The sequence below is a fragment of the Muntiacus reevesi genome, chromosome 11 (genome assembly GCF_963930625.1).
Source record: "Muntiacus reevesi chromosome 11, mMunRee1.1, whole genome shotgun sequence".
In the NCBI taxonomy this organism is placed as follows: domain Eukaryota; kingdom Metazoa; phylum Chordata; class Mammalia; order Artiodactyla; family Cervidae; genus Muntiacus; species Muntiacus reevesi.
Window position 1 is genome coordinate 20,365,331 of NC_089259.1, and position 144,179 is coordinate 20,509,509.

General features: G+C 43.9%; 1 protein-coding gene across 1 annotated transcript; it reads left to right on the plus strand.

Annotated features, from left to right (window-relative positions):
- The first annotated feature begins 16,891 nt into the window (after positions 1-16,891).
- Positions 16,892-106,675, plus strand: FOXO1 (forkhead box O1). Its single transcript, XM_065901954.1, has 3 exons — positions 16,892-18,002; positions 104,094-105,450; positions 105,912-106,675. Exons 1-2 carry the CDS (start codon positions 17,331-17,333, stop codon positions 105,426-105,428), a joined length of 2,007 nt encoding a protein of 668 aa, XP_065758026.1. The 5' UTR covers positions 16,892-17,330; the 3' UTR covers positions 105,429-105,450; positions 105,912-106,675.
- Positions 106,676-144,179: the final 37,504 nt, after the last annotated feature.

Sequence of the window (144,179 nt, forward strand, 5' to 3'; positions counted from 1 at the left end):
GGACATTTTAAGTATATGCCTTGATGAAATGTTCGCATCTCACTTAACAGATTTTAAAAGCGAGAGGTGGAAATAAATGACAGAAATAAAAGTTACATGACAAACGTGTCTCAAATGCTCCTCCAATGAATTTAAAAATTTAAACTACGAGAAGGAAAAAAAAGTCTGAGTAGAAGATCAAGTCTAAAGGATTGAAAACAGCTTTAAAAGTCCTTGAGAAGAGTATTTGGGGCAATTTAAATTTCCTGGGAAATTTTGCTCTTTGTGAGGACATAATACTTTGAGGGCAGCTTTCACTGTTAGGTCTAATTTTCCAGATCTGGCAGAAGATTGTTCAGTGAAAAGGTTTCCCTTGGCCCATTTTTGACATAAAGTTATCTCCTGTTTCCCTCCGGCTTTGCAAAAACAGGCCCGCCCTTCACTGACAGAAGTGGAAACCCCAAGTCATTGCTTATCTTCCCCTCTTGGGCCCCTGGGACCTTTCAGGGCAGACCAAGCTCCAGTAGGCTGTGGAGTGCCGTGGAGTGGTCTTACACCCTCGCATACATGTTCTCCCCTTTGGCTAAGAGTCGACACAGAGCTTGAAGCACTATGGGCTCCCTCTGCCCTGGTTGATGGCATATTCTACCCAAATAATATGAGGACAAAAAAAAATTCCCATGTGCAAATCGTTGTGCCCAAATTATTTTACTATCTAAGACAGAGTTTGTTTTATCAGGGACAAGACTCTGTCCATATTTAATTAATTGTCACTCTGGTTCCAACCCTTGCCCCCCACCCACATCCCTGCCTTACGTCCTGTACCCTATAGTGGGTCTTCTGTCCACTGATCTCTGGTCTGTTCTCTATCTCCTGTGAGGAGTGTGTCTACTCTCCGAACAGGGATTTTGGATTTTATCATAATGGCTGTTCAGCAACCTGCCTCCGTTCAGTTCAGTTCAGTTCAGTTCAGTCGCTCAGTCGTGGCCAACTCTTTGCGACCCCATGAACCGCAGCACACCAGACTTCCCTGTCCGTCACCAACTCCCGGAGTTTACTCAAACTCATGCCCATCGAGTCGGTGATGCCATCCAGCCATCTCATCCTCTGTCGTCCCCTTCTCCTCCTGCCCCCAATCCCTCCCAGCATCAGGGTCTTTTCCAATGAGTCAGCTCTTCACATCAGGTGGCCAAAGTATTGGAGTTTCAGCTTCAACATCAGTCCTTCCAATGAACACCCAGGACTGATCTCCTTTAGGATGGACTGCCTCCGTAACTAGTATCATTGTTCATGAAACTCCAAAGCATCAGTTTCATTTGAAGACTGATCCATCCCCTGATCCCGGTGCAGCCAAATAAATATTTCTTTAAAAATAAAAAATAAAGCCTACTTACCAAAGTCTACTTCCTCCCTTTTTCTGAAGTGAAACAAAAGTTCTATTTTAGACTAATAAGCAGCCTCAGAGAGGGTGTGAAGATGTAAGGGAAATTCTCTCTTAATGAATATGCTTTGTAATTAAATAAAAAGGAGCCATTTTCCAAAATAGTTTTTTCCACCCAAACTAAAAATTAGATACAGTGAAAGATATAAATAAGACACTTAATGTTAAAAATATGTCTGTATAATGAACAGCAAAAATGGTGGAGTATTTATACTGTTTTTAACTAATATAGTATAAAAATTAAACAATTATTAAAGGCTCAAAAAGACTTTTTTAAATGAATTTATTACTTTAAAAAGATAAGTGAGCCTTTTTTTTTTTTTTTGCAAATGGACTACGAATGTCACATACCAGTAGGGGGCACTAAAACATAACTGTTAAATGTGTTTAAAAAATCACGTTTGGCAACTTTAGCTCCATCAGGTTAATCAGAAATGATAGAGGGCAATGGCAAGGGAGAGAAACAGTTCAATTAGAATATCTAAGCTAGCTAGCAAATTTTCTTAGCTTAGTTTGCAGAGAGAATCCTTTTCTGTGTAAAAACTAATGTGACAGCTGTGATTAATATGTTTGGAATTAGTGAAACTGTGGACACAAAACTTCATGCTGGCTCTCTGACACCCCATAACGACTGAGGACAATTACGTATAGGGACCCTTCAGATGGAAAGAAATGGCAAGACTCAGCTGTACATGGTCTATTACATCCTGTGATGGTCTTGTTGTTCAGTCAATCAGTCGTGTCTGACTCTTTGCAATCCCACGAACTGCAGCACTAGAGGCTTCCCTGTCCATCAACAGCTCCCGGAGCTTGCTCAAACTCCTGTCCATTGAGTCTGTGATGCCATCCAACAATCTCATCCTCTGTCGTCCTCTTCTCCTCCTGCCCTCAATCTTTCTCAGCATCAGGGTCTTTTTCAATGAGTCAGTTCTTCGCATCAGGTGGCCAAAGTATTGGAGCTTCAGCATCAGTCCTTCCAATTCAGGGTCTAGAATACATAACCTTAAAATCCTGGATTGGGACTTCCCTGGTGGTCTAGTGGTTAAGACTTCACCTTCCAATACAGGGGCTTTGGGTTTGATCTCTTGTCAGGGAGCTGGGATCCCACATGCCTCATGACCAAAAACAAAACATGAAACAGAAGCAATGTTGTCACACATTCAATAAAGACTTTTTAAAAAGTGACCCACAGGGGGGAAAAAAAAACTATTAAATATTTTTTAAAAATCTTAGGTTGAAATAACTTTCAGGTAGATGGCAGTTTGGGTTTGGGCCCTTTGGCAGTCCACTTGAGTTTTGGCAAGAGTATATATGGTGGGGAATGGCCAGATGACACTCTTGGGTGTCGGGTACCTCATTGACCTGGTCAGCCTGGACCTGGAGTGACCTGCTCTTTACTGTCAGGAACAACCAACACCATGAGGTGAAGGAACATCTGGTCCCAAACAAGTGAATGCTAAGCTTCTAGGAGTGTTTATTTCCATGAGAGGGAAGAGCAAGCCCATGCATGTCTCTTTGGCTATGCTGCAGAGCTAGAGAATGTGCCCTGAATTTAGCCTGGCCTGTGGCAGTCTGGTTGTTTGTTTTGCAAATTGTAGCAGTATGGAAAGAAACTAGGAGCACAGGGGAGAAAAATTCCTATGGCACCGAATATGTTGAGATTGTTATCAAACACAGGGCCCGGCCCGGCTAGTCTCCGGTGGGGTAGGCTTGCACTCTGTCCCCGCCGAGATGTGAGAAACTCCCGGGACAAGCTAATTCAGCTGCACCAGACCCAAGATGAGAGTTTAGATCCAGACACGGGAGCAGCTGTAGTAATGTGAGCGGAGAGGAATGCCAGCGTGTATGGGGAGTGTGGATTTCAAAAGCAGGATCTCCAAAGAGTGTTTCTCTCCCCGACGAGAGGCTAGCATTAAGTCCAGAAAGGGAATCAATGACATGTTGTCATCGACCCAAACAGGTGGACGGCAGAAGCCTGGACCACGGGGATGAGAACAAGTCTGAGAGAGGAGGGTGATTGACAACTCAACTTATCAGTAGTGATTCCAAGAGGCCCAGGCTGTGGGCAGCCTGCACAGAGGTTATCTGGACCGCCAGTGTTTACAACCTGGGCGGACTGGATCCACCAGCGACGTGGGAGGCCGGCTCCAGGGAAGGCTGGTTTGGCAGGAGGATGCTTGCAGCCTCCGGGACCTGGAGGGGTTGGGGGTGCTGGGAACTCGAGTGGTTTTTATCTGGGTGTGGGAGGGAACAACTTCTTGCGTTTCTGTAGGCTCCTGAGGGGACTGCCATAGGGTCTGGTCCGTGTGTGCTCAGACTCTTAGTTGGGTCTGACTCTTTGAGACCCCATGGACTGTAGCCCTCCAGGTTCCTCTATCCATGGGATTTTCCCAGGCTTTCCGGGTGGCTGAGTTGTAAAGAACCTGCCTGCCAATGCAGGAGACATAAGAGACGTGAGTTTGATCCCTGGGTCCTGAAGATCACCTGGAGGAGGAAATGCCAACGCACTCCAGTATCCTTGCCTGGGAAATCCCTTGGCCAGAGGAGCCTGGCAGGCTACAGTCCGTAGGGTTGCACAAGATTGGATACAACTTAGCGACTACACACACATGTACAGGGTCTGGTCTATCCTTGCCTTATTCAATAGGCTGGCGTTCCCTTTCTTTCAGTGAGCCCCCTTGCACACCTTATGTGGGTGGACATGGTTGAGCCCTCCTGCACTACAGATATGAGACTCACTGGAAGGGGATTTAAGTCTTTGATGGAACTAAAACCACGCTGGATGCTATATTTCCACTCAACAGACAGCCCCTCTGAATATCTTTAAAAAGAATCTCAGAGCTTGTAAATGCATCTGCAATGCCTGGGGGTCATCCCACCTGCAGGCACTTTTATGTAATTATCTCAGTGGAGCCCCACAGCAGTAAGTGTTACCATTCCCATTACTCAGATAAGGAAACTGCCTGGAGGAGTAAGGAGTTGTTATTGAGTCGCTCAGTCATGGACTGCAGCACGCCAGGTTTCCTTGTCCATCACCATCTCCCGGAGCTTGCTCAAACTCATGTCCATTGAGTTGGTGATGCCATCCAACCATCTCATCCTCTGTCGCCCCCTTCTCCTCCTGCCTTCACTCTTTCCTAGCATCAGGGTCTTCTCCAATGAGTCAGTTCTTTAAATCAGGTGGCCAAAGTTTTGGAACTTCACCTTCAGCATCAGTCCATCCAACAAATAGAGTTGATTTCCTTTAAGGACTGAATGGTTTGATCTCCTTGCTGTCTAAGGGTCTCTGAAGAGTCTTCTCCAGCACCACAGTTGAAAAGCATCACTTCTTCAAAGTAGTGTTTGAATTTGAATGTAGTTTCTTCAAACTTCTACCACTTTTCCCTGCCATGTATTGGGTTTGTGGTAATAAGTGTTAGATCTACAAACTAAAGAAACCACATGGATTATTGGTTCAGGGCAAAGGTTCTGGAAGCAACTGCTTGGGTAGGTGTCCTTGTTAGCTAGGTGACTTTGTACAAGTTACTCAACCTCCCTGGTCCCAGTTCCCCCTCCTGTCAAAGAGTACCTCCCCTGCAGGGTTTGCGGTGGTGCAATAAGTTTATATGGTTCAGTGCTCGGAACAGAATAAGTTCTAGTGTGTGTTTTCCTCTAATGCTGACCCTGCTGCTTGTTCAGAAACCATTTGTTACCAGCATGGATTTGGTTGAGACTTCGCTCTCAAGTTAGGGCTTTATTTGTTTAACTGCATTTTTGGGTTAAGGCCCTTTAGTCCCCCAGTGGAATGTTAAAAGTCTATACTAACTGTTAGAAAAATGTAACTGATTCTTTAGTCAGTGGGTTAGTTTTCTAGGGCTCTGTGTGTATGTGTGTGCTCAGTTGCTCATTCATGTCTGACTCTTTGTGACCCCACGGATTGTCACCCACCAGGTTCCTCTGGCAAGAATACTGGAGTGGGTTGCCATCTTCTACTCCAGGGGATCTTTCTGACTCAGGGATCGAACCCATGTCTCTGTGTCTCCTGCGTTGGCAGGCAGATTCTTTACCATTACGCCATCTGGGAAGCCCCACTTTAGCCATTAGGGCCATCTTAATAATTTTTTCATCACGACCCATTTAAAAGTAATTTTTCTGTTATGACCAGTTCAAGAATTTATCAGCAAGGTTGCTAATAAAAAACTTTCACACCTCTAAAGCGTTCAGGGTTAACGTTTACATTACAAATTCTCACCTTCACTGTGTAATTTTAGCAGCTTCTTTTGTTTCTTAATTTCAGGCAGGTCCTCTTGATTTCTAATTTAAGAGGTTTCCATGGTTCTCATCAATTTTTGTTTATTAGTGAATAAATTTATTGTATGTCTTAATCGGGCTGTGAAAATAAGGTGGCATTCACAATCTTTTAATAGAATTCTGGTGTGTATACATAGGAACGTGAACGTGTGCGCCTGTGGGTGTGTGTGTGTGTACACACACACCAGAGGTTGAGACATAGTTTTATGGTACCATTGCCAAGAATAACTAATCTAGAAATAACTGCAGAATCTGATAATACAGGTGGTGTTTCTTGTTAGAAATAATTTGTCTACATGAACAGACGTGAATTCTTTTTAATTTTAAAATTGAGCATTAAAATTAAGCTACTGCCCTTTTCCTAAATTAGTGTTTTAATAGCCTTTAAAAAAATCAGATCTAGGAAAAAAGATTCTGGATTCAAAAGCCATTCTATTCCAATTCCCTTTAAGTAGAATACTTTTTGCTGTTATTGTTCTGTATGTTTTTCTTTTTTTGAAAGAGAGCTAATTTTTTAGGACAATTTTGTTTCCATGAGAAAGTCACTCATCTCCAGCTTTTATGCTTCTCAGAGACAACATCTAACCCTTATAAATACATTGTGGTGTTTGAGTGGGTTTAGTTTTTAAGAATTTCACTCCCAAAAAGAACTGCAGAAAACTAAGAATATGTTGTATCAATTCTCTCTTGCAATTGTTTTAGAAAAATTTGCTCTATTGTTGAAGTTGTGCTGTTTTCTATGATAACATTATCTGTTAAATGAAGCTGTCAGTATCATCATCAGCTAAACTACCAAAATGAGTCAGCTAACTTTATTTTTAACCGCTTTTTAATTGCCTGCTGAGACTATCAGGAATAATGTAAGAGGATTTTAAAGCCTTTATAGCAATGCTTTGGTATATCAGGCTACATAAAAAGGTGCATCAAAGGTTCAGAATTCTCAGGTCATTTCCACGAATCTTTTCTTTTAATACTCAGCTGCAGGGCATGGAGAAGTAATGAAAACCTTTGAGATTTGAGGCTTTCCCTAGATTCTTGCTATGACATTCCATGGATGTTATACATACTATCTCTGAATTTACAAAGAATCAGTTGGATTTGGGCAACCAATGTACGTAACACTTGAAACATGAAGGAGCCGTAGCAGGATTTAGAACAAATATCAGTGATTTAGAAATCATGTGTTTACCTAAGCCGAAGTCATTCGTCTAGTAACAAAAACCTACCCACGAGGTTGTACCGATGTCAAAGAACAAACATTTCATCCCTGTTTCAAAGCACTTTAAGATGTTATTTTAATCCTTACAATACCTCTTTGAGGTATGTAGGTGGCAAGTAATACCAAGATAAAAATTCAAAATGCAGAATAAATTGAACACTACTTAGTAAAAGAACTTTAGTTCATTGTGCTTTGTTGCTTTTCTGCTTTTCTTGGACAGTCCATTGGTGATTTCATTTTATCATATTTTGCAGGGTAGGACCAACAGCACGGCATACTTACTAAAACAGTTACCATGGTCTATGAGAGTCACTGTGTTTCCACAGCTTTAAAACAATTTTTTTTAAACATTTTTAACAATTTTTTAAAATATTTTAAACTTTTTATTTGTATTGGGGTATATAGCTGATTATACCTGGTGGCTCAGAAGGTAAAGAATCCGCCTGCAATTTGGGAGACCTGGGTGCAGTCCCTGGGTTGGGAAGATCCCCTGGAGGAGGGCATGGGAACCCACTCCAGTATTCTTGCCTGGAGAATCCCATGGACAGAGGAGTCTGGTGGACTACAGACTATGGGGTCCCAAAGAGTTGGACGTGACTGAGCCACTCAGCACATAGCCGATTAACAATGATGTGATAGTTTCAGGTGAGCAACTAAGGGACTCAGCCATACATATGCATGTATTCATTCTCTCCCCAATTCCCCTCCCATCCAGGCTGCCACATAACATTGAGCACAGTTCCATGTGCTATGCAGTAGGTTCATTTTAAATATAGCACTGTGTACCGGGCATCCCAAACTCTCTAAATACCTCTTCCCCTTATTCTTCCCTGCAATCATAAGTGTTTTTCTCTAAGTTTATGAGTCTGTTTCTGTTTTGTAAATAAATTCATTTGTATCATTTCTTCTTAGATTCTTTATGTTGTTGTTGTTGTTTAGTCACTAAGTTGTATCTGACTCTTTGAGGTCCCATGAATTGATAGCTGGCCAGACTCCTCTGTCCATGGGATTTCCCAGGCAAGAATACTGGAGTAGGTTGCCATTTCTTCTGTTTCTGTTTTGCCAAAAAGTTCATTTGTATCCTTTCTTCTTGGATTCTGCATATAAGGGATGACATATGATATTTTCCCTGGAGAAGAAAATGGCAACCCACTTCAGTATTCTTGCCTGGAGAATCCCATGGACAGAGGAGCCTGGTGGGCTACAGTCCATGGGGTCGCAAAGAGTCGGACACGACTGAGCGACTTCACTTCACTTCACTTCACTTATGATATTTCTCCTTCTCTGTCCACAGCTTTCTACTCATACTAGCCTCCGGCGGAGATGAGCAAGGCACACATGTGATTTGTTCTCTTATCCAGGTGGAGGCATCCTGCTCCTTTCTCCACCCTATTTCCCCAGGCCTTGAGGGTCTGCACCCTACCATGAAAAGTAAAATGTCAAATATACAGCTCTTAGAGAAAAGAGATTATATATTTGGATGATCATACTGACTTTACTCAATGATCATATAAAAGTTGCATTAATCTTCAACATTTTTCCACTCTCACAACTGGATGCATCGGCTAATTAAAACTAGGATATCTCCTGGAAATGGGAGAGCATGGAGGGGTGATTTTCCTTCTGTGATTCATTGGTAATTTAAACTGGCTGAAGGGAAGGTAGCCACAGATAAGCTCCTCTGACTAATGCCAGCCTGCAATCCGTGGGTTGTAGAGGTGGCAAATACTTCTCTGTGATGGGAGGCTGAAGACAGGAAACCGCCTCCTGAACTCTCAGCTGAAGGGTGTTCTACTCGCTCTTTTTTAATGAAAACTGGGGGCATTAAGATAGGATCCCATCCCACTTTCAAAGTAAGTTTTTCTAAAGGTGCTTTACAAATATTCCTGATGCTTTACGCTCACTTGATGGCGGAGAGGAGAGGGCACTTTCTAATTCACTTTGAGGTCGAGAGGAACACAAGGGTTTTGTTTTGCTCTTAATTCTGTCTACTGTCTCATGTAAGTGAACATTATGGCTCTGATCAATCCCCAGTGCGTTCAGCAAACAGCTGGATTAAATAGTATGGGAATAAGTTCCCCCATTTGAACTGTAGAATACACGCTCACTTGTTCTAAGCTAAGTCCAAGCTTCTGAAGCTCTTACTGATCTCGGGTGGCCTCGAGCCTGTAAAGACTTGGAGCGGGGCTTGGGTTCCCAGCCAGAGATTGGGCTGGGTAGAGACAGTGAAAACACAGGTCCTGGCCACTAGACCAGGGTCAGTGACAAGGGCCCTGGCCCTGGCCCTTCAGCTTTGCAGAAAGAATTTCCACAGAGATGGAAAGTAACAAAACAAGTATTTATTAACAGGAAAAAAAGTACAGTATGTGTGGATAGATACACGGGTGGACTCAGGGAGAGGTCGCTGAGTTGGGCCCCCGTGGCAGTTTGAATTAGTTTTATGGGGTATTTCTTACGGGTTTCCTTCGTCCAGTCATTTTGATTTGCTTGGTACACATTCCATATTTGGTAAATATCAGGATCCTCGCAGGTGTACACACACATCTCTTAGCCAAGATGGATTTTATTGAAGAGGCCTGTGGGTAGCCTGGCGTTAGTTAGCATCACTCACCTTTGACCTCCAAGGAATCTTTCTGTACATGTGGTTGGAGAGGTCTCTTGACCTCAAGAATAAGAAATGTGTGGTCTGGGCAGGGTCCTTCCTCCTCCCTTAATTGTCCTGTTCATCTCATCTTGGAGTTTTGATCCACCAGAAAAGGCATCTCCAATTGCTTTACCCTATGAGGGGCTCAGCTACCTTCTGCCTCAATATGTGGAATGGCTTTTCAATAAAAATCCAGTGCTAACCACTTTCTTTGTTGGGGATAGAGCACAAGAGAGCTGTTGAACTTGCTTTGATGTCAATTCAGGTTTAGGAGAGCTTTGGAAAGAGTTTCAGATGAGCCAACCATTCCGGAAGGGCAGGTTGCTCTTACGGAAGATGGTCTGAGGCTGTCTGTTCAAATAAGCAAGTGCTAATGGCTTGGAATCCCCCACATAATTTGTGTTATACAAATGCAAACATCAGCATTATTATTGTTATTTATAGTCTATCTCTAGACTCCTTTCATTAACATAAACTAAACTGGTTTCAGGTAGAGTTGAGAGCTGACAAAGATCCCTCCACCCCCTAACATGTTTAAATGTCAATTTTCTGGAAAGAAAAAAATGAATCATCAAATTAACCTCTGGTTAATTTCTAGGCCTCTAGAAAACCTCAACATTTTACAAAGGCAGAAAGTGTGGTAACAGGTGATGAGCTCTGGATTTTGATAGTAGCTGGTTCAAGTCTGATAACAATTAGATAAGCTTCTAAAGTAAGTAAACTTACCTTCAGTAAGTTTCTTAGCTCTCTGTACCTCAGTTTCAATTTCTGTAAAATATAATTCCTAATAATTTCTACATTATTGGTTTGTTTTGAGGACTGATTCAGATAATAGCTAATCATTCAGATAATAGCTAATAATAATAGTGTTATATACACTTCATCCATAATTACTGTTGAAAATAGTAGTTTTTATTAACCCTGGGGGAGAAAGAAAATGTGTATATTCTGATTCTGGATGAAGAATGATTTATGACTTAGAAATGAAAACATTTTGAAATGAGAGATATTTATTTATATTTATCAATATACATATCATTTTATTTCAGATGATATATAAATTTGAAAAACAGGAGGGTGGGATCTCACCCAGCCTAGTTCTGGGTTGTAGAAAGAATTTTTCCAGGTTGGAAACTTCTGGAGTGCAAGCGTGCTATGTAGTTGTCAAATGTTCTGTTTTCAGTTTGTTGCTCAAACACAAAATTATTTAACGTACATACAGCATCACAGGAGACAAATCAGTTTTCCCTTCCAGCATGATATCGGTGATCAACTAATTGGAAGTTCCATTTTTAAATGTTAAACCTTAGAATGTAGAGTATCTCTGTGTGTCTTAAAGGCTGTATTTACCACAAAATAAAAACCTGATATTCCAGAGAAATACTCATTCTTCATCTATGTTTATTCTCTGGCATAGCAGACTTCGCATATGGGTAGGCCCTGTGAGTCAGCCAAATCTGAAATTTGATAAACTCTTACCTCCTGTTTCTACAGCATAACTGACACAGACGGTGACTATACATATCATATTAAAAACACATGTGCTCTGACTACACAGCCATTACCTCTTGTTATTGATTTTTATCAACAAATGACAAGCAACGTAGTTAGTTACCATACAATGTTAGATATTTCTTCTTGCTTCATTCTTTTATTACTGTTGTGGACTTTCTTTTTAGGTGTTTGTTTACAATCACACTTTACTCCTTTTCCCTACTGTTATGTTGTGGAAATAGGGCAATTTGATTGGAAAAAATGGATTATTGTAAAACGGTGATTAATTCTTACTGCTTAACGTGATCACTCATACATATTAGTTTTCCAAGTAAATAAGTAGCACGCCTTGTTAAACTTCCTTTCTGCCAAAAATGTAGTACCATCTGTGATCTACATGGCAGCTTTTTCTTATTTAATACATATGTCCCCCCCTTTTTGGAAGCATACTAAAAGCTTTAATATGACATGAAACAGAAATAAAATAGTAAAAACACATTGTGTTGCAAGCATGCATGCAAAATTCAGATTCATGACATTCAAAGAACTTGGGATTTCATGTGCCACCCATTTGTTTTTATGGCAACTTGCAGTCCTTAACATTAGAAAAAAATTTAAATGTAATGTTGGGAGTTTGGGAGAATAATTTTATTGTTTTGAAGATAGTTAAGACCTAGTGTTTAAAATAGGCTGAATTTCACTGGTGATCTGAAAACCTCCAGTTAAAAAAAAAAGAAAAAAAGAAAGTTAAAGTGAAGAGCAGTGCAATACAAAGAAAGACTTTTGGCCTGAACGCTAGGAGGCCTGAATTCTGACCCCAGCGCCTAGGGCTCTATTACTTAACTTCTCAGTGTCTGCTTTCTTACTTGTAAAATGAGGGGTTTCTGTGGGCCCAGTAATGATCACTTATAAATCCATCACCCAGATACAACCATTGCTAACATTTTTAGCCAGTAGTGATACTTCCAACCTCTTAAATATCTTATCACCAGTATTGTCACAATGCCATTACGAATGCTTGGTCCACTTTATTTTAAATGACTATATATGATTCTACCTAACAGATATGCCATTCTTTAATCATTCTCTATTGTTGGTCATTTAGATTATCTACAAATACATTTTTAGTATTGTTGAAGGGACGCACAACTAGCCTCTCACTAACAAAGCAAAGGAACAGAGTTTATTGAAGAAGACAAACATCTTCACAAGAGAACTGAAAATACTGGGTCTCTGGCTTATGATTTGCCCAGTACTTGTCTCCAGTTACAGATTAGTGAGTGTCACTTGTGTTAGACAAAGGATCTGATGTAGCCTGTATTTTTTGATCATTCCAACTCCAAGGCCTGGTGCTCTGAGCTCATACTCCCAACACGTGTGGATAGGCATTTATTCAGTTTTTCTACCTCATCCTATTATTTTTCTTCAAAATGGTGACTATGCTAATGCTTCAATTCTTTTCTGCCTTAGCACTCCTTGTATCTATCAAATACTTTTTTTGTGTAATTCGTTCAAAAAATATTGTCAAGACGCATTGCTGATTCTTTAAAGAGTGACACAGTTTTAATTCTGACATCAAATATCATGTAAAGCAAAATAATATAAACTGTTTATGACCTGGGCTTCCCTGGTGGCTCAGTGGTAAAAAATCTGTCTGCAATACCAAAGACTCAAGTTCCAAGTTTGATCCCTGGGTCAGGAAGAGCCCCCAGAGGGGGAAATGGTAACCCACTCCAATATTCTTAGCCTGGGGAATTCCAGGGACAGAGGAGCTACAGTTCATGGGGTCGAAAAGAGTTAGACACGACTGAGCGACCGACTTTCCCTCACTCACTCTTTTATGACCTCGAGGAATCTGCCATCTAAACAGGGTACTCTGAGATGCATGGCACCTAGCCTGTACATAGTAGGTGCTCTATAAATATTTGTTGAATGAATAAGAAAATCCAAAGAGAGTTATTCCTCAAGAAAAATGAATGACTACTTCTGGTATTTGCTATAGGCCAGGTTTCAGGACATGGGTTTAAGAAGTCAAAGCTGTGTTGTTTCAGGTGATTATTTTCTACGGGCAAATGGAAGAAAGACTGTTTTTAGTTGAGAGCAGTGTATCCTAATGATTCAGACAAAATATTGAAAATGAGCAATTCTGGGGAAGAGAAGGTGGAGTATAAAGTTAAGTGTCATCCACTTAAGAAGAATAAGCATCCAAGCTTTTTACTCATTAAATTGGACTTAAATTACCTATTTTGACAAGAATTTAAACCAGAGATCAATGTGGTGGTGGTGAGGGGTAAATATAGAAATTTCTGCCTGGGAATTGATCAAAGGAAACCATCCCCTCAGTCTTCCTGTCAAGGATGATGTAATAATTACTCTGAAAAGAGGCAGAGGAAAGAATATCACTATGGTTTGTGAGATGGACTTTGTGAGCATAAACTTCCTTTTTCATCTTACTTGTCCTTACCTGACATGAAATGTTTTTCTTTCTGGTTTGGCCACACGCACCAATGACAATGATTCCCACTTACTTATTAAGAAGTGAGAATCGTTAGAAAAAGCCTTCAAAGCAAAGAGCTACCATAAAAAAAATACTGAAGGAGAAAATAAATAAACCTTTTTCTCTTAAGAACAACTAGTGCCAACCTAAATCCTTCTCCATCCTTCAAACGTTTACATGTTTTGACTGAAAAAAAAAAAAAAAAACTCACAAAACTCCTTTTGTAATCTTTTTATCTCTATCATCTTTTGTGTGTCTGCTTTTTAAAAATCTTTTAAATCAAAACTTCCAGCTCAGTAATTTCATCGAAGTAAAATTACTAAAATCTATGGGATCGACTGAGAAATACACCACAAAGTTTTATGGTGATTATTGATATCTTGGGATTGAGCTGTGTTCAGTTGCTTAGTTGTGTCCAACTCTTTGCGACCCCATGGCCTGTAGCCCACCAGGCTCCTCTGTTCGTAGGACTCTCCAGGCAGGAATGCTGTAGTGTGTGGCCATGCCCTCCTCCAGGGGATCTTCCCAACTCTAGGGATCCAACCCAGGTCTCCGGCATTGCAGGCGGATTCTCTACCGACTGAACCGCCAGGGAAGCCCGCATTGGTATTACGTGCTATTTATAATTTTCTATCTGTGTACTGAGGTTGTTGATGGGAAAGCAGGAAACTGAAGTTCTAACCCTGACAGCATCACTGTTACTTATGTGAACTTGGGCAAACCAGTTCACTTTGCTGTCTCAGTTCATCGTGTGGTGTCTCACCACTAGGATGATTTCCAGATTTTCCTCCAACTTTAACATCCTCTAGGTCTAGCTGAAAAGAAAGTTCATCTTGATACACCCACAATGGAGGGCAATTTGGCAGTGTCTCAGAATTACAAATGAACTTGACTGCTGACCCCAGTGATCTTTCTGGACATTCCTTCTGTGGAGGTACTTGCACATATGCAAAATCTCTTAGTTTTACGGGATTACAGAACAGTTTGTGATCCCTCAAGGGTAGAAACAAGCAAAATGTTCTCCAGCAAGGGTGAGTAAACTGATACATACAATGGTAGGGCAGGCAGCTATAAATAAATATTTTTAATTTTTTGTAACCATGTGGCAGGGACATTGGTGGGGTAGATACTCAGGAAAGACCAAAGAAAGCGAATTTGTCATTTAAAGAAACGATTGGGCAGGACAACTCAGAAGATTTCAAGGATCTGGGGAGAAAGTCTGTAAGAAAACTCCCTTAACCAAATACCTTCCTCCAGTTGAAGTCCTGAAAAACCGGAATTGAAATGAAGGCACGGCCAAATTTGCAGTTGACTTCCTTTGCCAAGCATGATCCACTTGGGCACCGCCTATCTGTAGGGTGCGGCCGTGTGAATGGGGGCTGCCTGTATAAAGCGTAGTCGGAAAGGTAGAGGGTAGCAGCGGTTGTACACTACCGCCTTCCTTTCGGCTCATCATCTGGGTTACTGAGGTCCCCTAGCGGCTGGCTGGGGAGGCCGGAACAGTCTCAACTTGATAGTAAACGCAGAGACCACAGGGGGCGGGTGGGAACCAACTACATTTTCAATCCATCAGGCTCACGACCCCCAGTCACCCCCAGTATCAGTGGGAAGCTGTTGTGATAATCGGATTATGAAGAAATCGGAGTTTGGACCAGTGAGAATGTCAACGAGGACCAAATTTTTCTCTAAGTCTTTTCAAACTTTTCTAAACGAGGCCTCCTTTGCTTTAGATGCCACTTATTCAATTGAAGAACTGTCATAAAGAGGTTTTTTTTTTTTTTTTGCCGGGGGTGGAGTGGTGGTAGTGCATTGGAAGCTGTCATTTTGGACAAAGCTATTTAAAACTCCACCGTCAGTCTTACATCTTCAGTGATGCCCTGTCTCTGAAAGGAAATGCCTTCCATATTCCTTCTAAAAAAAGCAAAACAAAACTTGACAAGTATTTCTTCTGCTCCTTGAGACACAAGGGCCATTGTCTTCGTTTGGTCCCCACTGATCTTGGCAGGACAGCCTGGACCTAGAGCCCAGATGGAGCGAGGTGGGGTGGGATGGGAGGGGGCGGTGATTGACACGCGGGACAAGCAGCCTAAAGCAACACCTGGGGGTGGGGCAGGGCTGCGCCCCAGCCTTTGGTTCTGTCCCCTGTTAGGTTTTCCCTTCTCAACGTCTCAGCACTTGCATTCTAAATAGCAAAGCAATGACAAGCAAACAAACGAACTCAGCGTAAGTAAGTAATAAAGTGACAAGGCTCTTCCTAAGTGCTCTCCTCTGACCCCGCCTTCCCTGTCGTCCGGGACTGACTCAGTGGACAGTCTGAGGTTCCCGCCCAGGGGAACAGGTTCCCACGGAGGGCACGGGGGTTGAGGCTGCCTTCGGGTCTGAGGGTGCGTGTGCATGAGCAACTATCTTCGGCCGGCGCCGAGCCCCCTTCCCTCATTTCTAGTCTTAGGTCAAGACTGGAGTGAACCCGGCTCGCGGCGGCTCGGCTGGCTAACGGCTCCCCCCCCTCCCCCCCAACTAGTCTACACCGACCGCCGAGGCTCAACTCGCGGGTGCGGATAGGTGGGTTCCCGGCTGAGTCTTCCGCGCCGACTCGGCAGTCAGAACCCCGGCACCGCGCGAGGGTGGGGACAAGCGTGTGTCCGGCCCGCGCCCGGGGCCGGAGACTCTACACATCGTAGGGAAAGGGGAAAAAAAAAAAAACCACCAACTAAACCAAACAAAAACAAAACCCACCGACTTGCCCACGTTTCTCTGCAGAGAAATCGTGGGCGGAGTCGAGAGGGGGCGAGTGAGCAGAACTCCGACGAGGCCGCCTCCGCCTGCCCACCCACCCACCCGGCGGCCCCCTGAGCGCCGAGCGTCCCCGGCCCCCGCCCGGCCCAGCTTCGGGCTCCCGAGCGCAGGTCGAGGCGAAGCGGGCGGCTCGTTCCACTCGGGCTTCCCGAGTACTCGACTGGGCTCCTCAGTAGTAAACAAAGTGTCGCCGCCGCCTCCACGTTGGTTTGCCTCCTAGCAATCAAAACACTGAGAGGGCGAGAGACTCACAGAAACACTCGAGAATTACCAGAAAATAATAACAGAGAGCCAAAAAAAAAAAAAAGAGAGCGAGCGAGCGAGGGAGAGTGTTCATGTGAAATAGAAAAACACCCCACTACCCCCCACCAACCCACTGCTGCCTCCCCGTGGAAAACTGAGCCCCGCCCAGGCCGGCGCCCATTGGCGGCCCGGGCGCTGCCGCCGCACTTTCATTGGTTGCGGGGGCCGTCCGTCAGGGGCGGGCCGGCGCGCGCGCCGCCGCCGCCGCCGGCGGGGGGCGGCGGCAGATCCCGTAAGTCGGGGCGGCCGCGTAGTCGCTGCAGCTGCCGCCGCCGCCGCCGCATTCAACAGGCAGCAGCGCCGCGGTCGCGCCCGCCCGGGGAGAGCGAGCGGCCCGCGGTGTCCGTCCGTTCGCCCTTCGTTCGGCGGGGAGCGCGACGCCAGCGCTGTCGGGGCCCCGACGACTCTGGCCTGCCGTCCAGTCAGTGCAGCGAACCCGGAGGCGCCTAGATGCGGACGGAGCCGTGAAGTTAAGTTCTGAGCTCGCGCTTCCACTCCGCCGCCGCCGCGCCTCCCTCCCGGTTTCCGTCCGCTCGCTGCACCGACCTCACCCCTTCCCGCAGATCTCGGACCGGCTCTCGGCGCCCTCTCTCCCCCCCCGCCCGGTGCTGCGCTTTTCTCACTTCTGGGCAAGTCCCGCGGCTGGGGGAAGGGTGGGGGGGTCACCATGGCCGAAGCGCCCCAGGTGGTGGAGATCGACCCGGACTTCGAGCCGCTGCCCCGGCCGCGCTCGTGCACCTGGCCGCTGCCCCGGCCGGAGTTTAGCCAGTCCAACTCGGCTACCTCCAGCCCGGCGCCGTCGGGCGGCGCGGCGGCGAACCCCGACGGCGCCGCGGGCCTGCCCTCGGCCTCGGCGGCCGCTGTCAACACCGACTTCATGAGCAACCTGAGCCTGCTGGAGGAGAGCGGGGACTTCCAGCAGGCGCCCGGCTCCGTAGCGGCGGCCGCGGCCGCGGCCGCGGCGGTGGCGGCGGCGGCCGCAGCGGCCGCAGCTGCCGCCACCGGGGGTCTGTGCGGCGACTTCCAGGGCCCAGAGGCGGGCTGCCTGCACCCGGCGCCGCCGCAGCCCCCGCCGCCCGGCCCGCTGTCGCAGCACCCGCCTGTGCCTCCCGCCGCCGCCGCGGCCGCCGCCGGCGGGCCGCTCGCGGGGCAGCCGCGCAAGAGCAGCTCATCCCGCCGCAACGCGTGGGGCAACCTGTCCTACGCCGACCTCATCACCAAGGCCATCGAGAGCTCGGCCGAGAAGCGACTCACGCTGTCGCAGATCTACGAGTGGATGGTCAAGAGCGTGCCCTACTTCAAGGATAAGGGCGACAGCAACAGCTCGGCGGGCTGGAAGGTGAGCGGCCTTTGGGCGCACGGCCGAAGCGGGAGGGGCGGGTGGGTGTCCGGGGGCGCCGGCCTCCGCCCGAGGTCGCGGAGGGGCTGAGGATCAGGAGGATGGGGGCGGGGGGGGGGGCGCTCGCCGGTGCAAGTGCGCTTGGCCTGAAAGTGCAAGGCACGCGGGCAGCGCGTGCAGAGTGATGGCGAGAGTGGCAGAGGTGGGTCGTGGGCTTGCCCGGGACCCGTCGGGGGTGGGGGGACAGGACTGAGTGTGTGCGCGCGCGCTCTAGTGAGAGTTGGAGCGGGACCGGGAAGGGGCTCGCTGGGACCAGAGGGGGTGAGGAAACGGACGCCAAGAAGTGGACCTCCAAGCGGCCAGAAAAGTTCGCCCGTGAAAGAGAGGGGTGGGGCGGGGGGTCCACTGGGAGCTGTTCCCCTTCGGCTCGCGCGGACTCTGGCCGCTGCTCATATTCCCGCTCCCCATCCCCCAGGACATCGGGGGTGAGGGCGGCTCCCCGCCGCCCACGCGGCGGGCGTCCCCCACCCCCAAGCCCCGGGACGCCCCGCGGAGCCGTTTCCGCCGCGCGGGGCGGAGGAGGGCCCGGCGATGGGGGCCTCAGAGCCCCGCCGCCCGGGGACGGAGCTGCAGGTGGAGGGGAACGGCGGGGCGCCAGCCGGGAGGCCCGTGGGGCCGACCGCGCAGTTTCGGGAGGCCCGCGTGCATTTTGTTTTGTTTTGATTGCGTTTGGAAGTGGCCTCGAGTGCCGGGGGCCGGGCGCGCCCAGCCAGAGGTAGCGCCTCCGACACGTGCGAAGGGGCGGCCACCGCCGGCGGAGCGCCGGCGCCCGGCCGCGCGAGGCGAGCTAAAGTTCAAGTGTGACCCTCGGCGGGGGCGGGAGCTGGCGACGGCGAGGGAGGGGCCGCGGGCGCAGGAAGCTTGCGCCTTTAAAGGGCCAGCGCGTTCTGGCCGCGCGCGCCGCCTGGCCCCGGCCGCGGGGCGGCGAGGCCAGCGCTTCTCCGCGCCAGGAAGTGCCCCGCAAACTTGGCCTCGCCCTAGGCTCAAGGCCTTTAATTAGGCACGGAGAGGCTCCCCTGGATGACCGGGTTTGGGAAAATGTGTCCTCTGTTGCTTTCCCATCTTAGTACGGAGGTGCAGATCCGAGAGGCAAGGCAGGGGGCTTTGAGACCAGTATTTTGGGGGAGTTAGAGTGGAGGTTCGAATCTAGGGAACCGGAGGGACCTCCTGCCTCGATGGAGACCCTGTAGATGAAGTGCCTCTGGCCCCTTTTGTCTTTCTGAGAGAAACAGACAGATACCCATCTGGAGAGATCCTGGAGGGGCAGGTCCATCCCTCCACCGAGGTGGAGAAGGCCCTGGGGTGCTCAGGAGGGCGGGCTCAGGGGAGGCTGACTGGCCTTCCGTCCGCCCTACGGCTTCCAGAATCTGGCAGTTGCTCAGTGTCACAGGTGGAAGGATGGATGTCAAGGTTCTGTAGTTGAGCCAGACTCCTCCTCACCCTTCATCTGGACTGTACAGCATAGTAATTTTCTTTGCTGCGCACTTGTTACACCAAGATTGTTTTACATACAGTGTCATCCCAGTGGTTAATGTGTGTCGGAAAGGTTAAGTTAATCACATCGTATTGAAACTCGTGGATAAGGAGCCAGGATCTTATTTCTTCCGAAGTGTTTTTTAGAGTAAAAGCCTCACATATAATCTCATTCATTACTAGGTATTACATGCCATTTTACCAAGTGCTTCTAAGAGGTAAAGAGCCTCTGTACTTTATGCGCGGTGTATATTCTTTTAAGTTAGAAAATAGAGGATGTCTGCCAAATTCACTTTTACTTTAACATTTGAATTTAAGTACTTGACTTATTTATTAATTCTGTTTGAGCTTTTATAAAGCATTTGCTATTAAAAAAAACCCCCTTTTTTTAAATCATTGTACTTAACACCGTTTTTGCGTGTCCTTGGAAATGGATACAGCCTACTTCAGCTTGTTGGAGTGCCTTTCTTTGAAGATAGGGGAAGGCAAAATTTGGGAATTATTTTTAGTTTCTCCTCTCATGTGGCCTTAAGACATTCTTAAACTAGGAATATAGCTTAAATGTTTTTATTTTTTTTTAAGTGCTTTAAAAATAAAAGATTCTAAGGCTAAAATCACCCTCTCAAGCCATTTATATTAGGTTCTTACTTGTTTTAATTTTTTTCCTAAATGCAATTATAATTAAAGAAAATGTACTGCTTAGAGCTGGAAGATCTTTTAAATGTTAGTAAGAATTATTGGTCCAGAATTAGAGGCCCAGTGGTGGCTCCTAGCAGTAGCAGTTCCCAGTAGAAACCTCCTGGGGCTTTGGGAGGGAGCAGGTTGCCATTCTCAACTGAGGAAATGTTTCAGGTGTATCAGTCAGTTGGTGCAAGTCAGATTACAGCAAGTGCATTTTCACTTTGAGTAAAAGGGTATTTTAAGAAGAAAAGAAACAACCTGAAGTGTTTTCTAACTCATAACTCATCTTCTGGTTGGAGTTTTCATAAAAATGAGTTACTTGTTAAAACCAAGTTTCACTCTCAGATCTGAAAGACTCACTGTGTTTTAAAGATTCATAAAAAGGAGAAATTTTACTATGACTTTTAGCTTGAAAAAAAAATTCAATTCTAAAATGCAAATTAACCCAAACTTGACTGCTTTAGGAGAGGCTGCTTTGGAACTAAGTTATTTCCTGTGATTTACTGTAGGGAATTAGATTGAATATTTAATTAAATATAGTTTGTTGTGCTTCACTTCCTGAGGCCTGCCTGAGAATTTGAAAGTGATTTGCATAGGACAGAATAGTTGGAAAGCTGTTGAAAAGTTCAGAAACTTTTAGTTCCTTAAAGACTTGTTGTATTTGTGGGATATGCATTTGTGTTTGTAGGAATGGTATGGCAAATCTTCTCTATACTTGTTTGAATATTGCTTAGAGCTGTCATAAGGCTACACACAAAGTGGAAGCTGAGACTTTTGGAAAACCCGGGATCTTTTAAACCATGTACAGTATTTATAAATAGTGAAACTTCATTTCTATGATTTTTTTTTTTTTTTCTCTTCTCATACAGAAAGTTTTCTAGAGCTTGGGAAGTAATATTGTGAGTTCTGGCTCTGTGTTTTGTTTTTGTTTTGAAATTATTTGGAACACTTAATATAGGTTAATAGGTTACTTCAACAGTAAGACCTAACAGTTGTTAAAATTGTTTTACTATGAGCTACCTGAGATAGTCTTCATTTTGGAATGAAGTTTCCTTAATTTGATCTGTGACCTGATGGTGCATTTTCTCATAGTGTTTAAAAATTCTTATCTATTCTATTCTAAGGGCTTTCAATCTGCAGGTGAGTAATTTAGCCACAGAGATTCCATGGCAGGTTCGATGGCTGCTTTCTTACTGCACAGTTATATTTGACAGAATCTTGTGATGATTATTGAAATTAACCTTAAAGAAAACCTTTTTTACAGTCAGGCGAAAATCTCAATATATGTGTCTGAGGAAAGGAGCATGAGGAAAGAGAGTTGGGAAAGGGGCTAATGCAGCGAAGTGTGATGTCTTATTTGCTATAGGCTGAAAGTTATGTGGGCCTGATGTGAACATGTCTGTGGCTCAGATGTTTCGTTCAGAAGTTCCCAAATAGATGTCAAATGTGAATACTTAATTGCCCCTCCTAAGAGCTTCATTTTTATTTTACTTTCGGTCTTCTGGTAAATCCTTGGGGAGATGTGGCAGGAGATGTGGCTTCTATTTTTGAATGATATTCAGCTTTTTTTTTTTTTAAGTGGCAAACATGTGAATACTGGAAAGAAGGCATTTTAAATTCTCATGTAAACTTTAAAAAATGTTAACGTTTGTTGAGATTCTACACACACACACACACACAGCCACACACACCCCCAGTTACTGAAAGGCTATGGCATTGGCAATGGACAGAAGTATTGCCAGCTATCATGCACTGCGAGGGGATCTTTTACGTGCTTGCTTCCCAGGTGGTGCGGTGGCAAAGAATCTGCCTGCCAGTGCAAAAAATGTGGTTTCCATCCCTGGATCTGGAAGATCCCCTGGAGGAGGGCATGGCAACCCACTCCAGTATTCTTGCTTGGAGAATCCCATGGACAGAGGAGCCTGGAGGGCTACAGTTCATAGTGTTGCAAAGAGTTGGACCTGACTGAGCCACTGAGCACCGCCCCCCCCCCCCCCCGCCCCCCCCACATACATGAAATGGGAGGGAGAAGTGAATACTCAGTGGTTGCTTAGAATCCCTGAGAGGGAGGGCCCCAACGTTTTGCTTGCCCTTGTTCTCTAACCTCTTGATCCAAGCTCCTAAACTGCAGTTCTGAGTGACTTTCTAAGAGAACGTCTGTATTAGCCTGGAATTTCTTTGGGAAGCCTGAACTGTTTGTATTTTTCTGGCACCCTCTGCCCTCGGAAATGACCCAGTACCCTGGCATCATGGGAATTGCCTCTGCTGGTTTTTTTTTTTTTTTGGTCTTTGTGTGCCATAGCTTTCGGGCTTCCTGGGATCCTCTTAGAAAGGCTGTGTAAGCCCCATGGTGTGGGAGAGAGCAGAGGAGTTTGCATAGTTGTGCTCCACGTTGAAGGAGCAGATCCAGCCCTGCTTCTGCAGTTCAAGGTGTGCCTTCATAGTAACAGTTTGCAAAGACTTGCCCAGTCCCCCACCTGCCCTGGTGTACACAGAGGTCTTAAGTTGGTAGATTGTTACTCAGTTGTGAACCAGAGAGGACCAGATGAACTTGAAAGTGTTTATTTTGGTGTGTCTGAGGAGTAAAGCCTTGTTATTTCAATGGATACTCTGTGTACAAATGTACTCAAATGTTGATGGATCCTCCTTTTTTTGGTTAATTACCAATAAGGACCAACAATATTCAAGTCAGTGGCACAGAAAGTCTTCGAAGACAATTACTACCTTTTTTTTTTTTGTAGTCTTATATAGAACACAAGAAACATGAAAATGCTTATTTGTACATTGGTGATTTCATATGGTTCAACCTTTTTTAAAAAAAAAACAACCAACTTTTTTTTTTCTTTTTCCACTGGCATCCCAGTTTACTCCACTCAGTTTGTCGATAGTTTATGGACTTGTGGGCTAAGTGTTGAAAGTACTGAGTCTTGGGTTGAGTTATTCTTGCCACTTGGAAGGCATTTGGGTTACCTCTCCCCCCCCAACCCCTCCCACCAGTCCTCATGTAGCTTTGCTGTAACCAAAAGAAAGAAAAGTGAACTAGTTTTGGTATTAGGCCCAGTAAAATTGGAAAGCTAAATCTGCAGTTATTCTCATGTAACACATGAGGATATTTTTATTAGTACAGTTAAAGAACAGTGATTATTTTCAGTCTGTAGTCAAAGTATTTTCTTCCCATTTGTTGAGTGGTTATTTTGTGTAAGTTGTTATATTAGAGGCATTTGATTGATAAAAAAATGATTCAGATGTGGATCCTGTAGGGAGGTTAGATGTGACATGTAATATTATGATACACGCTAGCATGGTTAAGTGCCTTTGAGAAAAGTGGAGTTCTGGGTTGGTCATTGAGGTGGACCTTGAAAATGGAATGTTATTCTCCCAAAATTTCATTATAAAATATTCTCTACTGAACACTCATCTACCTATCATCTAGTTTCTACTTGTTTCATTTTATTGTACTTGCTTTATCATGTATTTGTCTGTTGGCACATCCATCTTCCCATCAATCCTTGTTTTTAAAATTTATTTTTGGAATCATGGGTTAGCCTTCATAAGGGCGTGAAAATAGGGAAGCACAGTTTCTCTGTGAGATGGATATAGGCTGCACATAGGGAAGGTTTGAAAAGTATAGGAAGCAGAGTCTACTGTCAGACTGAACTTGGACTTTATACACATTATAAAAATAATATAAACCAAATTTTTCTATGAGATTGTATCTTTGTTTTTGTAATATAAGAAATTGTGAAAATAGGCTTACATTTTTAGTTTTCTAAATACAATTTCTCAGAAACATGCTCTCGTGTAAATATAGAGGCCCATGGAATGCGATTTGAAGACAGTGTGCTCCATTTGATTTAAAACTGATGTAGAGAATTTGGTAATGTGTGGAACAGAATCGACTTAATGTGACTAGTAGAGGTTTATAAAATGTTTAGCTTTTTACTTGGTTCTTTAAAATCAACTTTCATGCCCAGTGTCCTGGGGACAGAGTGATTCAAAGAAAGATGATTGGGTGTGATTCTTAGTTTTGTTTTTTTTTTTAATGAGAAATCTTGAAGTTATCAGTCTTTACATAAACCTACAGCAATTATGAGTGAAAGTTATGTTGCTTTACAGTTTAAATGTCAGTTAGATATCCGTAATAACTTTTTCATTATATCTTTATCCACTAACCCAAGTACAGTATGAAGTAGGTTATAAGGAGGTGTTTCAACAGATCCAGAGGAGGTTAAATTTAGATAGACTAAACCCATAATTGATGTCAGGAAGGTAGACATAACTGCATGAATTCAGAATACTTGAAGTGAATCTGACTAGCCTTTTGGTGAACTAAAAGGTTTATACCGTAAAAACTCTGGCATATCAAAATGCAGACATACAGATATATTAAAACTTATAAGCAATTTTAGAAATGACAGGTGTTGAAGAAATGTAGGAAGCTGTTTTTCTTGTGTGTTTATACCTATAGTAGCAAACAGCACTTTATTCGGAAGATACCCTGCTGCTGGGAGGGGGACAGTGATGCAAAAATAGACCACATAGGTCACCACTGTGAGGTTTTGTTAAATGAGTAAGTTACCGCTCACCTGGATGAAGTAGCTTTCACAGCACACCAGGTCATCCCTCTTGTGTGGTTGCTAACGATGTCCAGGTCATCTAGTCAAAAGCAACTAAGAAATGACTGGTCAGTCTTAATTGTTTTCCCCCTCTCAACTTCTGTAGATTGAGTGAGGGTGAAAATTGCTGGCCAGGTCTTTGGTCTTTGATTCCATAAGCAGAGAGAGAGAGGTAAAACATCTCCCTCTGGGCAGAGTCAGAGGTCATTGGGGAGGTCTGTGGGTTGACAGGTCATTTCTTCCAAGTCATATGAGTTCTTCAGTTCTTAATGGTCGTGGGTGGCACTACCATCTTTTGAGAAGAGAATGTCACCTCCAAAGCACGTGGCCCATGGGAGTGTCCCTGTGACCTGGCATGTGCTCTTGCCTCCGACAGGTCCTGCTCTTCTCCAGCCCTCACCAGCCACATGCATGGAGATGCCCAGACTGCCACCTTTTTGACCATGACTTGGTTCTGTAATCTCTGCGTTGGTCTTTGACCTAAAAAGAAAGTCTTTTTTTGCATTGATTAACTTTCTTCCCTAGATGATATTTGTCTTAATTGTAGCATTATTCTTTGTGTGGCTGAACTGACAGACCTGATCTAGTACTAAACCCCATGATCTTAACAGTTCTGGAGATGCTGCCCAGCTCACCTGTTTAAAAGCAAAGCTGTCCTGAGAAAGAGTGTGGGAAGAGGCGGTGGCCTGTGTCCATTGGTTTTTCCTTCATTTGATGATGTCTAATGAAGGCTGTTTTGATGAAGGCTATTTCTCAATTGCCTTTCTTTCTGAATCTAGAAAATGGGTCATGGTTTTGTGAATCTTTCCTTTTATTAAATTGGAGACTTGATAACAATCAGGACCAGGTGGCTCAGTGGTAAAGAACCCGCCTGCCAATGCAGGAGATGTGGGTTCAATCCCGGGGTTGGGAAGATCCCCTGGGGTAGGAAATGACAACCCACTCCAGTATTCTTGCTTGGGAATCCCTGGACAGAGGAGCTTGCCTGCTGCAGTCCACAGGGTTGCAAAGAGTTGGACAGGACTTGTTGCAAAGCAGGCATGCACAGTCAGGGTTTGAGAAGAAATGTTTTTCTGTTTGCGGCTGTGACCCTGAGTTGTTTACACAGCTTGCCTTTGCACTGCTAGTGAGGGGCCTACATTATTGGTTTGCTGAGTTAAAAGTTTGAAAGTAGCTAAAGGAACCTGATTTCAGGAAGGGGGAGGGGACCTCAGTGGTTGTGTTTTGTACCTGAAGTAAAAAAGTCTCAAAGAGCATGATTAACCCCCTCTTATTTGGACTCAAGCCAAGACAGAGGCCTGCCTCGTGAAGGAAAGAGGAGGAGGAGGCACTTAGCTTTGCCTCTTCGCAGTGCCCCCCTCCCATATCAGTGTTCCTATTTTAATTAAAAAATAAGTACTTTCCTCCACCAATATCATGCCTCAGAAGCCTGCCATGTAGGTGGCTTGAGGGAAGACCTCTCTTGTCTGAATGAGAAGTGCCTGCCCACAGAATGAGGTGGCAGTATGTTTGTAGTGATGCTGAGGGTTAAGAGTGAAGAGGGTCTACCTGAAACGAAACGCATTTGAATTTCAAGTCCAATTTGGAGAGATAAAAAATTGAATTATGTTAATTCCTAGACTTGTTAATATTATGTGTCCTTCAAAGCTAAAAAAATAAAATAACCACATAAATATCTGGAAATGGTCTATAGAAGTAAATATATATCATACCTCAGACAGTTTGGTTGTTTGGAAGCAAGGTAAAAGGAAATGGTTTGCATATGGTTTAGCCAGAGGGTCTTATTTTGGCAGATTCTTAAGACAGTGGATTTCATTGCACTCCTATTTTGACATGAATTTTTGCAGTTATTCCTTAGTGTAAGGTTGCAGCGAGATAGGTGCATTTGAGATGTTCTTTACTCTATAATGTTTAATTTGCAGGATCATCAATTTGTCACACCAGTCAGGGTTCCTTGTCAGGTTTCAGCCCGCCAGTACTGTGATTTGAATACTTGAGACGCCCAGCCACCTTAAAGGCAGGCGTTGCATCACCTGTCTGCGCTGCAAGGCCAGCCTTGAAGGGGTCGGAGGGGGAGGTAGCCAAGGGGAACTTGCTGAACTTGTAAATATCAGCTGAGGTTGTTTGTATACCCGATAACCTAGCTGGCTGCACCTCTCTAAACTTGAACGTAATCTTTTTTTCTCTGGATGGGTAGATATGCATGCCATCATCAAATTTACATGCAATGAATATGAAAGAGTCCTGTGGACCCTCAGGACTGAGAAAGTTCTCTAATCTGTGCGACTGTATTGGTCTCTCTCCCCCAGCCTTTTGGAATTTAATTTTCTCTTTGGTAGCCCATTGTGACATTTGCATCCACTGAATGTGAAAGATTCCTGTACTCCAACTCTTGTTACCCAAAATGATTTCCTGAACCCTTTAGAATTCCTGGAGTAGAATTACTTAATGTAGGGCCTGGGTTTTTATTTATTATATGCATTTGCATTAATGTGTAGACTTTCAGGTTATGATGGAACGCTGATGTTAAGCACAGTATTTGGTGACCTGTTTTAGAAGAGGGTCACTATAATGGTTTCTATTGTTGTTTTTATTATCTTCTGAAATACGTGGGATAATTAAAAAATTAATGCCAAAGAAAGAAATTTCCTAGAGTTAGAAATTCCTGTAATGAGGCACATTTTGATGCAGCTTACATTCTCTTTTTTTTGTTTCTGTAATGAGTACTTCTCCAGCTGTGATCCCCCTGCTCTGTTGCAGCCCTGTAATATTATATTCCAGTATTCTTGAGGTGTTTCCTTAAAGTGCTCTATATTTCTTGAAATGCCATTTTGATACTTTTGATAATGAATTGTACCAAGGACATTTTTTTTTAATGCAGAGATCACTTTATTAAATAAAATTTTAGAAGCATGATTGTCAGCAGCTTCCAGAATTCCTCTGGCCAGGCTTCAGTGTTAGGTGGGTCCTTGTGCTGGAGGGCTAGTCTCCCTGTCTGTCACCATGCTTTCAGAGGCTGCCCTTCTTCATGGTCTTTTCAGCCTGAATTTCTCACTGTGGTTTCTGACTCTAGTCAATATTAAATTAATCTGTTCAGCCGAGTTGAGTTACAAACCATTTGGTAGATAGTTTGAATATTAAGTTTGTGCCTTGCATTCCTTGGTGTGATTGCTTTATTTTGAGCTGAAGGGTAGGGGATAGAGAATAAAATGGAGGGAATATTGATATTGATATGGAGGCTGCTCATATTTATGCTGAGTGGTTTTTTCTCCATGAACAATAGGAGGGTGTATGTTCGAAGTCAGTCAGTTTCAGACCTTACTACTTTCTGATTGCATGCCTTCTAAATTATATTTCTATGAAAAAAATTAAAAATACTGACTATTGTGCCATGTGCTCCCATTGAATAGTGTAAACTACCTTGAGTCACTTGAAATGCTGAATGTGTTCCTAGAAGGAATTCCTGCTTAATTTCTTTTGTGATGAAATTATGGAGACATTTTAATCAAAGACAAGCTGTTGCTGGCTGTGTCCTTAGGCTACCCATTACCTCTGCCTGTATTTATGTGTAAAAGCCGAGAAGAGAAAAGGGAAAACACATTCAGTTCTGGAAGTCTTAGAGCGGAGATCGATTGCACTGCAATTGACAACTCAGGGCCTCCAATTATGCCTCATTTACACTCCCCACCTCCATTTGTGTTTCAAATCACTCTTAAAAGAGCGCTGGGAGGAAGAAGTAATGAAGGATAACAGGAAAACTTAAACCATTTCAGAGGGATTCATGACTAAAGTCTTTGTGATCCTTAACTCTGTGAATCCACCCCTGGGGTTGAAAATGGAGATAGCCCCCCACCCCTTAAATCATGTGCCCCGTTAAACTTGTTTCTGGGTGACTTGCTGAGACTGTTTGAGGGACTCACTGAGAAAAATGATATTGAATTTTATTAAGCAGAGTTTCAAGTCCTCCACCTGCCTTTTGCAGAAAAGCTCACCTCTGTTGATGAGCTGTCCCTGCTTCCCTGGGCTGTTTTCTTGCTCCTCAGGCTTGAAACCAGCCATCAGCCACCTTTCTGCAGCCCTGCGAGGGACACACTGCCTGCTCACGGGCCCGCCGAGAAGAGAGAAGAGCGTAATGACTTGTCAGACCGCATTTATTGTGCAAATGAACTTGAAAGTCAGCCGGGACAGCTTCCCCCTGTAGGCTTAAACCCTTTGAGTTTAATGTCCCTTCTGCCTTTTCTCACCAGGTTACAGCTTTTGGATTTACAGTAACTCATTCTGGCTATAGATATATTTAGTAGTATTTTTGTGTGGTCGAACACGAGGCATGGCCTTTGACATCCTGCTAGGCGTGCTTGGCAATTTGACATCCTTCACTTTAGATGGAATTCCCTGGCTTTGTTTCCTGTGATAGTGTGGGAGTATGCATTTTGGCTCTTTCAATCAGAGGTGGAGGAAGACAGGAAAAAAGCAAAATTGGACCGCACAAAGAGGGTATTAGTTTTCTCTTCTGGGTGTGGTACACTTGGCATGCTTTTTACTAGGAGTCTGAGCCTACGAAAGTAGTGCCACATACTGAGAAAATGCTGTACTCATATTTAGTTTTATTTTCTCTGATCTGGATTTAAATTTTTGACGAGCTTGACATTTTAGGGTCTTTGAACTCTTCTTTCATCCATGTACACCTGGCAAAGAGAACTAAAATGCTTGTCTTTTTGTGATGTCTTTACCAGTCCTAAGTTTGCCATCAACTGCAAAGGGGGGACTTATTTGCCCCTCTCCCCGAGGAGGGGAGTGTTGGCTCCTACTGACTAAAAGCTTACCTGTGTGATTATGTTTCCTGAATGTAGTCAAAACTGACATAAAAAATTATCCCCTTTGAATTGTCATGAAATTTTAGCTTCTGAAATCTGATGAAGTGGAGAGAAACTGTTGAAGTCAGAGTTTTACATTATTTTCTTTTTAAAAGTCACCTTTTGCTGTAAGCACTTTGAACAGAAAATCGTAAAGTGCCCCTACCTCCCAATAACCCACCAATAGGCCTGCCATTTAATTTTCTCATTCCACATCTAAGGTCAATACCCAGGGTGGGTTAGTTAACATTGTACGATGTAGGGACTCTGTTTTGTTTTCAGTTATGCACTGAATGAAGAATGCCTCGCGCAGCCTTCTGAGCTTTTTGAGGGCACACATCCGCATGCTTGTATTTTAAAACAGTGCTGCTTTTGATCTTCACCACCCCCCATTCTTTTTTCATCACCCCTTTGCTTTCCTCCTCATTTCGGCCCTCTCATTTGTTTTGAATACATTTTTCCAGCTTATTAATGAAAATCAGGTGAGACCTTTGCTTAAAGTTTATTGCTGGTTCCAGCAACCTGATGGTATTTACGACTGCAATTGGAAATGATCACTAAATCATTAATAGATCTGATCCCTTTCAGAAGTATTTACAAGGAGATTTGTGTCTGAAACAGACAACAAGGAGTTGTCTGTATAGAGGTTACCTTAAAGAGTTGCGATTCCTATTTATCTCCTCGTTCTTGACTTTTGGCTCAAGGCCTTTAAAGTTTACTGAGCTTTGTGTAAGAGAAGGTATGAGGAATCATGAAGTTTTTAGTTGAATAAATTTTAAAAGCATTGCTTGGTGTGTGAGCCTCTGGTTGATCACTTGGAGATTTTGAGAATCCCTACCACCCAGACTGCTAAAAAGCTTATTTCTGTATTGAGCCCCTGTGTTGATGTATAATTCCCCTCCTCCTTGCCCCCAGTTTGCTCCTGGGTCTGGACTTGGGAGCTTCATTGAATCAGCTAACTTTATTTCCCCTTCATGTACCCAAAGCCATTTCCCATAATTATTTTCCCAGCTAACCCGTCCCAACTCCTTAGTAAACACTTCCAAGGACTTAAGATTTGTACACGTTGTCAAAACATCGAACCAGTATAGTACACGGCGGCGCTGGCAGTGCCCTTGTCCCAGGACAGCGCGCTTCTGGTCGGGTGGCTGGAGAGAAGGCCCGTGCTAACTTTCAGATGCTGTGTCTCCCATTGACATAGAAGAGAGGTAAGAAAACAGGGCTACGAGGCCTGTGTTGGGTTCTCATCAGGGTTTGGAGGACAGTGGTCCTGTGTCTCAAATGAACGAAGTAGGAGCCCCACGTTAAGCCAGACTGTGAAGAGGAGATCTGCAAGGAGGCGAGTAACTGAGGGGAATAAACTTAATGGAAGCAACTCAGTGTATTTTAGCCTTTTATGCTAAAAGCTTGTTAGTCTGCCTGTCTTGATTTTTTTTTTTTTAAACTACAGTTTGTACTGATAAGTAATCACGGGAAGGGAAGGAAAGAGCGTTTTGGATGTGGGATAGTCTGAATGTATAGATGTGACTTCCAGCACTGTCGCTTCCATCCCGTTCTGAGATGTGTAGGCAACCTGTGTTTGACTTTTGGAAGGGAGGACCACACCAAAGTGCAAGATGAGTAATCCTAGCCATATCAGCATTGTGCTAGGTGTATATTGTCATCAGCTGTTTTTACTGAGCTCCAGTGTGTCCTCTTGCTTTTCAGTGGTGAATCTTGAACTTTGTCTCTAGCCAGAATCTGGCTTAGCAAATTCTGTAACCTTCCTGCTCCATCCGTGTTAAGTGTGGAAATGATTGATTTTTGAGATGGGTGGTGTTGGTTGATTTCACATTCTGAAGTTTTAAATTTCAACTTCAGACCTAGAGAATATGATACTGGAGAGGTCTCTACATTAGTAAAAGCAGTTAAAATCTCAGAGTTGTGTGGTTTTTGTTTTTTTAATGAGGAGAGAGAATGCTGCCCCTGTTAATTGCAGAGATTTGACCCAGGCAAACCAGGCTTTATCGGAGAAGGCAATGGCACCCCACTCCAGTACTCTTGCCTGGAAAATCTCATGGATGGAGGAGCCTGGTAGGCTGCAGTCCATGGGGTCGCTAAGAGTCGGACATGACTGAGCGACTTCACTTTCACTTTTCACTTTCACGCATTGGAGAAGGAAATGGCAACCCACTCCAGAGAATCCCAGGGACAGGGGAGCCTGGTGGGCTGCTGTCTATGGGATCACACAGAGTCGGACACAACTGAAGTGACTTAGCAGCAGCAGCAAGCAGGCTTTATGGAGTTGAGATCTCTAATACTAAGGACGGGAATCTCCCGTAAATCACTTCAGAAGCTCCTGAGCCAGTACTATGTGCATACAGATGTTCTTAAATCACGGGCGCGTCTCTGTGTCCTTCGGATTTGATGCTCGCCCTTATCGCCGTCCTTTCCTTGGTCCCCCTAGTCAGTACCTTTGCCCTTTCTGTTCAGAGCAGTAGAGTCCTCACTCCTTGTCAGTCCACCTGGAGGCTTCCTTACCTGGCTCCGCCTGGGATGAGCTGAGGCGGGAGAGGAACATTCGTCCTGTTTTAATCACAGATTGTTGGGAATAATTGACCGGCCAGTGTCTACAAAACACACTTAGATATCTCTCCTTACACCCCTGGGAGGATGCCCGTAGACCACCAAGGTGTTTGAGATTCGGTGTTGGGGTCACTACAGAGCCGTCAGAATTCCCTCTGGCATTTGCTTTTCCTGATGCCCTCATCAGCCTGGTCCAGATCTGTGATTTTTCAGTGACTGGTAGAGGAGGTCCTGGGTTTTGTTTCTAGAGGGGTAAACAGATAATTCATATTTAACAAGTCACATTTCTGCTGTATTAGTTTCGTTATCTGTAAAAAGGGGCCAGTGAAAGCACTGGGGAGTACTTGTAGGGCACGTTGAGGTGCTCAGAGCAGGGAGCTAGGTAGTTAGGCCATATTACACATTTCAGCATTAGCCGAAGTACTTGGACTTGAGATTCAGAGTAGCTGAGAGTCTGGGGCTTTCATATTTTGTTTCTGGACGTCTTGATTATATAAAAGTATGTTTAGATAAAAAAACAGAACCAAAGAAAGCTAAAATGGCTAACTAGACCTTTCTTTCCTAAACTTTCCTAGTAATTCTGTAGCAAGTTTAATAAGGGTGCTCTGGAGACTGGTTTTGTGTTTTGGAAGAACCTCTGATAGTACAGGAAGATAGCTGGCAGTGTGAAAAAGCAGAGAGTAAAATTGTATGTAAATTTGTTCAACTGTATGAGATATCTTTCAGTTTCAATTTCCAATTGTGTGAAATGTCTGGAAGGAAATATCCCCAGATACTACAGGTGGGTTGTATTTAAATTGTATAAACATGGGTAATTTATTTTTTGCCTTTATATTTTGCCTTTTAAAATTTTAAGCAACACATGCCTTTATTAGAAGCATTAAGGTTTTTGAAATGAAAATGAAGTTTGAGATTTTCCATCCCTCCTCTTCCTCCTCCTCTAGAGGATATTGGATTCAGGCAAGCAATCACATAAACATAAAAGGTAGTAGCTACCATTGCTATCCCCATTTTTTAAAAGGATTGATGCATTTTATTATGTCAGAACTGAAGTATTCTATGTAGTAAAAGGCATATTGGATTATTATCCAGAATATTAAAAATACTCCCACAAATCAATAAGAAAATGTCAAACAACTCTCCCCAAAATAAACACGGTATGAATAGGCAATTTATAGGAGAGAGAAAAGCAAATGACCAATTAGTACCTTAAAAGATGACCCAGTTGATCAGTAACTGAAAAACTAATTAAAACTGTAATATACTATTTAAAACCCTACATATTGACAAACACTGTAAATATGACAATACCAAGTGTTGAACAAAGATAATTTATAAAAACTGACTGTTCCTATTTTTTAGGTGAGGAACCTGAGGCATAAACAGCCCAGTGTCACACAGTAAGTGAGAGAACCAAGATACTGGTGGGTTTTTATTGTAGATCTCAGACTCTTAACCACTTCACTTTGCTGTATCAGAGAGAATGATTATGTTTGGGATCTTGGAGGAAAACTAGGACTTTAAGTTGGAAATAAGATAAAATTAATGGATAAGGTGATCAGTTAATTTTCAGCATCCAAACAGTTAATACACACAGTGACAACCCTAAGACAGAAATGTTGCTAGCTTGTCCAGTTAGTTAACTAGACTCTCAGAGATGAAAGAGTCCTCCGGTATAGTATGCCTTTGGGGTAGTGAGCTTTCTGGTCCTCTGAAGAGGGAAAGGCATGCATTTGTGGTGGTGATTAATGAAGGGTTGGGAGAAGTGACCCGGTGACCCAGTCATGGTTCGGAGTGTGCCAGAAAGGAGTTTTTGGCCCCTGTTTTCCTCTCCAGATGGCCGGGTGGGTGCTGGGGTGTTCTGTGGGCTCTGTTACTCCATCCACACACTGCCTAGGAGGAAGGGTACTTCCTGCATGGGGAAGATGGACTTGGCCTGGTGATGCTCTGGGGTTAGCAAAGAACAAATACTGACCCATCTGGACAGAAAAGACTTGTGTTTGGGCTGAGCTTACGCATCAGGAAGGCTATCGAGCCCTCATTTAAGGGATGAGGATAAGGCAAATTCTTATCTGACCTGTCACCCAAACTTTAATAAGGTGCTAGTCAGCCTTCTTTACCAGTTGGCCCTGTTTCCATCCCACAGCTGGGACCTTACTAGGTCATCTCAGTTGGTCTTTATAACTCTGGGATGCCCTTCGTCGAGAGAAAGTCCTCTGCGTTGGGAGCTGCTTGGCCAGAGGATTGTGGTTTGGAGGATATGGTAGCCGTGCTTCAGAGATAGATAAAGCTTAATTTTGGATCCTCTTTCCAAGTGGTGTTCATTCCCCCCTACCTTTCTCATACAGTCTTGAAAAATGGCATCAACCCACAGCAATTATTTCTCCCATCTGCTTTTGTGTGTATTTCTTGGGTGAAGTGGTAGCGTGTTAGGTTTTTTTTTTTTTTTTTTTTTTTTTTGCGTGTTAGGTTTTTCCTGAACAAGTAGTTCCTAATAGATGGACAGGATTTGTGCCGTTTAATTTAGTATGGGGTTTTATAGAAGGTTATTAATATTTACTTTATTTAGGTAATGGAATTTCTCTTTACCTAAGTAAAAGGACCCCTTGGAGCAGTAACGTTTACACTTGATCTTACCTGAAAGGCCAAGAAGCAATAGCAGTAGCTTTTAGAACCTGGAGTATTGTCACAGATCCATTCAGGCTTGTTGAACTTAGCAGAACTTTGGGCAGGTTAACATTAGGTATAGGTTTCCTCATCTGTAAAATGAGAATACTACATCCTGGGATTGTTGTGAAGGCTAAGAGCTTGGGGTTGCTACGTAAGAAGACAAATGTTACTGTCTCCCTTGTCCTCTTATCTGTTTTATCTGGAGAGAGGTTTCAGATTGAGGAGAGGAAGGAAAATATTCTAAGTTCAACCTTACCTCATTTTATTGCACTTCTCTTTATTGTGTTTTGCTGATACTGCCTTTTTTTTTTTTTAATGACAAAAACAAATTGAAAGTTTGTGGTAACCATGTGTTGAGGAAGTCTCTTGATGCCATTTTCCCAACAGCATTTGCTCCCTTTGTGTCTCTGTTATATTTTGGCAATTATTGCAATATTTCAAACATATTCATTATTGTATTTGTTATGGTGATCAGTGATCTGTGATGTCACCATTGCAAACAGATTACAACTCACTGAAGGCTCAGATGACGGTTAGCATTTTTAAATGGAGGTACGTATATATTTCCTGAGACGTAATGCTGTTGCGCACTTAATAAACAGAGGACGAGATGGATGGATGGCACCACCGACTCAATGGACATGAGTCTGAGCACACTCTGGGGGATACTGAAGGACAGGGAAGCCTGGTGCGCTGCAGTCCATGGCGTTGAAGAGAGTTGGACACGACTTAGCGACTGAACAGCAGTAACACCAGTGTAAACGTGACTTACATGTACCAGGAAACCCAGAGGTGCGTGTGACCCACTGTACTGCGTGTGTGCTTTATCTCGGTGGTCTGGAATGGAACCTGCATTGTGTCCGAGGCATGTCTGTATTTCTGCATTCCGGACAAAAAAGACTAGGCCAGTGGTTCTCAACTGCGAGGGATTTGCGCGCGCACCACCCCCCCAAAGAATATTTGGCAATTTGGGAGTTTTTTTGGTCGTCACAGTTGGGGGTGGGGCTGCTAGCACCCAGAGGGGAAAGACCATGGTTGCTGCTGAACATCCAGCGGCACCCAGGACAGCCCTCCCGCAGAGCATCATCCAGCCTCAAGCCTCAGTACTGCTGAGGTTGGGAAGCCTTGTTCTATGTAAAATTCCCCTTTATTTTTTTCCTGCCCTAAAATCTCATTATTTGTTGTTTATTGTTGTTGTGTATGCTCAGTCGTGTCAGACTCTTTGCCACCCCATGGGCTGTAGCCCGTCAGGCTCCTCTGTCCTTGGGATTCTCCAGGCAAGAATACTGGAGTGGGCTGTCATTTCCTCCTCCAGGGAATTTTCCCGACCTGGGGATCGAACTTGTGTTTCCTCAGTCTCCTGCATTGGCAGGTGGATTCTTTACCACTGTGCCACCGAGGAAGCCTCATTTATTGTTTTATTAAGTGACTTCAGAACTTCTTCCTCCCTCTGTCCGGCGTGGATATAAAGTTTGCTTCAGTTGTTTTCCGTACTGTCTAGGAGGGAGTGAGTTTTCTTGAGGACAGTGTCTGCCTTCTGAAGTCCTAGGTGCCCCGAGTGTGTGGTGGCAGAGCGCCCCGCCCAGGCCTGGTCCCCATGCACGGATGTGTGGTGGGAGTTGGTGGTGCTCCCCTCTCCTGCATGGCCCCCTTCCTCGGCTCACATTGCCTCTTTTGCTCACTCCCTCACCAAGCCTTTCCTGGTTCCCTCCCAGTTGAATCCCCATCCAAAGGGATCTCTTGCCTTTGATTCCTTGTGATGGGTGCGCCTTCTCATGGATTTGTCTCTCACTTCCTGTCTCACTGTGGACTGGCAGCTCTTTAGGGCAGAGTTCTTCCCTTCTGCGGCCTGGTCTCTGGAAACAACTGGGTATAGTTCCTCCCACATAAATGGATAGGAAACAAACATTTAGAAAACAGCATATTACATTTTTCTTGAGGAGGACCGAAAGATATTTTCTTTATGCGTTCATATTATGTTTTCATATGTCACTGTAATATTCCTCTGTAAGTTAGATGATGAAGATACCAGCGAGTCTCACGTTGCTTGATATGTTTTTTTAGAGCAACCTTTTAAATTACCAGGTCCTTAGATTGCTGGTTCACTATTAAGTGTACTCAGTTCAGTCACTCAGTTGTGTCCGACTCTGAGACCCCATGGACTGCAGCACGCCAGGCTTCCTGTCCATCACTAGCTCCCGGAGCTTGCTCAAACTCATGCCCATCCAGTCGGTGATGCCATCCAACCATCTCATCCTCTGTCATTCCCTTCTTCTCCTGCTCTCAATCTTTCTCAGCATCAGGGTCTTTTCCAGTGAGTCAGTTCTTCGCATCAGGTGGCCAAAGTATTGGAGCTTCAGCTTCAGCAGCTTAACCAAAATCAATCCATGCTGTTCCTAGATTTAGGAAGGAAAAGAATCCTCCTCAGTATTCCAGTCTTCTCTGCTGCTGAACTATACTGGCAGAAAAAGAAATTCCAAGAATTAAAAATATAGACACAAAGTAGACAAACATATCACTGTTAACTTAGTAAGACACTGTTGGTAAAAATGCATACTGCAACTGGAAGGGATCCTGAAATGTGATGGTTCAAACATTTTATCCTCATCTGTAGTTAGTTTACAGATAAACATACGCTTTTTCTGAAATTCTGTAGTGTTGGTTATCTGAACCATAGATGTGACAGTTATTCTCATAAAGTAATCGTTGCTGAGGAAGTCCATATTCTAGAGTGGTAAGAACCTGAGTTAGCTAGTCACATGCCCCAGATGATTCCTGCCTTTCACACTTGGGCCTCACTTGTGCTGTAGTTTTCTCATCTGAAAAATGTAAATAGTAACTCTCTTATGTCCCAGTTGTTCCTACCTATCAAACTTTAACTCAGAAAAGTCAGCCTCATCCTTCCTGCCTTCTATGTTATGTTTTAGTCTATGCTAAAGTAATAATAGCTGCCGTTTATAAAAGACACTTGTACATACCGAACACTGTGCTAGAGTGCTTCATACTTTATTGTATTCTCACATAACAACTTAGAATTCAGTTCAGTTCAGTCGCTCAGACATTACTTTGCCAACAAAGGTCCATCTAGTCAAAGCTATGGTTTTTCCAGTCGTCATGTATGAATGTGAGAGTTGGACTATAAAGAAAGCTGAGCGCCAAAGAATTGATGCTTTTTAAGTGTGGTGTTGGAGAAGACTCTTGAGAGTCCCTTGAATAGCAAGGAGATCCAACCAGTCCATCCTACAGGAAGTCGTTCCTGAATATTCATTGGAAGGACTGATGCTGAAGCTGAAACTCAAGTATTTTGGCCACCTGATGGGAAGAGCTGACTCATTTGAAAAGACCCTGATGCTGGGAAAGATTGAAGGCAGGAGGAGAAGGAGACGACAGAGGATGGATGGTTGAATGGCATCACCACCTCAATGGACATGAGTTTGAGTAAGCTTCAGGAGTTGGTAATGGACAGGGAGGCCTGGTGTGCTGCAGTCCAAGGGGTCACAAAGAGTCGGACACGACTGAGTGAGTGAATTGAACTGAACTCTGTTATAAGTTGTTATGAGAATGCAATAAAGTATGAAATACTCTAGTGCAGTGTTTGGCGTGTACAAATGTCTTTTATAAATGGCAGTTATTATTTAGCATAGACTAGAACTTAACAGAAAGCAGGAAGGATGAGGCTGACTTTTTCAAGGTAAAGTTTGAGATAGGTAGGAACATCTGGGTCAAGGGTGAAATTCAATGTGGGCCTGTTGGAAGCTTTTTATAAAAATTTATTTATTTTAGTTTTGGCTGTGCGGGGTCTCTGTTGCTGCGTGCAGGCTTTCTCTGGTTTCGGTGAGTGGGGGCTGCTCTTGAGTTGCGAAGCACAGCCTTCTCAATGCAGTGGCTTCTCTTGTCGCAGAGCCCAGGCTCTAGGAGCACGAACCTAGTCACTTCTCTGAATGTGAAATCTTCCTGAACCAGGGATCGAACCCATGTCCCCTGCATTGGCAGGTGGACCTCCAGAGAGGTCCCTGTTGTAAGCTTTTTACACTAGGATCCAATAGCTGTTGCATGTACCATCACTACTTGACGGGCTGATAACCATCAAATTGGAAATATTCCTTCTCTTGATTTTTGAATCCAGATTACCTGACTGGTGGGTGAAATTCATAACCTCTTGAGCGCAGTTTTCTCATCTATAAGTCAGGATAATAATAATGAATGAGGGTTGTTTTGAGAACCGTGTTAGTTAATATGTGTAAAGTGCTTAAAAAACCAGTGCCTGGGACAGTCATTGTTCAAGGAGTGTCGGAGTTAATAATCACTGTCATTTATTCAGCTTGTACCTCGTGACAGGAACTGTGCTAGCTTTGTTATGAGATGTTGCTTGGTTCTCTCAGCAACTCTCCAAGGTAAGTGTTATCATCAGGAGACCCCAAGAGTTAGGAGAGCTTTGCCTGAGATTGTATCATTTGTTGTGGCAGAGGTAGGACTGGCCCTACAGCTTTTTCCTGCAGACATGTGCTCCCATGGGCCTGTGAAATGCACATATCAGGGTCCCCAGCGAGGGCGCAGCAGTTAGAGTGCCCTGCGCCTCGATGGCTAGGACTGTCTTAGACCCCTTGACTGGGCGGGGTGGGCCCCCAGTGGAGAGTGAAGTGCTCTGTAAAGCCATTTCCCTCATCAGGGTGTGGCTGGCCGTCGGCCAGAGGCCCTGCCTGCCCAAGGGACCAGCCCTGCCCAGTTGTAGAGGGCAGTGGTTAGAGGTGAGAAATCTAGTTCAGAGGATCACCCCGACATGACGTCTTCTTTAAGTTTTTTTATATACAAATTCTCTGGCAGGATTCTGTTTCATTTTAGTCTTAACAAGATATTTGTTTAAGGATTATAAACCTGATTACAAAAATTTCACTAGCGCCTGACAAGCGAATTACGAAGCTGACTAAAAACAAAACTGGCCACGGTAATTTTTCTTCTTAAACAACCCTGGCAATGTATAAAGTGTCTCCTCCTCAGTCCAGTGTGCTGTAATATTAAACTGTAATTAAGTCTTTAAAAGTTGCCCTTCTGGGTTAAAAGGCTTTTTATTAGAAGTAATTACAGTTTTTTCTTTTTTAATATTAAGAGAAACTTGCAATGTAGTGGTTCTGTAAAGTTATACATAGCCTAAAGAAAAATATTACCTTGAATTCACTCCCTATTATCTTCTTAGGAAAAATTGAATAAGCAGGATGAATGGGAAGCAATATTTTTCTAAACTCTTTCTGGTTAGTTAACGTGGAAGTAGGCCTTACGATTTCTTGATTGAAAGGCTCCTCTGTAATAATAAACATTTCTGATGTCTAATATTTCATTTCAAGCATGTAGAACAATGCCAGATGCCCTGTAAGGTTGGTTATGACTCACAAGTGTTGTGAGGTATGTTTAGAGGTAGATTTTAGTGAATGATGTTAAAGTGATGTTGAAATTGTACTTTAAAAAAAAAAAATAAGACCAGAGCCACTTTTCTTAGTGATGATATTCAGTCACTTACAAATTATATGTTTTCTACTGCAACTTCTTAAGTTTATATTCATTTTATTGAACATGGGACTTTTTTTATGTCTTAAGTGAGATTTGTTACTGCTTATATAACCAAATAATTAAATATGTACTCACGTAGACATGAACCAGTTATGCTGTTGAGTCTTCTTCTGAAGATTTCCCCAACACACGGCGAGACTTTGTGGTGTCATTGGGAAGTCTGAGGTGACTTTATCATGGGCAGTTTAATTAGAAGAGTGAGCCTTCTTTACCTTCTGCTGTTAAGTCATAGCTATGGAATATCACACCTTGGTGTGCTGTCGCACCTGTCTGTCATGTGGGCAGACAGTCTGATGTTCAGGAGTTGCTGTCAAGTCCTAGACCGTAAAGGAACCTCTCATGAGTATGCTTCCAACCTGAATGGTGAGCGAGGTGCTTGGGTGCAGTGCCTTGCTACTTTGTTCGGATGACCTTGGATGCTGGGCACAGTACATTTAGCAGGCATGTCTACTGATGAGGTGTGCCTGGGCCAGTAGTTTGAGTTCCTCTGGTTGATTTTTAAGGAGACTGGTGACTTTTCTCCTTTGCCATTCAGAGAGTTACTATGTCTCGGTATCTTTTAGGTAAGGCATGGATAGACATTCACGTTTATATTTTTTCATAGTGGCTTCATTGAGATATCATTCACATACTGTACAGTTAGCCCATTTAAATAGTAAAATTCAGTATCTTTAGTATATTCATAGAATTGTGCAGCCATCACCACAGTCAACCGTGGACCATTTTCATCACTCCCAAAAGAAACCTGTCACCGTGTCTGATCACTCTCCATTGCCCCCTACACTTGTGCCCCTTACACACCCCTAGGCTACTGACTGTTCATCTGCTTTCTGTCTTTATGGATTTGCCCATTCTGACCATTTCGTATATAATACACAATCTTTTGTGACTGGTTTTCACTTAGCATGACATTGTCAAGATTCACCCATTTTGTAGTATGTACTTCATTCCTTTTTTATTGCCAAATAATATTCCACTGTATGAATAAACTACATTTTATCAGTTAATGAGCAGTTAGGTTGTTTCAGCCTTTAAACTGTTGCGAAGAATGTTGCTGTGGGACCACTCATGTGTAATGTTTTTGGTGTGTGGACATACCTTTTTATTTCCCTTGGCTTGGATATATACTAGGAATGGAATAGTTGGGTCATAAGGTAACTCAGTGTTTAGCCTTTGAAGAACTGCTGGGCTTTTCTAAAGTGACTGCATCAGTTTATATTTCTACCGGGAGTGTGTGAGGCTTCTAATTTCTCCATATCCTTGGCAACGCTGGACATTATTACTGTTTTATTTTAGACATCCTTGTGGATATAAAGTGGTACCTCATTGTGCCTTTGTTTTGCAGTTTTCTGATGGCTGATGGTGTTGAGCATCTTAATGGCCATTTGCATATCTTCTTTGGAGAAATTTCTATTCAGATTCTTTACTTATTATTTTTTTAAAAGCGTTAATCATCAGTCATGTCTGACTCTTTGTGACCCCATGAACCTGTAGCCCATCAGGCTTCTCTGTCCATGGAATTCTTCAGGCAAGAATACTGGAGTGGGTTGCCATTCCCTTCTCCAGGGGATCATCAAAGGGAATGGCAACCGACTCCAGTATTCTTGCCTGGAGAATTCCAGGTTTTTGTTCTTTCTTTGACCTTACCACGTGGCCTGTAAGATCTCAGTTCCAGACTAGGGATTGAACCCGGGTCACAGCAGTGAAAGTACTGAATCCTAACCACTAGGCCACCAGGGAACTCCCTGGATTCTGTACCCATTTAAAAGTTGTGTTATTTATGTTTTCTATTATTGAGATTTAAGAGTTCTTTATATATTCTAGATATAAATTCTTCATCATATATGATTTGCAAATAATTTCTCCCATTCTGTGGATTGCTTTTGCACTTTCTTGGTGTTGGTATGGTATTTTTTTTCTTCTGCTTTAAAAAATTGTGGTAAAATCCACATAAATTTTCCATCTGAATTCATTCTGAAGTATGTAGTTCAGTGGCTTTAAGTGCTGTCGTAATGTGCGACCATCACCACTATGCATCTCCAGAATTCTTTTCATTTTGCCAGATAAAGATTCTTGATGCATTAAATAGCAACTCCCCATACCCTCCAGCCTCGTTCCCTGGCAACCACCGTTCTCCTTTCTGTCTCTGAATTTGACTGCTCTAGGTACTAGGTGCCTCATGAAAGGATGCATGTGATGATGTCCTTTTGTGACTGGCCTTTTCCCACCTAGTATAACGCTTTCAAACAGAGACTGTTGTGTAGAACAGAATTTTCTTCCTTTTTAAGGCTAATATCTCCTTCTATGTGTGTACCACACTGGTTTATCCATTCATCTGTCAGTGGATACTTGAATTGCTTCCAGTTTTTGGTTATTGTGAGTAATGCTGCTATGAACATGGGTGTAGAAAACGGTGGTGGTGTTTTTCAAATACACAAGTTTTAGATTTATATGAAGCCCAATTTATTTATGTTTTTCTTTTGTTGCTCGTGCTTTTGTCTAAGAATCCATTGCCTGGGACTTCGCTAGCGGTCCAGTGGTTAAGAACCCACCTTGCAATGCAGGGGACTCAGGTGCGATCCCTGATTGGGGAACTAAGATCCACATGATGCAGAGCAACTAAACTCAGCTTCCTGGCTGCAGCCACTGAGCCCATGTGCCCCGGAGCCCGCCTGCCCCAGCTCGACCATCTGCACGCCACAACGAAGATACCGTATGATGCAAGCAGACCTGGTGCAGCCAAATACATAAATAAATATATAAAAAAAGAAAAAACCCATTGCCTAAATCAAGGTTACAAAGATTTCCATTTCCTTCTAAGAGTTGAATAGCATTAGCTCTTCCATTAAGGTCTTTGATCCCTTTGGAGTTAATGTTGGTGTGTACTGTGAGGTCACATTCTGTTTACGGAATGGTGTGTGCTAAACTTACCCTCCAGTTGTGAGGTCCACTCGGGTTGTGTTGCAAAGCTGGAGCTTAAAGGTGTCGGTGGGGAGCCCTCCTCTGCCACAGCGTGACTCCCACCTGCAGTGGCTCCCCAGGCCTGGCCTCTCAGTCCCACAGGATTGAGAACTCTGGAGTGATGACTTCGGTAGCGATTGTTTTTGTATCCTCTTCATTTTTTTCTTTATTCATGATAATGGATTCATTCTTCCTCTCTTGTCTACCCGCACAGCATCATTTATGTCAGGCAGAAAATCCCCCCACACTTCAGCAAGCCTCTCGGGGCTTTGGAAGTCACACCTGTGTGGAGGCATCAACTCTTCTGTTCTTCCTGTCTCCTTCTGAACCACCTTCCAGCAGAGTGGGCCCAGGAGGAATCTTGGTGTTACACCTCAAGGCAGCTTCCCTCCCTTCTAACAAATACAGAAGACTTAACCCAAGAAAAGGACATAGTGCTGTTGCCAAGGCGTGTAGCCTTCACGGGACTTCTCGGGAATGAATAGATTGTTTTAGTCCCTTTTCTTGGTTACCAGACCAACCATTAAATGACAAGCCTTTCTTGGTTTTTCCAGTGCTGACTGATCATTTTTGCTCTTCAGTAAGAACAAAGATAAAACTGGCCCAGGCTGTTTTGGAGGATTCCCCTGGCTTGCCTGTGTATATACTACATGCAGATTTTCTGTATAATCAGATTCTCTGGGTTTTGGTTGCTCTTGCTGTTGAAATTAACAGTACTTGAATTCCTAGAACAAAATGCCCAGTGTTTTGGCCAGTTTGGGGTTCCTGGTCTAGGTAATTTCACTTTAAACCTTCTTCCCTTACCTTTTGGAGATAGGAAGGTAGAAGATACCAGTGTTTTTAGTGTAGTGAGCAGTGAGTTAAAAATCCTAAATGTGATGTAGCTAGAGGTTCCGATCACTCCACATGCTGACGAGCTTGAGTGCTGAGCTTGAGAGAGGTCTTAACTTGGCTCCTTGTTCTTTCATAGGCTTCCTGACCACCAGTTCCCATCTACCTTCTAGGTCCCCTGGTTTCTGAATGATGTGTACTCACTCCACCAGTGCATATTTATCAGAGTCCCATCATTTATAGCTTCCTCTTACAGAACTCAATGCCTCAGAAGGGCCAGGTGGAACCAGATGGCCACAGGGAAACTGGATCTGTGGTCTCCTCCCAGGTTTTAGCCAAGGCTCACAACTCAGTCTGAGAACAGGGGGCCACGGGTGGGTGGGTTGGCCCCACATCCAGCCACTTTGTACATCCTCCGGTTGTGAATGAAGGTATAGGCAGTTCAGAACTTACAGTTACAATTATTCATTGCCATTTATTGGTTGAGCTCCTTCAGTGATCAGAATCTAATCATTGTAGCTCAGTATGATTATTGCATTGAGGTACTGTGCTCTTCCGATGTGCAAGGAGGACACATCAAGATGAGGCTGTTACACTTGGGAATTGAGATGGGGGGACTTGTTCATGGCGTGCACTTGTGATGAACCTGGCCGACCTTGGGTGGCCTCACTGAGTGTTTCTGTAGTGCTGTGTGAATTCAGGGGAGAGATGAGTCTGTTTCAGAGCAGGTGCCTGGGAGAAGATGTGGGGAAGAGCGTTGAGCCTGCAGGCTTCAGATGTGTGGAGGTGATGACCCTGGACGCTGTTGCGTATTGTCTCCGTCTGTAGAGCTCTCTCATCTCTCCACCTCACTCAGCTGGAACCTCAGCCACTGGACTGTAGTGTCTCTAGCCACTGTCCCCCGTCTGTGTCTGGGCTGTAGGTGGTCTTAATCCCCATTTCTCAGGCTAGCAGCTGGGCTCCCAACTGAGTGTGTGACTGGATACAGATGAGAGTTGAGTCTAGGCCATGTAAGTTCAAGTTCTACTCCCCCTTTTCCAGGAAGTAGTAGAAGAATGAACGAAAAGAGGGAAGAAGGCAAGCTCAGACAGCACAGTGAGTTCTTCAGGATTGTGGGAAGGAAGGGTGAAAAGTGCAGAAAAGGGACAGGAGGGCCACACGGTGCAAGGTGTGTTGAGATGCTTTTGTCAGAGAGCTCACGAAGAGTGAAACCCTCAAAGGGCTGTGCATACATGTTTTTAAGAAGCTGCTTCATTGAGGCATAACTGACATTCATCTATTTACTGTGCTCCTCGATGAGTTTTGACACATATATACACTTATGAAACTTTACCACAGTCAAGATAATGAACATACCCATCACTGTGAAGTTTCCTTGTGTGTCCCCTCAAAGGATAAGTTTAAAGAATAGCATAAAGAACTTCTGCACACCCTTTAACCCAGATTTACCAGTTTTTAACATCTGCCACATTTGCTTGCATTCTGATGTATATAAGCATTTGGTGTCATTGTTCATTTGCTAAGTTGTGTCCAACTCTTTGTCTCCCTGGAAACTGCGGCACACCAGGCTTCCCTATCCTTCACTGTATCTCCCGGAGTTTACTCAAACTCGTGTCCATTAGTGATGCCATCCAACCATCTCATCCTCTGCTGCCCGTTTTTCTTCTTGCCCTCAGTCGTTCCCAGCATCAGGATCTTTTCCATTGAGTCAACTCTTTGCATCAGGTGGCCAAAGTATTGGAGCTTCAGCATCAATCCTTTCAGTGAATATTCAGGGTTGAGTTCCTTTAGGATTGACTGGTTTGATTTCCTTGCTGTCCAGGGGACTTTCAGAGTCTTCTCCAGCACTACAACTCAAAAGCATCAGTTCTTTGGCATCCAGCCTTCTTAATGGTCCAGCTGTCACATCCGTACATGACTGCTGGAAAAACCCAAGAAGTCCTGTATATATGCATGAATGTGTGTAAATTTATATAGTAGACAAACATTTCCCACCAGTTTGTTCAAGAGTGGCTTATATAAAGAATGGATATTTATATATGTATAACTGACTCACTTTGCTGTATAACAGACACTAACAGATTGTAAATCAACTACAATTAAAAAATTAATTAAAAAGAGTAGCTGATAAATGGTGTCGCTTTATTCCTTAATGTTGCAGTGTATATTTTCAAAGAATAAGTGTAAACTTTTTAGTATCTGTTGTACAGCCTTTTTTATCCTGTTTTTTTATTTGTGTTCCAGCTTTGTCAACTTCCCAATGATGTCTTTAGTCAGCTTCTTTTTCTCATGGTACAGGTCCAGTGCAGGAGCACACATGCACTTAAGCATCACCTTCTTGAGTCTCCTTGGATTTGAACAGTTCCTCATTTTTCATCTTTTAGGCGATTGACAATTTGGAAGAGCACAACTTTTATAGAGCGTCAGAGGGTTTTGAGCAGGTGGGGAAATAGGATCCTCTGGACTTGGGGAGGATGAACAGGTGTGAGATGCATGGGGGAGGCAGAGTGGCTTGAGAGTAGTGGCCTTGTTGCTTGGCTCTGAGAGGCCAAGTAGGGGGAGGAGATACTGATGAAATTACTTGGCTGTAGATGGCCCTGGACGAGAGCAGAGCAATTGCAGTGTCCCGGAAAGGCTCGTGGTCGAGAAGTGAAATAACGAAAGAGGCGGGGAGAGAAGTAAAAGAAAAACTGGGAAGGCACTTTTATGTCCCCAAGGTGTATCTATTCATTTCTGCATACTTGATGGACACCGTGACACCTCCAGTTTAGAAAGAGATTGCGAAATCTTAGGAGCTTCAGGGCCTGTGGCCAGATCTAAGTTATTTGCATGAAGGGCCCGTGCAGTGAAGTCCCCCTTGGGCACAGGTTGGGTAGCTGGTAGCTCTTCAGCCTTAGGTAGAGAGAAATTTGTCTTCTTAGCTTTAAAGAGTCGAGGCTGGTGTCTTCTTGGGCTGAGTCTAGTGTACCAAGTTTTAGGGTAGTTCATGGCCCCGCAAGTGAAAGTAGGCCAAGATTTCCAGCAGAGACCATATGCAGAGCCTCACCTTAAGGATGGACTTTGAATGGAGAGAGGCATAGGCGGAGTTTACAGTTTTGTTATGTAGCCTATGTAGTCTAGTTATCATTTCTATGCGTGTGTAATAGTTCACTTAAGTGCAAGGCATTACCTCTGGATCTTCCATATAGTAGAGTCTGGAAAATTTAGCAGTCTTAACTGACAAAGAGTTATTTTTATAATCCTTGTAATGTAAAGCACATTGCAGGGTGTGGGGTAGATCATCTCTCACTGACAACTGTTGGGTTTTCCATTTGGTAAAATGTTTATCACTTACATTAGTCTGTGGTAATGCCTAAAATCAGTGATTTTCCTTGGTTCCTTTGTCAGGAGACTTGGAAATATCGTTTTCTTCAGAGTTTTTACAATGTTTTAAGGGTGGGATTCGTTTAAAATACATCTTGCTATCGGACTATCTACTGGCTAAGATTTTTCTATTATTATATCTGAATAGAACATATAGAACCAGGTATTTTCTAAAATAGTCTTAGATTTTAAAATAAAGAAGAATAAAGATGGAAAAAGCTTTTCGCCCTGGTCCTTGGTCACGTTTGTCATTTAGACACTCATGTTTGTTTCCACATCTCTAAAATAGAGATGATAATCTCTCATGTCCTGGGTTGCTTTTGATGGTGTTCATGTGAAGACTTGTCTTCAGATGGTAGTGGGAAGTTTGGTGCCCATATAATTACCTATCATGAGCTGCTATTTTCCTTTAATTTGCACCGAAAATATTTTAAAGAGGCAGTTGCCTTATGTGGGATTATCACAAGATCATATAACCATGTTCCCTTTCTTTGTGGAAAATTAGACTTTTAAATTGAGCCTTAGTTAATGTAGATTTAAGTATTATGTTGTTGTTCAGTTGCTAAGTCGAGCCCAACTCTTTGTGACCCCATGGTCTGCAGCAGGCTTCTCTGTCCTTCACTCTCTCTTGAAGTTTGCTCAAATTTTTGTCCATTGAGTCGGTGATGCCATCTAACCATCTCATCCTCCGTCGTCCCCTTTTCCTCTTGTCCTCAATCTTTCCCAGCATCCGGGTTTTTTCCATTGAGTTGACTCTTTGCATCAGGTGGCCAGAGTATTGGAGCTTCAGCATCTGTCCTTCCAATAAATATTCAGGGTTGATTTCCTTTAGGATTGACTGGTTTCATCTCACAACCCAAGGGACTCTCAGGAGTCTTCTCTAACACCACAGTTTGGAAGCATCAGTTCTAAACTCAAATTCTCTGTTAGGCCACACTTGGATTTCTACTCTTCCATCCTGAGCATTAATGGGAGGAAACTGTGATGCTTAACTGGGCAGTAGTCAGAGTTTGCTGTGTTTGTTGGAGAAGTGATCCGTTAGCACTGGGGACTGCAAGCAGTATAGATTGCTGACACCACGTTTATTTTATCTTGCATAAGTAGGAAGGAGACCTGTGAGTGAGAGTCTTCAGATGACACATTTTGTACTTAACCGTAAGTGCATTTGTGCCACGTCACCTTGGTTCTAGGTCATAATAAAGAGTTTATCTACGTGCCACGTATCTGATGGTCTGTGGCAATGCTTGTATTCCCTCTCCTGCTTTTTGCTTAGTGAGGTTGCTCAGTCATGTCTGACTCTTTGTGACCCCATGGACTGTAGCCTATCACGCTCCTCCATCCATAAGATTTTCCAAGCAAGAGGACTAGAGTGGGTTGCCATTTCCTTCTCCAGAGGATCTTCCTGACTCAGGGATCGAACCCGGGTCTCCCACATTGTAGGCAGATGCTTTACCCTCTGAGCCACCAGGGAAGTCCTTTTGTTTGTTTGCTTAAGTGGGATTAATTTACTGTGTTTTGTGTTTCTTTCAGTTTGCCGTGGTAATTCTACTGCATTAAAGCTTTAATCAGTTTTATCTGTGCTAACAATCCACTTTATCACAATAAGTAATACTTTCATGAATTCTGACTTAAATTTATCCAATCAAAACTTTGTTACTAGACTTTTTGTTATTTTTCAAATAGCATTTAAAACCATGTTTTATAATTGTTTGGCAAGGGACTTTAGAATATAGACACAGAAAAAAAAAAAAAAAAAAAAAAAGAATATAGACACAGATCTTTGCTGCTGATACTGGTATTATTAAAATTTCTAACTAATGAAATGCCAGAAATATTCTTTGTTCTACACATGAAAAACTGTTAGGCATACTCAGATAGTTATTTCCTTTATTGAAACAATCTCACTGAAAGTTGTGATCATATCTTCCTTTTCACGTTTACAAGGAGATTGGGAGAATGGGTGATTCCATACACTTTAAAATATTCCAAAAAATATTTCCAGTGGAGTTGGTAAGTTTTAAAAAGTATTAAACTCATACACACTTTGTGACCCCATGGACTATAGAGTCCATGGGATTCTCTAGGCCAGAATACTGGAGTGGGTATTCCCTTCTCCAGGGATCAAATCCAGGTCTCCTGCATTGCAGGTGGATTCTTTACCAGCTGAGCCACAAGGGAAGCCCAAGAATACTGGAGTGGGTAGCCTATCCCTTCTCCAGCAGGTCTTCCTGACCTCGGAATCGAACCACGGTCTCCTGCATTGCAGGCGGATTCTTTATCAAATGAGCTATCAGTTCTTTGGCCACCTGATGTGAAGAACGGACTCATTGGAAAAGACCCTGATGCTGACAAAGATTGAAGGCAGGAGGAGAAGGGGACAACAGAGGATGAGATGGTTGGATAGCATCACCAACTGGATGGGCATGAGTTTGAGCAAGCTCTGGGAGTTGGTGATGGACAGAGAGGCCTGGTGTGCTGCAGTCCATGGGGTCACAAAGAGTGTCACGACCAAGCGACTTAACTGAACTGAAACTCATACACAGTGTCCTCCTGCCATTTGCCTGGCTAACCCCCATTTAATTTACAACAAGATGGTTACCCACCCTCTCATTTAGTCAGAGTACCATCCTCATAATACAATATGAATCAGTGCTAGAAGTTTATCAGTGGTAGGATAGGGTGGGAGAAACCCGGTAAGTGGTATTTGGCTATTGTTCTTCTTCGGTGCAATTTTAGATGTTATAAAGCAAAGCACTGCTGTGGGTTCTGGTAAGTTTTGGGGAAGCTCCTGAGGTCCATCGTTTCTTTGTGGTTTTAGGAGCTTAATGAGTGGTCTGGTGTTAGAAGCAGCAATATTAGCTGCTGATGGCTTTGATCAAATTACTGATCTATTTCTTGTTGATGGTGCTCTCAGGCTGTGATACGGCAGCAGTTACCAGGTGCATGATTTCAGAGCTGAGACTGGGTCGCATCCCCTCTCAACATCTCGTGGAGAGGGTCACCTAGTCCGTTTCTATCTCCAGAGGTAAGGACTTCTTTGACCCGAGATTGCAGAACTGGCCTCTGATCTCTTTTTGACAGGTACTCTCATGTGCATTTTAAGTGATAATAAAGAGCTCACCTGTCCTCTAGCTGTTACATGGCCTCTTCTGAGCACATGGGACTTCCCTGTGATCTGAAAACTGTACTTTGTTTCTGCAGGTTATATCTTTTAACAACTTATTCAGGATCTGTATCACTCTGCTGCTTCGTCTGAAGCCTGCAGTCCACAGACATTTCTCTGACTACCTCCAAACATATTTCCCCCCAGTTTCTCACATCTTTTAAAATTTGTACTGGAGTATAGTTGATTATACTGTTGTGTTAGTTTCTGGTGTAAAGCAGAGTGAATCAGTTACACATATACATGTATCTAGTCTTTTTTAGGTTGGTGAGTACAGGTTATTGAGTAGAATTTCTTGTTCCATACAGAGGTCCTTATTGTTTATCTTATAAACAGTAGTGTGTGTATATCAGCCACAATCTCCCAGTTTAAACCTTTCCTCCCGGTAACCATAAGTTTGTTTTTTACATAAATGACCCAGTTTTTAAATTTTTATTTTATTATGTATCCTTTGGACATACCACATGGCTTGTGAGATTTTAGGTCCCTAACCAGGGATTGAACCTGCACCCTTAGCAGTGAAAGTTTGGGTCTCAACCACTGGGCCACCAGGGTTTTATTTATTTTAGTTTGGTGTTTTGTAATAAGTTAGCTCATCTGTACCATTTTTTCAGATTCACCCTATCTCATGTCTTTTTTTTTTTTAACAACTCTGTTGAACTTTCAATTTTATCTTGACTTTTTAGCCCAGCATTCTAATTTGTCTGTGTAAATTAATTGTTCTGTTGATTTTCACTTATCTTATTTCACTGCTTGTCATTGGCGGGTTTGCTGGTTCATCGTGCGATAGATATACACATGGAGTAAGAAAAGCTTTGTTAACAAGTAAGCACCAGTAAGGATGAATGTCCCACATGATGCCCAGTACCACTTAAGAAAGCCTGTGTTCATAGAGTGGTCTTCAAGTGGGTTAATGTTTTATGGTCAGATTTTTGATAGTTGGGGAAATATATTTCAATATAAAGGTTGACTTAGTTTTCAGAAGCCAGTTAGTTTCCCGTTTCCATTGTTCCTCTTCTCCTTTACCTATTGTTTTTTAACTCTCTCATTGGAGGATTAGTGGAAAGGTAAATTAATGCAAATTAGGTTGTTTTGTTTTGATTAAGTGATACTCTTGATAAAAGGTATTTTTTCAGCTGAGAATTTGACTGTATAAATGTGTTAACCATTAGCCCACTCGAGCCCTAAGAGATGATTGGCATAGGCTTGGATCTGTGATTCTAACCATCCCAAGTAGATAATGCCCCAAGGAGTCGCCTATCTGGACAAGGAACTCCCTTCCTCCTCTATGCTTACTTACAGCTCTAGGAATTCTTGCAGAATGGACAAAAACAGGAGTAATATTAGTAATAACAGCAAATAGCTCACTTTTTGTTTTTCATCACTCTACCTGGCATACAACTTAATTACTTTCTTTAATCATCACAGCAGTCCTGAAGTAACTACCTGCTATTTAACCGTATTCACAATTGAGGAAATGGGTTAGGGAAAAGTAGAATTAATGTGGAATTTACGAAAGGTTGATAACTTGCGTTTACGTATCTTGGACTTGGTAAAAGCAGATTTGCCTTCTGCCAGAAATGAAGGAAACTCCATAGGTGACCTGGCCATGGATCCCCCAAGGAGTGCTATCTTGGGGTATCATTTTTGAGACTCAGCCAGTTCAATCAAAGGTTTTTTTTTTTTAATAAAAATCCCTTCCGTAAGTCTAACTCTTAACCACAGTTGTGTGTTTGAGACTTTAAAATGAAGGATAAATCTTTGCTGGAATATGGGCCATTACATAAGAGAGATGCCAGGCCTTTTAATTAGGAGAAATTATACAAATTATATTTAATACTATATACAAATAATTATATAATGCTAAAGAGCACTATTAATCCATCAAGTCTCTTTTAAGGAGCCACATACATATATAGAGAACCACCAATCTCTCAGGACTTTAAGGAGTGCAGCCAACTCCATTTTTGTACTGCTTTCTACTTCTGGAATGGCAGTAGAAGTAAAAATCAAGCTTAAGTTGGAGACATGCTAATGAGATAGCTGCCTTTTCCTGAGCACTACTTATTCTGAGTGCGATTCTAGTTCTTATTCCACCCATATAAGGTAGGTAATGTTGCCGTTCCCCTTCTTCCAAGTGGAAATCAAGGCTTAGCTATTTTAGGTAGATGACATCGTTAATGAAAAGGACAGCCTGGAATCAAATCCAGGTCTGTCTGTCTCCAAGGCTTTTGGTTTTAAAGCTCCTGCTCGTTTCTCAGTTGTCACTCTGCTCTTCAATAAAATGACAGTCACTCTTCTCTCTGCATCATCACCCAGTTTAGGAAAGTCACCCACCAAAATCTAATCCTGTAGCATGAAACACCTCTCTCAGGAGACTGGAAGTGCGAAGAGTGTTTGTTATGAGTTGGTATATGTACATGTACTTCTGCTGTCCTTAAGTCTTGAATTACTCTGGATGGAATATCTAGAAATGCAGATAATGTAAGTTTGACAGGCATGGCACCTATTGGTTTCTGGAACACTGTAGGAACCTTGGCTTGCACATGGAAGGAGCCCCAGAGGGTTGGGCAGGGGGAGCTTGTGAGCAGAGAATTGCTCTGCTTTGCTTCCCTTCCCATCAGGCCCAGAGTAGTCCTCTGCTCACAACCCCTCTTTTAAACCCCCCACCCCTCTAGTGTGCAAGCCCAGGTTCCTCCAGTGTTCCTCCCCCAGCCTGACCCCAGTCATTTCTCTGAACTCATTTCCTCCTTCATGTCCCTCTGGTCACACTGACCTTCCTGCAGGCCAGGCATCCTTCGCCTCAGGGCCTTGGTGCCGTCCTTCACCTCGCTTGGAACGCTCTCCTCCCAGTGTCTGAACGGTACTTCCTTCACCTCGCCTCCTTTGCTCAGATGCCACCTTTTCCGTGTGACCTTTCCTGACCACTCTGCTGATAATTATAGCCGCCTCCACCCCCGCTTTATTTTCCCTCATAGCATTTATTGCTACCTGACCCACTGCGTTTACTCTGTCCATCTCCCCTGCAGCGCCCGGGCCCCACAAGGACAAGCATCGCCTGTGTGTTTTGTTTGTTCCTTTGAACCCAGGACGTGTGCGTGCCCAGCAACCATTTGCCGCAGGAACGTACTTTCCCTCTACCTCTGATGTCACCATATGCTCTCTGCCTGACTATGTGACTGGGGTGGTCACTGGGAACATCCACTGTTTCACTTCCCACCTGTGTCGTCGTGTCCTCCGGGGCTACTGAAGCACCTCTTCTCAGCTGTGCATTCTTTGGTCCCCCAGCTCCTTGAAAATGGTCCTCTACATAGGATCGAGTGGGGCCTCAGGAGAACCTGGGTAATAGAGTGTGCTCAATAACTGACCTTATTTTATACTGAAGTTATTTAGACCCAGCAGGTGCTGGATGAGGGTCTCAGATGGTCTCTGTGCTCTGTGGCTTAGTACTGTCTTCATTTTCCTTCTGCCCTGGCTTCTCTGACTCACAGTTGCTTGAATAGTAGAAATGCTTTCTGAATGGTTGAGGTTGTTGGAAGGCTGACCCCCAGGTCAGAGGAGCACTGCGGTGCTTGCCCTTCTTCCTCTGCAGGGCCCAGGGCCTGTGTGTCTTCCACGGACAGTGCAACACCAGAGATTGTCTAGCTTCACTCTCAGGGAAAAAACCCTCTTCGTGAAGATTTGTCGCCTCTGTTCCTTAGCTTTCTGTTTGCAAAATGAGGTGGACCAGACTGACTGGTCTTTTACAGGTCTTTTACAATTTCAGTGACCTTGAGTGACTTAGGCTACTTCCTGGGTATCATTTTCAGATGAACCAAGTGTGGTGCCATCATATTGCAGGATCATGCTGTAAAACAGAGGGTCATATTCCCATCAGTGCTCTTGCCTTCCTAAAGTGGATTTAGCTCATGTCATTTCTTGGTAGTTGAATGTATCTGGCCTCAAAATTTCCAGCCACCAAAGGAGATGGAACCCGCCTAAACTCAGATGGGGACCAAGCCTCCAGCAAACACTTGGGCTTTGGGAAGCATCTTGGCATGACCGGGTGAACTTGCCCATAACCACTGGGCCGAGTCAGTTCCCTGGGGCTTTTCCAGCATTTGCCTCTGTGTTGAATTTTGTTCTTATTCCTGAAACAGTGGCTACTGAAATCAGGAAGTAGAATTGCTGGAAAATACCTTTGGAAACCACTATGTTGCTTGGTAGAGGCAAGGTAACCACTAGTAGTTCAGATGCTGGGTCACATGCTAGTTTTTTTTCTCCTTCTGATTTTACTTGATTTACTTTCCGTTCTGTCTGTCAAGGCTCTTAGAAAAACGAGCCATTTCATGGTACAAGCCATGAGGGTCCAACTTTAAATCCTGTCAAAGCTGTCGCATGGGTCCTGGTCACGGGACCGGAAGACTACTACAGAAAGGGCGGGACTGCCGGGCAGGCCGTCAGATGGTTCTGGTGTGACTCGCGCTTGTGTGTGTTCAAGTGACCTGAATGTGCTTCCTCTTTGGGGACCTGTTTCAAATGCAGATGCTCACGCCCCATAATCACCCGCCTCAGCTCAGCCAAGCGAGGGTCAGGAAACCCAGATTCACAGTGCGTGTGTCGTGGCCCCGCTGCACACTCATCAGGGCCTTGGATCAGAGACGCAGGCGTGCACAGTACCACTCGCGCTGCAGAGGGGAGCCGAGCTGCTGTTGCCGTGGGGACTGCATCTTTGAAGTTCCAGACTTTGATGTGATTACAGTCTCAGACTTAAGGTCCCTCTGTGTGTGGCAAGTTTTTTTTTTTAACTGAAAATAAAAATTGATTTAGATTGGGGATGGGGTAGAGAAGCAGACCATAAAGGGAGGAGAGGCCTCTTGCTAACCACATGTCAGCATGTCACATCCTTATGTGCCTCAGAAAGAGAGAGGTGGCAGGCCACTGACCTTTTTGCTGTCTCTTCCTTCTCACAGCTGTTCTGCACACAGACCCTGCCCCCAACACACGTGCCTGGGCCCCCCGCCCCCCAGAAGAGGACTCTTATACTTGGCTGTGTTTCATTGACCTAGTAATAATCCTGATGGGGAAATAAGAGTTTATTCCCATTAGATGTTCTTTATAGGCAAGATCTCAAGGTTCAAATGCTTGAGATCATATAGGAGGTTTGTGAAAATTGTGGCTAGCAGAAGTTTAGTTCTTCGCCTTTATGTTTATGATGAAAGGAATATGGGAAAAGGGAAAGCAGAGTCTGTGGGTCATTTTCTTTTTAAAAAAGTTGACATTAAAATTCTAGACTGGTTGATAAACCAGTCATGGAATTGACTTAAAATGAACAAGAAATTTTGTGCCTGGGAGTTTAACAATTCTTGGCTGTAGAAATTGTAGGGTCAGCTTTCTTTTTGAAAGGCATTTTGTTAAGTATGCTTGCACTTGTTTGTGTGTGTAACACAGCAGATACATCTATCAAGAATTCCTTCTGGGGAGTTCCCTGGCGGTCCAGTGGTTAGGACTCTGAGCTTTCACTGCTGAGGGCCCTGGTTCAGTTTTTGGTTGGGGAATTAAGATCCCACAAGCCACACGGTGTGGTCAGAAAAAGAGAAAAAAAAAAATCCCTTCTCTTGTTTTTCCCTGAAGTTTGAAAACCTTAGGTATCATCCTGATACTTTATTTTACAGATTCAAGGAGCCTGTGTAACATTTTTCCCCTCGTAAATGGCGTGATCTCTTAATATTTGAGTGTGTGACATGCTGTGTGCCTGCCATGGTCTGTCCCACGTGAACTTTACAGGACCCCGTGGGAGAGGTGGTGAAGCCAGATTTTATCAGTCTCTACAGTGAGACAGCTAATAAACAGAAGAGGGAGAATTGGAGTGTCTGAATGCAAGGCTTTTTTCCTGCTAAGCCTCTATAAAACCTAAGGACCCTGCCCTTGGTAGTTGTTGCAGAAGGCAAGGCAAAGGCTAGACCCTTAGTTCTTAGGATTTTTTTACTTTAAACTGTTGATAACACTACAGCTGTGATGGGAGGAGAGTGGCGGAGGGGCTTGTGATGGACTGTATGTAGAGTTTCTGCCTTTTATTAATAAAACTCTTATTTGAAATTGGGAGCAACAACATGCTGAAATGAAGCTTCTGCTCTTTGCCTTCATGCCTTCTTTCCCTACTCCCCCATCCCTGCTCAGGGACACAGGTGAGAAGGGAATGAGCTGGTAAGTCAGTGGGAGCTCCCAATAGGTTTTTCTGCCTCTCAGCACCATTTCAAGGAGATGGAATGAAAGTTAACGCTCTCCTTGTAATAAGTCAGCAGAGCTGTGAATTCATTTTGTCTTCAGATGTGTTACGAGTACTTCATATGTAATTCTCATTCATTTGGTCAGATCCTGAAATACGCACTGTTTGTACCTCATGTTGGCTGCAGTGACGATGTCTTTTTTTTTTCTTCCCCCAAAACATACTGAACTACTCTTGCAGAGTTTTGGGTAGCAAACAAGATGACATTCTGAAGCGGTGGCATCAGTGATCTCTAGAACTCTGTAAGGTCACACAGAAAGTGTTGAACTGCAGGACAAAATCAGCTCATTGTTCATAGAACATACTGCTCACTCACTGTAGTATTTTATCCACAGACATGATGGGTTTGGCAGTCTGCTTGCAGCATAGATGTCATTGAATAAGCATTCACCTTTGGTGACGATGTCACCTTTCCATCAGCTTCTAGTTGAGAGGGTGCAATGGCTGAGACTTTGGGTTCTGGAATGTGTCTCTATATTTGTGCATAAATAAATGTAGTTTTCGAAAACCTGGCAGTCTTAGCAAATGGTGGTGAAAGATTTTGACTGTCATTTAATAGCATTATCACATTGTTGACAGTTTAAATAAGCAGCACTTTATCTTGATGAAGTGAATGCATCTGATTGGTTGTCTTGGCCCACTGGGGTATTTGTTACTCAAAAACTTATTTTCTTTCTGAATGTTTATGTTACTTTTCCTTCTAGATGTTTGTGAGGTATTGTTTTTGCAACTTATATTGAAAACATGCTTTTTCTTTTTAAAGTGGATGTAGTAAAGAGCTTTGTTAATTAAAAAAGCTAACAGTGGTCAGGCAGAATGACTTAGTTATTTTTATATTTTCCTGTAAAAACAGCCTGTTAAGTGAGCCACAATGAGCCGTGATGTATTTCCTCCATCAGGATGGAAAATAAGCCATTTATTATTTCAGGTCTGACTCACAGTGAACCTGCTGACACTGGGATGTTTTAAAATCATAATCATAAGGAACAGGTTAGGGCAGAAACTTGGACGCTGGGCCTAGGATTACCTGCTTATTACAGTGTTTTACAACTTGGACGCTTTAGGTTTTCTGGCACAATGTCCTAAACCTCACACACTAAACACCCCCTTGTTGTACAATTATTGCTTGCCAGTTTTAGATGGTGCCAAACAGACAGATGCCTCATCATAATTACCATTTTTAAATTTCGCTGCTATAGGCACATATATAGGTCGTTAACTCCTCTCTCCTCCCCAGAGTGCTTGTCTTCCTCCCTGCCCTGGGCTCCTTCGTTCATGAAGACTAGGGAGTGAGGGATGTGGTAGGTGGATGCAATGCATGTGATGGCAAAGAAAACCAGTTATAGCGAACACAGTTATCAGAACTGTCACTCGTTAAGACATGTGCTTCTTTATCAATACATTAAAATAACAGGATTTAGTGGCAAGGCACCATAATTTTTAGGTAATTACTCATCACAAGTAAAAAAAAAAAAAAGTCTTTTGAATTTTTGACAGATCTATTTCCATTGGTGTCACAGTCACAGGTACTGCTAATACTCTGTTGCACTGCTCTTTTCATAATTGAAAGAAGTGCTAAATTTCAATGATTGGTTAGTAAATATCAAAATGTATGTCTCTCTCCTGCCCCCGCTCCGCCCCCACCTAAGTTTTCCTAAATCCCGTGAATTCTATCCATAGGCTCCAGGTTAAGAACCCTTGAGGATTTTTTTTTTTTCTCCTGCAGGCTGTCCTTAGACATCAGATTGATATATACAAATCCAGTCTTCCTTGAAGATAGTGCTGTTCTACTGGTGTTGGTTCCAGAACAAGAAGGAATGTTTAGTTTTGACTTCCTGGTCAAATTCTAGTTAACTGTCTGCAGTGCAACATGGACAAACTAGCCTTCTGTTTCCTAAGAGCATGAAGTGCTCTGACAATCAAAGGTAGACACCCTCACACCTGGGGTGTCCCGTCAGTGGGCTCACATGTGTGTTGCTCATACACAATTCTGTCTGCACTCCAGGTGTGTAATACTGTGCATACATAGTATATGAATATATTACACATGTTATATATGTATATATAAAGTGGAAATTATGTCCTTTCAGAAGAAATAATATCCTTTTCATTTTGCAGGACAGTAAAAAGAGTAAAGGAAACAAATTAACCTTGTCATGGCAAGCAGAAGAAGAAATAAACTGTAGATTCCTAGATTCCCAGTGTGGTGTTCTACCCTCCAGATGACTCTGTTGCATAATGGGTTTTGTCATCCAAATGTAATTCTATTTCAAGTCTACTGAGCTTCAAAAATTACAAATGATAATGAAATTGGAGTAGTTTTAATAACATCAGGGTATGTGCTGAAATCAGAAAATGGCTAAATCCAAGGACATTTACATCGAATGTCATTGTTTAATGTTACCCTGATTTAGAGGACCTTTAAAAAATACATATATATTTTTAAATTGGTGTTTTTAGCATTTATTCTGGGTGAGGGCTTTAAAGCAGCCTTGAAATTTTTTTTAGTACCTGCACCAAAAGATACATGTATTCCTGTCCCACCTCTCTGTAGGATCTATCATATGAGCTGAAAATTACATTTTATTAAATTAATAGTGAACGTGACAAATCTTACTGCTTTAAAGGGAGACGAGGCATGTCATGAGATCATGCTGAAAGGATACATTTTTCTTCCACTTACATAATACCTATCACAAGAATCAGTGAAGCACTCGGAGATAACACTTTAATTTGGATACAGGATTCTTTTCTGAAGATAATTCAAATAAGTGATGGTCTCAAGAAATTAGCAAAATGGAAGTAAAAGAGAGTAAATCAGTTTCTACATTGACAACATTCAGATACTCTGAGGGGATGCAACAGTGACAGATAACCAGAAGTAAGCATTTTTGGCTTGAGGATGAATAAGACATTGTATCAGTCAGCTTTCACTGCGTAACAAACCACCCAGACATCTCAGAGCTGTCCGCCTGTAAGCATGTATTGTTCTGCATCTCGCTCACCTGTGTGAAGTTGTCTCGGGCAGCTCACCCTGCTGCTCGCTCTGAGGCCCCGGCTGGCAGGTAAGTGACTGTCTGGGGTAAATTCTTCTTGGGATGATGTCAGATGCACAAGAGGGGAGCCTTACTTCACAAGTTCATTCCTTGCCCCTGCTGGCTAAAATAAGCCACACGGCCAAGCCTGAAATCAAGGAGTAGAGACGTAGACTTCAGCAAGGGGCCAGGAGAGTAACCACACTGGAGCAGTTGGGAGCAGTGATTCTGTCTACCACAAATTCGAACAATGCTGGCAGCTGAAGGCAGATTCTTGGGTGCTGCTTGGTTGCCTCTGGCTTTTGTCCTTTCCTCTGCCTCCAAGAAACACCAGCTCAGCTTTCCCTGTGACTGTGGTCTGAATCTAACGTATCACAGGAGATATGTTACTGTCGGTTGAGGGAAAAAGAATGGAGCTGAGACAGGAAGTCTCGATTCTAAGTCAGGTTTAGCTGTAATCTGTTGGAAGACCCCAGGCAGTTGGGTAATTTGTCTCCTGTCTTGGGCCGCTTGTTCTGTAAAATGAAGATGCTGGGCTAGTCGCTGTAGTTCTCTGCACCACTAGAATTGAGATTTCATTCCCTGTCTATGACTGCAGGTTTCACTTATTGGCACCTCCAGTCCACCTTTATGTTGCCATGTGTCATAAGGATGTAAAACTTGGGAAACATCCGAGCGTAAGAGGGTGACTTTAGTAAGGAAAGGAGGTTAAATAGTGGATGAGAATAAAGGCACTGAATGTGTAGAGGCTTAGTGTCTATGTGTACTGTGCTAAAAATGTGAAATAGTTACTGACTGCTGCACTGAGGGGTTATAGAATCCCCCAGGAGGCACTCAGTTCCCTGAGAGTGGAGACAGTGCCTTATCTGTCTGTCTGTCATTCATCCATTCATTCATTTGTAGTGTCTGGTGCAGTGCCTCCCCTGTAGTAGAGCACATTCGAAACAAATGGATGGAGGAAAGAAGTCTCAAATGGGAAATTAGTGAGGGGTAGCCTAGAAGTGTCTTTCAGAAGAGCGCACAGGCTTTCTGGTGCTCCTTTGTATGACTAGGATGGACAGTTGTCCGCCTCAGGGCGTTGGGAATGTTGCCGTAGTCCTAGGACCACACCAGGGCGCAGACGTCACGTACTCGTGGACTCCTTGCTCTGTCCTCGTGCATTTTGCAGAGCACTCAGGGTGCAGGACAAGAAAACAGGAGAGAGCAGTGCCCTCCCTCCAGTCAGAAGGGACAGGGAGCTGTCCCTGGGGAGGAACATAAGGGCTTTCTCTTGAGAGCCTCCGGGAAGCATGAAAGGACAGTACATTTTGGGAGTCCAAGTAGAAAGTCTGAAGGGACATTCAGGGTGAAACAAGGCTGCAAAGGCAGGCGGGGTCAGGTCTGAGAGGCTTACATGAGCTTGATCCTTATCTGATGGAAAAAGGAAGCCAGGGGGGTTTGAAGCAGGGTCAGGGATGTGAGCAGACGGGCTTTTATAGAAAGTGGGCCTAGGAGTGGCCGTGAGGAAGTTGCGGGGGCGGGGAGGCTGCAGGGGCAGGGGCCACCTGATGGGAGAGTCTCCTGGGACATCTGCCTGCACCGTCTTCCTCCACCCCTGCTGGCATCCCGCCGTCCTTCCAAGAAATAGAGAACATGATGTGCAATCGATGAAAACCTTCTTCTCTGCTGATAGGAGCTGGTGTACTGCTTTTGAAGTGTCGCCCAGCCTAGAAATCAGCTGTTGTAGGCTAGATAGTAGCTTCAGGTGACAGGATGGGTGTGGTGGAGTCTCAGGGTTGAAGGCTGACACCACTGCAGTTTGGTTAAAACGTCTCCTGGGGTGTTTGAAAACACCTTGTTCACTATGGTAATGGCTGTTCTTTGATCTTCAGTTTTTAAGGTGTGCTCCATCTCACCGCCTTGCACCTGGAAGAAGAGCTGTTCTCACGGTGTGTAACACGCCTTTCAGAAAATTCCACCACAGTGTCGAGTTGGAATGTCTTTCATGTTGTCTCCGATTTGTGGATGTTTTTATTGCTTGGTCCACGTACGTCTAGATTATTAGGCTCATACTTGCTAGCCTTAAGTACTTGTCAGCTGATAGTAAGAGGGATCTCTGAGCGGTTTGTGTTGACAGCACGGTTGGTGTAACTCGCGGCGTTCTTCCACACACTGGTTGGTTGGTTTTGCCAGCCTTCCTCTCCATGGAGCACCAGGGGTGTTATTCCTTCGCCTTGTGCAGCCGATGATGATACAACTTCTGCCTTGAGAGGTCACACCTGGTCAGGGCTTAGATAACTACTGACGGCACAGGTGTTAAGGGCAAGTGACCCGAGAGGAATGTGACAGGGAAGACTGGGGCTTCAGGGGTTGGAAGCGCCAGGAGGAGTATGGCCCACGCCCGAGAAGAAGTGCAGGTTGAATTTCAGCAGTCTGACCCTGCTTCTGGGCCACGCAGGGAGGAGGTGGCGGGTGGGGGGAGCGGCTGAACACAGGGCTCTTGGTGGTGGAGAGCCTGTATGTTAAGAGAATTGGGAAGTGCAGTGTAGCTGGTGGTGGGTTCCTGGAGATCATGCCAAAGTGGGGGCCTTGTCCCGCCCCCGTCGTTTGTAATTGAGAGTCAAGAGCTGTTGAGAAGGGACTGTTTCATATGTATTATTGCTGACAATAATGCTGTTAATTAATTTTTTAAGTGCCAGTTTTGATTGCTTGGATTTGAGCATCTGAGAACAGACTGGAATTATCCTGGAAAATAACCACTTGATCAAGGAATAACATGATATGATCACAAGTTATTAAGAGTTTTATTTTTCTTTTTAGTTATTTGCTTCTGTAGTCATATACCAGTAACTGATTTTCATTCAGTATTGACTTTTTCCTATAGTGTGTGGTTTTGCTTATTAAAAATAAAGACTGGATTATAGTTTATCAAGAAAAATATATATTAATTACTGTTGGAAATTTTGAGTTACCAATTTTGTCTGCTTAAATTGTAGTAAAAGAACTTTGACATAACTGAGCAAACTTATTTTTCTTGGGAATGTCAGTTCCTTTACTGTTATAGATTCAGCATGTCCATTTCAAAGTTTTTTAAAAATGCTAAGTCTTGTTTAAAAAAGAATCATACTTTTCTGGAGTAAGTGACATAGAACATTACAACCCAGTTGTTTTTTTTTTTTTTTTTTTTTGAATAAATCAAGAAATACTTAGCAGTTTTTAAATTTTGGAAACAGAGGCTTCAGTTTCTATGGTGTTTAATAAATGTGATTATTCATAGCAGAAACTGCATTCCTGAAGCAGCTTAAGAACCAGGAGAAAGTGTTCGCATCCAATAGGAACCAGCTGGATTTTAGAAAGAAAGAATTAAGATACAACTGTTTTGCTCTCTTAAGTAAATACACTTTGGGTTTCTCTCGGGGGGGAATCACATCTTAGCCTGGTAGTAGGTGGCTTTTTGTTCTACGTAGGACAGTTTTTAGGGATGATAGTGATATTTACAGTATGTGAGCGAATACAGAGCTGTGTGGTGTGGAGCCACATCGCCTGTTAGGACATTTCTGAAGAACGTTTCCAGCAGAGAGAGGCTGGCGGTGACTAAGTGGCATTCCCCTTCAGTGTCTGCAGCGTTGAGTTGTGTATCTGTCGTCTTTCATCCACGCTGGCACGTCTTGCCTAGTCCCAGGGTGACGCTGGGCTAAAGGGCGCTGAGTCAGTTCTAATACAGAGAGCATGAAGGAAGAGAACTGTGCCACGAGAGCTCCCTAAAGACCATACCGTGGATGTCAACTCCAGGAGAGTTAAAAAAAAAAAAAATTACCTGGCACCAAGCTAATTATGAGATAATTGAGTTACATGTAGCCATATGTGCACATTAATTAGCATGTACATACATGCACATACATATATAGTATCACTATTCAGATTTTCCAGAAGATGGACTTGTAGGAACAAGTAACATTCAACTCTTACACATTTAATCTGTTAATATTAGTGCTTCTTGGGTGGCAAGTATTTTTTTTTTTTTAATGGAAGTGAAACATTTCAGATTAATTCAGTCATATTCATCATATATTGAGCCTAAAAAAAAAAAACCCATATTCTTTCCTGTCTTTACCCCTATCTGGCAGATAAATGTCTGTGGTCCACCTTGGTGATAGGGGAATTCCCTGGTGGCTCAGTGGTAAAGAATCTGCCTGCCAATGCAGGAGACGGGGATCGATCCCTAGGTTGGAAAGATCCTCTCTGAAGTTCAAGGAAATGGCAACTCACTTCAGTATCTTTGCCTGGAGAATCTCAGGGACAGGGGAGCCTGGAAGGCTACAGCCCATGGGTCTGCAAAGAGTTGGATGCACAAAAAAACGTGTGCAATTTGGTGGTAATGCCGGCATAGGCAGGAGCAGGCCTCGTGGTCGACTGGTGCTTGAGCAACACACACGTGAACCCATATTCTCCATTCCCTCATGAAATATACCCTTCCTCTGGCTGCTCATGCTGCCCTCTAGTATACCAGCTTGGTCTCATTTTTCTTGAAACTCATTAGTGTTTTATCAGACATGTTTATGTTGTTGTATCACTTTCGCAATTAATAATAAAAGTAGTTAAACATTAAATGGATCATTTAAATATGAATTGAAATAATCATCTTTAGGAAAACTGAGTTGGGTACTTTGGAAATAAATTGCTGATAGATCAGATGTGGTCAGACCCTATGAAAAATAAGGGGGAAAGCATGGAGAATTCTTGTTAGCATTGCTCTGCAGTGGTCTGGTAGTTAGATTGCTCTGCAGTGGTCTGGTAGATTCCGCCACTTTGCTGTGCTTAGTCACTCAGTCATGTCCGACTCTTTGTGACCCCACAGACTGTAGCCCACCGGGCTCCTCTGTCCATTGGATTCTCCAGGCAAGAATACTGGAGTTTGTTGCCATGCCCTCCTCCAGGGGATCTTCCCAACCCAGGGATCGAACCCAGGTCTTCCACATTGCAGGCAGGTTCCTTACCATCTGATCCATGAGGGAAGCCACTTTAAAGAAATCAATGTTGTAAACCTTTGGTGATAGTGTACTGTGGGTTTATAAGGAAGATGGGGACTGTCTCAAAGGAAAGATTTTGCCTCACCTCGCACATCTGCATGTATTTATTTTTTAAGGTTAATGTTTAAGGCCTGTATATCAGTTTTAACAAATTGTGCACTTTAATGTTCCCTTTTAAAAATTAATTGGCCAACTCTGGTTTTGATCTGGGATTGCAGTGGGTGACAAATGTATTTTAACCTGTGGTATTAAAAACTTTGACCACCAAAAGCCACATTGTTAGGGATATCTCTTGCTTTTCTTCATTACCTTGTGTTGAAATAGATCATCTCAAGAATGTGCTAGGAAAAGTCTGAAATGCAAATAAAAGGCCCAGGCATGGTAAGACTTTGAAAGAGACTTGAAGGATTATTGCCAATGCCTTCAGTTAAAACTAGGGAAAAAGCCCTAACAGTGGTGTAGCTACTGAGTGACTGAGGCAGTGTGTGGGTGAGCGTGTGCTGGGTACTTGTGGGTGGAGTGTTCACATTCATCCCTTACTCATCCCACACAGAACTGCCTCTAGCCTGGGACCTTGACCTCTGTACCAGTTTTATGGTAGTGTGAGTAAGGTGTAGAAAGAAGATTCTGCTCATCGAGTAGGTGAGCTTCATAGTGTGGTTTTTTGGTTTTGTTTTTGCATTTGGGTTCATCTTTACTTGCGTCAACTGAAAAGAATAGATTGTTAATCTACTCCCGAATCTCCGATACAAATCCTGAAAAAGGATTGATTGCCAATTAGTAGCCAAAGATGGTGTGTTAGGGGCTGTGTAAATAAAATGATGCCTGCTAGATGGAATGTACTGTTTAGGATGAAATTAAAACAAGTCGTACCCACCCCCCTCCCCCCGGAATTCAAATGATTTTGTGTAGAAAAACAATGGCTTTAAAAAAGCTCTATTAGTGATTGAAGGTAAGTGTCTCTCCATTGCTTCCCTAGTGACTCAGCGGTAAAGAATCCTACTGCAATGTAGGAGCCTCAGGAGATGTGGGTTTGGCCCCTGGGCTGGGAAGATCCCCTGGAGAAGGGAATGGCTACCCACTCCAGTATTCTTGCCTGGAGAACCCCATGGACAGAGGAGCCTGACGGGCTACAATCCATAGGGTTGCAAAGAGTCGGACACCACTGAATAGACTTAGCACGAAATTTAGCACGTCTCTCCCATTGGTGCCGGTAAAGAATTCACCTGCAATGCAGGAGACCTGGGTTCAATCCCTGGGTTGGGAAGATCCCCTGGAGAAGGGAAAGGCTACTCACTCCAGTGTTCTGGCCTGGAGAACTCCATGAACTGTATGGGGTCCCAAAGAGTTGGACACAACTGAGTGACTTTCACTCCTTTGGTGTTTGAAATAATTGTTTGTATTACTTGTATGGACTTCATTCTCCTTTACACTTGACATTGGTTATACATTGTCCCCCATCCTCCACATTTAATCCCTTAGGGATCTGTGTTAATGAGTTTTATGCTTTGAAAAGTTAAAAATTGTTTTTCTTTTTTTGTCCTTCAAGAGTTAGACTGGGGAGAAGGAGAAGGAAGGCTTTTCAGATTTCCTTTGAAAGCTTTTATTGCTCTCACATACCTACTCCTATTGAAAATTCCTCTGTGTGCAGCAGGCTTAGGGCTTTGAAGATGACCAGTGCCAGAGAGTGTGTGAGACTCACCGTCCCTTGACTGCATGGCTCTGTTCCTTTGCTCGGGTTCATCTTCAGAAAGTTCGAGAGAGGAAGCACAACCTGCCTGCACTTGAGGCATAGGTCGGTAATTTGATTTGCACTTAGTTTTTAAAAAAAAAGTTTGAAAAAACTTTATTTACTTTGTTCCTACCATGATGGGACTGAACTTTTTTGCTAAGGTCTGTGTTGTTGTTCTGTGTGCTCTGAGAGCTATATAATGAAATTTTGTATATTACATATATAACAGTAATATATGTACCTCTATAGGGTTCCAAAATCTCTAATAATTGAAAACATGGTACTAATTTCAGATTTCATAACTGGTCTGAACTGAGGGTCTTTGGTGATACTTCTGTTTCAAGCTAGTTTTCAAATGAAGATGTTAATGATAAAACTGTGTTTTTATAAAAATATGACTAGTTATTGCTCTATATAGCAAAGCAAGAGTAGCAGCTTTGAAAACGTGTGCCAAAAAGTGACAGTCTGACAAAATAGCCATTCAACCACTGCGAATTTTAATGGGAATTTCAGAATCACATTTTAGTGAAGTGTCAGTGTTCAGTGTGTTTGGGCAGCTCAAAAGATTGATTTGTTCAGATTTGCTTGAAGACTTGATGTGAAGTAATTCGACTTTGTATTTATAATTTTAAAAAAATCATAAAAGACATTTGAAAGAATAGGGAAAAGAGCCATATTTCTTTAATGAAAGAAAACAATGTTTTAGTAATGCTCCGCTTTTCTTTTCCATGCAGTATCTTTAAAAAATCTCTGCTTAATGCTATGTATAAACTTGCTAACTTGTTTCTGATTAATAAAGTAAGTTCATTCAGTGAATAACATAAAATGCTGTCATTGGCAACATAACTGGAAATGATTTGAGCAGATAAAAATTAAGCTTTAGATCCAAAGCTGAATTCTTCCTTTTATATTATCTATTGTCATCATTTAGAGAAAAGAAACAAACCTGCTCTTAGGAATTTTAACTTACTATTTCTGAAAGACTGGGCTTTAACAGATATAGCAGTTTTCATCTGGTGAAAGGGGGAAGATGAGTGCAGAGAAGGAAGGCGGGGGCAGTGAGCTGTGACCCATGCCTGTGGGTTGATTTTAATATACCCAGACCAGACCCACCTTCGGCTCCTGCTTCCACACACCATCACCTTGCAGACATTGATCTGCATCTTTCTGTTTTCCTGTCGCTTTTCAGCTTTTATTTGTAGTGGATTTTCTTGATGAAAGACCACTATTTGATTGGTTGTTAATCATCTGAACTTTGGTTGTTATGATGACTAGGAAGCCTAAATAAAAAATCTGTTAGCTTCAATTTGGACTGAAATGCGAATGCCCAGTTTTTTAGTGGATTTAATCATCCTTGGTGATATGTAAGTCGAGTTAGAGTTCTGAGTGTGACGAGCACCTCAGGAGTAAATTAGACAGTTTGAAAGCCCCATTAACTCTTTCAGAGCGCTAGGCTACTATTTAGTTCACCCAAACAATAATTTACTAAGTTTAGCATACCCAGACAGTAATTTGCAAAGTAATACCTTGAAGATGCTAGAAAGAGTTAATGAAGCTTCTGAATCACCTTGCGTTTTCTTAGAGAATCTGGTTTCAGAATTTACAGTGGCTATACCTGAGAAACTCTGGGAGGTGGTGAAGGACAGGGAAGCCTGGTCTGCTGCTGTCCATGAGGTTGCAAAGAGTTGGACACAACTGAACAACAACAAATACTTGAGAAAAAGAGTCTTTAAATGCAGTGTTGTTGTGGGACTTGCTACTAAACATATTCTAACCATCTTTTAGGTTTTTATACTACCCCTGCCCTGTTGCTGTCCTTGTTTTGCACACTCCTTTTTCTTCTTTGCTGTGAGTCTTCCCCAGGGCACCGCCCTGTACTCACACTGTCTGTGGTGGTCCTCTCTTCTCATTGGCTTCAGCTGCCTTAATTCAAACTCATGGTTTCTGGACAGCATTTAATTCCTGCTCTCTTGTTGATCACCTCCTACACGACATCTTCCGATCTTTCCTCCTGAGCTTTAGTCGCATTTGCCAGCCAGCTGTGTGACCAAATGGCCTTAAACCTAGGGTGTTTTCCTCCCTAAAGCTGGTTTCCCCTCCTGACTTCTCTATTGTTTGAGTAGCACCTAGCACTCACTGGACTGAAAGAAGTCTCATCCTGGAGCCACGGAGAAAACTCCTCCCATCAACTCCAGCCTCCACAGCGGAGGCTCCCTTGGACTGTCTCCTCCCTCCCCTCCGCTGTGGTCATTACCATCTCGTACCTGGGACCCCACACTGGGCTTACTGCCTCCAGTTTCCTCCTCCTTCACTCGCCTCTGGGCAACCTGTGATGTCAGATTCCTTGACATGTCACTTTAGTTTTATCATTAATTACATCAATCACCCCTTCAAACACTTGCACACTCTCTATTGGCATCCAAGGCCACCCACCATCCAATAGGCCCACCTTTCCAACTTCCTTCCTACAAACTCCTCTACCAGTCTCCGCTTTCATGCTCCAGGACATTCTCCTCCCTCCTAGTTATTTTGCTCACTCTGTTCCCCCAGCAAGTCATTCCCCTTCCCTAGCCACACTAGGTAGATTCTTCTAGACTTGTTCAAGGAAGGAAGCCAGGCTCGAAAGGTGACGTCTGCTCGGTTCTATTTATATGACTTTCAGTAAATAATCAAAACTAGTGCATCTGCTAGAAGCCAGATGAGTGGTTAACCTGTGGGGAAGGGGCTGCCGACTGGATGCGGCTGGGAGCCTGATGCTGGGAATGGCTGGGGTGGTGGTTACCTGAGGGTGTTCAGTTGTAAAAACTCACTGAGCTGTACACAGCAGATTTCAGTGCTCGCCTGTATGTAAGTTAAAAAATCAATAAAACATAGACTTAAAATGGTATCCATCTTACAAGGCTGTGATATAGCTTAAATTCAGTAGTGTTGAAAATGTTGAGGGCAGAGACGGACATGTAGGGGAAACAAAAGCTGTCTTTTTCACTCTGAATTGTAAAGCAGATATTCCCCAGCAAGACAAATTTTGCAAATAATTTTGTCTTGGAGACAGTTGGGGTACCTTTTTCACTTGAATTGCCGTGTTTATTGCACGGTTGATACTGCTTATTTAATGTGGATACCTGCTTTTATTTTTGTTTATTGGGTACATTTTCGATCCTCAATAGGAATAGCGGCAGTATGGTGTGTCATGGATAGCTTAAGAGTGAATTTAGAGATTTTTCTTCTCTCATGCACTGCACACAGAAACAAAAAGAACTTTGAGTATATTTTAAAAGTATTTCACACAACAGGCTTAAGATTGGAATTCTTTGCCCAAGAGTATTCTAGTTACCAGGAAGCATCTATAAATGGGACATATGGGAGGGCAAATTACAACTCCGTGTAAGGAAGACTTTCTTAGCAGGGCTGTTAAAATGGGTTTAAATGATTTTTAAATAATAAAACATCTTTTGAGATGGTGGTTAGCAAACTTTAATGTATATATGAATCACCAGGATCTTGTTCAAACATAGTTCTGACTCATTAGGTCTGGGGCACAGGCGAGATCCTGCATTTGTAACCAGCGCCTGGATGAAGCTGCTTGTCCCCAAACCACACTTTAACTAGCACAGAGTCAGAGGCATATTCAGGTTTAGGGATGTGACACTATAAAGGGCCAAACAGGAACAGCTTAGCCCATGAAAACCACTCCTCACATTTGGGTGGATAGTGACCATGTGAACCATGTTTGTGTAAATATTCCTGAAAGAATCCATTCAAAAAAGTATTGACTCGTCTTTTAAAGTTCTGGTGTTATATGATTTTTTTTTTTAATACTAGTGGGCAAGACTGATTGATTTCATGCGTTTATTTTTGTTTCCTCTGGCAAATAATGTTGTAATCAGTGGAAACGACTGTGAATTCAACCAGAATTTTCTGGGGGGGATGAAAATGAGAAATAATCACTTGTGAATGCTCTTCCTTTAAAAAAAAAAAAAAAAAAACCACCAGTAGGACACAGCCCTTGCCCATTTGTGACTCTGTTCCGCGAACAATACTTGGCAGACTCACCCCCACTGTGCCCTGTGCCGTTTGAAGGGCCAGCTTCGCTGCTTGGTGCTATGCCTCTCACGTGGTAGATTTCCATCCCCTTCTCCTCTTCTATTCTGCTGTTTCCTTTTGCTTGTCATTTTCTTGACTTGCTACATGATGATTTTATTACCCCGTCAGCCTGTAACCTCTGTCAGCCTGTGATTTGAAACTGAGAAAAAACGTCCCAAGTTACAAATTGAAGACACGACCTGGCCCTTTGATGTTGGGCAAGCGGAGCTGTCAGAAGGCTTGTCCCCAGCACGGCCGCCGCCCACCCACCCGCCTGCCCGCTGCAGCAGGGTGACAGGAGGAATGTGGCTCTGCCCGCCAGCTCCCGGGCACATTCCTTTCTGTTTGGGACTCAAGTACCAGACGCTCATTATTAAATTACTTAGCGGAGATGTTCTAGCACCTCCGATGCCTTTGAAAAGGCCCTTTCAGCCCGGGACGGGTGTGTGGGCAGAGGGAGGGGGAACGCAGCTCTCACGCTGGTGAACAGGCCCTCGCGTTGTCCTCTTGCCTGTGCAGCTAGCTATTTCTGCTCGGCTCTGAATCCCGAGCTCAAGGGAAGGTTCTTCACAGAGCAGGGCCCTTCCTGCTCCAAGGGAAAATGTAGGGTTTCAGCTTCGCCCTTGACTCAGCGTTGCCATTTACATTCCAGCGCGCTAGACCTTAGGCTATGATTAAGGGCCCGCAGCTGGTGAGCTGTGGTTTACACTGAGCCTGATAACCTAGAGCGGGCGCAGCTCAGGCTGATAGAGTGGGCTCCAGCGGTCTCCGTCAGAAGGATGTGTGCAACTGAGTGACGCAGATGGTTCTGGAATGTCCTCCCCACCATCTTCCTGGGGAGACCTCTCTCTTAAGAGATTGAGAGAAGGTGGCCATGAACTTGTCTCATTTCTCACTCTTCGTAAGGCTTTATCTGTCACGATGGTAATAAGAAGAGCAGTTCTAAATACTTCACAGGGTTACTGTTGGGATTGAGTGAGATAATATATGTTGGAATACTGTGGACTTTAAAGCATTCAGATCAATTTAGTTCAGTCGCTCAGTTGTGTCCGACTCTTTGCGACACTGTGGACTGAAGCACACCAGGCTTCCCTGTCTATCACCAACTCCTGGAGCCTACTCAAACCCCATGTCCATGGAGTCGGTGATGTCAATCAACCATCTCATCTTCTATCGTCCCCTTCTCCTCCCGCCTTCCATCTTTGCCAGCATTAGGGTCTTTTCAAATGAGTCAGTTCTTTGCATCAGGTGGCCAAAGTATTGGAGTTTCAGCTTCAGCACCAGTCCTTCCAATGAATATTCAGGACTGATTTCCTTTAGGATGGACTGGTTGGATCTCCTTGCAGTCCAAGGGACTCTCAAGAGTCTTCTCCAACCCCACAGCTCAAAAGCATCAATTCTTTGGCTTTCTTTGAAGCATTAATCCCATGTACTTATTTGTAAATCATGGTCTGCCAGGGTCTTGCTATCGTAAGTAGCCTTCCCGTGTGGTCAGTGCTGAACTGGTGGGGAAAGGCGGTCGTTCCTTCTCACACCCTGCTTGGGTAGACCAGTTGCTGTTGGCTCAGGGAGGATACAGTGGGGAGATGGGGTGAGAGGACAGGCTCTCTTCTTCCACTTTGGGGTGCTGAGCTATCTTCTGACAGGATGAGGATGCAAGGGGAAGGTGGGACGCAGGAAGGATTACTGATGAGGTGGCACTGGGGACAATAAATATTAGTCTTCCGTCCTACCGCACCACAGTGCTTAGATGAGTACAGAGGAATCTGGAGTTCTCCGTGACGTTTAAAAAGTGGGTGTGACTTACGCATGTTGCTGGCTTGCGGCATAGGCTCACTGAGAGGAGAGCCCCCCAGTGATGTGTGTGTTTATTACAGCGCAGATTGGGGTTGCCTGGCTCAGCTGGAGAAGGTGGCCCTGGTGGTCCTCCTGCCACTGGACCTCACCAGGCCGGCCACTGGTGCCTGAGCTCACTGAAACCTCCCTAGGTGGCTGTCGTCCTCATTTTATAGTCCAGAAACGGAAAGCTTTGAATAATTTACCCAAGGTCATGTAACTCGTCACAGTCAGGGATTTGGATCAGATCTCCAAATCTCAGATCTCCAAAGCTACTTTGCTTCCTAAAGGCTACTTTTAAAAATTGGATTCCTCAGGTGTGGCATAGCCTGCAAAGACTGTAAGCCAGTCTTCAGAAAGCTTTACATTTCCACTAAGGCGCATGAGACCATGGAAAGAAGTGGGGTCAGGTGTTCTAGAAATGCCTGGGTGAGAGTAGCCCCCTCCGTGGTGTGAGCTCAGGGTCTCCTGAGGGCTGTCACAACAGAAGCCGTGGGACTCCTGGGAAGTAAAGCAGGGCCCATTCTGAGTGCAACTGGGGGAGATTAGCTTTCATGCAAATGAACACATGGTTCGTTTGACCACCCAGGAGGACTTAAACCAGATTCTGTGTCTCCAGCCTTTACTCTCTGTTTCTTGTATGACAAACACACAGACTATGATCCCCTCCCCGCCGCCAGCAAACCCAGAGCAAATTCTCATGTATTAAATAATCACAGTGCCATGTGCCGAATGCTTTTGTGTATACTTGTTGGACTTGAAACATCCCCCTCCTCCCCGAGAAGTTGTGTTGACATTTCTGCAGAGCCTATCACTCATCAGAAGGAGAAAGACTCACATGTCACTGTTTGGTAGCCAGCAGTCCGAGTTGTGAGATAAACATTCGTTGAGATGTGGTTTTCGTACCTCTTGTTGTTTTATGGCCTTGCTGCTTGACGTATGGTTCATGGACGGGGCCAGTGACGTCAGTATCACCCAGGAGCTTGTTAGAATCTCAGGCCTGACCCTACGCCTGCGGAATCAGAATCTGCATTTTGACAAAATCCCTGGCGATTCCTGTGCATGTTAATATGAGAAGCACTGGATTTTATGGTACTCATATATATAATATATAATATATATAATATAATCTCATATTTTTGGAGCCAGGCCCTAAAGAACAGAACCCTTTTTTTTTTTTTTAATTTTTAATTTTATTTTATTTTATTTTTCAGCCATAGAGTTTATTTTTTTTTCAGCCATAGAGTTACACGTATTCCCCATCCCGAAGAACAGAACTCTTAAGTCCAGCTGTTTAGCACCCAAAGGGTGTTTTGCCATTTGTAGCAAAGCCTGACTTTTATTAAACCTCTTGATCACGCCATCTCAGTTTTCTCCATTTGTAATTCAGAGTTCCTAGTGAAAGTGAGAGTGTTAGAGGCACAGTCTTGTCCGACTCTTCACGACCCCATGGGCTGTAGCCCACCAGGCTCCTCTGTCCATGGAATTCTCCAGACAAGAACGCTGGAGTGGGTTGCCATGCCCTCCTCTAGGGGATCTTCTCAACCCAGGGATCAAACCCAGGTCTTCCACTTTGCAGGCAGATTCTTTACCATCTGACCCACCAGGGAAACCCCAGAGTTACTAGGATGTTCTTTATTTGGGGAGAGGATTTGATCTTGGTCTCTTAAGAGTATAACAACCACAACCCAGTTATGAATCTCTCTCTTGGAGGTACCACTGAAGATAGATGCCCAGTGACCAACTGTATGGTCCAGACAGCCCCTCCTCCTGGGGCACAGCTTTTTACTGCCTTCATCTTATGCTCTTCCTTGGAGGGGAGTGTGAGGTGAACAGGTAGAAAGCTATTCCACACCATGTGGTTTTCACGTCTTCCTTTGTTGTCCATGCATCTTGACTTCTCCAGCAGGGAGACTTGAGCAGCCCGGGATGAGTCCTGTTGCTTACTGACTTTGTGACCATTGCCTGTTTCCTCACCCCTGAAATGAAGCCTTGGGATTCTGACACTCCAGAGACCCTTACCAGCCCATCTCCACCCTCTCCAGCCAGCTCTTTCCTGGCCCGGGGTTGCTTCTGCGTGTGCTTCCGACACCCCTTCCTTCTGCTCTTCCTCCCTGCTCTCCTAAGTGCCCTGCCTTCTCCTCTGCACCTCCCGTGTTCACGGACCTGCTTAAACTCCAAAGCAGCATAGAGGTGACTAGCGTGGGGTTTTTGTACACTGTCTATATACTGCCAGGGACTGGGGGGCGAGCTCGTGAATGCATGTGAGTGTATATTACTGCTCACTTGGTAATGATGCAGCGCTCTTTCTCTTGGGGGCCCTTCAAACAGAAGACACCCCTGCATGAAATCTTCTCTCTCTATTCCTCTGTTTTTAGGGAGGGGGGTTCCCTACATCCTCTCCAAATTCAGAGAAATCAGGAAATCTCTGATCACTCCAGTGTTTAACTAAATTGTGGCTTGTTGTCAAGTGAGGCTTGTCTAAGGGAACCTCATTAGGCAGTGCTCTAGGATGGTGATGGGGCGGCTCATGTTGTCTGGCTACGTGCAGATGATCTCAGGGCCAGTTGTTGAGTTTCTCTTGGAAGCCTATGAAACATCTAATTAAAGAGCAAAGAAGGATCCAGAGTCCTGAATTCTTGTTATATTGGGGTAGATTTTACTGGAAGCTGGAGGATTCTTCATATAATAAATTGCCATTTGAAGAAATAAACAGAAAGCTAAATTTTTTCACTTTTCTTCACCTGTGATATCCCAGGTTGGGATGTTCAGTAGTTTGTATTTATTACCAGAGTTCACATCTGAACTTGATATATATTTTTAGAGCACACTATCCTGTAGTAATAGCTTTTCTTTGCAGTCTCTATAAAAGCTTTTTCATATCATGTAGGTAGAAAACAGTAGCTTCTTGGAGTGATAGAACACTAGGGCTTGAGACTCTGAAAGTGAACTCTTTTCTAATGATTATATTATGTGTGTGATCCAAGGTTCAGTACCTCTCCTCCTCGAGTCTTTGATTTTAAATGGAGTCTTTGATTTTAAATGATCTTATTCAAAATGCCTCTTATTCTTGAGGCATAGTAGATATTTTTAATATTAGTGTTAAGTTTTATAAACATAACTGTTGTGAAGTGATTGTGTATTACTATATTGTTAATATCATAAGCCATGTGCCTTTTTATTATGTTTAATAATATGAGACCTCGAAATGCCCCTTACATTTAATATTTCATGGCAAGACAGTAAGGACCTGCCATCCCTGCTAAGCAGTAAAGTAATACAAAGAATTGGGAAATAGAAATTAAGACCATTGAAATTGGAAAGAAGGAGGGAGTAACTTAGATCCTCCTCAGTTATTAGAAGTTTGGTTTCCCAACTGTGCTGAGCACTGCAGAAAGACAGGGTCAGACTGAGCTTTAGTCCCGGGAGCTTACATCCAAGGCAGGGGTCACCTGATGCTGCAGTTCCAGTTGTAGAATTGGAGCTATTCAGAAAATGTTCCCGAGGAGGAATGTAGTCATCGGGCGCTCTTCTGGTTTAGTCTTGCTGCTTCTCTGCTTTCATAGCTATTCAAAAAGAGACTGTTCTTTGTTCTGGATCTTTGAAATACAGATTGATCTGCTGCTTTTAAGCGTTTAAGATAACTCCCTGGAAGACATTGTAGGCTTAATTCACAAAGCAAATTGTGCAGTGAGCAGGAAGCAGCTGGCTCTGTGTCCAGAGTTTTGATTTTTAATGCAAAAGTTTATTTATTTATTTTTAAAGCAATGGCAGGTTCACACATCCTTAATTTGTCTGCAGTTTAGTAACCTGAGAGCTGTTGGAAGAGGAGATGAGAGTGGCATGATGATGAAATGAGATGGGGATTGCACACTGTGATATACCCAGCTGAGAAAAGTGACGCGTGTGTAGACATGGAATGTTGACACGTGAAGATGCCAGTGTGTGAGAATTCAGCCTTATGATTTGTTGCATTTAATCTACTTGCAAAGCTTTAACAATATTACTCAGCTAGAGCAACCAGTGGAAACAGTGACAGATTTTATTTTCTTGGGCTGTAAAACCATTGCGGACAGTGACTGCAGCCATGAAATTGAAAGACACTTGCTCCTTGGAAGGAAAACTATGGCAAACCTAGACAGCATATTAAAAAGCAGAGACATCACTTTTCTGCCAAAGTTTCATGTAGTCAAACTATGGTTTTTCCATTAGTCATGTATGGATGTGAGAGCTGGATCATAAAGAAGACTGAGTACTGGAGAATTGATAATTGGCAGCTGTGGTGCTGGAGAAGACTCTTGAGAGTCCCTTGGACTGCAAGGAAATCAAACCAGTCAACCCTAAGGGAAATCAACCCTGAGTATTCATTGGAAGAACTGATGCCGAAGCTCCAATACTTTGACCACCTAATGCGAAGAGCCGACTCCTTGGAAAAGACCCTGAGGCTGGGAAAAATTGAGGGCGTAGAAAGAAGGGGACAAGAGAATGAGATAGTTGGATGGCATCACTGACCCAATGGACATGACTTTGAGCAAGCTCAGAGAGAGAGGGAAGGACAGGGAAGCCTGATGTTCTGCAGTTCATGGGGTAGAAAAGAGTCGGACGTGACTCAGCGGCTGAGCAGCAACAACAACTGCGAATTTCTTCTGGCTTGCTCTCTGCTCTCTGTCATGCTCAGCAGTTGTGCGTGCTCTCCCCGTTGGCCTGCTGGGGAAGGACGAGTCAGTACTCGCTTCCTCAGCCCGTCTGCCCCTGGCTGGTTCTGGGACTTCGGTTGCTCACAGTTCTTTCACCGCCATCCAGTTGGCAGCTCTGCCCAGTGTGGCTGCAGCTCAGTGCCATGGATGGTTTCTTCTTTTTGAGATGCTTACTTTCTCCATGTGAGCCATGGTCTGCTGGACCATGTCTGAACCTAGTCATAGTGCTCTGTGTCCAGAAACTGGGAGAGTCAAGGAATCTGTCTACATCACCGCCGTCCCTCAGCACCAGGGGGCCAACCCACCCTCTTCCAGAGTCTGCGTTCCCTCTTGAACTTCTTTGTGCTCCTTTCCCTCCTCCATGCTTGCTGGCAGAAGGACCTCTCTGATTCTCAGTGGATTTGCAGAGCAGAAATGATGGACTCCTGACGAACCCGCTGAGTGGGTTACCCTCTCTGCCTGGGACTCTCATCCTGTCTCCATCAGTCATGCTCCAGCCCTACAGAGCTCTAGAACCTACACATGGTGTTTTTAGCAATACCTAACACTTTGAAAGGGGCCTCCATGGTGGCACAGATGGTAAAGAATCTGCCTGCAATGCAGGAGACCCAGGTTTGATCTCCAGAGAAGATCCCCTGGAGAAAGGGAATGACTACCCACTCCAGTATTCTTGCCTGGAGAATTCCATGGACAAAGGAACCTGGCAGGCCTTGGGGTTGCAAAGAGTTGGACACGACTGAGCAGTTAACACACACATACGCACACCACCTTGAGAACCAGAAGGGAATAAAAGGAAGAGCGGAGGAGTGGATGTTAAGTAAAAGAGGATTTTGCTGGGCAGCTTGTGAAGTGGAATGCTAAATGAAAAATTGTCATGTGCCAGGCAAAACGTTTAGTTAACATTAAGTCCACTGCTCTCCCCAGAGCAATTTGATTTTCTTAAAAAAAAAAAAAAAGTCCGCACAGAAGGCCTTAGTTCAGTTCTGGATGTGTTATTAAAACTGGCTTTGGCATTTCATCGTGTCTCCCCATCCTCATCGCACTTCCATTCACAGCCAGTCTGAGCCATTGTAACAAATTGAGACTTTGAGGCTACTGGGATTAACCTGTGCAGAGAGGATGGAAAACTCAGTTCTGTCTGTTGAATTTTCTGGGTTTGTGCTGTTTTGGCTTCATCTTTAGATTTCACTAGTTCCGGTTTGGAGTTTCTGTATTTTAGAAAGCTGGCTAGGTTCCCATTTGGGATACAGGCATACCTTGTTTTCCTGCGTGTCACAGATAGTGCGTGTTCATAAGTGAAAGGCTTGTGACAACCCTGTGTTGAGCAAGTCTATTGGCACCATTTTTTTCAACAACATTATTTTTAAATGAAGATGTGTATATATGTGTATGTATATATATAGAGAGAGAGGGGGACATAATGCTACGGCACACTTTAAATAGACTACAGAATAGTGTAGTATAACTTATGTATGGACTGGGAAACCAAAACATTTGCACACCCCACTTTATTGTCACATTCCCTTTATCGGGGTGGTCTGGAACCCACCATGGTATCTCCAAGCTTGGCATGTGGTTCGCATCCACCCTGCAGGGTTTTCTTAGGTCCCTCTGTTTCCTGAGAGTTGGCTAAATTACCAAAATGGGGCCCAGTTTTCTTAGACCCACGGACGACTACAGGAACTAAAGGATGTTTGGGGGCCTCCAGTTTACTTGAAGAGTCTGAGAGGTTCGGGCTGGGCCTGAGTTGCCAGGCCAGCAGGTGACACTGGGCAGAGCCAGGCTTTTTGGCTGCCAGCTCAGTGGCCGCCCGCTGGACACAAAGTGCCTTTTCCCAGCTGCCTGGCCAGCAGAGCCCATGGAAAGCAGTCTTGTCTCCATCCTGCACCATTGACTGGTGAATGCGTCTCTCAAACTTGAGCGACTTTAGTTGTGGAAAGGGTGAACATTTGGATGATGGTTCTTTGGGAAAGAAAGCTTATTTTAGGAACGGTGACTGCCAGGAGTTATTATGTAAGAAGAGACCCGGGCATCTCAACAAGGAGAAGATTTCCCCGTGTGCGGCCTCTAGGCCATGGTGTGAATTCCTCTTTCTGGTGTTTTGTGTGCATCCTTTGTCTTAGATTTTATTAGCCATTCCTAGTCAAATCCAATCCCTTGTTTTGTGAAAATAGGTTTCTTTGCTTACCCGAGAGAGTCTCTTCTCTGCCACTGTGCTGGAATAGCTCTTCCGGGACAGAGGATGGCTTTCGAATCTGTTACGTTTTTCAGACTTGCTGGAGGGATTGTAAAGTAACACCATTGCTACTGGGAGGAGTTGGGTAGGGGCCATGAACAGTAGGCAGAGAGAGGCTGCCAGGGACAGAATTGCAGACTTTTACTCAAACTTGTTGATTGCAAATTATGGTAGAAGAGTGAGACCTGTGTCTGTCTCTGAGTTCCCAGTGTTTGCATCTTCGCCTTGTTTGCACACAGCCCTCAGACACCTGTTGCTTCTGCTGTCGGCCCAGTCGTGCCCCGGTGACCAGCCCCAGGAGTCTGGCGGCCTGCCCTCATCCTGGGAACGGGATTGCTCCTGCACACCTCTGCTGACCCAGGAGCACATGCCTTCTTTCTTAACTTCCAGGCGGAGCCACCGTGGGTTCTGAAACCAAATGAACTCAGCGGGTTCTGTTTATCTATTCTGATTTATTTAGGAGGCAGCAGCATTCATGACTTGACTTCTGTTACTGGTTAATTAACCAGACTAGAACATGTTTCCTTTTTACAAATTGAATGCTGAAAGAGTAACAGAGACCAAATATTTTACAACATGGGATCCTTGAATTTGACTCTGAAATATACCATATTTTATTTTGCAGCAACTTCCGGCTTTAGTGACACTGAAGTGCTTTCTATTGTTAGCAAGTTTTGAATTTTAAGTACATTGAAATGGAAATGAAAGTTGTTTCTAAAAATAACCCTGACTGCTTATGTAATTTTTTTTTCCCCTCTTCTTTTAAATTCCATGTTGCTGTGGGTGAGGATGGCCTTGATTGGGAAGAAAATGTAAATTTCATGCCAGTCTTTTCTTGTTTAGAATGAATGAGAACTGGGTGAAACTGTGTGTGAGAATAGGTGGGAATATTGGAGGGTTCTTTTAGTGTCTCGTACTCTTGTAGTCTTTTCTCGATGATCTGCCCTGACTGATTGTCCCCTGGGCTGTTGGTGCCAGTGGCATTTCTGAGTCCCTGTCTTGTTGATAGTGATGGACCTGCCTTTTATTTTACCAAGGAAGGCTCTTTCATTGTGGATTCTGAATTCTCTAGAGCAGGTTTGGTTGAGGACTGCTTCTGATGAGGCTCCTACCTTCTCCCAGGGTGACCTGAGGAGATTCAGTGGATAGTTAGGTGGAAATGATCACACTACTCTCTAGCTCCTTTTTAGCCAGTGTCTTCTTTGGGTGACTTTCTGTCTTGGAGTAAATTCCTCTCCAAACCTGATATACTTATTCAAGTATAAGATGAAAGTGTTAGTTGTTTAGTCACATCTGACTCTTTGCAACCCCATGGACTGTAGCCCGCCAGGCTCCTCTATCCATGGGATTCTCCAGGCAAAAATTCTGGATCTTTCATACCCAGGGGTCGAACTCAGGTCTCCTGCATTGCAGGCAGATTCTTTACCATCTGATCTGCCAGGGAATCCCATTCCACAGCTTAAAAGAGTTTTTTCCCCTGGACTTCGGGATTCTGTGAACATTGTTTGCTTCTCCTAGTGGCAGTTGTGTAGGGTTTAACACCCTCATTTTCACTTGGATTTTAGATAACTCTGGAAAATGAAAAGGAAGGCAGAGAACTTTGTTTCACTTGTGACATCACTTGGCTTATCCAGCATTAGCTGAATCAAGACATAATAATGAAAGTAGAGGTCCTTTCTCCACATACACCTGACCTTCCTGAGAAGTATAGGGCATGGGATTATCATCAGAGCCTGTCTGAGGGGAGGAAGGGTGGGAGATTTAGCACTCTCTTAATCCTCCACTCTTGGTTTCTTTAGGATTAAATTAGCAAGTGTTTAAACGTAGGGCTTCTGTGTACCTCAACCCCCAACCCTTGTTACTTTGTGAGATTGCAGGCCTCCTGCACCACCCCACCTTAGACCGCGTGCGGACAGGGAACATGTTGCCGTCTTCTGCCCTCTGCATTATGTAACTTGAAAAGCACTGTCCTAACCTGGAAAACAGTCTGTTACGTTTCTTCTCTTTTGTACGGAAGGCCCTCTGGTTTGCTTGGAGGTCAGCCTACCGAGCACAGAGGCAGAGACCTATTTCTCTGGGTCTCTGTGCCAACCCCCTGGGCACTTTCAGAGACAGGGAAAGGATGGGGTGACTGCCAGAGACAGTGCTTTAATTGGATGGGTTTCATAATTAATGTCTCCTTAAGTGAAGACTTCTGTTTAATTTGCCTTTCCAGACCATTTGGTAGAAATTGCAGAGGAACGGAGGGAGAGAACAGCACGTCGCAGTTGGCAGGCAGAGCAGACGTGGAGGTGCCAACTCCTTTGTTTAAAGGTGGCTGTTTCCTTTGGGCACTTGAAGGAGGTTTGGTTTTTGTCCACTGAGCTATGCTGTAGGTGCCGAAGGGCAGCTTTGGGACCATCCTAGTAATTCTTCTGGCCCCTTGCCCCGTTCTTGGGTCTCTCTAACAAAAATGACATCATCTGACCAAGGTACCCAGCCTTGGAGAGGAGATGAAACTTGGGTACAGTGTTTAAAAAACTTGCATTTGAAGGGGAGGATGAAAGCTGTTCATGTAAATAACTGTTGGGCTTCCATTATTTGCGTGATCCTGTGGCTTGTGGATAACTGACCATCCACCACCTGTTGGGGCCCGGGGACCTTCTCACTCAGATCTGCTCTTTCTTTCTTTTTCTTTGTTCTGAGCTCTTCTTCCCAGGCAGAGGAGGTCAGGCAGGTACACGTGCGCTTGGGAAGGAGGTGGTGGAGAAAATATGGAGTAATGAGCCCTTCTGACTTTGGATTCAGCAATTTAGCATTGGTGCAGTAGGTGGAGTTATTCTCGGAGCCCCATTTTGAAGATTGCTGTGCAGAAACCCATCTGTGCCGCTGGTTGCCAACATTTCTGGTACAAATATTGTCATTTGCTCTTGAGGCAATCTGCTATTTCAGTCCTAGATGCAGTTTTGTAATATGCTGGGCAAAATAGTGGAGAAAAAAATATCTTAAGTGGTGGTATAATCTTCAGTTTCAAAACACTTTAGCAATGTTTCCAGTAGAGGGTTTGTTCAGTGCGTCTTCTTTTCTCCTTCCCTTGGCTTGTAAACATAATCTAAATTCACTTTTCTCGCTTGCCCTAGCCATGGTTTTCTTGTGCTGACTCTGCACCTCCCTGAAGGAAAAATGGAAGCTTAAGTAATATTTCTTTGAAATCTCACTCTATGAAGGTTTAGCACCCGTTTTGTTCTCTTGTTGAGAAAGTAGCTCGGCCAGAAGTTACCTGATTGAAAAAGAAAAAAGAAGTCAAATCCGATAGCACACCACCTTTTCCCTGCCTATATTCTTCCCAGGCCCAGATGGGAAGCCACCTCTCACAGGACATCGGGGACAAGGCCCTTCTGCTGCCTACACTGCATGGGCATTCCCTGAAGGTTTTGAGGGTATTATCTCCCGGAAGCCCTGGGGATGGAACTGTGTTCTTTTTCAGTGGGCTCTGTCATTAGGCCTTTCCTAGAGAGGGAAAGCAGTTCCTCTAGGAAGGAGTACCTTTCTTTCTGTTTCTGTGGCGTTCTCATTTTTTTTTCCCCTAGCCTGATGCATAGTAAGAAATCCATTTTCTAGTGTGACTCAGTGTACATGTGTACACACGTGACACAAGAGTTTTACAAAATAAAAAAACTTTCCATTTTGTTAATTTAAAAAAAAGTCGCTAGCCTCCACCCTCTAGATTGATTTCACTACTTTATGGATTGTGATCCAGAGTTTTGAGGGCTTTCCCACGTTTATTCTTAAAAGACCTTCATGTCGAAGTCACCTTGGAGTTGGGGGGGGGTGGATGTCTCTGTATATGAAAGACTTGGCCTTTGGTTGTGGACCGGGAGTAGGGGGCCCACACTTACCTTGGCACACAGCCCCCTTTTGGATTGGTTTTATCTTATACGTGAACTTATTAAAAGCATGTGCTAAGTTACATGTTTGATGCCAAGTGAGCCCATGTGACATTCTAGCCAGGATAATGTTGAACTTTTCTGGATATCTTCGTCATCTAGATTTTTGCTTTCAACCTTTGAAAACTGGCAGCTGCTTGCATCCACTTTGCTGGATGGCGTTTCAGCTCCTTTTCTTCTGCATTAATCTGAGATTCTCCTGACCTGTGGTCAGCTGTGAGCAGAACCTTTGCTCCCATGAAAGTACATTCCACTGGTAATTTCCAGAGCAGATGTGGTGTCTGCCCCCACTCTGGAGTCAGATGGCGTGTCAGAATGGAGAAGGAATTTTAGGTGCTATCAGCGTTTGATAAGGAGTGATTATCCTTTCTCAGCCAGAGCAGAAACCTTGGAAGCGGGTGCAGTCAGGCAGTAGGGTTGCTCCCACAGAGTCCCTGGCTGGCCTGTTGGTATCTGCAGCTGTGATCTTGTAAAGACTCCATTGTGAAGTTGGCTGTGTGTGTCCAAAGGAAATACTATATATTAAAGAGGAAAGTGGGGGAGGAAAATTCCAGGAAATTGAAAGGTGAGGTTGACACGTCCTCATTCACTAATGATGCTTCTGTTTTTCTTTCTGAAAAAAACAACAGTGATTTAAAATTTGATCTTAGAACACACTGGCTTTTATCCATAACCATATAATTATATTTTTAATCATCCTTTTTAAACTATCTGTGAAATAACATTATACCAGTAAGTTGCCTTATATTATTTGGTGTTAGTGACTGCAAAGTACCACTAACACGGTGTTTCTCAAACTTGCCTGTCAGATGAGATGCTTGTTAAGAGTATTCTGGGACTTCACTTTTGTCCTGTTGAATCAGAATCTCTTGGAATGACACAGTTGAGTTATTTTCTTAGAGTATTAGAACTGAAAGAATGTTGGACATGAAGCTAGTCCAAGTGTTCTCGAACTTGGTGACACTCAGTATTATAACTTGTTTTATTTTTTTAAGATTTTTTTGATGTGGACCATTTCAAAAGTCATTATTGAATTTGTTACAATATTACTTCTGTTTTATGGGGGTTTTTTTGGCCATGAGGCGTGTGGGATCTTAGCTCCCCAACCAGGGATCAAACCCACACTGCCTGTGTAAGAAGGTGAAGTCTTAACCAGTGGACTGCCAGGGAAGTCCCAATACTATGACTTTTTAAAATACAGAGCCCTGGGCCCCACTCTGAACTTGCTGAATCCCAACCTCTGAGCCACGGGCTTTAGGGCTTCAGTTTTCAACATGCTTCCTAGAAGTCGCCAGTCATTAGTCAGGAGTGGTAACCATTCATCATCTCTTCAGACTCCTTCAAGAAAGGTAAATTGGCTTGATGTGCTTGGTTATTGGGATAGGAAATAGCAGCACAGAAATCCTCTTGTGCTGTCTATTGATTTAACTCAGATAAAACTCACATCTCAGATCCTGACTGGGTAGGTAAGCGCTGTCAGTTTCTAGATGAGTGAGCAGGGTGCCTGCCCTGAGACATGTGGACTGTTACTCAGCCTTTCCAAAGGATGAGGGCATGAGAATTTGGGGGAGCTTTTCCAAGCTGTGTCCATTGCCATCCTAGCTCTCAAGTGGGGTCAGAAGGCATAGGGTACCAGCTCGCCTTCACTTACTGACTGCTGCCCCCTCCCTTTCTCTTTGGCGTACAACTGTATGAAATAGTCCCAACATCTAGACGTGCAGAGAGGCTAGTATAGTCAGTGTTGTTGCCTGGGAAATCCCATGGACAAAGAAGCCTGGCAGGCTGCAGTTCATGGGATTGCAGAGAGTTGGGCACGACTGAGCAACTAAACAACAACACTGCACACGCCACTGCACGGTTTGAACAAATGGCATCTACCTTGCTCTGTGCCTTCCTGTCTCCCCAGAGGCAGCCACTGTTTTGGAGGTGGGGTATTGACTTTCTTCGAGAAGCCTGCCCCCTGGCTGGGCTAATGTATGAGGGCCCATAAATCCTATATAGTCACCCCCCCCCCCTTTTACATTTATATAAATGTTGTAAATGTAGGTATCATTTTGCAACTTTTTTTTTTAAGTCAGCATTGTGTTTTTGAGATTGAGCCATTGTTATTACATGACCTGACATGGCCCCATACTTAACAGTAAAATCAGGAAATTGAAGCCAGACAGCTTGAAAACCTTCTTAATGGAAAAAATGCAAGAAGATGTGGGTGGGACAGAGTTTCTGTTGAATTTTTAGTATAGAACTTTGTCATTTATGGGAAAATAGTTGACTTGAATCAGGCACTATTTTGAATAGCCCAGTAGCAACTTAATGAAAATTAATTGCGTGTTGTATGAAAAGTTCAGTGTTTTTATTTACTATGGGTGTAGTTAACTGCAGTTTGGCTCCAGACAGGTGAAAGTTAAAATTTGTGGTATAAAACAGGAAGCAGATGGGGGCTAATTAAAGTTCTGTTGATGATAAAAAGGATGACTGATCAAGGAGCAGCTGGCTTCCCAATTTAAACACAATTTGTACAATTGTATGAGGACAGTCCTCCACAAGTTCTTTTTGACTGTCTTTCCAAGGTGAAGGAATGTGTTTCAGCAACAAGTGTGAGGGCTGGTGGACTCTATTTTTGTTCACCTTTTTTTAAAAAATGCCTCCAAGCAGTTTCTCCTCAGGATTTATCCACGATGAAGGAAGGGGTCACAGAACACAGCTGAGGTGTTCCGTGGTGCTCCGTCCACTCCAGACACCTCTTTTACTCTGGAAAAGCCCAAATGCCTTTCTGTATTCTCTGAGGACATGCCCAAGCACTTGATTTGATTTGATTTTCAAATTTCTTCCAGCACCCTCTCCTGCTGGGTTTCAGAATGTCGGTGCCCACGTCTCGCTAACTACATTACCCTTGTGTGTCTGTGTGTAAAAGTGAGAGTGTTAGCCACTCTTTGCAACCCCATGGACTGTAGCCCGACAGGCTCTTCTGTCCATGGAATTCTCCAGGCAAGAATACTGGAGTCGGTTGCCTTGCCCTTCTTCAGGGGATTTTCCCGATTCAGAGATCGAACCTAGGTCTCCTGCATTATAGGCAGATTCTTTACCATCTGAGCCACCGTGTCTGTGTGTGGACAAGGGCTAAGGAGTAGTTTGGCAACTTGAAGTGTCTTTGAGCTTCTGGCTGAGCTTACTTTGCTTGATCATACCCTGGATGACTTTCACCTTCCAGTGACAGCATCGTCTGTTGCTACTGCTAATAATGGTTGGATCAACATTAAGACCCAGTGCCTGGGGATGTGTTTTGCCTTAAAAAAGTACCAGTACTTGGTTCTCTTTGCATTTGTGCAGGGTGGTGACTTGAGATTTGCCTTGCCTGTGTTCAGAGGCTTGACGTTTGCTTGATATTTTGTGTTTATAAGTGCTTTGTGTGATTATCTCATATTAATTCTTATGAAAACTCTTTTGAAGTGGCAGCTGCTGTCCCCATTTTGCAGATGAGGCGATTAAAGAAGCATGGAGAGTTGGAAGTGACTCATCCAAGGTCACATGTTCACTCAATGCCAGGACTGGGTTGTTAGAATCTAGTTTTGTATGACAGCAGGCTCAGGTTCTTTGACCCAGCCACCATATTTGACTGTTTAGTATAGAACTTGTTTTTTTCCTACTTCCTGCTTAAGGAAAGAGCTATTGTTTCCTGAAAAAATAAAAAATCTTAGGATATAGTTTGTGAACTTCATTTTATTTGATTATGAAAATATTTGTGTGTGTGTGGTATGATACAGGTCTTGACACTTGATAGGAAATCAGTTTTTTTGAATGAACAAATGAAAGAGGAACAGGCTGAGTTTTTCTGGTCTACCCCCTGGAGGAAGTAACTGTATTCTGATTTTGAAAGTTGTACGTGCTCTTTCTTTTAACAGCAGCAAAAAGACAATGTACAACTAGAAAGTAAAGATCCCCATTGCCTTCACCACTGAGAGACATCATTATGTTCGTTGAGATTGTCTAGTAGAAGAAATAGTTGACCATACAGATTCCATGTAACTGGCAGTGAAGGTCACTATTGATATTAGCTGCAGATAGCACTCACTGGAGGTTTCAGGGACGTGATAGTGGACCTTCATTGTCAAATGTATGTAAGTAAACCCTCCAGTCCTAGCTGCTGCTTTTGCCCAGTCTGGTTCTGCAGTAGTGCTGCTAACACCGTGTGCTAACGAGGAGAGCCGGTGTGCAGGTTCCTCTCCTCCGGACTCTTGTTTCCATGACCCTGGAAACTGGCTCCCTGCTCACATCATGGTTCTTCCCCAGTATGGTGTCACGGCCGGGGCTGGGGTGTGTTTTCCTGACCTAGGAGACTTCTTAGGAATCTAATCATTTTTTCCATTCCCTTGTCTGCTGAGCAGATGGGCCTATCACACTCTCCTCCTGTCATCTCCTCCCTTTCTTCCTCCCCGTGTACCTTGTGTTTGCCTGCCTTCCTCCCACGGAAGCGTTCAGGAGGGTGGGAGGGATTTGGGATTGAAATTAGAGTGGGCTCATTCTGGCCCCTTGGTAAGTCTGCCGTGTGTATCATTGAAGATACTGACGTTGGCTCTTATTGTGAGGTCGTGGGCGAGGGGTCTCTGTGGGACCCACAGTCTTGAGTCCCCTGGCTCGCTAGGGGAAGTCTGCGTCTCCTGCATCCTTCAGAGAGGGAGGGTTCACGGTTCACCAAGCACCCGAGCTTCCCCGGACCCCTGGGAAAGGTATGCTCTTTGGGAGGCAGCTCAGCAGCCTGCAGTGGCCCGCCCTTCCAGCCTGGTGATCCTGAGACCTCACAAGTGCACAGTACTCTGCGTGCTTCCTGAAGACACTGTACGCGTCTCAGCTCCTCTCTGGAGTTAAGACAGAGCGGAGAGACACAGGAGATGACGTTTGTCCAGAGTCGTCCATACAGAGTTAGAGCCAGACCTTCACTCCCTTGACCGCGTCTTGCCAGTCGACCAGCGTTTCCCAAAGTGTGTGCCTGCCTCTCAACATTGGTTTCACAGCATGGTCTGTCGGGAAGTGTCAGAGACGTGGGGGTGCACGTGATCACACCCACAAAACAAACAAAAGGTCTGCGTTAATGAAGGGTGCTGTGTTTCGCTTTGCGTTGCTTTTGTGTGTGAACATGAAGTTAGCATATTAAAGGCGTTAAAAACCCTGCAGTTGGGAGTCCAGTGTAAGTTGAGGAACCCTTGCTCTTTGGCGCGGACGTTGGAGATGCTCTGCTGGGCCAGAACGTGCTGCTCTGTCCAGGGTTTACTCTGGAGGTGCTCCAGGGGACCTCCGTGGGGAGAGGGACAACCTCACCTTTGAGAGAGCTGGAGGCGAGTCCACCTGGGCAGTGGCTGGAGATGCTCTGGGAGCATCTCCCTGGGGTGGGGGGAGGCAGAGGCTGGCGGTGGGGAGTCCTGTCTGTCCCCTTGTCATCGTCAGCAGTTCGGCTGCAGCTATGTGGAGCAGGACTTGAACCAGAACGCAGGAAGCGTCTCAGTCACCAGGATGAGCGCTCGAGGCCCGGGTGTCAGGGTGGTTAGGTAAAGATTCATGAACTGTAGCCTGGGTGACAGCTGCTCTGTTTGGCAAGGACCGGCTACAGAAACCTGGACCCAGAGCAGCGTGCTGCTGCCTTTTGGCAGGTGTTTGACCAGGCCCGTTCCCCGAGGGAGGCCGCGTGTCAGCATCCCTCACCCAGCCTGTCCTTCCCCCAGCTTATCCTTAATAAGTGGCTTGGCCACTTTTTGTTGCTCTCCAGAGATCGCTAGATTGGGGCGGGGGCGGGGGTGGGGAGCATGGAGGGGGTGCGAGTGGCAGATTCCGCATCCCTCTCAACCATCAGTCAGCCCTCTGCTTTGGGAGAAGCAGAGCTTCTTAGCAGAACTTTTCTGTTTTGAGAGACGTTCCAGCCAAGCAGGAATGATTTACTATTTTGCACCGAAATCTCAAACTAAGGAAGCAAGTCCAACTTCTGAGACCTGATCCTTGGACAGTATACGTGATGTTCTTTCTTTCGTTTCTTTCTCCATATCTCTCCCCCTGCCCCCTTCTCCACCTCCCCCCTTGTTCTCCACCCCACCCCCCCCCCTCCTTCCTTCCTTTCTCTGGGTCTCTTTCTTTCTGTCTTAGCTTCTTCCTGCTTTCATCCCCACCTAAGCTAAGCTGTTCCAGGAGTTGAATGTAGATGGAAAGTTCACATAAAGTATTTTAAAATCCAAAAGATAGAAACTCTGAATCAGTGGAAGTGCTTAGTTCGGTTCTGTTTGTTTTGGTGGGGAGAATAAAATGATCCCACCAGGAGCCACAGTTGGGAGGAAGCGCAATGCAATAGATGGGACCTTAATAACGAAAGGTGTGGTGTTTCTCTTAGCAAGTGTTCCTCAGCAGCAGAAAGGAAGGGATGCAGACAGAGGCCAGAGCCCTTGGGCTGTGGGAGAAGAAAGGTCAGTGGAATCTGCTGAGAGTCGGGTTTTTAACCAGAATCCTGTACTTGTATAGTCAAATTCTGACTGGATAGTTAGCCATTGAACATTAAGTTGCCAAGATTTAGACCTTTTGTGTGTGTGTGTGGTGGAGGGAGTGTGTTTGGGGGAAAAACGCCATCTGTTTATCCTCACACCACTGCCGTCCAGCCACAGGTTGGTCTTGGCCCTGGATCTCACATGCACCCACCAGGGTACTGAATAGCTGAGTGATCTGTAGCAACTTTATCCCTGTTTATGTTGAACAGTCCATGGTTACATTGTAGGGCATTATTTCCTTTAATTTCCCTTTAGCCTTTCAAAACACCCTGAAAGATGTTATGGTTGAGCCTAGACAATGACCTCAAGAAACAAAAATAAACCTCTCAAAGAGTAAGAAGGGCTTTCGTATGCCAAATGTTGTGAATGATGGATAAAAATATGAAAACACAGCAGACTTCACGACTTTTAGAATTTGTTTTCAAAACAAATGGTCCCAGCTCCAGTATCCTGCCCTTCTCTGACTATGAAAAAAAAAAAAAAACATAGTCATATTTCTGAGATCATGAGACAAGTCTTAGAACCACCAAGCAGCGTTAGAATCACGAGAAAAAAAGCCCAGCAGCAGCTTTAGAGAGAGAGAGAGATGCGTGGAGTCCTCGAGGTGATGCTTCTCAGCCTTTCCACACAAGCTGCAGCTGCCTCCGTTTGTGGTGAGGTTGGGGTGATCTGAACCAAGGACACACTTTTGGGCGAGGAAGAACCATACCAAAGACAGCACCTTCCCGAGACACTTTTGCTAATCAGCAAACATTTATGCGCACATGAAAATACAGATACCCTCACATTCTTAAGTTTTTGGATAACCAAAAATATTAATACCTGCTTTTCAAAAATACAGATATCCTCACATTCTTAAGTTTTTGGATAACCAAAAATATTAATATCTGCTTTTCAACCGGGGACACAGTCTCCTCTTCTACTGTTTTGTGGGAAGGCAGGTTGGCTCGTTCCTCTAGGTTTCATGTCATAACTTTATTCTGATTTTTCTCTTGATCTCCTGAGCATTGCATGTGGGATAAAGCACAAGCTTCTAGCTCATTTTTATTAATAAGAGTCACCTCCCATCTTGCTTCCCCCTCTTTTGGTGTCTGAACTAAAATATGGCCACACTTACCCCTTCTTTCTCTTCCAGGCATGTTTTTAATTCTTTTCACAAACTTTTTTTCTGTATACTGTGTTGTTGGTCACTTTGTATACATTGAGCATTTTAGTGCTGTGATTCAGTAAGATAAATACTGTTAGATTGTAAGTCACTTGCCCAGGATTGTTCAGGTTTGGATTTGGATCCAGGTCTCTCGGGTTTTAGAACTCGTTATATAGTGTGGTGGTGCTGGGTTAGTTGCTGAGTCATGTCCAACTCTTGTGACCTCATGGGCTGTAGCCCACCAGGCTCCTCTGTCCTTGGGATTCTTCAGGCAAGAATACGGAGTGGGTTGCTATTTCCTTCTCCAGGGTATCTTCCCAAACCAGGGATTGAACTCATGTCTCCTGCATTGGGAGGCAGATTCTTTACCACTCAACCACCTGGGGAGCTGTTACATGGCATACCCGTCACCTTTTACTTGTTTCTGCACTCAAACTGAGAACCCCCTTCTCTTCCACCCAAGGTCTGACTCTCGCCTTTCTTCACGCCCCAGTTCCAGGTTAGGGTCTTTCCTTCTTGTGTCGAGCATGTGCCACCTTTGGTTCCATGTTGTCAGCCTGGGAGGCATGCTACTTTGCTTTTTTCAGGTATCACGTATACAGTAGAGGCCCAATAAATACTTGTTGAATGAAAATGACATTGTAGAAGACCCTGATTTATGTTACTGATGTGGAAATGGAAATAAGTTAATTTCTGAGGTTGTCTGGATTTAAATAGTTTGCAGTAGACCCACTTCAACTAAGCTTTGCTTGATTTCTTGATTAATTTTGGATGGACTTTTGAATGATAAAAATGAAGGTAAGAGTTTATCTTCTGTTTGTATTTCCAATGAAAGGACTGATTCTGGTCCTGTGAGATCCATGGTACCCTGGCCCCCTCCATCCCCCCAACAGCAAAACTGCTCTGGTACCCACTGGGGCAGAGCTGACGGGACATGTCCTGCTCCAGGCCTGACTGACCTTGGGGTCCTTTTTGAAACAGTCGGGTGTCTATGTAATTAAATAAAAATATGAATAACCCAACCTTGAAGACTTAAAGAAAATATTTTGTTATAAAATTGCATGCTGCTGCTGCTTAATTTATGGTTACAGGGACCAAAATAGTTGTCCAATGTATTGGGGCCTATCTTCATTAACTGTTTGATAGAAATGTATCATGGACTCTAAAAATGGTTAAAATATAAAACTTCTTACCTTTGGGGTTAGAGCTGCAGTGAAGAATGAGTGTTTCAAACTTAGTTCACCCACTTAGAATTCTAATCTTGCTAACAGTCTTAACTAGATTGTCAGAATTTGCCTCAATTACTTTTCCAAGTAATTTAAAAAAAGGAAATAAACTAATATCAAAGACACTACCTGTTGTTTAGAACAAAATGAGAGGAGTTGAAATTAGACTTACTCACTGCTCATAGTTTTAGTCAGTTCAGTTCAGTCGCTCAGTCATGTCCGACTCTTTGCGACCCCATGAATCACAGCACGCCAGGCCTCCCTGTCCATCACAAACTCCCGGAGTTTACTCAGACTCATGCCCATTGAGTTGGTGATGCCATCCAGCCATCTCATCCTCTGTCGTCCCCTTCTCCTCCTGCCCCCAATCCCTCCCAGCATCAGGGTCTTTTCCAATGAATCAGCTCTTTGCATGAGGTGGCCAAAGTATTGGAGTTTCAGCTTCAGCATCAGTCCTTCCAGTGAACACCCAGGACTTACCTCCTTCAGGATGGACTGGTTGGTGTCTAATAATGGGCCCAACAACATCCAGGAAGTCTTGCTTTTGTTTTAGATGATCAAAGATTTCTAGAAATTGAAAATTTTAGCATCTTTCACATTTTTAATAATAAATACTGTGTTTTCCCAGTGTGCTATCACTACATTTTCACCATGCTCCTTTGGGTTATATGATGGTAAAGTATAGGACGTCATCTACCTGGCTCAGATGCATATGCAGAAGAAATCGCCTAACTTGGACATGAGTATAAACCTTTACTCTTCTGCGAAGACCCTAATACTGAACCATTTTGGCAAATGCATAGTTTTAACAAAGTGGAGAAAAGGCACCTCAAATGTACTGACATACTGTGGTGAATTGTAGCAGTGGTTCAGAGTATACTTGAATGTAGTAGCTCAGAAGAGATACAAAACATTTGTGCCCTCTGCAAGATTCCAGCCACAATGATTGCTATTCACAGTTCCGTTTGGGGCAAAATTCAAAGTGATAAAACTGAGAATAGTGAGCACTAAAGTTCCAAAGAGGAGTTTAAGGTGTATCACCACGGAATTTGGGCTCAGGCTTGAAGTTCTCATTCTTCATTGGTTTCACTCACCTTAAGAAACAGTTCATATAATCATTTATTCATTCTTCCTTTTTCCATTTCCCTCTAGTATTTAAAATAGAGCTTAACTGTACAAAATTCTCTCCTTGCTTTCTCAACCCAAAACATTGGTTATGTGTAGCCAGGGCATTTGAAGAGATCAACACCTCCTAAAAATGATATTCAAAAGTAGCTCTGAGGTTTTGTCTTTGGAGATTTGTAAACATAGTCTTATGCTTTTAATTCTTGACTCTGTCATTCATGTTTCTAAAGAGGTTATGAGTTAAAATTGAAATGTGGGAGTAAAAGGTTTAATACAAGGAGAGCTTTCCAGATGGGCAAGGTTTGCAATCACTCAATTGGGGATCCTTTTTGTCCTACTTGGGTTTCCCTTGTGATTCAGCTGGTAAAGAATCCACCTGCAATGTGGGAGACCTGGCTTTGATCCCTGGGTTGGGAAGATCCCCTGGAGAAGGGAAAGGCTGCCCACTCCAGTATTCTGGCCTGGAGAAGTCCATGGACTGTATAGTCCAGTTCACTTCAGTTGCTCAGTGGTGTCCAATTCTTTGGGACCCCACTTGGGGTCGCAAAGAGTCGGACATGACTGAGCGACTTTCACTTTTCGCTTCACTTTGTCCTACTTGACTTTCTTTCTCTCTTCTCTCTGGAATATGGACCAGCCTGACCCTGAGGCTAAGCTCAAAAATAATGGAATCCACAGAAGTCCTAGTAGGATGTCCCCTGCTAAATCACTTCAGTCGTGTCCGACTCTGTGTGGCCCCATAGACGGCAGCCCGTCAGGCTCCTCCGTCCCTGAGATTCTTCAGGTAGGATGTCCCCAGGTCATCTAAATTGGGTTCCAGGGCAGACTCAATTGGAGCCTTCCAGCCCCCTGAGCCCAGGAAGGTCTTGGTGGAGCACGTCCTCCCAGAGCTGGCCTTAATCTTGACCTGAGGGCTGACTTAAGCTGCGGGTCCTTGTGGGCATCCCTTAATAAATGTGTTACTTCTGGTGGAGTGTCAGTGACCGTGCAGAAGCGAGGGGACCGCTTCTCGGGCTCCTTCGCTGTTCAGTTGATGCACAGTTTTCCGAGGTGACAGTGCTGTTCACAGCAGAGGTGACAGACAAGAGCAGCACCACGTTGTGGCGGGAGCGCCTTGGACAGATGCTGCTCAAGCCGAGCGCAGGCCTCATGCAGGGATGGGCTGTGCTGGCGAGGAGGTGTGGCTTCGGGGGTGGACACATTATGAAAGGCCCCGAGGGACCCGTATGTGTAGGCACTTAGGTAACTTAACTGAAAGCTGCATTTCTGATGTGTTTTGGGGGTTCTCTTGTGGTCTCTTGGAGAAGGAAATGGCAACCTGCTCCAGTGTTCTTGCCTGGAGAATCCCAGGGACACAGGAGCCTGGTGAGCTGCTGTCTGTGGGGTCGCCCAGAGTCGGACACGACTGAAGTGACTTAGCAGCAGCATCTTGGGGTCTCTGAACTGGCATGGATCCTGCTGGTGCTGACGAAGCCTTTGGAAGGAAGGAAGGAAGGTATGGGGAGTAGGGCTGTGGTCTGTTCACTGCGGTGGATCCCTGCCGTCTGCAGGGTGTGGGGACTGCTCTGGCCAGCCCAGTCTCCCGTGGAGGGCGGAATTTTGCTTTATCTTAAAGTAAATGGGCCCAGTGTTGGTGCTCGTGTTGGGTCAGTCAGTGAATATTTGTAACTGTTTGACTTAGGACAAGCTCTGAAGGATTTTTTTGGGGTGGCCCCACACCAGTGTGTACTTAAAAAGTCATTGTTGCTTTATTCCTTAGCCAGAATGATGGCCCGAAAGCTGGTTTCAAGATTCCGTATAACCAAGAAAATGCTCCATTGCAAATAATGTGTGATTCAGAGTGGCATATTTTATTGCAACTTCCTGTTCATTTTGCAGTCTAGATTTATCATATTTGAGTTCCAAAATAGAAAAAAAAATCCGTATAAACCTAGATTTTGTACTTTGTAATTCTGTTTACTATGCATACCAGTTCTTCGTAAGTAGATTATGCATTCAGTGGATTCATCTTTTCTTAGCATTTTCTAGACAGTGAACATATTAACATATTTAGGGTAAAAGGCAATTAAAGATAGTACATCCTATCGGTGGGATATTATCCTGCAGATTCTAATCTGTCCCAAGTTTCAGCATATTGTCTTTACATTTGTAAAACTTTTTGTTGGTTTTTGTAAGCAGTTTAGGTGCACACCTTGGATAAACATTTACTTAACATGAACAGCTTAAATGGGCTCATCATTAACTTTGACCAAATACTTTGAAAATCACTTAGTTCTCTTTAGAAAAATTTAAGATGGATCAAACTCATGTTATATGTGAAGTTTCACTGTATGCCCGATTTAAGTTCCTCACCAGAAGAGAGTAAGTCAGTCCTAACGTATTGTTTTTTGGTTTTGATTTTGTTTTGCCTCATTCTGGTAGCCAAATACGAAAGGTAGTTAATTGCATTTGTAAAGCATCATGTTTATGGAGCCATTGCAGATTCGAAAAATGGTATGGCCTATAAAATAGACAAAGACTTTCATTAGGCAAATGGAAAAATCGCTTCAACAAATGAGTTTCCTCTTAATATTCTGTTCTTCTGGTAGGGCCTTATGTGTTTGAAGCAGTCATTAGGCAAGAGCAGCAAAAAAAAACCCCAAAAACCTCCCTATTCTGGGCAGTTAACTAAAAAGACCTTTTGGAAAGGAAGGGGTCCTTCAGGTCAGCCGACAGGCAGTGGGGAGTGATGGTTCCCTGCCATGGACTTGGCGGTGCCCTCCGGCCTCTGCGCCTCCCTGGGGAAGCTGTGAGTGGGTTAAAGGGCCGGGGCTGCCTGCTTGCCGCACTGGAACTAAATTAATCCCAGGAGAAACCAGCTGTACTTTGAAATCTTTAGTAGCTGACACACACACACCCCCGCCCCCACCTTTTTGAGGTATTTAAAAGACTTTTAGCTAAATGAAATTTAGTCTCTGTATACCCACCACTGGGACCTTACTAGCCAGGGGTGATGACATTCACCTGAGAGGTGGCCTCGTTGGCTCCCATGGCAACCTCCGGCCCAAGCGTGTGACTGTGGGAGGTAGTTTCTGTTTTCCAGGCTTTGGTTAAGCAGGGCTCCACGTCAGCTGCTCTTGTGGAGACTGTACCTGGGGGGTTCAGGTACCTACCTCGGCATCTGGAATAGAGGGAGATGCCTGCATCTGAGGCTCTGAGCTCACCTGGGTTGTTTGGGGCTTTGCCTCTTGGAGTTCCTCGTTTCTACTTGTGTGTAGAACACAGGGCATGACATGGTTTGGGTTTTCACATCCTGAAAATCAAGGACTTTGCCCTTCCTTCCATGAGATGTAGCTTTCTGTGACATGCAGTTTTCCTTTGGGACACAGCATGGGGAAACGCGGTGCCTCTTTTTAATTACGACCTTCGGAGAAGCCAAAGCTTGGGATAGTTTTAGTATCATCAAGTAAAATTTCTGTTCCATCCTGAAGATTTTTCCTTAAGTCCCCAGTGTCTGATGTTAGTGGCTGTTTACCCTGAAACACTGAGGCTTTTGGCAAATACGAGCTTATTAAAGATCAGGCCAGTTGTGGAGCATCGCCTGGTTCTCTGTTGCAAGGCTTCCTCCTTGGCCAGTGTGGGAAGAGACGAGGAAGCAAGTTGTCCTCTTCTATTTGCCATCCCGAATACAAGCTCTTCATGGACCAGCGTGTGCACCTCTCTCCTTGAACAACCTTGTGGATGACACAGGGTTCTGACAGGGATCACCTCCAAAGCTGACCAAGCACGCTAGTTAAACGATCCAGATCTCTACCTTTAAAGTCCTCTAAGGGGGCGAGAACAATTTCTCTGTCAAAGAAGGGTCGCAGCTCAGTTGCAAGGACATGGAAACAGCCTCAGGAAGGCTGGCTGCCTTGTTGAACAGGAAGTTGTGATGAATGGTTTTTAATCAAGTTGTAACCATTCATGATGGCCAAAAAATTCCTGTTTATACATCCCTTTACTTCCTATCACAAAATAGCCAACCTTCACTTCCCCGCTTTGTGCCAGGTGATTCTTTGAGTGCTGTCCGTGGAGAGGATGCTGTTCCGTCGTCCCCAGCGATCCTGTGTCACAGCAGTGCTGTGTCACGGGTGTCAGGATGTGGGGAGACCAGGAGCCCACGGTCCGACCTTGGGGTCCACCTCCCCACTGCCTCCCGAAAACCTGAAACTTCTCCTGAGATGTTACATTTGCCTTTTTGGTTCTGTTTCACATGCGAGCATGGTCTGCCATATGCTTTTTTTTAGTAGGAGCTGATGTAATGTAGTCATATTTTCCTTCCTTTGAAATGATTTGAGTCAGAGATAAAGCTGCTTTTGGAGCTAAATGTACACCTGTAGCCATTGGAGAATGTGTAGCTGAGATTGGTTTGGTCTGGGGGAGTCATTGCATGTCCTTGATTCTGGTTTTACGGTTCGTCTAGGGCTTCTGCACCACGTGGTTCCTGCCTTTTGCAAATGAGCTTTCCATCTGCATTTTAATCTTTCCGAACTCTATTTTCCCTAATACAAAATAAGGGTGTGAGGACAGGTGACCTTCCCAGGACTTTCCGGCTCACAAGCTTAATGAGGCTGTGTGTCCTCTGTCCGCAAAGGTTCCTGGGGGAGCGCGGGTCCTAGTGCAGACTGGGGGCCACTGATGGCAGGCAAGGAGGACAGGTTTCGGGGAGGTGAAACCGGCTTTCCAGAGGGAGAGCTGGGTTCCGGAGCCCAACGTGCACGCGTGTAGTAGATCAAGCTCTCCGCAGCAGATCTACCATTACAGCACTTTCTAAAATTGAATGTACGTGCTTCGATTGGTGACATACGTCTGTCACCATCACCTGTAAAAAAGGATGGGCAACAAGGTCACGTTTCCCTCCTGTTTGCAAGCAACATGCATTACTTTACAGAGTTGTTGTTTTATTAGCACCTCTGACGGGAACTCTGCTGAACAGAGATTATTCCTACTTTCTCCTTAGTTTGTTTTTACTCTTGGAAGTGCAGGAAGGGATGTGTAAAAAGCAAGGAAGCAGGAGGAGGGGCCACGTCCATGCCGGGAGCCTACGAAGCCATCGCACACACGGACAGAGTTCACAGGAATTAGATAAAACACTCTGGGAAAAATCTAGTTTGTCTCGCATTTTTGAAAGAATTTCTAGAATTTCTGGAACAACAAGTTCATTTAGTCATGTGTCCCAGCGTCTGGGTTTGAAGTTCTCTTTGGCTGACTGGCCAGCTGTTGCTCACGCCCACCCTCTCGCAGGGCGATGGGCAGTTCTGGGCCGTGGGGCCTCTGAGGGCCTTTCCATTCTCCTTGTGGGTTCCCACAGCTTCTTTGCACATGCTTTCCCCGAGGCAACACTCACATCTGAAATTCACACTTCAGCTGCTTTGGTTTCCTGCCATAACGAGTAGCCAGTTAGAATGAAAAGCAAATCATACTTTGTAAATTTATTACCCGTTGAGGCAGAAAACAAGCTTTCTAAACTAGTATTTGTAAACAGAATTATTTCCGCTCCCTCATGGATGCACACAGGTAACCTCAGTCTTAAGTAAATATGTTCTTGTGATTCTTCTTAATGATGGTGAAGCCAAAACATGGTTTTTCTGGCAGTGGTGTTGCGTGCAGAGACATGCAGGAGATTCATTTTCTGAGCCTCAGTGCTCCCATTTTCAACATGGGGCCAATGATAACCTGCCTTCCAGTACTCTTCCAAGGATCGAATGAGACATGATGTATTGGAAGCAGTTTGTAAGCACTAGAGTAAAATCCAGGTGTAAAATATGAAGGCCCAGGGGGTCCTGAGCAGGATGTATTCAGCTTTAAGTTTGCTGGGTTTTTATTTGGTTGAACACAAAGACCAGAGTAGTCTTCGAATGCCCAGCAGAAATTGGGATGAAGAGTGGTGGCTGAGAGGTGGTGGTCTCATTCTCATTATAAAGGAATAATTTAATTATTAGAATAATGTAGTTATAAAGGAATAATGAGGAGACCGATGATTGTAATATGGATGATTTGCTGAAACACAGCCATTATCCTGATCAAAACAGTGGCTGATATCGGTTGAGGTAAGGGCATCTGTTATCTCATTTAATCTTGAAAACAGCCTGTAAATGTAAGATCTGTTCATCCATCCAACAGATGCTTGAGTGTCTCCTCGGCGGTGGAGCTGTGAGGGTACAGTGCCCAAGAAGACAGCCCAGGTCTCTAAGCTCCTGGGGCTCACAGGGCTGTGGGGGCCAGGCAGAGCAGAGTTGTGCTTGTGGTGAGCAAACCAGGCCCCGTGTTAGCTGCAGAATGGGATGATGTTCTTGGGAAATGCTTTCAGAAGAAAGAGACACGGGCTGAGACAGAAGTAGTGGGGTGGGGTGGGAGTGGTGACCTTTGGCAAGAAAACACCAAAGCTCCTGGACAGTCCTTTGTACATTTCCTGTCCTGGGTGGCCATTTAGGTGGGCTGGTTCCTTCCCCAGGTAGAGCATAAAACACCCAGAAGGCAGACTCTGTGAGTAGTTCCTTCTGATGTCGCCCACTGCGCCCAGCATAAATCAGCCCCAGTGTTAATAGAAGTTACTTGGCATGAAGCCGTGCACGAATGGACAGAGAAAAGAGGTAGATGGCATGACACCTTCCCTGCGATGTTTTTGGGATGTTGGTCAACAGCCGTTCATTGAATGTATCTTGTGTGTAAGGCGTCTTCTAGGAGCTTTGAGATGAGATAAAAAAAAAAAGAACCCTTACCCTTCAAGAGGTGTGGAATCTGGTCTGCAGAGTGCATGGAATGAACCCATGAGCTAGAAACAGCCACTAGAGCAGGTTGAGCAAGCCGGGGCACCCTGGCTGGGGTACAGCGGGTCCAGGGTGCCGCTGCCCCCATGGACTTGCCGCCTCGCCCAGGGTGGCCAAGTTCATAGGTGGGGGGAGCGGGCAGCCGAGGGGCGCATGCAGTGGAGATGACAGCTGGTGGAGGGGGAGTTGCTGAGGGCTCCTTCTCTCTGGTGGTCTCAGGCGAACACTCGGGATTTGGGTGAGCAGTTTGCAGTGCGTGAGTCCTTCTGTCCTCATACCCTGCCTCTCTCCTCACGTGATACTTGTTTCCAGTTGAAGAACTGAACAGCTCAGAGCCCTGCTGGCTGCGTGTGGCTCTCTGCCCAGGTCACAGGTAACCACGCTTGCCCCACCCCGGCTGGGTCCACCGCATCTGGCTGGGATTTGCAGGCGTCACTTCATGAATTGATGTTGTTCAGTCGCTCAGTCGTGTCCGACTCTCTGCGACCCCATGAACCACGGTACGCCAGCCTGCTCTCTCCTTCCCTCTCTCCCAGAGCGTGCTCGCACTCACGTCCGTTGAGTCGGTGATGCAATCCAACCACCTCTTCCTCTGTCGCCCTCTGTCTTCCTGATCCCGGGATTGAACCCCGGCCTCCTGCATTGCAGGCAGATTCTTCACTACCTGAGCCGCCAGGGAGCCCAGCATCATGACTCGTGACCTGTATTTTTTCAGGCTTTACCTCTTCAGCGTCTCCCACTCCAATTCCTCCACTGGATTATCATAGCTTCTTTAGTGTCCTGCTGGCTATGTGAAAAACAGGAATTTATGTAACCAGCCTGCACAGAAAACCTTTTCCTGTTTGGGGAAAAATTTTTTTAATTGTTGGTAAAGTTAGGAGACAGCCCTGTTACTCAAAGAGTGACCTGAAATGTCCTCTTAGGAAAATATGTAGCATAATGTTTTGATAAGTAAGGGATTGCTTACACCCCATGTGCACCCCCGCGCCACCTCCCCCCACCCCCGTTTTTGGTACGTCTGAGTAGTAAGCCAGTGTGTGTCCTGCCCAGGCTAGTGAATACTTCCTGACCTCTTTTTTTTCCTTCCTAAACTTTTTAAAGATTCCATCTTTAAACAGCTTCTGCAGTCTTGTTCGAAGTGTCCCCCAGTTGCAGTTACAAATGATCTGACCTAGTTATATGTATCATAGAGCTGTGTCCCCCCCACCTCTGCCCCCCAGGCTGTACAGACAGCCAGGAAGCCTCTATCTAGGAAGATCTTCCCCCTTCATCATTAACCCAATGTGACAGGGACAGGAGTCAAGCTTCCTTTCCTCCAGAGATTCCATCGTAGCTTATCTGTGTTTCTATTGTGTTTAAAGAACAAGATAATCATGATGGAATATTGTGCAAAATGCCCAGACTTCCAGCCTGTACAGGCTCCGTTCCAGGTTGGCCCCAGGAGCAGGCCTGCTTCTTTGAGGAGGGATGTAGAAGTTGGGGGGCCCTGTTTGTGTGTGTGTAGAGGTTGGGGGCCCAGCTAGAGTGCACACACGTGTGTGTGTAGGTTGGTGGGCCAGCAGGAAAGCTGTGTGTGTGTGTGTGTGTGTGTGTGTGTATGCAATAGGATATTAGGGAGATGCAGCTCGTGGCCTCTTTCAGGGGCTCCAGTCTGGATTTGGGGAGAGGTCTGTAGGTGGGAAGAAAGAGGACAGAGCCTTGGGAACAGAAGAATCCCTGCCCCGCCACCCACATACACGCCTGCCCAGCATCCAGCCTGGAAGCCCCCTTCCAGGGCTGGGACTGACCCCACTCGCCTGGGCCTGGCCGAGGAGCTGTTCCAGGGCTGCCGTGTTGCAATCCTCGCGTGAAATGTAGGACAGAGGGTCAGAGGGCATTTGGAAATGTCAATTTCTCAGCCTTGACTATCCAGCCTCATTCTGACTTCTGCGTCTCCTTTTGGAAAGGGAGATTTTTTTTTCTTTTTCTGTTTGTTTTCTACCTCCTCTAAACGAGAGAGATGGTGAGCTCATGGTTTGCGTGGCGCCCCGGTCGGTCCTGCTGTGCAGAGGCTCTGTTCTGGCACAGCGGCTGGCACTCAAGCATCTGAGTCCCACGGCGATGAGGATGTGGGCGCTGTGGCTGCACCTCTGGGTGACCACAGATCCAGCCAGAGCTGCTTCGTGGTCGGGGAGAAGGGGCCGCAGGGATCCTGGGGGCTCACCCAGCCGAGCCGGGCATCCACTTGGCAGAGGAAGCCAGAGAGGTGTGGGGACCACGCGCTCAGTCCTGCTCCGGGAGTCTAGGACGCCTGGAACCCGCTCCGGGCCCTGACGACGGAGCGCGCTGAGTGCACAGAGAGGCTGCCGCGTGCCTGTCCTGTGCTGGGGCCAAGCCAGTCGGGATGCTCCCTGCTTCCCAGGAGCCCCCCTTCCTTGTCCACAGCAGGCTCTCCAGGTGCCGGCAGCCTCACGCTTCCCCCAGGACAGGGGTCACGCTTGGGCTTCCTCCCTTCCAGCCCGGCCCCACTGCTTCTGCTGGGGCTTGCGCTGTCTTTGGCTCCTGTCACAGGGTGTTCGGAAGTGCGGGTTTGTGTTTGTAATACCACTAAGCTCCTACCCACACCCCAGTGACTAGGAGGAGGGGAATGGGCTCAGAAAGGGTGGAGCCTTGTGTCCTCCTGCCAAAGTGGAATCTGATAGCTTCTTTCCAGAGACCACTTACCACGTTGGACGCGTGGCTGAGCACTTGGCATGCCTTGTGTCGTTGAACCCGTGGAACCAGCCGCAAAGGGGGCTTTAAAGCATGCAGGGGCCAGGCAGCCTCCCAGGGTTTGTGGCCAGTGAGTAGCAGGGCTACCCAGGGGCTCAAAGTTGGTTTTCTGTCCTAACCATCCTGGGGGTGTGTATGTCACGATTTAGTCATGGAGCCGTACTCAGTGGGTCAAAGCCACCAGCTCTCTGCCCTTTGCACCAACTCCTTCCCTCCCAGGGCAGCATTTTGGCTCGAGTAGAAGCGGGGAAGAGAGGGTCGTGAGCAACACTTAAATGAATTTAAGTGTTTTTTTTCTTGGTAGTTCAGCTTTCTAAAATTAAAACAACCATCACCACCTCGTTTTCCTTCTATTCACCTGTATCTGCCTAATGGAGTTTAAGAATGTAAATGAATCCAGGTCTTAACTAGTTTTCAACTGAGAATATGATCTGCTTCCTTTCTTTCTTGTTGTTGATCACATGGACCCCATAATACAAAACTTCTCACTGGGTGTTAAGTGGCGCATGTACTGTCCGCAGAGAACTTGCAGTAGTTCTGGGGGATGATTGGACAGATAGAGGTTTTGATAGTACTCTGTTACTGGAGTGGTATTTGCATTGCAAATCTAAGTGGTTTAAAAACCAGGTCCTATAATTTCCCTGGACAATAGAGCTATGTAAAAGAAAGTGTTTATAATAATGCCTGTTTAGTTCTGTCCCCTTGTTAAATTAAAATACAGATAACTGTTTTTAAGATACAGTACCACTTTACTCATTGGAGCAGTCTTGTAGTGATGGTACAGATCTGTACCATAAACTTTGAAAACATGGCCTGTCTTCCGCATGAGACATGTCTATGTGGAATAGTGGATCTTCCAGCCGGAGCAGTGTTTGTATTTCTGACATGGTGTTTTGCTTTACAGAATTCAATTCGTCATAATCTGTCCCTGCACAGCAAGTTCATCCGCGTGCAGAATGAAGGAACTGGAAAAAGCTCCTGGTGGATGCTCAATCCAGAGGGAGGCAAGAGTGGAAAGTCCCCCAGGAGAAGAGCCGCGTCCATGGACAACAACAGCAAGTTTGCTAAGAGCCGAGGCCGAGCTGCCAAGAAAAAAGCATCCCTGCAGTCTGGCCAGGAGGGTGCCGGGGACAGCCCGGGATCGCAGTTTCCCAAGTGGCCCGCAAGCCCCGGCTCTCACAGTAACGACGACTTCGACAGCTGGAGTACGTTTCGCCCGCGCACCAGCTCGAACGCTAGTACCATTAGCGGGAGACTCTCTCCCATCATGACCGAGCAGGACGACCTGGGAGACGGGGACGTGCACTCGATGGTGTACCCGCCGTCCGCCGCGAAGATGGCTTCTACCCTGCCCAGTCTGTCGGAGATCAGTAGCCCCGAGAACATGGAGAACCTTTTGGATAATCTCAACCTTCTCTCGTCACCAACGTCATTAACTGTGTCCACCCAGTCTTCACCGGGTACCATGATGCAGCAGACGCCCTGCTACTCCTTCACGCCGCCAAACACCAGTCTGAATTCAGCCAGCCCCAACTACCAAAAGTACACGTATGGCCAGTCCAGCATGAGCCCCCTGCCCCAGATGCCCATGCAGACGCTGCCGGACAGCAAATCGAGTTACGGAGGCATGAGCCAGTACTGTGCGCCGGGACTCCTGAAGGAGCTGCTGACGTCCGACTCTCCTCCGCACAACGACATCATGACGCCAGTCGACCCGGGGGTGGCTCAAACCAACAGCCGAGTGCTCGGCCAGAATGTGTTGATGGGCCCCAACTCGGTCATGCCGGCCTACGGCGGCCAGGCCTCTCACAACAAAATGATGACCCCCAGCTCCCACACCCACCCCGGACACGCTCAGTCGACATCTGCAGTCAACGGGCGTGCCTTGCCCCACGCGGTAAACACCATGCCCCACACCTCGGGTATGAACCGCCTGGCCCCGGTGAAGACAGCTTTACAAGTGCCTCTGGCCCACCCCATGCAGATGAACGCCCTGGGGGGCTATTCCTCGGTGAGCAGCTGCAACGGCTACGGCCGGATGGGCATTCTCCACCAGGAGAAGCTCCCCAGTGACTTGGACGACATGTTTATCGAGCGCTTGGACTGTGACATGGAGTCCATCATTCGGAACGACCTCATGGACGGAGACACGTTGGATTTTAACTTTGACAATGTGTTGCCCAACCAAAGCTTCCCGCACAGCGTCAAGACGACAACACACAGCTGGGTGTCAGGCTGAGAGTGGGCAAGCGAGTGAGCAGGTAAGAGCACCCTGATACCAAAAGGCCTGAAAACAGGACTTAAAGAGAGGAGCCTAGTAACTTGCCTTGTATCTTTCAGGGTTGGGACTTTCTCATTTTTATGTCAGCCAGCCACCCCTTCTGGAGAGGCATCTTTTATCATTCATTCTCTGCCCTTTTTGCAGCTTATAAATTCTCCTCTGAGCTGAAACATAAGGAAGCTTCCTCTAATGGCTTTAAAGAGTTTCTTTTGACAGACGGCTGCATCTTCTTAGCAACTCTTCAATAAATGAATACATTTGATACAAATCAAATGCTGAAAGGGTTTTTAAAGTGGAATTTTCTCCCATTGAATGATTTCAGAGCTGTTTGAGAAAGCCCAACCCTCCCCCAAGTATGTCTGTCACCCTAATATGTTAAGTTGAATTGATTTTCATTTGGTTGTTTTCAATGCTTGTGTGTGTGTATGTGTTTTTTCCTAGGCTACACTTAAAAGTACTTCAGATTGTCTGACAGCAGGAACTGAGAGAAGCAGTCCAAAGATGTCCTTCACCCTACCTTTTCGTTTTCTTGATTTAAAAAAAAAAATAAAACCAACAAAACGTGTTTCTTTTTTCCTTTCGTCAGACTTGGCAGCGAAGACACTTTTCCTGTACAGGATGTTTGCCCAATGTTTGCAGGTTATGTGCTGCTGTAGATAAGGACTGTGCCATTGGAAATTTCATTACAATGAAGTGCCAAACTCACTACACCATATAATTGCAGAAAAGACTCTTGGATCGTGGTGTGCTTTCAACTTTTGTACATAAGCCGTAGCTACAGAATTGTATCTGTGTGCATTTTTTTTTTTAAATATTCATTTGGTCCAAGGAAAGTTTTTACTCTTTTTGTAATACTGTGATGGTCTCTGCCCTTGGTAAGTTAAACTTTGGTTTTGTACTACCTGCCTTCTGCTGAACTGATGAATCACAGAGAAGCAAGCTGTCCGTTCTACAGCTCCACTGACCAGCTCTGCATCTGTTCACGGCGCCGCGTAATTCACAGGAGAACCAGTAGCCTATTGTCCATCTGCTGAATTAATGGACTTATCAAAACTCTTTTGGGGAAAAAAAAAAAAGATTAAACTCCAGCCTTGTACAGGTCTTTTCTATTTTTTTTCCTTCTTCGTTTGTTTATTTTGTTATTTGCAAATTTGTACAAACACTTTAAATGGTTCTAATTTCCATATAAATGGTTTTTGATGTTACTGTTGGGACTTGAGATCATTTTTGGAATAGATACAGAACTGTAATGTTTTCTTAAAACTCGAGTCTACCTTTGTTACGTAGTCTGCTTGTAAATTTGTGGAATCCCAGACATTTGAAGCAGCATCCGTGATTTTCCTTTTGTATTTCTAACTGGACTAGTACTAATTTTATACATGCTTCACTGGTTTGTATACTTGGGGATGCTCCTTGGTGATGTTTTCTGACTAATCCTAAAATCCTTGTGATTAGTATTTGCACACCCACCATTTCTGGCCCTCCCCTGGCAGGAGAGTGATGTATAGTTACGGACATTTTGTGTTTCACGTTGAGAACTTGATCTGTTTTTGTGTATGTGTTTTACAGAAATCCCATCTGCTTCTGCTGTCCTTGTGAGCTAGGCATCCCTACCCAGCATTCAATTTTCTGATCAGTGCCTGTATGCACTCTGTTTCAAGTACTCCTGGGGGGAGGCTGCGTAGTATTTGGAGATCAGAAGGGGAGACCCACCTCCAAAACAGTGCTCCTTTCTCAAGCTGGGGTTTTGATCAACTTAACCTTTTTGAGTTGAACTTCAGCAAAAGTTTTCACTCGTAACACTGTGCTCTTCCTGGTCTAGGCGGAAGTTGGCTTTGTACTCCTGGAGAATTATATCCACTTCTGTCCCCTTCTGTCCTACAGATTACTTGGTGCACTGTGGAAAGTGAGGTCGAATGGGGGAATTTTTAAATGGGACTTGAGTGATTTTTAAAGTGCTTGGTGTTCATGAGTGCAGATGGCTATCAAACAGAATAGCACCTGCTTAAAAATTCAGGCACTAAATTTGAAAACCGACAAGCCAGCAGTAATTTATACCTTTGGATCTATTTAGAAAGCCATTGTGTAAGTTAAGAATTGGAGAGTTTCTTTCCCCTTTAGCAACCCAAACTATAATTCTGATCATTATGTTGTAATATTTTCCAGTTATCTGTAACTGATTAGACCCAAGTTAATTGACTTTGCATCCCATTTAGTCCATCAGTGTTTTCAAGTCGTGCGGAATGCCCAGAGTCAGCTCGATGAAAGGAACAGGTGCACAAAAGTGTTCCTCTGGCCTTCTTGAGAACGCTCTGACTTCTGTGAACCCAGCCCACATCACGCTTGCTTTGTGTTGCCCAAGAATTGCATCTCTGCTGGCTTGGGTTTTCCTCCATGTTTAATAAGAACACAAGTGTTCTGCCTCCAGGAGGCAGGCTCCATTGTATGCTTCCCACAGTTTAAATTCATTAAACAGCCACCCCTCTAACCATCTTCATTGCTGGCCGCTCCAAAATAGGTCTGGTTTCAGAAACCCTGGGTCCTCTGATCGGTGCCCCCTGCACCTGCGCTTGGACTCGTTGGGGCCACAGTTCGCGTGTTCCCCTCTGTGACCACCACTTCCTGCCCCCCGACCAGCACACACTGAGCCTCATCAGGCCCATCGTTCACTGAAGAGGCAACTAGCTACAGAAGAAAAAAATCACTGTTCAAATCTTACTACTTCATAGAGTGACTTTTAAAAAGATGTTGCTTCCTCTTGAGTCTGTGTAAATATCTTTTTTCCCCCTTCAATTTTTTTTTTTTGCGTGTGTGTGTTGAAATTCTTAACAGGAATCCTGGGTAGCTCTCCAGGGTACAGTGAAGTTCAGTGAAAGGCACCTTGTCGGTTTTGAAAACAAACATTGTGTGACCTCTGGTAATTCTTTTTCTGTACGAATACTGACTTTCTGGAGTAATGAGTATATCAGTTATTGTACATGATTGCTTTGTGAAATGTGCAAATGATATCACCTATGCAGCCTTGTTTGATTTATTTCCTCTGGTTTGTACTGTTATTAAAAGCATATTGTATTATAGAGCTATTCAGATATTTTAAATATAAAGTATTGTTTCCGTAATATAGACGTATGGAGTATATTTAGGTGATAGATGTGTTACTTGGAAAGGTCTTCTTCGAAAAACTGACAAAGTCTAAATTAAAATCCCAGTGAGCAGTAAATCAATGTAACGTCCCAAGAAGGAGGAGAAAGACACTCAAAATGGAAACAGTTCCCCCGAAGTATGTGATTTGGACTTAATTCAGCTGCTGGATATGTGTTACCAATCTCCCCACCCCACCCCTCTCCCCAGCTGAATGATTACCAAGTAATCGTTCAGTAAAAGACGCAGTGTGGTTTATGCAGACAAGACAGCCTAGCATTACTCTTGGCCTCCTCCCTGAGGGGGGTGACGGCCTGGCAGCCTGGCCAGGCCTGGCCACGTTCATCCCATCTGGACGCAGACAGACTCACCCAGCCTTGGCCAGTTGAGTTTAGTACCCGTGCAGATCCTCCGTTCCCGCTCCAATACAATGAAAAGTGCCTGATGATGCTGATGGACTTACAGACACAAGAACAATCTTTGCTATTATTGTATAAAGCCATAAATGTACATAAATCATGTTTAAATGGTTTGGTGTCGTTCTTTTTTAGTTTTGCAGAGCAAGCTCTTTATTAGGTTGTTTTTTTCCCCCCCTTCGTGTTTAGCTATCACATGAGTAAAAACCTTGGCAGCCACAGTGCCATGGTTTATTCAAATCTGGTATTTCTTTGCGGGGGGAGGCGGGTGGAAATACTCTCTCTGGGACCAAACTCTAGTCCCCGAGGGTTGGAGAGCAGGTTGGGTCCGTGATAACAAAGCACCCTGGAGCACTTTGTCTGTCTGTGTCTGACACGGCATCAGCACAGAAATGACGAGGTGTAGGAGAGCTCGTGCTGACGTAGGCGGAGCTGAAGGTGACAGTACCTGGAGGTCAGGTGGGGAGGGCCCTGGCTGGGAAGTCACCGAGCGGGGATGGGTGGTGTGGTGGGAACGCTGGCTTCCCAAGGCCACATGGAGCGGGGCAGGGGATAGTTCTTCCATTCAGTGGCTGTAGAGTGGAGGTTTCTGTGTTTGCTTTTCTTCAGAAAACGCTTGAGGAATGAACTAGGATTAGACTGTGTGTGCGTGTGAGTTCAGTCCGGCTCTTTGTGACCCTGTGGACTCTAGCTCACCAGGTTGCTCTGTCCGTGGGATTTGCCCTGCCCTCCTCCAAGGATCTTCCCGACCCAGAGATTGGAGCTGTGTTGTCTCCTGCATCTCTTGCACTGCAAGAGGATTTTTTACCGCTGAGCCATCCAGGATTAGGTTAGTAATGGTTAAAATGCATCTCACAACCAGAATTCAGTCCCGGCTTTCCATGCTTCTGCTCTTACCCAGGCAAGGGACTGTCTATCAGTTGGAGTAGGAGAAAGGAGAGAGGTCATTCTAGTGTTTATCCGTGTGGACACTGGAAGATCAGTCCAGCTTTCAGGTTTTTTTTTCTTCTTCTACCTCCCTCCCTCTCTCCCTCCCTCTCAGCTTTGGAACCCTTGGTTTAAAATAATGATAGTCAGAAGCCCAGAGTGCAGAACTGATAACCCCATCTGCTCCCAGACCTGGGGCTTGTGCACACATCATTTTGAAAACCATTCATCTCATCCAATGGAGAAGGGAATGGCAACTCCAGTATTTTTGCCTGGAGAATTCTACAGACAGAGGAGCCTAGCCAGCTACAGTCCATGGGATCGCAAAGAGTCAGACACGACTGAGCAGCTAGCACAACACAACCATCTAGTCCAAATGCAGGAAAACACCTTGACTGCTCTGCCAGAACACACCAACAGGCTCCTTTGAAAACCCGCCGTGCACGTACCCCAAATCAAACAATCCAAGTGTCATTTATTAAGACCGGTTCCCACGTTGTCACGTCCGTTGATAAGAGGAAGCAACACAGCAGGAAGGGACAGATGCGAGGTTGGAGCTGGATGGTTAACATGGAGGGAGAGACTTCCTTCCTCGGACAGTATCTCGGCGCCTGCTGGGACCAGAGAGTGACCGATTGTTTCTTGACCTGTGAACCTGCCATACTGCCAGGACTTTGCCTTCACTATTGTTTCTCCGTGACCTACCGAAACAATGATGGTGCTGGTTACACTTAGACCGGTTGGTGTGATCAGGTAGGCGGGAGGCTTTTCCAAGAGGGGTATTGCCCTCAGTGGCAGCTTTGGCAGTATCACTGTCACACAGACATCGAACCTTGTGGGTTAGGAGCCTGCAGCTGGGCTGGGCCGTGACCTCCAAGATGAGAGCGTGTTTATGCAAGGCTTCCTTATTCTTGTGTACTATTTTGTTATTTTGGTGTAGGAAATCACCCTGGTGATCACTTAGATACATGGTTCCTAGGACATTTACCAGTTTAATTACCTGGAGGACAAGTGAAGTTACTGGGAACTGGAAAGGGAGGTCTGTGTTGGCTGTTAGGTAGTCCTGGGTGGTGGTGGGTCATCCGGACCTGAGACGGAGACAGCCGCGGTGTGAGCTTGAGCAGGCCCTTGGATCCTTTGACCAGAGGAGCTACAGAGTGGCATGGGCCTCTGAAAGTTGGAGAGAGAACTTTTGAGTTTTGCAGGTGGCTGGGAGAGGAGGTTCTCTGGGCAGACCCCTGGCTTGCCAGCATGGTCCTGAGAGGAGAGAGCTCTGTGCTTTCCACCTGTAAAGGAGGAAAAAAGGGAGATTGAGGCCAGCTTTCTGAAGCCAGCTTTCCTCAACTCGACTGGTAGTGGAACAACTTGCCTCTCCCACCCATGAGCTCAAAGGCAGAACTAAACTTTTTGGCCTTAGTACTTTTAGCACGTTTGAAAAGTGAGGCTTGTTTGCATTGGAAGCCGCGGGTGGGAAGGAGAGGTTTACATCCTTCAGGAAGAAGGAGGGCAGCTTGATGAGGGCGTGGTAGTCATTCTTTACCTCTCCTTCCTTCCATGAGCTCCAGCCCCCAACAAGCTACTTTCGAGTTCCCATAAAACTTCAACTTGGCCTAGGATAGTGACCCACTTGCTGGAGTTTCTGCAGATACACTCAGGGCTGTAATGTTACTGTGGATACAGTTGCCACTCCCTCGAGATGATCTTAGCTGCTTAGAACAGGGCTCACGGGGGCCATTTTAAACCGGATTTCTCTCCCTGATGAGTTGGAACAGAGGGCAGTCTGCTTTGCACTTTTGTCCACAAAGTGGTTCCAGAACAAACTAGAGATGCCCACTCAGTCTGTGCTGGTGGCAGGGACGCTCACTGTTGGCAGGGCACTAAGCTGCTCTGATGCTTGGGCAGCAGTTTCCCCACAGGTGAGGTAAGTTGAGGGTACGGTCTGCTACATGCCTCACAGGTTTGACGTGAGCTTTGGAGGATGAGATAATGTCTGCAGATGGCGTCCCCTCTCTGGAAAAGCCTCCGTGTAGGAGCTGGTGTCAGCATAGGTCACGGTAGGACCTGGAGATCTGTTTCCTTAGTGGGCTTCTGCACAGTCATTGCTCCCTGCAGGGTAAGCGGAAGGACCGCTTGGTCCGTTTCCACCGTATTTCTGCATTCCCATCTGCGGGCCTCCATCTCTTATGCAGGAAGTGGGTAGACATCTTACCAGACCCAAACTCCGGGAGAGTCTGTAACCTCTCTTTGGTCACTCCAGAGATACTTGATACATACTAAGGTGTAAACCTGCTATATGCCCAGTCTAAACTAGTTGAGATATTTGTTTCCCAAGAAATCCTCTGTGGACCCATATGCAGAAAATTGAGAGACATTTTTAGACAATTTGACCTTGACCTCACCTCAGTCATATTCACCCAGACACTGCCAACTCCATGTGCCCTTACAGGCTGACCCGTTAAGACAGAAAAAGAGAAGAGGACCCGGCTGAGATTGAGGGGGACTCGTCGTGTGCTGGAGCCTGACTGCCAGTTCACGGGAAGTGATGCTGAAGTTTGCAGGAATCTTGTGAGCTGATTTCAGAAACCACTGTTGTTTTCAATTGACTTATTAAAGAAACTTACTACTAAATAAGTTACATTAAAAAAACTAAGGTAGTGGGACTTAGTTGTTAAGACTCTGTGCTTCCAATTCAGAGGGTGTTGGTTTGATCCCTGGCCCAGGAAGTAAGCCCACATGCCATGCAGCCAAAAAAATTAAAAAACAAAAAGGCAGTAAAGACTCAAAATTCATCATGTCCTCGTCTCTTGTCTACTCTGGAGGTATTTTTACTCATATCTGATGATGGGGATGCTGCCACTGCTGGTGCTGAAGCTGAACAAAGTTTCAGTTTAATAAATATAGTTGGAACGAGGTTGGGAACGACTTAACAATAAATCATGTCAGTTAAGTTTTTTCTCTTTTGGCCACGCTGCATGGCTTGTGGGATCTTTGTTCCCTGACGAGGAATCGAGTCCCAGCCCTTGGTAGTGAAAGCACAGAGTTACTGCTCGGCCGCCAGGGAATTCCCATGTCAGTTAAACTTTTTGAGAAGAGAGTGGATTGATACGCAAGTGCATTTGTCAAATTCCAGCTGAATTGCATGACCACCATATGTTGGCTGCAAAAATCAATTCGCCTAATAGAGTTTACATTCAAGTCTATTGTATATTTTATTCTTTATGCTTGTGTGCTACATATTTTTTATATCAATAAACTCATAATAAACTTATGTACATACATGCCAGCATATGTTGCTGCCCCATGGAGCATGTTAAACATTGACCAGCGCACCACTGATGGGTGTAACGAGGGCATTAAAAGGCTGGCAGTTTGGATGATGTAGAACATGGGTTGGCAGCGAGGGGAGGAGAGAACAGGAAGTTGTGTCAAGGTCTAGGGTGTGGTCACGATAGTCAGTGATTGACAAGCAGGATCGGGCCCTAGAGTGGTAGAAGATCAGGGAAGAGGAAGCCTGAAGATTGCATGGGGTGTGCAAAATAGACTTCAGAGCCAACAAAAGGCATAGCAGGAATGGGATGGAGAGGAAGTCTCAAATTCAAGGGCCCAAAATCTTCATTTGGAGGAGGAACCAGTCAAGTGGCAGGTAGAGTACCTACCTAGGAAAGGTGCCCAGGGGAATAGCTGAATGCCCTCAGCGTCAACAGAGGTTTTATTTTACAATTTTTTAGTTATAATCTTTTGGTTGCACCACGTGACTTGTGGGACCTTTGTTTCCTGGCCAGGGATCAAACCCGGGTCCTTGGCAGTGAAAGGGTGAGGTCCTAACCACTAGACTGCCAGGGAATTCCCTACCTAATTTATAATGAATATGAAAGAAGGCTGAGTGTTGAAGAATTGATGCTTTTGAATCATGGTACTGAAGAAGACTCACGAGCTGGACAGCTCTCAACAGCTGGACAACTTGGACGGTAAGGAGATCAAACTGGTCAGTCTTAAAGGAAATCAACTGTGACTATTCATTGGAAGGACTGATGCTGAGGCTGAAGCTCCAGTACTTTGGCCCCCTGAGGCGAAGAGCTGACTCACTGCAAATGACCCTGATGCTGGGAAAGACAGGCCAGGAGAAGGAAGTGACAGAGGATGAGATAGTTGGATGGCATCACTGACGTAATGGACGTGAGTTTGAGCAAACTGTGGGAGATTGTGAAGGACAAGGAAACCTGGAGTGCTGCAGTCCATAAAGTCACAAAGAGTCAGACTCAACTTAGCGACTGAACAATAACAATTTAACATAATCATATATCCTGCATTGTAATATATAGTATAATTATATTTACTATTAACCTTATATAAAATAAGCATCCTTGAGTTAATACTGATAAGTATAAATGACTAAAATAAATAAACATGCGAGGAGGAGGGATAACTGCTCTTTTCTTTTTGGCCACACTTGTGGGACCTCAGTTTCCTGACCAGGGGTCAAACCTGGGTTCTTGGCAATGAAATTATGGAATCCTAATGACTGAACCGACGGAATTCTCCAACAGAGATTTTTTTAAACAAGAGGGTGGAAGGGGGAGGTTCTGGAGTAGGGAAAGAAATACAAAAACGATGCCAGTTCTGCTTTGGGGGCTCATCATGGTTTGTCAAATGGAAATAATGACACCTACTCAACTGGAGTTACTGAGGGAGACAAATGACCTGAGTTGAGACCCTATCATGGTGCCTGGCACACAGAAAGTTCTCAAGAAATAATGGTGACCAGACATTCTGGTTTGGCCAAGACAGGCTTGGGGTAACTGCGCCCAGGACAATTATTAGCTGCTCTTGTCAAGCTCTGGGGTGGTTAATGATATGTTCACCCTATCAGCAAATGACTGTTTTCCAGTGAACTACTTCCTATAGCCCTCGCTTCACAGTGGACGTACCAAAAGCCTTCCTGAAAGAAGCTGGCTGAGGCTGGAGGATTTGGCTTCTAAAGGAATGTTGGCCTAGTGTCTGAGTAGCATAGGTTAACCTCAGCTGTACACGGTCTTTTCCTACCTTCCTTGGCATTCTCATTGCTTCTGCCCTATGTACCAGTCACACCCAACAGCCATGCCCTTTTATGCTTCCACTTGTTTCCCAGACTGGAAGGTTTTGTCTGGAATGCCTTTCTCCTCCTTTCCTTGTCAACAAGGGAGAGCTTAACCTCCTTCTAGCCTTCAGGCCCCTCGTGTGAGAGTCATTCCTTGCACAGGCGGGCTGGATGCCTCTCAGGACACCTTTCCCAAAGGCAGGCATGTGGGTGGTGTGTTTAGCTCTGGCTCCATCATAGTCATCCTCAGTGGTTCTTCCTGGGCAGCCCTCTAGCCATCTCAGGGAAGTTCAGAACCAGCCCTGGCTGGCACGGGTCATCACTAAGCTCCCAGTGAGCCTAAAGCAACTGGCCAGTGCTTGCCACTGGACACAGCCAAAGGCATTTCTCTGGGGTGTGCCAGTCTGCGCCTGCCAACATTCCAACAAATTAAAAGCAGACGAAGGAGCCCAAGGTATTTGGACAAGTCTGGAGCTGCTATTCACTTTCTTCAACCAAGGGAAGTTCAAAGGCAAGAGAGGGGATGGGACCAAGGATGAAATGCCTTAAAGGGACGTCTGGCTCTCTTTCCAGCCGGTCATCCCCACGGGCTACTCAATCCTTTCTCCTCATAGCTCTTCTCAGGGCTCCTGGGCCAGGCTCAGGCCCCTTTTGCTCACTTCCTACCTTGAAAATTTCCAATACAGAGACTGAAATGTCAGTTTCTCTGTTTACCTAGAGTGCTCATTTCACGGTGGATGTACCAAGAGCCCTACTGGAAGAAGCCAGCTCTAACTGGAGGGTTTTGCTTCTAAAGGAATGTTAGCCTGGTGTCTGAATAGCATAAGTTAACCTGAAATGTACACAGCCTTTTCCTACCTTCTTTGGCATTCTCATCTCTCCCGCCCTATGTACCAGACACACTGGAGTTGCATGGCTATAGAAACAGCTGCTGCTGCTAAGTCACTTCAGTCGTGTCCGACTCTGGGTGACCCCATAGATGGCAGCCCACTAGGCTCCGCCGTCCCTGGGATTCTCCAGGCAAGAACACTGGAGTGGGTTGCCATTTCCTTCTCCAGTGCATGAAAGTGAAAAGTGAAAGTGCTCGCTCAGTCGTGTCTGACTGTTCGCGACCCAATGGACTGCAGCCCACCAGGCTCCTCTGTCCATAGAATTTTTCAGGCAAGAGTACTGGAGTGGGGTGCCATTGCCTTCTCGGAGCTGGGTATTAGGTTGTGCCAATCCTGGGACAGTCCTGGCTTCTCCATTAAAAAAAAAAAAAAAGGACACAGTTGGTCACCTCGAGGTAGTTGCTGATTTGTTTTCTCAGAACCTCACCCAAGAAAGACACTGTCATTTGTAATCTTTGCCTTCCTGTCATCTCACTGGGTTATTTCCACTTCTCCCCTACAGAATAGAATTAGATAAAATAGGTGTGTGCCTTTTTTTCCCTTCATTCTGACTTTTTAAATGATATTTTTGAAATTAATTTGAAATATTCCAATATTTTTTGAAATACAATATTATTTTGAAAGGGAGGTAATTATTCTCCTTTACAAGATAACAGTTCTTTTCCTACCTCAATTCACCACACCTACCAAAACAATGGCTTGGTAAAAGGGAGACGTTTCCTGAAGTCAGACAATTCTGTTTAGAAATACTTGTGAAGTTGTGAGGGAACACTCCCTGAAGAGAAAATTTCATTTATTCTTAGGAATGCATCTTATGAGATCTCAGCAGTCCTTAGAGCCCTGTGGGCTGTATTTTAAATTAGTATTATCTTTAAATTTCCAGGTCCCTTTTGATTTCTTTTTTCTATCTTAATTGAAATTCCATTAAAAGCGTGAATAATTTTCAAAACCTTGGACTGGACTGGCTGGAGGCATTTAACAGCTGTATGGAATCTCATGTAACCATCATGTGGCTTTTTTTTTTTTTAAACAACAATTGTCCTTGTCTTTTGTAAGAAAATCACATGATTAAAAAAATAGACGACTAGCAATAATTCTGTTGTCACTTGGCTGCTGACAGGAGTAGAAATAGGGAGGAAGACATCAGAAAAATGCATTCTTGGATCCCTCAGCGACACCAATCTGCAAGCCTTCCTGGAGTAAATAATTTCCTTTGTCATTTCTGGGTAACTAAAAAAGGCTTCGGAATGTTTCCAGGCTTGGGCATTTGGTTGTGTAATACTTTTTGGAGTCTGAAGTTACCTTAGTTTGCTCTAGAAGTTGGCTCACATCCCAGCCATCATCCCTACTGCTGGATCTGAGTGTCAAAGAGAGTGTTATCAATTTGATGAATGAAAACTCAAGTCTTTATTATGGACAATAATACTCCCTCTGGGATTAGACATTCTTAATATTCTTGAGAGGAAAGAGAAGTTTGAATCAGCTTTGGGTCCCAGAGAGGCTGTCATGAGACGCAGACTGGCTCTGTCTCACGTGTCCCCACCTGCAGGCCTCCTGCCGACGGGGGTGAGGGGCACACCTGTCACCTTCTAGAGTCCAGAGAGGGAATGTTCCACATACGCAATGTTTGAAAGCGGTAGGGCTGGTCATTGCCCAGCACAAAGAAAATGTTGAAATTGAGCGTTTCTCTGAGGAATGAGTCGATGTTATTTTCCAGGGCAGTTCTAAGGCTCGTGGAGGAAAAACTATAATTAAGAAAAGTGGGTGGATTATTGGGAAAGATTTCTTCTTCAAAAGGTTTTGTGATCTTAGTAGCATTTTACATGTGTCATACTTTCCGTGAAAGGTTACCTGGCATCTGCCGAAGTTTCTTCCTCAGCCTCCCTGTGAATTCAGATGAGCAGAGCAAACCCACTTGTATGGATCACACTCTAGGGAAGATGTTCCCTGGGTGGAGTTAGTTCCTAGAGACCCTGGGGAAACTTGCTGAAGTAAGACACGTTGTTTCTCCAAGTGTAAACTACCAACCGTGGGCAACAGAATAATTTGAGGGGGACTTCCCTGGGAGTCCAGTGGTTGACAATCTGCCTTGCAATGTAGGGGATGTGGGTTCAGTCCCTGGTCAAGAAACAGATCCACAGGCTGTGGAGCAATGGGGCCTGGGTTTGCTCCAGAGCTGGCGTGCCACAATTGGAGAAATCCACAAGCCACGATGAAAGATTCCACGTGCCGCAATCAAGACCTGACACAGCCAAGTTAATTAATTTTTTTTTAAAAAAAGAATAATTGGGAAGATTTGTAAAAAAATGCAAATTTCTGGGTTTCTTGCCATACCTATAGATTTGGAAGGACTGATGTTGAAGTGGAAACTGCAATACTTTGGCCACCTGATGCGAAGAGCTGACTCATTGGAAAAGACCCTGATGCTGGGAAAGACTGAAGGCGAGAGGAGAAGGGGACAACAGAGGATGAGATGGTTGGATGGCATCACTGACTCAATGGACATGAGTTTGAGTAAACTCCAAGAGTTGGTGATGGACAGGGAGGCCTGGTGTGCTGCAGTCCAAGGGGTTAAAAGAGTCGGGCACGACTGAGTGACTGAACTGAACTGAACTGATAGATGTAATAAGCTGGGTTGGGCGGTGGGGGGTGATGGCTGAGAAATCTGTGTTTTAGCTATCCCAGGTGATTGCTGTGAACACTAAAACTTGAGAACTACCACCAGTCTATGGAGGTGCTGCTTTACTGATACTCATTCATTCAGCAATTAAACACCTCCTGAGCACCACTGGTGTAACCGGTCCTCTGCAGAGGACTGGAATGCCCTGTGTGGCGCACAAGACAGGCTTATCATCTTCCTTCAAGAGGCTTTCGGTCCCTTGTCCTCTTTGGACGTGTAGTCACCAGATAAGCATCACTAAGTATTCTTTTAAATGTAAGCTACTTGGGGCTTCCCGGTGGCTCTGATAAAGAATCCTCCTGCCAATGCAGGAGACACAGCTTCGATCCCTGGTCTGGGAAGATCCCACGTGTCACGGAGCAGCTAAGTACGTGCGCCACAGCTATTGAGCCTGTGCTGTGGAGCCTGGGAGCTCCAGCTCTTGAGCCCTTGTGCCCTAGAGCCTCTGCTCTGCAAGAAGAGAAACCACCACCGTGAGAAGCCCATGCACTACAACTAGAGTAGCCTGTGCTTCAGTGAAGACCCAGCATAGGAAAAAATAAATAAAATATTTAAAAAATAGGCTACTGGGATCAGATAAATACTGGGCTGATAACTGGTCCTAAAACTCTAAAATTTCTATCATCCATCAAAAGCTTTCCCCTGCCTAACCTGCTGGGCATGCCGAGTGAAGTAGTTGAGCAGACTGGCTTTTTGTCCTCGAGGTGCTAGCAAATCCAGGTCTGGGCTGGCCTCTTGCCAGCACTGGGATCCATACCTGAGTAACACTGTGGAGTGGCATTAAAGCAGCTTCAGCCAAAAGGCCGACCTGGAAACACGGCCAGCGTGACCTCTCCTGACCAAATGGCAGCGCTAAGGGCATCTGGGACTGAGGAAAATAACCCAGTCTGTGTAGGGTCTGTTTTCCATTGGAAATGAAGCTTTTTTTTTTTTTTTCCAATTAATTTTATTTTTTAAGAGCTTCGTGAGAGAAACAGCTCATCCTGCAACAGCTTTGAAGGAACGTAAGCTGGACCCAGTTGTCCCTCTCTGAGATGAGCTTACCATACTGAGTGCTGTGGTCCAGGCTGGGCAGACACTGCCTTGCCCCTGGGCCAAGCCTGTGCAGCTCCCGGGCAGAGCGCTCCAGGGTAGAGAACCTCTGTTCCAAACCCCAGTGAGGAGCAACAGCCTTGGCCCTGGGGCAGGGTCAGTCGCCCGTGATGATAGCACCTTGACGCCTCATTTGGGTGGTGTCCTCAGGCTGAGCTCTGCCCCAGACAAGGGAACATTCCAGAATCATGGGAAGTCTCTACCTCCGTGGCTGCCTGGATTTTTTCTCTTTTGTTTGTAAAATATCTGCCAAAGTAGGATATAAATCTCTCTTGCAAAAAGAGCTGTATCCAATTCAGCTTGACCTTTTCAGGGTCATCACAGGCATATCTGTGGTTAAGCCCCGTTAATGTCCAGAGGTGTCCTTGATGCTGAAAACTTGGACTTTGTGTACTGGTGCCGAATTGCATCTCGGAAACAGAGTTTTGGGTGAAATAAAAGAATAGTTTTACTTCTTTGCCAGGTAAAGGGGGAGACAGTGGTCTCATGCTCTCAAAACTGTGTCCAAACCTGGAAAGATTTGGTGAGGAGTTTTACAGCAATGGTTCAAGAGTTGCTGATAAGGATCAGAGTGTGTGCAGGGCCTGTAGCCCTTTAACCAGGCTTCAGGAGGACTCCTGATGAGTTTCTTTGGTTTCTATAATCTGGCCTCAGGTGGTCCCCTGATGAATTTCTTGAGGTTGCAAACGAGGTTGTCAAACTGATCTTCTCTGGAAAGAAGAGTGCTAATATCTTCCGTTTGTTGTATGTGTGTGTATGGAGGGGAGGAGGTGACCTCTAGTACTGGAGTGGGTTCTAGTTCTGTAGAAGAGCCCAGTGATATCATGGTTTTCCCTTGAGGTGGAGCCAGGACCCTGCTCCAAGGCAGCATCATTGTTTCTTGGCTTCTTCTCCCTTGTCTCTGCATCCCCTCTGCTCCCTGATTAGCAACTGTTTGAATCTGCCCTTTGGAACTCAGGAAGGGTCATGGAGGCTGGAGTCTATTCCCGACAAACAAGAAATGGGGAACAGAAAGGCTTCCAGGCCCAGGAGCCCCATAGAGTCCTTCGGTTTCATCCTCAGTGCTATGAAGTGGATCTTGTTGTTGGATCCATTTTTCCTTCTTCCTGCCTCCACCTCTCTCTCCCTCATCCCCATCACTTCTCTTTCTCTTACTCACTCTTTATCATGGAAAATTCCAAGTATAAACAAAAGTAGGGAGAATAAAAAGTATCATGAACCTCTACATACTCATCACACAGGTTGAATAGTTATTAACTCATGGTCAGACTTGTTTCATGTATACCCACCCTTGACTCTGGATTATTTTGAAGAAAACCCCATATATCATATAATTTCATGTATATTAAAAAGTATATATATAGTTATATAGATTAGAATCCTTTTACATTTTAAAATATTTTTATTGCTGCATAGTTTACATGCATTCTGATCCTCAGAACTTGTGTAATTAGCCAGTTGGACAGCTGCAAATCAAGGAATAGCATGTTTTTTTGGTCATCCCATCCCATTTTGTCCCTTTCAGTCAGTTCCCTGCATGGAGAAGCAACCATTGATCTGATTTCTATTGTTTACTGGTTATGTTTTGCCTATTCTAGTGAAAGTGAAAGTGTTCAGTCATGTCCTACTCTTTGTGACCCCCATGGACTGTAGTTTGCCAGGCTCCTCTGTCCACGGAATTATCCAAGTAAGAATACTGGAGTGGGTTGCCATTTCCTTCTCCAGGAAATCTTTCTGACCCAGGGATCAAACACCGGTCTCTTGCATTGCAAGCAGATTCTTTACTGTCTGAGCCACCAGGCCTATTCTAGAATTTCATATAAACGGGCTCTTACACGTTATTTTTCTGCTCCTGGCTTCCTTCACTCGGTGTACTACACTGAGATTCATGCAGGCTGTTGCTTACTTCCGTGACTTGAACCCTTCTGATTTTGAGGAGTGTCCCAATGTACAGATCCATTCTGTTAATGGACATCTAGACTGTTTTCTGTAACAAAGCTGTTATAAACATTCTTATAGAAGGTTTTTTTGTGTGCATATATTTTCATTGCAATTAATATCTGGGAGTGAAATTGCAGGGTCATAGATATATTTTCCTTTTTTGTTGTAGTTTTATCCTTTTTAAATTTCAGTATAGTTGATTTACAATATTAAGTTAGCAAAGTGACTATTTATGTTCTCTCTCAGATTCTGTATTTTCATTTATAAGAAAATGCCAAATGGTTTTCCAGAGTGACTGTCACCATTTTGCATTCTCACCAGCAATGTGTGAAGAGCTCTGATTGTTTCACATTCTCTCCCGAATTTAGTATTTTTCATCTTTTTAATTTTAGCTGTTCTAGGATGTTTGGTGGTATCTCCTTAAGATTTTAATTTGCATTTCCCTGATGATTAATGATGGTGAAACCTTTTTCATGTGCTTATAGATCATTTTTGTATGTCTTCTTTTGAAAAGTGTCTATTCAGATATTTTACCCATTTTTTAAATTGAATTGTTTGTCTTTTTATCATTGAATTGTAGGACATCTTTATATATTGTGGATATAAGACATAGGTGTTTCAACCAATCATACATAACCTTGCTTTGTGTATGTCTGTTTAAAGATACCTTATTTTAAAAAAGGATATAGGTCTTGTTTGTTCTTTCTTTCTCTTTTCAGATATAGGTGTTGTACATACTTTCTCCCAATCCACTAATTACTTTTTTCTTTTTAAAACATTTTAATTTAAATTTGCTTATGTTTTTAATTGGCAGATAATTGCTTAACTATATTTTGTTGGTCTCGGCCATACATCAACATGAATTAGCCATAGGTATATACGTCCCCTCCTTCTTGAACCCCCCTCCCACTTCCCACCCCTGCTACCTATTTTTTGATAGTGTCATTTGATGGGTAGTAGTTTTAAGTTCAGTTTATATTCATTTTTTCTTTTATGGTTTGTGCTTTCTGTGTGTTCACCAAGAAATCTTTACCTATTTCTGTATTCTCCTATGTTTTCTTCTAATCACTTTATTGTTTATATATGTAATCAAGAACTAAAACAATAGCAAATATATAGCCACAATACCATTATCACACATAAAGAATTAAAAAGTTCTTAATATTATTAAATATCCACTCAGCACAATGTTCAAATTTTCTCAAGTATGTTCTCAAATATTTTTTCCTTACAGATTTTAATATGTAAACTGAATGCAAATAACATTCATATATCACTATTTTTGATGTTTCTGAGAAGCTCTCTTAAGCCATGTATCTCCCACCTCCAAATCCACCTGCCCTGTTTTTTGCATTCTGTTGAAGAAACTGGGTTATTTGTCTTGTAGAGTGTCCCATGGTTTGGATTTTGTAGATTATATCTTCGTGGGGTTGTTTATTATATTTCTCATCCCCTATTTATCCTGAAAACTAATACTTAGATCTAGAGGCATGATCATAGTTAGGTTCAAATTTTGTGAAGAATATTTCATAGTATTCTGTGAATATATAGGGTTGGAAGTATATGGCATTTGACTTTCTCTTTTGTATAATATTAGCAGCCATTGACAATTGTTATTTCATTAGGGTCATAAAATGATGATATTTCATCGTCTCTTCTAAACTCAACAGCTGAAACCTTCAGTGAAGACTTCCCTGAAACAACTCTTTTTGTTTATTTGGTTTTTTAAAATTTATTTTTAACTGAAAGATAATTGCTTTACAATATTGTGTTGGCCTCTGCCATACATCAACACAAACCAGCCACAGGCATACACATGTCCCCTCTGTTTTGAGCCTCCCTCCCACCTCCCACCCCATCCCACCCTCTAGGTTGTTACAGAGTCGTGGTTTGCGTTCCCTGAATTATACAGAAGATTCCCATTAGCTATCTACCTTACATATGCTAGGGTATATTTAAAACAACTCTTTGGATGTCCCGTGGACATTATCTTGAGTAGTTCTGGGAATGCCAATGTTTCTAGAGTTATTAATGCTTGCGTCACTAGATTTAAGTTTCCCCACAGCCTTAGGCTGAAGTCATTGCTTATTAAATAGTTACAACAACAGCAATAATAATCATTCTATGCTGAGCACTTTGGGGGAAGGTTCTAACTTAAGCACTCAATGTATTTCACTCATCAGATATTCTGAGCTGGAAATTATTACTCATAGATCCTCATGGCTTCTACCATAAGATAATAGATTTATCTCATGATCTCTGATCTTCTGAGGGTTTCTTCCAGGCCACTGTCTCTGTTATGGACATGTGAAAGACTTTCCTGCTCCTTTAATTTTATAGGTTTGAAAAGATTTATATCATTAAATGCCTTTCTCTGTGTGAAAGAAATATGAACTTGGGACAAACACTCACATAATAAGATGTTGACTATTCCCATTAAAGTTGAAAGAGAAGGGCTGCGGCTTACAGAATGAGTAATCTCAACTCTGGCTGCTTACTGATTCAAGCCAGAAATTTAAACACATCATTTGCCCCTCACAAAGGCTCCATTTCCTTCTTGGTAGAATGGGAAAAAATAATACTGGATCATGACTTGTTGCCAAAGAGGTGTTTCCTACTAGAAACCAACTGGAGACAGCTTGGATAGGTGGTGAAGTCTATAATTGCTCCCAAATAAATATAGAAAAACACCCCCAGAGAAAACACCTTCCCTGGTGAGGACCCCACTTTCCCTTCTTTATGGCTTCATGTCTTTTAAGAGGAAATGATCTAAGTGACTAGATGTTTGAAGGAAATTATTAAACAGAATACTTAAAACTGGGTTTGACTTGAAAGACGAATGTGTTTAAGATTTGAATGACTAATGAGTTTATGCTACATGGCAGTCCTGGGATGCACCATTCAGCTGGTTCCCAGGCAGAGAGGTTTCCACTCTCTTTCTTGTTTTGAGGAGCGAGATTATTTCTTGTGTATTCAACTGCTCGTTCCTCCTTCTGTTTCCTTACCTTTGAGTCCCTTCCACAAAAATATCTTCCACATACCCAGCAGTTTTTATCCCTTTGGCCCATTTAACTCCATTATGAGGCAATCTGTCTTCCCTGCAAACTTCACTGAGGATTGCTGTTGGCTTTCCCAAAGATGCAGATACCTTAAGTAAGGGTTTACCAGTCTCCATTGTTTTAAGGGAGAGATTCTGTTTTACATGCAATGAGGATACATCCCAGTTCCTCCAGGGTAGCCTCAACTTACGCTAATCACCCTGTTGTCATTATTAATAGCATCCTCTTTCCCTTTCAGAAGTGTCTTGATTTAGATGTACATCCTGGGGGCATCCTACTTTTACTTGGTAGTCACCCATTACTTGTTCATAAAACAATTCTCAGTAAATTTCAAAGGCTTGAAATAATAATAATACAAGATATATGTTTCTGTCCATGATAATGTTAACTAGATGTTAATAACAATAATATATCAAAAACATTCAGGAAATATTAGGAAATAAAAACACTTAAATGGTTCAACATCAAGATGCAGAACTGGATCAGTTTGGCAAATTTTCAGATGCCAACAGGAAACAAGATTGTGGGTGTATAGCACTAGCTTTAAAAGTTTTAAAAGTATATAGCTTTAAGAGCACAAGGAAATGACTAGTCCTTGTAATGTGAAACAGAAGTGTTCTTGTATGTTTCATGATCAGTGATAGTTAGTTCCTACTTTTTGGAGTCTTGATCCACTGTGATTCATTTCTGTTGGAATGGAATGGTGGAGGTGAGGCCAGGGGGAATGAAGATTAGAGTGAGCAGGCTGAGCAAATGGCCCCCTGGCTCTTCCTGAATAAAAGAATCACTAGTGTTTCATGACTGTCCCTCTGATATGGTCAATGAGACTGAGAACGCCACCTTGCTCTTGTTTGGACTTGTTGCTTTTGATAACTAGGAAACATGGATTTTCATCTGAAGTCACGTCCACTCAACCATGATGCAGCCTGTTATAAGTCAGTGTAGCAAGAAGATAGCAACTAGCATGTTCCATGTTAGCCTGTCCACGTGGATCTGAATTGCCATCCTGCCAAATGAGACCAGATGTCCATGGCTGGCTATAGTACTCCAGAAGCTTTTGCCCAACGATCAAGAACAGTATTAAGAGTGAGTGATGGGTGAGGATGCTGTTCATTTCAGACAGCTATCTCAGTGTTCTGTGTACCATAGTAGACCACCATCATTCAGATGAGCAGGGAGGCAGGGGAAATTCAGCTTGACTTGAGCACAAACATGCCAGCAAAAACAACCTAAGATCTACTCAAAAGAGCCATATACAGAATTGGTCTGCATCAGAAGTGGACACAGCTGGACACAGCTAAAATAACCAAGTATATTGCCTAATAGCAGCTCTAGGTGCAAATAGGGAAAGACAGATGTAAGTTGAGTTTCTAAGTAAGTTCAGTTTAGGTAACTTTTTTGGATATACACAGAAATCATTCATGAATTACTTTGGTCTTTATTCATGTATACATTCTTCTAACCATGTAAAAATTAAGATAATTGATCTGAAAACAGTAAAATCCTAAAATGTATATAAATATTAAGTATTATTATTGAGAACCAACTATATTCATGGTGCTGTGTTTGGGCTGTGGGAACAAAAAGACAAGTAAGATTTAATTCTTATCTTCAAAAAACTTACAATCTAGTAAAACAAATTATAGCAATCCAAATGCATTCCCCATGGTTAAAGCTAGAACAATTTGAGCAACAAAATAAATCATGATAGTATTTATATTTAATTTGCATAATTTAATATAATTTATAGGTAAAACATTGTATATAATTTTTTTTAATTAAAAATTTTCTTTTGGCCACACTTCGTGGCTTGTGGGTGCTTACGTGCTTAATACCCTGACCAGGTATGGAACCCATGCCCTTGGCAGTGGAAGTGCAAAATCCTAGCCACTGGACCACCAGGGAATTCCCTACATAAATTTATACTGAATATAATTTAACACAGGGGCTTCCCAGGTGGCTCAATGGTAAAGAATCTGCCAGCAATGCAGGAGACCTGGGTTTGATCCCTGGGTTTGGAAGATTCCCTGAAGGAGTGCATGGCAACCCAATCCAGTATTCTTGCCTGGAGAATCCCCATGGACAGAAGAGCCATAGGGTGGCAAAGACTTGGGCATGACTGAAGTGACTTAGCACGCACATATAAAGAATTTAATGTACTCCTATATCCTATATTGTAATACATAATATAATTACATCTAATATTAGCTTTTATATAAAATAAGCATCCCCAAGTTAATACTGATAAGTATAAATGACTAAAATAAAGAAATAAACATGTAAGGAGGAGGGACAACTACTCTTTTTCTTTGGCTGTGCTAGTGGAATCTTAGTTTCCTGATCGGGAATTGAACACACATACTTTTCAGTGAAAGTGGGAGTCTTAACCACTGGCCTGCCAGGGAAATCCCAGGGACAACTCTTCTTTACAGAAAAATCCTAATGAATTAATGCAGAAGGAATGAGGGAAATAGAGATGACTGATAGAATATCATATAACAATTACTGTAGAAAGGTCCACTGATGAATGGTAAATAAAGAGAAACAGTTCACCCCCCCCCGCCCCCCACCCCCACTCGCCAGGGTGGAGGGATGGAATTACCTGCCCCAGGTGGGAGGCATGGACATGGATGGGGAATCAGGGGTGACTTCTTGGGCCAGAAGCATTTGGCTGGGTTTTAAAGGCTGGTGGAATTTTGACATGCAGGTATGGGCTGGGCAGGTGAGGTTTTTAAGGTGGATGGGCTTTTAAAAGGTCTGGGTCAAAATGCAAGGGTAGGAGAGGGCAGGATAAGGGTGAGTGGGTAGTTCTGGCTGGAGGCCAGGCCCGCATGGCAGATGGAGGTGGGTGGGGGGCCAGAAGCCATGCTGAGGTCCCTGAGAACACTCTCTGGTTGAGCATGGGAGACTTGACCCGCTGAAGAGGTTAGGGGCAGTCTGAGCTTGTCTCCTTTGCTTTGACAATAACTTAAGGTGTGAGGGAACAGATGGTGGATTTCAAAGCCCCTGTGGAGGTGGAGGCCTCAGTGGGGGAATGACGGGAGTCACAGTGTGTGTGGAGAGGTGGGCAGGGATTCCCGTCCCTGGAGCGTCTGTTCTGTGAGCCCTGGGTCCCTGGGGAAGCAGATCTGGCCCCGGGTCTCTGTCCTGGGCTCCTGTCTGCTCCGAGACCCTCTCTTGGCACCAGGAGAATCACTGTTGTGACACAGACCCTTCCTGCTCACAGACTGTTTCACGTTCCGGGAACCAGCTCGCTGGCCTGACAGAGTCACGGAGTCCAGAGGTGTCGGGGAGGTTCTGTGGATACGTTGACTATCTTGAAGGTCCCCTGGGGATGTCTGGGGCTTGGCCCTGTTCCTCTCACTCCGTCTCTGGAGCAATCTCCCCCCACCCCCACACACATACTCTTCCCTCAAAGCTGGGCGGATTCGGGCATGAACGTTCGTGAAGAAATATGCTGGGCTCTTAGGTCACGGCTAGACAGCCCCCGCTGGGCCTGTTTGCTGTCCGTTTCCCTCTGCTCCCCGACTGGTGTCAGGAGATTTGGGGAACTTGTGACTCATCGCAGCCAGTGACTGTGGCCATTCTGCTGAGAAGCCCCATCCCAAGGGAGGAGGCAGGGGTCACCCAGGTAGGTACGGGCCGTCCCTCGGCTCCCTGGGTTGACAAGCTCAAGTGGGACTTTATGGCCAGGCGTGATGGAAACCATAACACATGCCTCTCAGGAGCAGGGCCGTGCTGGCTGGGAGGACGTTTGGCTCGGCTTGTGTTTGAGCAGTCTGACAACAGCTATAAAGCTTAGCAGCTGTGAGGTGGATCAGGTACTGTGGGACTTCTGGACTTAGGTTAACCCTGGGGTCTTGAGACAGAGGTTCAGCTTTAAAGAATGCAAGCAATGAGACAGCTCTTAGGAAAGTAAACTCGTTAAGTTCTCTGCATATGCAGTTCTGGAGACTGCTGACAGGAGTCCTTCCATGAATTAATTTTCTGAAGAGATGATTTGACATGGATCTCCTCCCAGGAGTTCACTTCTAGATACCAAAGAAGTATCTCTTGGGTCTTCAGCGAGCCTGGTGGTTTGACTTGGGTTCACTGCAGACACTGGAAGGAACGAACTTGATGGAGAGTTGGGAGCAGCACTCGGGAGGGAGATTAGCCGGGCCTCTGCTGCCCCTTCCTTCATGTCGCTGTGGTAGGGATTCTTGAAATTACAGGGATTAGCATAGACCTAAAAAACCACGTCCCGGTCGGAGTGTCCAGGGCGGGGAGCTGAGTGGGAGGCTCGGGGAGGGGTGGTTGAAGGGCTGGAATCTGTTCTCAGCCTCAATGTCAAATCCTGGCGCCTCCCCACAACAGTTATGTAACCTTGGGCCTGTGCCTTCTCCCAGCCGGGCCTTTCTTTCCTCCCTGATGAAATGAGATAATGATGCATTCTTTTCCGGGTTGTTGTGAGGCTTCAATAAATAACAGTGACCTTGAACTGCCTGTACGGACCCCAGTCCCTGGCAGTTCGAGTTCCCACCCTTGCTCCTGTGGGAGTTTCTCTTCACCTTCTTAAGGAGGTAGATGTTCCCATCTTCGTTTTCAAGGGAGGAGGCCAAAGTGAACGGCTCGGCCAAGGATGCAGACGCCCTAGTCCTCGCTCTTTCCATCATGCCAGGGGCCCCCGTCCGGAGGTCAACAGGCTGTGTGGGCTCCGAGAGACCGCGGCTGACCTTTGAAGCTCTCTTAAACGTCTTTGCCATTTCAGAGTCATCCCTGGAAAAATCTGTTCATCAGACGTGTGCCCTGCCAGGTCATCCGGCAGCCCAAGTGCTTTATTTTTTTATTTTTCACTTTTTGCCAGTGAAACAGGCTGCACCGTCCATCTCCAATTCCACCTTCCACCAGTCTCGGTTAGGAGTGATAGTGACTGGCGTTGGTTACAATGTCACCTGTGCCAGGCATGGCGCTGAGAGCATCCCCTGTGTTATCTCATTGTACACACCCCCCACCCCTCAATAACCCTGAGAGGAAGGTGTTTCATTCCTATTTCCCTACTGAGGAGTCAGAAGCTTAGAAAAGGTAAGAATTAACTCCATCCTGTTGAAAAAGAGCCCATCTATCTAATGGTGAAGGCCATGCTCTTTACCACCTAGCTCAGATAAATCCAATGGGCTTCCCATGCCGCACAGTGGTGAAGAATCTCCCCGACGTGCAGAAGATGCAGGAGACACGGGTTTGATCTCTGGGTCAGGAAGATCCCCTGTAGAAGGGAATGGCAACCCATTCCAGTATTCTTGCCTGGAAAATCCCAAGGACAGAGGAGCCTGGCGGGCTACAGTCTATGGGGGTCTCAGAGTCGGACACAGCTGAGCATGAATGCAGATAATGTTAGCCATTTTCTGTGGCTGAGTGTTCAGGGTGAGTGATGCTTATGTTCAGATATGGAAAAACAGGTTATACACCTGACAGATGTGACTCAATGCAAGCCACCCCTCATGTAGCCCCTGGGAGGTTTATCATACTAACACTGTTATGGATTGAATGAGGCCCCCCGAACTCACTCATGGAACTGACGATTCTGGAACAAATAATCCACGATTCAAGAGAAAAAAAAAGATAATAGAAGGGGGCAATTGAAATAAACTACATAAACCAATAAACAACCATTACACAAAACTGTGGTGAGATCTTTATATTCCACAGGGCTATTTTACCAAATTTTTTGGGGAAAGCTCGCTTCTACTCAGAATTTTCCTGTTGTAATGTTACTCATAGATGTGAGAGGTCTGACTTTCTGGAAACAGTGTGAAGTATTTTATAGGAAGTCCCATACCTATGAATGAGTTCCATTCCAAGAGCGTGTTCCTAAATCCAATTTGTAAGTTGAACAAAGCTAGCTTAGGTACCCAGCTAACACCATTGATTATATGGTACGGTACTGTAATAGGTTTATAATACTTTTCACACCAATAATACATAAAAAGCAAACACACATACAACAAAAAGAAAACATCTTTAATCTTACAAAACGGTACTTTGAAAAGCTCAGTGTTACAGTATGATAGCTGGCATACAGGCACGTTCACATCTTTGAAAGTTCACAACTTGGTTCTTATGTAGGGAACTTAGCGTACTTAAAAAAAAAAAAAAGTCATTGAATGGATCTGGGGATCTTACTTCATCAGCCTGACCCTAGTAAATTATGTGAAGTCTATGTGAGGCATTGAGATGCCTGTAAACCATGATGAAAACATATTCAGATCATTACCCATCATTTGTGGAGTCATGTCCATGTATTGGTTGTTGATTTCCAGTTTTCTTGCAACATCCACGGGCATGGGGGTGGTAGCAGTAGTTCCATACTTTATGTAGTTATGAAGATATGGGACTTGGTTTACAGTGTTAATTAGATACCATCCATTCCCACAAGGCATTTGTATTAATATCAAAGGTGGAAAGATAAGTTAAACTAAATAAGGAAGAGAAAACTATTTTATTAAAAGATTTTCTCTTCCTCATTGTTTCTTTTTTCCTTTTTGTTTCTCAAATCAAGTTTTTATACCACACCCTTTTTATTATAGAACACTTCTAACAGGCACAAGTGTAGAATAGTATTAATATTCAGATTTAACACTTATAGCTCTTATTCACCACACACCAGAGAGTTTTGAACTCAAATGCTTCGAATTATCTGTACCTGCAAATATTTCAGCATTAATCTTTAAAAGATGCTCTTTAAAAAAAAAAAAACAACACCCACAATTTGACGATCGTACCTTAAGAAATCAGCAGTAATTCTTTAATATCCATGTGTTCAAATTTCCCTGATAGTTTGACACATTTTTTTTTTCAGTTTTATTGAGGTATAATTTACAAACTGTAAACTTCACTCATTGTAAATGTGCAGCTTGATTTTTAGTAAATTTGAACAGTTGTGCAAACATCACCTCAGTTCAGTCCTAAAACACTTAAACGTTTTTAATGGTTTGTTTGCATCATGATTTTATTAGGGCCAATACATGGTGATTGGGAGATGTCATCTTTGTTTTGTTTTATGTTTTATTTGGGTGATGTCTTTGACGTCTCTTTTAATATATAGGTTTGCCCTTTATATCAGCTTAAAAAAATTTTTTTTTAAGTGAAGAAATGGGTCTTTGCCTGGGTTTTGTTAGGTGCATCATTGAGATATTATTTAACATAATTCTTTCCTTCTGCATTTCCTGTAAGTTGGGTGTAGGGACTCATTTAGGTTCAGGTACAATTATTTTCTTTAGCTCAATTATATTATGAATGGGATAGTGTGCTTCCAACAGGGTGTCAAGGTGTGTGATTTATCTCTCTTCTTGACATTAGCAGCCTTTGATAATGATTGCCTAAGTCCATTATTTCATTAGAATTGCAAAATGGTGGCTTTTAATTTCATTTTCCTTCTGCCTTTATTACTTCTGTAAGATAAGCTTGTCCTCTTAAACCATTTGGTCTCCTAAGGAATGAATTTGAATATGAAAGGCAAGACAGATGCTTAATTTTTTTTTGCTTTATTATTTTTCAAAATAATGAGCTGATTCTCCAGCATCCTTCAAAGACAGTCATTGAGTTTTGTTTTGTTTTTAGTGTCATTATAAAGTCAGAGATTCAGACTTACTGGAAGTATTTCAGTTTATTGTGGTAATTGTCCTCTTTGATGCTCAGTTGTTCCATTTTGTGCCCACTGGAATCTAGTCAACTTGGCACCTCTTTCCTTTTGGACGTGACTCTTGTAGTTTTTGGTAGCTGCTTCTTTTTTTTTTTCGGTGGTATGACAAAAATTTCCAGACTCATTTGGTACATTTTGTGCCACAGATCTGGAGTCAGTCATTTCTTCAAGGAGAACTTATTCTTTTTGGTGGAAAATTGTATTCAGAGACCATAGTCTGGGCACTAGGAACCTCAATCATTCCGGATAGCTTATTTTCATTTGGCTTCCCAAGTGGCACAGTGGAAAGAATTTGCCTGCAATGCAGGAGACGCAGGAGATGCAGGTTTTGTCCCTGGGTCAGGAAGATCCCCTGGACTTGGAAATGGCAACCTGCTCCAGTATTCTTACCTAGAAAATTCTGTGGACAGTGGAGCCTGGTGAGCTATAGTCCATGGCGTCCTAAAGAGTCAGAGATGGCTGAAGAACAATAACAAGCTTATTTTTCACTAGGATTTTTTAGTAGACAAAGCTAGAAAAAAGTGTTAAAGATAAAATACATCTTAATTCATGGTGTTACTTTCAATTCAAACTCAAGAGCATAATGTTTTTTATTGAGAACCTAACTGATTGTATAATTATATTTTCTGCCTCCACTCTATCAGTCACTTGTTCCTTTTAATTGCTGGACAATATTTCATTGTGCAATATAACACACTTTATGTATCCATTTGCTAGCTTATAGACATTTGGATTGTTTTCAGATTTTGGCCATTATGAATAATGCTGCTATGAAAAATCTTATCCAAGTCTTCATACAAACATGTTTTATTTTCTCTTAGGCAGATACCTAGGTGTGGAAACCATTTTCCAAAATGGTTGTACCATTTCACACTCCCACCAGCAATGTATGCGGGTTCCAGTTTCTCCACATCCTTGCCAACACTTGCTTTGCCCTGTTCCCAGCCTATCTTTCTGATTATAACCATTTTAGTGGGCGTAGAGTGCTTTCTCATTTTGGTTTTAATTTGCATTTCTCTAATGTTGAACTTCTTTTCAAGTTTTTATTGGCTATTTGCATATTTTCTTTGGTGATATGTCTATTTAAATAATTTGTCTGATTTTAGACATTGTTTTGTCTTATTATTGAGTTGCATAAGCTCTTTATATATTCTGGATGCAAATCCTTTGTCAGATCTAGGATTTGCAAATGTTTTCTCCTAGACTGGGGCTTGGCTTTTCATTTTCTTAACAGTGTCTTTTGAAGTACAAAAGGTTTTAGTTTTGATGAAGTCAAATATAATAATTCTTTTTTGTACCATACTTGTGGTGTGATTTCTAAGTCTTTGCCCACCTCAAGGACATGTAGATTTTCTTTTAAATTTTTTCAGAAGTTTTACAGCTTTAGCTTTTATAGTTAGGGCCCTAGATCCATTTTGGGGTTGGGTTTTGTGTATGCTGTAAAGTAAGGGTCTAAATTAATCTTTTTACATGTCAGTGTCCAATTGTCCCAGTACCAGTTGTTGAAAAGATTATCTTTTCCCCATTGAATTGCCTTGGAATTTTTGTTCAAAGTCAATTGCCCATAAAAATCAGATTTATGACTTGACTCTTAATTCTGCTTCATTCATCTATATTCCTGTTTTTACAATAGTATCATATTGTTTGCACTAGAGCCATACTTATCAATATAACTTTCTAGTCAGTATTAAAGTCAGGGAGATATAAATCTTCAATTTTCTTCTTCTTTTAAAATACTGTTTTGGTTACTATATTTCACATTTCCATATAAATTTTAGAATCAGCTTGTTATTTTCTGCAAAATCATCTGCTGGGATTTTTCTTAGGGTTTACATTAAATCTCAGATGGATGCTCATTCTTCTCAAGTGCACATGGAACATTCTCTGGGATAGATCATTTGTTGGGCCACAAAGTAGGTCTGAATAAACAAATGGGTTTACATCAATAAAAAGTTGCTACATAGCAAAGGAGACTATCAGCAAAATGAAAAGTCAACCTAGGGAATAGGGGAAAATATTTATAAACTGCATATCCAATAAGGGATTGATATTTATAATATAAAATAAATTTACACAAGAGAATAATAATAATGATGATGATAATAATGTGAGTGAAAAATGGCAAAATACCTAAATAGACATTTTTTTTCCAAAGAATAAAAGATGTACAAATGGTCAATAAGTACATGAAAATGTGTTCAACATCACTAATCTCAGAAATGTGAATAAAAATTACCATGAGAAAATATTACCTCATACCTATTAGGTTATCTATTATCAAAAAGATGAGACATAACAAATGCTAGTGAGGATGTGGAGAAAAGATGTACTCTGTTATTGATAATGAAAACCAGAATTATATCCATTATGGTAAACATTATAGAGGTTGCTCAAGAAATTAGAAATAGAACTACCATATGATCCAGCAATCCCACTTCTGGGTATATAGCCAAAGAAAATGAAATCATTATCTTGAAGAGCTATCTGTATCCCCATGTTCATTGCCGCACTATTTCACAATAGTCAGTGTATGGAAACAACTCCAGTGTTAATTGATGAATGGATAAAGAAAAAGTGATCTAGATATTAATATATACACACACTGGAGTGTCATTCAGGCTTAAAGAAGAAGGAAATTCTGCCATTTGTGATGATATGGATGAAACTGGAGGTCATTCTACTGAGTGAAATAAGTTAGACACAGAAAAGCAAATAGTTCATGGTGTCACTTCTATGTGGAATCTAGGAATGGCGAAAGTCAAACTCTCTGTAACAGAGTAGAAAAGTGGTTGCCGGGAGCTATGGATGGGGAAGTATGAAGAGGCTGGTAAAAGGGTATAGATTTTCAGTTCAGAAATCCCACCTCATTGTGGTAGCTCTTTTTATGTATTGTTGGCTTTGATTAGCTATTATTTTTTGGGTCTTTTGTGACTGTGTCCATGAGAGATACTGATCAGTAGTTTTCTTTTCTTATAATATCTTCATCTGGTTTTGGTATTAGGGTAATTCTGGACTCATAGAATGAGTTAGGAAGTATTCCCTCTGCTTCTCTTTTCTGGAAGAGATGTGGGAATTTGATATAATTTATTCCATAAATGTTTGGTAGCACTCATCAGGGAATAATTTCGGCCTGCTGCTTTCTTTTTTTAGGGAGGTTAGTAATTATTCCACTTCTTTTCTAGATATGGGTCTATCCAGATTATCTATTTATCCTGGTGTGAATTTTGTTAGTTTGTGTGTTCCAAGGAACTGCTCCGTTTCATTTAAGTTATCAAATTTATAGAATTTTGTATAATATTCCTCTATTTCTTTTAATGTCTATGGGGTCATTAGTGTCGATTCTCACCATTTCTAACTAAACTTCTAAATTTTATCATTAGCAGTTATGAAGACTATAACTTGAATCAAATATCTTTGGCTGAATATGACACTGTTTGAATGATATAACATTCAATATCAATTCTGTTACTATTTTTGATTTTTATAGATGTAAGTGTTAAGAAATCTTGTCTGCATACGTAAGAGATAGGAGTGGAAAGATTCTGTTAGAGCATGTCACTCAATTCTCTGAATACCTTCTGAATTAAATGCCAAAATCACTTGGGGATCTTTCATCAAAAATTATTTTTAGATGAATATAGTGAATAAGTCTATCAGGAGCTTCTTTCATTTTGTTAAAAGCAATGAATTAAAATGAGTTCAACTGCAAGAAGACATTTTATTTACTTATTAGTGTTTACACTTTCTCAGACCTCAGCATTCCAAATAAAACTTCGCCTGGCCACCTGGAGGTATTGGACAAGGCATCATTATAAGATCTGGGATGAGGAAGAGGTAAATATTTCTTTTGTAAACTGGGAGAAGGATTTTTGAAAGAAGAAGTAAGAAGAGGGAACTTGTAAGATATTCGACCTTCATCAAGTCAAACAGTTTAGGATAAAATGAAGGAAGAGTTTGAAGCTTTGAAAAGTATTTCCCTTAAAACTATGTAAGTGCCTAGGTGCCCCTTGGAAGTTTATGTATATCTGGGGGCAGGTACCCTATTTTGAAGACCCTCCTATGGAAAAGGCAGGAAGGCATCCTTAATAACATGGCCTTCGATAAGAGACCTGAGGGAAGTGAGGGTGGAACCACAAAGTTATTCAGGGGAAGAGCACTTCAGAAGGACCGCAAAGGCAAAGGCTTTGGGGGAGGAGTGGTCTTGGAATGTTCTGGAAATAGCAAGAAGGCCAATGTTCATTGTTGCAGACTGAATAAGGGAAAGGGTGGCAGGATATGAGGCCAGAGAGGGAATCAGCCTCATGTTAGACTTTAGAGTGCAAGGTAGGAATGTGGGATTATATTCTGAGTGAGATGGGAAGAATAGCTGTCCTTTGCAGGGTTTTGAGTTTGGGGTGACATGCCCCAATTTCCTTTTTTTGAAAAAAATTTTATTTGTATGTTTATTGGCTGTGCCAAGTCTTTGTAGCTTGTGGGATCTTTGAGCTTTGATGCAGCATGCTGTATTTTTAGTTGTGGCTTATGAACTCTTAGTTGGGGCATGTGGGATCTAGTTCCCAGACCAGGGATCCAATTCGGGCCCCCTGCATTGGGAGCGTGAAGTCATAGCCACTGGACCACCAGGGAAGTCTCTGATTTTTGTTTTAAAAGGCTCAATCTGGCTGCTGTGTTGATTATTACATAGAAATATCATTGTCTTTGTCATCCCCTGGTAGTTTTGTTAACAACTCTTTCTGGGTTCACAATTGAGGATGACAGTTGTAACTGCAGGTGATTGTGCAAATAATCTGACTGTGGAGGAATTTGGGCTGCCAGCTTGGCCTTACAGTGGTTTCTCAGCTTCACTGGCCTCGGAGTTCTTGTATTCAAAAGGGAGCCACCTCCTTTCTGGCTGCTCACCCCGCTGCACCTGACCTGCCCATGTTGGGCCTTGAGAGGCTGAGAAGCACACACAGGGTCCCAACTGATGACCTGTAGGTCATGGAGTCACAGAGGCTCTTGTGGGTCAGTTCCCTGGACATAGACCCAGATGCTCAGGCTTGTGCGGGAGATGTAGTTTGGGGAGAGCTTTTGCAGGTATGAGCTGTTGGGTGTAGGGCAGCAGGAAACGATGCTGGACTGTAAGACAGTACAGCAGAACTCTCAGTCCAGTCCAGTTCAGTTGCTCAGTCATGTCCGACTCTTTGCGACTCCATGGACTGCAGCACGCCAGACCTCCCTGTCCATCGCCAACTCCTGGAGTTTACTCAAACTCATGTCCATCGAGTTGGTGATGCCATCCAACCATCTTATCCTCTGACACCCTGTTCTCTTCCTGCCTTCAATCTTTCCTAGCAGGGAAGGATCTTTTCCAATGAGGGTCTTTTCCAATGAGTCAATTGTTCACATCAGGTGGCCAAAGTATTGGAGTTTCAGCTTCAGCATCAGTCCTTCCATGAGTATTCAGGACTGATTTCCTTTAGGATGGACTGGTTGGATCTCCTTGCAGTCCAAGGGACTCTCAAGAGTCTTCTTCAGTACCACAGTTCAAAAGCATCAGTTCTTTGATGTTCAGGTTTCTTTATAGAACTTTCAGCCTTCCTTAAAGAGGAAGGCCCTTTAGAGTCTTCTCAGTTGAGGCTTGAGGCCTGGACCTTCATACCTCCTACATCAACTAGACAATGGTCATGGTTGATGCCCAGAGAGGGAATGTGAACTTGGGTCAAGTGTAGTTTCTGGGGAGGGACTCACCTGTGAGCCTCTGGAACCCAAAACAACAGGCATCCTGGGGAAGGAAAGTTCAAGGGTTGAAGGGCAGTCTCTACCCCAGTTGGTTGACTGGAAGAGTCCTTTGAAAAACATCACCTCCCTGCTAGATACCACCATCATGAAGCTAAGAAAACTGAGGGCCAGAGGGAGTGGTAACATGATTTATCTGTTCTCACTTTCTCTTATGTGAATTACAAACTATGAACATGACTTCAGCACTGATGCCTTATTTTCTAAAGGAGGGAGAGTGTAAAATTTATTCTTCTTTTTTTGTCCACATGCATTGTCTTATTTAATACTTATAAGAAAGTATTACATGCAAAAGTTTAAAATATTTTCTTTTATGAAATAGAAACAGAGAAGAAGGTGTCAGACAAAATAGCATCACCTTACTTTTCAAAATGTAGTAACTTCTCTGCAAATATGAGAAAAACTGGTTAGCTAAGTTTAGAAGAATTATCTTTACCATTATTTTAAAGCCACGGCTTTATTTTTATAAGAAAATTCCAGAATAATATATATATATTTTATTTTTTGCAGAATTATATTTTACATTTTCAATTTAAACATGAAACTTATTCTTAATTTAAAAAAGTATTCCTGCATTTCAAAGAATAGTTTTTCTGTTTCTGTTTTTGGCCAGATGGCTGGCTTCTGGGATCTTAGTTTCCCAACCAGAGATCAAACCCAGGCCCCCAGAGGTGGAAGCGCAGAGTCCTAATCACTAAACTGCCAGGAATTCCCCCAATGGATGGTTTGCAGTGATCATTAGTGCTGCATTTACGTATTTATTTATTTTTAAGATACAGTTCTTTTACTTCCGGACAGCCGCATAGATTATTCAGGTGATCACCAGGTTCGCTTCTCACCCATTCCACTCACATTCTGGTTCCCTCCTTGGTCCACACATTATTCCTTCCAAAGAAAATCCACCCTGTGCCTGCAGCCACGACAGGAGTCAATTGATTACAGTGAGATAATTACAACCAACATGAAGAGCACTGCTCAGATAATGTAGTTTGACTTGTGTAGTTCTGTCTTCCTGAGTTCATTGTGAAAGAACATCTTTGACCACCCAACAGTAAGATTTCCTTGTTTATGAAATATTTTTCCCCAAAAAAGAACTTGGAGAGGACTGAAACAGGCAGATTTGGTAAGGTGTGGACTGAATTCAGTAAGTCAATTGTAAGAAGACGTTTGGGGAAAACAGAATACATTAAGAAATAATATTGGATTTCCCTGGCGGTCTAGTGGTTGACTCTGTGCTTCTACTGCAAGGGGCATGGGTTCGATCCCTGGCTGGGGAACTAAGATCTCACGTGCTGCACAGCATGGCTGAAAGAAAGAAAGAGTATTAAGTAATTCTTTCTTAGGAATGATAATGGATCTGTTGTTATGTTGAATTTTAATCTTCATGGATGAGGACCAACACTGAAATTTACAGGTAATATAATATGAGGTCTAGGATTGTCTTAAAATACCCCAGAAAATAAGAGGAATAGATGAAGTAAGAATGGTAAAATGTTGATAGTAGTTGGAACCCAGTGGTGGTACGGGGGGTTAATTTTTACCACTTTCTTGACTTGTGTGTGTGTTTGAAATTTTCCATAATAAAACATTAAAACATTTTTTTTTCATGTCTGGATTTTAAATTTCCCTTTTACTGGAGAGAAGCTAAAATCAGGGGTTGTCTGGTTCAATACTGGATTTCTGGCAGTATGTGTCCTAGTTTAGAGAGGAGGCATAGCCCAGACCACAAAAATGCCCGATTGGACCCCATCTCGTGATGCTCATCCTCCAAGGCGGGCAGTGCCACCCACTGTGGGTCTCACTGGGAACGACCTCAGTGTGGCTGAAGGAAGGACAAGCTGACTGAGCAGGCAGGCCTGTGTTCAAACCCTGGGCCACCTCCCATGATGTAATGATCTTTCCTAAGTAAATGAGCATAAGCATGTTGAGCTCATATATCCTTTGTACCCTCTCAAACTCATTTAAAAGCTGAGGCTTCGGACTTCCTTATCAGTCCAGTGGTGGAGAGTCTGCCTGCCGGTGCAGGGGACATGGTTTCGATCCCTAGTCCAGGAACTAGGAACCCACATGCTGTGGAGCAGCTAAGCCTGTGCTCCACAACTACTGAGCCTGGGCTCTAGAACCCCAGAGCCGCAACTACTGAGGGCCACAAGCCCTGGGGCCCACACTCCACAGCAAGAGAAGCCCCTGCAGTGAGAAACCCACACGCAGCAACAAAGATAAATAAATAAATAAAATTTAAAATAAATTTGAAATAAATAAAATGTATTTAAAATGAAATAAATAGTGCAGCCAAAAATAAATAAATAAAATTAAAAAAAATATGAAAGTATTTTCAGATTTTTTTGAAATTTTTGAAAATAAAGAAATAAATGAAAACCTGAGGCATGTTTTGAGGGTTAGAAATAATGCACAGGACGTATCTAATGCATAGTTGATGTCTGATAAAAAGAAAATCATTATTAATGAAAAGCTGTTCGTCTTCCCATCCTGAGGGACAGCCCTTTATCTTGTGTCACAGAAGCAACTCAACCAAGAAAGCCAAAGCTATGTTGTGGGAGAAGATTTCCCTGCACGTTTATCTTTGGGAGGAAAGAGTCTTTATCTCGAGATTTCTTTCCTGGGGCCCCCTTATTACCCTGAACTTCTAACCTGTGATCCTTTAATGCAAATTTATTTACCAATCACTCTTTAGGGCTTGAGTTAAGAATTTAAAATACATGTTAATTTAAAATATGAGAATTTGAGAAGAAACTTAAAATGTCTCTAAGACATTTAAAAAAATACTTATTTGCTTATTTATTTGGCTGTGCTGGGTCTTAGTTGCAGCATGTGGGATCTAGTTCCCTGACCAGGTATCGAACCTGGGCCCCCTGCATTGGGAACATGGATTCTGAGCCTCTGGACCACCAGGGAAGTCCCTCTAAGGCATCTTTTAATTGTTGCATTCCCCTTGTTTTTTTTTTTTTTTTTTTTTTTGCTTCTTTGGGTTGGCTAATAACATAAAAATTACCCAAGGACCCTAATTCTTTGGCTTCAGCTCCATCCCCCAGAATGAAGGAACCTGTTCCTTGGTGTAAAGTGGAGGCTAATAATAATAATGTTCATAATGCCGTACATAAAGATTCTTCAGTAATATTTTTCTTGAAATGTCTTTTTGCTTATAAAAGTAACACAACATGAAAATCTACCCAATTTGCTTATATTTCACTTGTCTACATCATAAGTACTTTTTCAGTTTTTAAAAATGTATCTTTACTATTTCATTTTATTTATGCTAATGACATTTCTTGTGAGCTAGAGAGGTGGGAAATAATATTGGCAGACAGAGTGGGTCAAGGTGAAGGACTTCATTCTATGTATTTCACTTCCACCCCAACGTTCTATCCAGTCATTAGATCCAGGTTATAATCCACCCATTGAACTGGAAGTCATGCCTGATTAATTTCCCGACTGATAATAGTATGTCCCCCACCTCCTCCCCCTGGGAATTTCCCAAGGGAAACTTGACCAGCACTGACTCAGTCAGCCCACACCTTACAGCCTCCAGCAGCCCCCAACTTCACCCACCTTGATCATACTTGAAGGAAATCAAAAGTAACACCTAGTTGAGAAAGGGCTAGGCCTCCCACCCTGGGTGAAACAGCCTCCCACTTGGCAGTAGGTGTCTTGTTCATTTGGACTCGCAGATTGGGCTGAGGTTCAAGGCTGCTGTGTGGACCAGAACTGGGGACAGGAGCTTGACTCCCGGTAGACTGTGGGGGTGGTAGACATTAGAGATGACAACGCAGGACACAATCCTCGTTCCTTTTCGGTGGAGTCCACTTATTTTCTCAGTGTATTTCTGGGGTCAAAGGTCTCAGCAGATAACCTTTAGCTGACTAGCAAGGCATCCCTGTGTTTATCAGTATGAGCTAAATGTTAATAAGAGCTACCATTTATCAAGCCACGCACCAGGCACTGTGTGAGCAAAACTTTCTTTCCACAAGTACAGAGCCCCTGGGAATACAGTTGTGAATAAACTCTCCAGAAGCTTATAGTCCACTGGGGGTAACAGTCACCCAACAACAGCCATTGAATGATTACAAGAGAGCAAAGCCCTGCTCAGGGGAGGGCCAGGACCCCCTGGAAGTCTGTAGGTAACATTACTTCTATTTTATTCTCACGTAGCTATGGGAGGTAGGCATTGCTCTTCCTCCTTTTTCAGACAAGACAACGGATGTTGAGAGAGTTTAAATCAATTTATTAGTGAAAGGGAGTGCCGGGATTCGACTCAAAGTCTGTCTGACCCCAAGGACTTGGTGTCCTCCTCCGATGTACTTGGTGCTCATATACAGAAACAAAGCTACTCACCACCGTGGGAAGTGTACTATGTACGTTTCAATTTAGCCATATCATTCATTATAGATGAATTAGATGATCAAAGCTTCAGGGGACCTGTGAAATTTCTGAAACTCTATGCGACTTTGAGGGGAAATGTGCATGTATTTCTTGGGAGAAGATCCCTAGATTATACCGTTCTCCAAGGGATCGATGGCAGTAAGAGTTTACTAGCCACTGCATTAGTCCGTGTAGTCATAGCGCTTATCCTGACTTTGGTCTCTGCCCACCGAGGAGCCAGTTGAATGACCCAGCACAAAAAGAAGTGGGCAGTCATCCATGCCCACAGTTTTTCAAGGTGCCAATGGTGATGATGGAAAGTTCACCTAGTCCTGCTTCTCCCTCTCACCTGTCAAGCCCTGTGGTTGGGACAGGTAGAACAGGTGCGGTAGGTCTCTCCTGAGGTATGGAGAATTGTCTCCCAATATATCTTTCTTCTGTGGGTTCAGTGGTGCCTGATCCATCCTTTTAGGTCATTTTCTGGGCTGCTGTAACTAAGTACCTACACAATTTTGGTGAATTAAAACAACAGAAATGTATTGTCTCCTACCTCTGGAATCCAGAAGTGGTGCTATCCAACCATCTCATCCTCTGACACCCTCTTCTCTTCCTGCCCTCAACCTTTCCCAGCAGCAGGGTCTTTTCCAATGAAACAACTCTTTGCATCTGGTAGCCAAAGTATTGGAGCTTCAGCTTCAGTCCTTCCAATGAGTATTCAGGGTTGATTTCCTAATGTCCATCAGTTGACGGACATTAATTTCCACTTTTTAAATTATTATATATTTTATTTGTTTATTTTAATTACATCAACATGAAGAAGGCTTGTGTATGTACGTCCCCTCCCTTTTGAACCTCCCTCCCACCTCACACCCCATCCCACCCCTCTAGGTTGTCACAGAGCACCGGGTTTGAGCTCCCTGTTCCATTTTTTTGACTATTACAAGTAATGCTGCTTTATGTGTCAGTGTACAAATTTTTGTGTGGATATATTTTTATCTCTTGGGTGTATAACTAAGAGTAGAATTGCTGGATTGTATGTTAATATTTGGAGGAACTGTCAGGCTGTTTTCCAAAGTGGCTGCAGCATTGTGCATTCCCACTAGCAGTGTTTCAGTTTCTCTACATCCTTACCAACACTTGCTATTTCTTCCTTTTTTATTATATTCATCTTACTTGGTGTGAAATGATATCTCACTGTGGTTTTGATTTGCATTTCCCTGATGTCTGGTGATTTTGAGAATCTTTCGTATACTCTCTGACCATTTATTTGTACAACTTCTTTGGGGAAATGTCTATTTAGACCTTTTGCTCATGTATTACTTGGGTTATTTATCTTTTTATTATCGAATTGTAAAAGTTCTTTGTGTATTCTGGATACAAGCTTCTGATTAGATATAGGATTAGCAATTATTTTCTTCTATTATGTGGATTGTTTTTTCACCTTCTTGGTGGTGTCAGTTCAAGTGCCAAAGTTGTTGATTTACATGATGTCTGATTTGTCCATTTAAAAATTGTTGTTTGTTGCTTGCGCTTTTGGTGCTAAGAAACCATTGCCTCATCCAAGTCCACAAAGATTTATGCCTGTGGTTTTTATAAGAGTTTAATAGTTTAACTCTTCTATTTTTATTTTCTTTATTTTTGGCTGTG

Excerpts from the sequence above, each read along its gene's own strand:
- FOXO1 (XM_065901954.1), top strand. The coding sequence starts at position 17,331 with ATGGCCGAAGCGCCCCAGGTGGTGGAGATCGACCCGGACTTCGAGCCG. Across the intron at positions 18,003-104,093 it reads ACAGCTCGGCGGGCTGGAAG|AATTCAATTCGTCATAATCT; the intron begins GTGAGCGGCCTT and ends TTTGCTTTACAG.